The sequence below is a fragment of the Cherax quadricarinatus genome, chromosome 14 (assembly GCF_038502225.1).
Source record: "Cherax quadricarinatus isolate ZL_2023a chromosome 14, ASM3850222v1, whole genome shotgun sequence".
NCBI lineage: Eukaryota > Metazoa > Arthropoda > Malacostraca > Decapoda > Parastacidae > Cherax > Cherax quadricarinatus.
Genome location: NC_091305.1, coordinates 32,847,056 through 32,991,234, shown reverse-complemented (window position 1 = coordinate 32,991,234; position 144,179 = coordinate 32,847,056). Strand labels below are relative to the sequence as shown.

General features: G+C 43.0%; 1 protein-coding gene across 1 annotated transcript; it reads right to left on the bottom strand.

Moving 5' to 3' along the window:
* Positions 1–46,277: 46,277 nt before the first annotated feature.
* LOC128698557 (angiopoietin-4) lies at positions 46,278–123,302 on the bottom strand. The gene is given in 6 exon segments (XM_070084951.1): positions 46,278–46,837; positions 46,839–46,954; positions 47,215–47,336; positions 82,438–82,543; positions 92,634–92,798; positions 122,387–123,302. Coding segments are annotated over 6 exon segments (1,473 nt in total). The 5' UTR covers positions 123,288–123,302; the 3' UTR covers positions 46,278–46,774.
* Between the last annotated feature and the right edge of the window lie 20,877 nt (positions 123,303–144,179).

Here is a 144,179-nt window from a genome sequence, read left to right as displayed (position 1 = left end):
TGCAAAACGGGAGCTGGGTCCGGAGTGTACTTGCCACACAACTTCCATACCTTCTTCCAAACTGCACACATAGGGGAAGTCGAGGTAATGATAGACACATAATCTTGCCAATAAGTGCATTTAGCGTCGCGCATGACGCGGCAAGCGACTGCCCTTGCCTGCTTAAAATCCAAAATACGATCTGAGGTCCAATTATACCGATAACGGCCCCACGCAACACGCTTCAATTGCATTGCACGGGCACACACAGGCACGCATGTCTGAAAATGCCTGCCTGAATTTTGAGGAATTGAATGCGATGCTGCAGTCAAAACTGAGGTCGAAAACTGGTGCACCAGCTCATCAGTAGAGTACGAAGAAGGGTCCCCACAAGAAGCGGTAAATTCAATTTGCTCATCCAAATTGCCAACGAGGGCTACGAGGTGGTCGGGAATACGTAGTAGAAGTAAGAAGAATAGGAAAGTGATCACTATCGTGCAAATCCGGCAGAAAAGACCAAGCGTAATCAAGTGTGATTGATGAAGGGCAGCTAGAAAGATCAGTGCAAGAGACAGTGCGAGAGTCAAAATGGGTGGGAGCACACGTATTTAAGACATGAAGAGGATGAGAAGTGAGAAGAGTCTCCAACTGATCACCACGAAAGTTACAGTGAGACCCTCCCCACAGATGATGGTGAGTGTTAAAAATCATCTAACAAGATGGGCGGCAGAAGAAAAGAGATCAAGAGTGCAATATCCGAGATACAGAATGCACGGGAAGGGAAGAGATATAGAAAGCAAACTGTATACCATCTGTTCAAATAAATACGGACTGCAGTATAATGCAGCAGAGAACGAACAAGACCTGTTAATATGGTATACCAGCGCGCAGAAGAAGCGCACTCTCATTAAATGATTCATCAGGAAAGGGATCAGAAGAATGCAGCAGCACAGCCTGAAACAGGACAAATAACAAGTGAACGAATTTTGGGCTATACAACAGGACATTCGTGACTATAACCCTTTGATGCAACGTTAATTGCTCTGCCCTCAAACCTCCCAATCTTTTCAAAACTCCATCCACGGTGCGCCTCGAATTTGCCTCTTGTGCATCCCTATCATTCCGCATGTACACTATCCCACATATCAACAACTGATCCACCACACGCCACCCACCCTCAACAGTCCCACCATTATGTACACTATCCCCTAGATCCAAATACTTGGACTTTACTACATTAATTTTCATCCCCGTAGCCTCACCAAAAACGTCTATCACCCTTCCTACCTTATGTAAATCCCTCACATCCCTCACCAAGACAGTCGTATCATCCACGTAACCCACTATACCCGCTTCCCCTTCTCGTGCAAAACCAACCCTCGCTCTCGCTATACTCCACCTAACTGCCCTATAAAAGGGTTCCTGAAGACATGCAAACAAAATTTGCGACAGAGGTCATCCCTGTCGCAAACCCCTTCCCATCTGTATGCTATCACCTAGTCGTCCATTAACCTGAATTCTCATAACTGCACCCAGATACAAAGTTTTTGCCCAAGAAACAATTTCCCTCCCGAAACCCAACCAATGCATAAAACTCCATAATGCATCCCTTTCTACGCTATCATAAGCAGCTCTCCAATCCAGAGCCAAAACACACCCTCCCCCCTCCCCCCTATGCTCTATAAAACTCCTAATAACTCCATGCCCTTCATACATTGATCTACCCGGTATGCCATATTGTCCTCTATCAATTACTTTATCTAAAACCTGTTTGATTCTGTTCCCTAATACCCTTGCAAATAACTTATAATCACCGCACATAAGCGATATTGCACGGTAATCTTCTACCGTGGTCTATCCACCCTTCGGCACTAATACAACAACAGCAGTCCTTTGCTGCTCACCCATTGCCCCATCTTCCTTCATTACATTGAACAATCTGACTAAAAATCTCCTCAATACTTCCCAATTCTTAACATAAAAATCATTAGGCAACCCGTCTACACCCGGTGCCTTACCTAAACTTGCCCCTGCTATAGCTTGCCAAATTTCCCCTTCTGTAATCTGTCCTTCCAAAGTCTCTCTATCTCTACCATCAAGCTCGCATTGCACATAACCACCCATTTCCCTTAAAGCATCATCTCGTATACCCACATGTTGTGCATATGACCTAAACCATACATAAAGATATCCACTCATACCTTCAGTCGACATCAATACCTGCCCTTCCCTATACCCTCCCATCCCCACATGAACAGTTAATCCCATCATCTCCGTCGCCGCTCTCCTCTTACGCTGTCCTCTCTATACACACGCCGATGGCCTATCACCCCATAACACCTCCTCCAACCCCGCCAAAACGCGTGCACCATCAAATCTTTCATTTTGCAAATCCCTAATGCTCTCTTTTAATCCCTCAATATCTCCCACCGGGTAACTAACCCTCCCACGTTTGTAGCAAGCCCTCAACTGCCCCTCAAGATAAGATTGAAACCCATACTTTAACCTATTATATTCCCTCCCATTACGTACATAAAAATCCTTAATACCTGATTTCGCCACCGAGTCCCACCATCTAACCAAATCACCATTCCCAGGCGCTTCTGCCTCCAACCCCTCCCAAAACTGTTTAAATGACTGTCTATATTCTTCTTCATGCAGCAACTTTACATTTAACTTCCAATACCCCCTACCCCTTCGTGGCAACCCCTCCCAACCCAAATCCACCATAACACCCCTATGATCAGAAAATACCACATCCAACACCCTCACCCTATGTATTACTACCCTTCTGGGGACGTACAAACGATCGAGCCTAGCAGCATACCCACGCATAATAAATGTATGTTCTACCTCCCCCCCCACAGATATCGATCAAACCCACCCCTGATAACAATTCTCCCAATATTCCCATACAATGCCCCGCCCCCCTCGGTTCCACATCCTTACGCCTTATCACACAGTTCCAATCACCTCCTATCACGGCTACCCCTGGCAATCCACGCAAGTAGTAAACCAACACGTCCCTCACAAATTTATTCTTAACGCGTACATCTCCCTCTGCCGGTCCATACACACACACCAACGTCATCTTGACCTGACCCCATAATCCATCCACACGTATCACCCTCCCCTCCCCCCCTTCACAATGCCTGACAACCAACGGGCTAGTTTCCTTTACCAATATAGCCACACCGCCTTTCAATCTGACCGCATGTTCAACATACACCTTATATCCCTCCACCTTCAACTCATAACCATGTCTATAATTATGCTCCTGCAAGAACACAACGTCAACACCATGACGCTCCAAAAACTCCCTAAACCACTCACACTTTCTCTGCGACCTCAAACCATTGATGTTCAATGTCAAGCACTTAAAACCGACAAAGGTGGTTTCCCTCTTGACACAACTTTTTTGTCACCTGATCGCCTCATTGCACTCTTATCCCTCCCCCCCCCTTTTTGTGCACTCTTACTCGATCCCTGTCCCTGAGGGTCTTTTGAACCCCCCTGCGTGACATCTACCCATGTTTTCTTCCCTGAACGTTGTGCGGGCGTAAGCACTTCATCTGAATCATAAAGCACTGCTGCGCGCTTTCGCGTCGTACCGTTGACCTGCATCTCGTCATCAAGCTCATCACCACGATGAACCTCAACCTCCACCGTATTCACTGACAAGACAGCCTTGTCACACACCTTAGGACGAACTACCTTCTCCCCTCCGTCCTCCATAATAGTCCCAAGATCCAGGATCGTGCCTTCTTCCTGATACGGCCCCGTGCCCAAAATATCCACAAGCGTCGTCGATGCTTCCTCCTTGCTATCATTCACTTCCGCGATGATCTCCTCCAATGCCTGAACCACGTCCAAGGAAGGGGAGTCCCCCCCACTCGTAGCACCTGCCATCTTCTCTGCCTTCTCAACCTCCTCACTCCATGACGCACTCTGCGGAGTCAGTGTCGAAAAAGGCTGCTCTTGCTCCACTCTCCTCACCTCTACGTTTCTTCGTTGTTGCAGGTCGTTGTCTCCACGTCCTCTACCACATTGCGCTGCCAGATGTTCATACGACCCACACAAACGACAAGTGCGTCGTTGCCCTGCATATGTGACAAATACCTGAGTTCTGAATTCTTCCATCACCACATACGATGGTATAGGATGTCGTATCATCATCTTTGCAGAGTACGTACCCTCAGGTATCCCCATATACGTACCAGCTGACCATCTTCCTGCAGTGACCGTGTGTACCGTCCCATATTTACTCATGGCAAACCTTATGTCAGATGCATCCGCCTCAAATGGCACATTCCTGATCTTCACCCAAGTGAAGTAACTTGATACATCATGCATCCTCACCGTGACATCATGATTCACAGGTATGGCCACTTCCTGAAACTTGTTCACCACTGTCTCATACATACTCGTCGAATTGAATTTAAGAAATATCCTCTTCGTGCCATTCAAGGCAAGTCCACAAATCTCTTCAGTAGCTACGCCGTAGGTGTCTCTAATTATTGCTGGTAGAAGTAGCTCCATAGACGGCCCCGTGATAGCTCCACTGGTTAATTCAATACAGACTGTATTAACCCTCCGGCGACAAGCCTGCGCCATGTTGTGAAAATATTACTGCACCCAGTCAACACCAGGGGGTAGCAGCAGCACACGTCCTCTCTACTTAAGGGCTGAGAGACGAATTCCGATGTACTATAAATGTTAATTTGTTAAGCTCAGTTAGGGCTAAGAATAATAATTGTGTCTTCTTTCTGATTATAATAATGACAATTATATTTTAATTTGCTAAGCCAGGAAATATTTGGCTAGGATATTTAGAGCATGTTGTAATAAATACATCCAGTCTCATTGTATAATTTGTACAACCAGTGTTCATTGATTCAGTCTAATACATAAAGGAACCATGGATGAGATTAATGTAATTAATGCAAATAGTAAATTCCTGGGTATTAAAGCTATAAAGATATCACTGAATGCTAAAAAAGGTCTTGTAACCAGAGCTCATAATAAATGCTTGGAATTGGTGGCAGAAGAAACTGTGAATAATGTTAATTTAGAATTACATCTGGAATGATTAGAGAACAGGTATGTGTAATATAAATTATATTACATAGAATATGAAGGAGATTTGCTGGTGAATTGTGCAGATGATAATGAAAGAGAATTACAGTATTCATTAATCAGTATTATGAACTAGAAGATAAAATAATATCATGTAAGAGTGAGGTATTAAATAGACTGAAGTGAATAAATATTGCAGTTGACCAGTCTAGTAATGTAAATGCCAGGTATTTGCCCAAACTCCCAGTTACGTCTACCAACATTTAGTCTAGGAGACAACTGGGAGGAATTCTGGTCTTAAGGCTGCGGTGCGTGTGAGGGATGACTTAACAGATGTCACAAAATTATTTGATCTCAATGGGCAGGTGAAAAGTAATGCTCATGCATTGATTTTTTTTTATTTTATTTAAAACTTCATGTACAAATATTTATAGGTACATATATTAATATGTAACACTGACACTGATGATGAGCAATAACATTCACTACACAATCTACTGAATAAGCACATACATAAGGCCCTTAAAATAAACTTAACACAACCTACAGACTGCCGTACGTACATTGTTTCACAAGTACACAAGGGTTCATACATATAATGGTATCTACCCATTATTACTTACAGTCCCCCCCCCACCAATGAATACAGTCCACATTCCCTTGTTCACTTAAAATTAAAAAAAAAACTTGAACAAGGACAACATCAATAAAACAATATATAAACACAAAACAATCCAGGCAACATCTGACAGTCTACTATATACAAGTTTTTAAAACATATCACAATTTAAGAAGGAATAAAGTTATAATAACAAAGGCCACAAAATGGCTATAAATAAAACTCCTAAAATTACAACCTCAACACAATAATGCACCAAGCTTAATGACAATCACCCATAATACCACTCGCAACAAATACACCAGACCTACAATATGCCTTATTAAGAAACCTGTGCTGCAACACAGGTGACCTATCATCCCCCCCCCCCCACTCACACACACACATTGAAAACTAACCCTATCACCAACATGAATAATCATGACATTAATTATCCTCAATTTAGGATTATTATGACACATGTCACTTGAGGAAACATTATTTACAACCATGAATGGTACAGGACTACCAAAATTACAATACCTTAAATAATAATAACAATAATAGGTAATTACGTCAAAACTGATGCTGGACCACGTTACAAAAAAGGCAAAAATAACTCAGTGCTTCAAGGAACATAGTGAAAGGAAAACCCTCTCAAGAAAAATTCAAATTCAATTGCAATACCAGTGCAAGTGGAACATAATACTCTACCAAAGAAATATACATGTTATATAATTTATAGGTTATACATTAATACATGTTATATATTTAATCTGCTCCTTACACCTTCCCCATCAAGAGAACTAAACAAAACTAATCTTGCACAACCTCTCATCTGGTCACACACTAGTACCTCCAATCACACCCAACCACATCACTGCATACCCAAGGAGGTGAGCCCGTTGAAATCCCCTGAACCCCCCCCCCCCCTTTACCAACCTACTCACCCCGGCAGATAAAGCCCCCTTATAACGCCAATAAATTCAATATTGTTAGTCCTCTATAACCCTCAGAAAAATACTCTTCCCACCTTTTCCCAAAAATGTCTCTATTGCGACACAAAGTTCGATAAAACGTCGCCGCCAAAGTCCTTCTCATCACGTCCCCACCCACCTTCCCCCTCATACCCCATAAAACATATATGTAGTCCACGATGACATATAAGAACATAAGAACATAAGAACGAAGGAACACTGCAGAAGGCCTACTGGCCCATGTGAGGCAGGTCCAAGTCTCCTACCGGCTTAAGCCAATGCACCCAACCTAGTCAGGTCAGGTCACATTGACTTAAGGGAGGAACACGGCAACCGACCTGGTAGCACAAGCTATCAGGTCCAACTCACACCCACCCACATCCACTCATGTATTTATCCAACCTATTTTTAAAGCTACACAACGTTCTGGCCTCTATAACTGTACTCGGGAGTTTGTTCCACTCATCCACAACTCTATTACCAAACCAGTACTTTCCTATATCCTTCCTGAATCTGAATTTTTCCAACTTAAAACCATTGCTGCGAGTCCTATCTAGGCTAGATATTTTCAGCACACTATTTACATCCCCTTTATTTATTCCTGTCTTCCATTTATACACCTCAATCATATCCCCCCTAATTCTACGTCTTTCTAGAGAATGCAGATTCAGGGCCCTTAGTCTATCCTCATAGGGAAGGTTTCTGATACATGGGATCAACTTTGTCATCCTCCTTTGTACATTTTCCAGAGAATTTATATCCATTCTGTAATACGGTGACCAAAACTGTGCAGCATAATCTAAATGAGGCCTAACCAAGGATGTATAGAGTTGATGAACAACCTCAGGACTCCTATTATTTATGCTTCTTGATATGAAGCCAAGGATTCTGTTAGCTTTATTGCGAACACTTATGCACTGTTGTCTTGGTTTCAGATTACTGCTAACCAGAACTCCTAAATCTTTTTCGCAATCCGTAATATTAAGATCTACATTATTTAGTTTATATGTGGCATGGTTATTGTCCTGTCCAACATTTAGAACTTTGCATTTGTCTATATTAAACTGCATCTGCCACTTCTCCGACCACTGCATCAGTCTATTCAAATCTTCCTGGAGTGCTCGAATGTCCTCGTCAGAATGAATTCGACGGCCTATTTTGGTGTCATCGGCAAACTTGCCGATGTCGCTCTTTATGCCCTCATCTATGTCGTTTATGTAGATTGTGAACAGCAGGGGGCCCAACACCGACCCCTGTGGAAAACCGCTCGTGACGCTTCCCCACTTTGATTTCTCCCCATTTATGCAAACTCTCTGCTGCCTATTTGTCAACCATGCCTCTATCCAGGAAAAAATTTCTCCTATTCCATGTGCTTTAATTTTCCTCAATAGTCTCTGATGTGGGACCCTGTCAAAAGCCTTACTGAAGTCCATATACACAATATCATATTCATTACCATGATCTACCTCCTCAAATACCTTAGTGAAAAAAGTTAATAAATTCATAAGGCAGGAACGACCCTTTGTAAAACCATGCTGAGATTCGTTGATTAATTTATGCTTTTCAAGGTGGCTACGAACTGCCTCGGCAATTATTGATTCCATAAATTTTCCCACTATGGAGGTTAGGCTTATTGGTCTATAGTTCGAAGCTTAGGACCTGTCACCTGCTTTGACATTTGCCATTTTCCACTTATCTGGCACCATATCAGTTTGTAGTGATATGTTGAAAAGATTAGCCAAAGGTGTGCTAAGCTCCTCTTTACATTCCTTTAGAACCCTTGCATACAGTTCATCAGGGCCTGGGGATTTGTTAGGTTTTAATTTATCTATTTGCCTAAGGACCATGTCACTTGTGACTCTAATCGTGCACAGTTTATTATCGTCCTGTTCTACATAATTTATCATTACTGGAATATCGCTGGTATCCTCCTGTGTAAAAACTGAGAGGAAGTATGTGTTAAAAATTCTACACATTTCCTTATTACTGTCAGTGAGCTGACCCGAGGAACTTTTGAGTGGGCCTATCTTGTCCCTGATCTTACTTCTGTATACCTGAAAGAATCCTTTTGGGTTAGTCTTCGATTCTCTTGCAACTTTAACCTCATAATCTCTTTTTGCTTTTCTAATTCCCTTTTTTATTTCTCTCTTTAACTGAATATATCGATTTCTTAATTGCCCCTCTCCTCTTTTGATTTGCCTATATATGCCTCTCTTTTGACCAATCAGATATTTTAATCTATTGTTCATCCATTTAGGATCATTTTTGTTTGATCTGATTTCCCTATTTGGAACATAATTTGACTGAGCAGCATCATATCGGCAACCATCACCACCTACCTGACCCTTAGTCAGGTCATTCCAGTTCAGCCCACCTAAGTAATTTTTCAGTCCTATGAAATCAGCCAAGCGAAAGTCAGGGACGGAGACTTGATTGCCATTATTAGGGGAATTCCATGATATATTAAAACTGAGTGATTTGTGATCACTTTCCCCAAGCTCATCATTAACCTCAAGATTATTAATTAGTGTTTCCCTACTGGCAAGAACCAAATCAAGGAGGTTATTTCCCCTAGTTGGCTCTGTCACAAACTGTTTTAAAAAACAATCCTGGATCATATCAAGAAAGTCACCTGACTCTAAATTTCCTGTCAAATTGCTCCAGTCAATCTGTCTATAGTTGAAATCTCCCATTAGCACAACATTTTCATATGTAGATGCCTTACGAATTTCGTCCCATAGAAGTTTACTGCACTCCCTATCAAGATTTGGGGCCCTGTAAATCACACCCAAAATTAGTTTTTCTCGGCCCTCGAGAAGCTGTAACCAAACAGATTCAGTGGCTGACGCTTCTAATTTAATATCTTGTCTAACACAACAATTTAAATTGTCTCTGACAAACATCGCTATTCCACCACCTTTCCTGTTGACCCTGTCAGTGTGGAATAATTTATAGCCTTGTATGTGACATTCAGAGGCCATCTCTCTATCTTTCAGATTGAGCCAGGTCTCTGTTATAGCAATAATATCTATGTTTCCTGCACTTGCAATTAATCTTAGCTCATCTATCTTATTTCTTACACTCCTGCTATTAGTATAGTAAACCTTAAGGGAGTTAGTCCCTTGCTGCCATCTGCTGTCCCCCTTTGTTTGCTGACCTGATCTATTGTCTTTATTTATAACTTCATGCTGAATGCCTTTTATACATTTACTGTTTCCAACCCTAGTGTTGCAACCTGCTTGTTTCCCACACACACCCATACCTCTATCTTCCATCAGTTTAAAATCATAGGCATTTCACCAATGGCCTTCTCAATCGAGTCTGCAAGTGCTACCACCCCTGCCCCAGAGAGATGTACCCCATCCCTTGCATACATATCATGTTTGCCATAAAAGTTGTTCCAGTTGTCAATGAATGGGATTGCAAGTCTCTTCCCCACTGCATCTGCCACACCCTCCACCCTCAATAACCCTCCTATCTCGGAGCATCGCTCCCGTTGGCAAAATCCCATGCAGGAAATGGTACATAACCTCACGCGCCCTAGGTCGTATCCTTAATTTACTAAATCTTCGCCATATTACATCCCATGCATACATGGGGTAGATCCCTTCAACTGGCGCCATTACATATCCTCCTAACGATTTACACAAAGTTCCCACCTTTACTTTTCCCGGTTCCCTGGCTAACATTAAGGCACGTAACACTGTTTCACATTCCTTCATTTCCGCCCCTCCATACCATTTCTTCATGTGAGCATGTACCTTATCTAGCTGACCCTCCCTCCATCCACCTGCACTCATCACTTCCCTCTTAATAAACACACATTTCACGCGCTTTCTCAAGTCCAACAAACCCAACCCTCCCCTACATACCGGCAATGTCACTACCTCCCTTCGCAACCAGTTGCACCCTGAACCCCACAAAAATTTGAACACCATTCTAAAGAATACTCGTAATCGCCATTCCTGTTAACGGCATCACAGCCGAAACAAACCAGACTTTACTATATAGTAATACATTGATGACAATTGCACGTTGCCTAAGGGTTAAATGGTGAGGTCGCAGCATTCCCAACCGTCGCTGCACCTGTTCCACCATCCTATTCGAATTGCTAACCCTTGCAGCACTCAGGTCAGCCTCATACATGACACCACAGATTTTCAGACTCCCGGTCCTCCGCTGCACAACATCACATCCCCAATCTAATCTCTCTGCCCACTCTCCCTGCCCCATGATCATTGACTTTTCCAGATTTATCTTCATCCCAGTAGCTCTCCCAAAAGTGTGTACAACTTCCCCCAAAAGTCCTAACCGTGTCTCCTCACTTACCAAAATAGTGGTATCATCAACATAGCCCACCAAACCAGGCCACGGCTTCAGCTCACCATCCCTCCCCCCCGTCCTTAGATGATCCTCCACCATCCTATAAAAGGGATCCTGAACACATGCAAACAATATTTGTGATAAAGGACATCCCTGCCGAAGACCCCGCTCCATGTTGACTCCCCCCCCACACACACCCATTGATTTGCACCCTTACCTTCGCGTTTGAGTACAATGTATCCACCCACCCCACTATTTCTTCGCCAAACCCCTGTCGTAGGAGAATATCCCTCAAAGCCTTTCTTTCCACCCTATCATAAGCCCCTTGCCAATCCAACGCCACCAACGCCCCTCTTCCCCTTTCCATGTCCTCCAGGAACCTCTTAATAATCCCGTGGCCCTCGCCCATTGACCTACCAGGTAACCCAAACTGAGACTCAAACACAACCCTCCCCACAACACATTTAAGCCGATTCCCAAGAATTTTCGCATATAATTTATAATCAGCACAAAGCAACGAAATGGCTCGGTAATCCCAAAGGGTACTCTGCTGTTTACCCTTTGGAACCAACAGCACCACCGCTGTTGCCTGAGATTCTCCCATCTTACCTCCGTCTTTCATGGCATTCATTAACCTTACTAGGAAACCCCTAAGCAGACCCCAGTGCTGTACATAAAATTCGCTTGGTAAACCATCGATCCCGGGTGCCTTACCCTTCCTCATGTCCATAAAGGCTCTCCATATTTCCCCCTCCTCAATGACCCCACCCAGTGCCTCCCGATCACTCCTCCCCAGTTTGCACGGCACATACATACCTTCCCAAGAACCTCGCCATCCACCCCACTACTTTTCCCGTATTCCTCAAACCATCTATCTGCATATGTACTCATCCCCTTGGTGTCCCTTAATACCTGACCCTCTCTAAAACCCCCCACAGAAGATATGACTTGCAAACCCGGTATTGTAGTCGTTCGCTGTCGTACCTTCTGTCCTCGCAGCACACAAGCTGATGGCTTGTCGCCCCAGAGTACTTCGTCCAACCCCGCCTGTACCCGTACGGCTACAAAACGTTCTTCTTGCAAATCCTGTCCTTCAACATGTGTATATCCTCCACCGGGTACACCCCGGCCACGACCCCCCCCCCCCTCGTAACAATCCTGTAATCTAGATTCTAAATAATTTGACAAACCATACCACAATTGATTAATGCATTTGCCCTCCCTCACATAAAATTGACATATTCTTAACTTAGCCACACTATCCCACCATCCTACCACATCTTCCTCAGTCCTTCTGTCTGCACAGAGCTGTTTCCAAAATATTGCAAACGCTTCCACTCCCTCCCTATCCCCCAAAACCATCGTGTTCAGTTTCCAATAACTTCCCTGCCTGCGAGCCAAAGCATCCCATCCCACCTCCACTAATACTGCCCTATGATCGGAAGACACCATCTCAATAGTTTTAAAAGACTCTACCAAAACCCTCTGAGATAAATATAACCTGTCCAAACGAGCCGCATATCCCCTTCTTATAAACGTATGTTCCACCTCCCACAGACCTCCCCCGAAAGCATCACGTAAATGAAGATCTCTAAGCAGGCCCCCCAAGACTGAGGAAAAATATCCCGCTCCTCTGGGTTCCACGTCTGTCCTATTAATTACACAATTCCAATCCCCCCCACAATCGCCACAGACGGTAATGTGCGTAGGTAGTACACGAGCTCCTCCCGCACAAAATCCATCTTCACTTTCACGTCACTTTCTGCTGGGGCATACACACACACAAACGCCACTCTCTCTCCCATCCACCATCCTTCCACACGTAATACTCTCCCCCCTCCCCCCCTCTTTCCTATGCAATACAAACGGGCTCGCCTCCCTCATCAACACACCCACTCCTCCTTTTAAATGCTCAGACGGCAACACATAAGGCTGATACCCAGGCACCACTAATTCACGACCAAGCTTAAAATTGTGCTCCTGCACAAAAGCTACGTCAACCTTGTACCTATTCAAAAACATCCTGAAGTACTCCCGTTTAACACCATCACACAGACCATTAATATTTATTGTTACACACCTGAGGCCAGTTTAAGGTTTCCTTCCCCTCCTCATGTCAAGATTCTTCCCTTTCAGACCGTTCCCCTGGACTGTGCCTTTGCCACAGACTCCACCCTCCTTCCCAACCATCCCCCCCCTTCTGTTGTGGCCCTCTCGCAGAGTCACTCTGGGTACCATAACCCCATGTCTTTTTCCCCGGCCTTTGCGCCGGCGTCAGAACATCGTCCGAATCTGACGCTGCTGCCCTTTTCCTTGTAGCTCCCTCAGTTTCCATATCTGAGTCCTGGGAGCCAGCACAATGGACTTCCACCTCTACCATCCTTAATCCGCCTCCATGTCCTTCCATGGCACTCACACTGTCCACCACAGGTGCCACCTGATCCTCCCCTTCCCCGCACACACCTTCGGCCCTGATCCCAGGTTCTTGTTCGCTGTAACTCTCCACCTCCGTAGACTGTAACATAGCCTGTATCACCGTCTCCAACTCCTCCTCAATAGCCTTCACTGCTGCGCCCTCCTGCACCTCCTCACTTGACAACTGTACTGTTGATGGGCCAGGTGATTCATGGATCACCACTTCTTCCGATTCCACAGGAAGTGCCACCACCTCTTCACTCCACATGCGACCACGCCCTCCTCCTTGCACCCATTCTTCCTTAGGCATCGGGTGCTCATGTGCAGGTGCTCCGCCCCTTGCCGGCCCAGGAGCCACTGTTGATGGGCCAGGTGATTCATGGATCACCCCTTCTTCCGATTCCACAGGAGGAGCCATTACCTCTTCACTCCACATGCGACCACGCCCTCCTCCTTGCCCCCGTTCTTCCTTAGGCATCGGGTGCTCATGTGCAGGTGCTCCGCCCCTTGCCGGCCCAGAAGCCATACTCCGCTTGCCACAGTCTGCTGCCATATGGTCATATTCGCCACACAGTCGGCACGTACGTCTCTGCCCTGCATACGCTACCATTACCTGGGTTCTAAACTCTGAGATATACATACGAGGGTATAGGATGCCTTAGCGTCATCTTGAGATTAAAAGAACCCTCAGGAAATCCTGTGTAAGCTCCTTTTACCCATTTGCCAGGTTGGGCCAGATGTACAGTTCCATAACATTCGAATACATTTCGAATATCTACCTCATCAGCCTCAAAAGGCACGTTGCGGAGCTTAACCCACGAATAATGTCATGATACATCCGTCAACTTGACCCTCACTGCCGGTGTTACGTTAATGCTGACATCTTGGTAACGATCAACCAAAGCCTCGTATACTTGAGCAGTTAGCACTTTCACGAAAATTCTATATACACCGTTCAGTGCCACTCCATATAAATCCTCGTCTCTGATGCCGTATGTCTCTCTTATAATTTTGGGCAATAACACATCGACTGACGTAGGCGTTAAAGCCCCACTAATGAGTTCAATGCCCACAGTATTCACTCTCCTGCACACACCTGGCGCCATGTTGTTGACTGAGTAGCTCGTCTGGGAAAACAGTAGAGGGGTGCAAAGCACGACTGCACTCTACCTCATCCAGGCAGCGAATGCACAACACCTCCTCGTACCACTGCTGCCAGGTTATTGAGGAGCGTTAGGCAAGGGGGTCTACACGGCCCAAGAGCGATGCAGACAATGACTCATGCATTGATTAGAGGATTCCAAAATACAGACTCTAGCTACCTAGAGGTTGTTGACTTGTTAGAGGTGACCTATGGTAATTTGGGGCAAAGTAGATTAGACCTAGTAAACACTGTGATTAATTTAAGAACTCCAGAATATAATTATCATAATTTACAACAATTTAGGGTCAAATTAGAAAGCACTCTTATGTCCCTGAGTCATAACTTTGATTTGGGTGAATCAGATTAGATATTAAGTACGGTCTTACAAAGTAAACTGACCAGCAAAACTGTAGAATGGTTGTCTAATATTTACTACAAAGGTTATTTTTCTCTGGAGGAAATAAGATTACGCCAACCAAATAATTTTAAGAATTGAATACAAAATAATTATGATGTATCTGTCAGGTCTCACAAATGGAAAAAATATGTCCTAATGTTAATAATCATAATTCATCCCATATAAAGGGTTGCATAGGCACTTATCAAGTGACAGGAATCATAAATAAAGGATCTCCACATCAAATTAAGAGAACTGTAATGCTTATGATTCATGTCAATCCGTAACGATTTGGCAAAACTTCGGTAGAGCAAAACGTTGCCACAATAATATGTCACATCAGTTGCATTTGTGTCATTTTACTTAACATATTGTCAGTAATTCTACCAATATTAATGAAACTGGTTGAGAGTGGCAGACAGTTTGACGGTGAGGAACGGGTTAATGTTGAGGGACATGTAAACAGTGATTGACTGGTTTGAGGGGAGGGGGAGGGAGGGAGGAGGGAGGGAGGGAGGGAGGGAGGGAGAGGGGGAGGGAGGGAGGGATGGAGGGGAGGGAGGGGGAGGGGGGAGGGAGATGGGAGGGGGACCGAGGTGTCAGCCAGACATACTACGGTGTAAACCAACAGTTTTGTGAAAAATCATCAGTTAATTGTTTCATTTACATATCTACAACTTCTACGTGTTTGCCGTTAGAGATGTACCATGGGCAGAGAGGGATGTCACAACAACCTCACCATCATGAGCAGAGAGGGATGTCACAACAACCTCACCATCATGAGCAGAGAGGGATGTCACAACAACCTCACCATCATGGGCAGAGAGGGATGTCACAACAACCTCACCATCATGGGCAGAGAGGGATGTCACAACAACCTCACCATCATGGGCAGAGAGGGATGTCACAACAACCTCACCATCATGGGCAGAGAGGGATGTCACAACAACCTCACCATCATGGGCAGAGAGGGATGTCACAACAACCTCACCATCATGGGCAGAGAGGGATGTCACAACAACCTCACCATCATGAGCAGAGAGGGATGTCACAACAACCTCACCATCATGGGCAGAGAGGGATGTCATGACAACAACTTCACCATCATGAGCAGAGAGGGATGTCACAACAACCTCACCATCATGAGCAGAGAGGGATGTCACAACAACCTCACCATCATGAGCAGAGAGGGATGTCACAACAACCTCACCATCATGGGCAGAGAGGGATGTCACAACAACCTCACCATCATGAGCAGAGAGGGATGTCACAACAACCTCACCATCATGAGCAGAGAGGGATGTCACAACAACCTCACCATCATGTCACAACAACCTCACCATCATGAGCAGAGAGGGATGTCACAACAACCTCACATCATGAGCAGAGAGGGATGTCACAACAACCTCACCACCATGGCAGCAGAGAGGGATGTCACAACAACCTCACCATCCATGTCACAACAACCTCACCATCATGAGCAGAGAGGGATGGAGCAGAGAGGGATGTCACAACAACCTCACCATCATGAGCAGAGAGGGATGTCACAACAACCTCACCATCATGAGCAGAGAGGGATGTCACAACAACCTCACCATCATGAGCAGAGAGGGATGTCACAACAACCTCACCATCATGAGCAGAGAGGGATGTCACAACAACCTCACCATTATGAGCAGAGAGGGATGTCACAACCTCACCATCATGGAGCAGAGAGGGATGTCACAACAACCTCACCATCATGAGCAGAGAGGGATGTCACAACAACCTCACCATCATGAGCAGAGAGGGATGTCACAACCTCACCACCATGAGCAGAGAGGGATGTCACAACAACCTCACCATCATGAGCAGAGAGGGATGTCACAACAACCTCACCATCATGAGCAGAGAGGGATGTCACAACAACCTCACCATCATGAGCAGAGAGGGATGTCACAACAACCTCACCATCATGAGCAGAGAGGGATGTCACAACAACCTCAACATCATGAGCAGAGAGGGATGTCACAACAACCTCACCATCATGAGCAGAGAGGGATGTCACAACAACCTCACCATCATGAGCAGAGAGGGATGTCACAACAACCTCACCATCATGAGCAGAGAGGGATGTCACAACAACCTCACCATCATGAGCAGAGAGGGATGTCACAACAACCTCACCATCATGAGCAGAGAGGGATGTCACAACAACCTCACCATCATGAGCAGAGAGGGATGTCACAACAACCTCACCATCATGAGCAGAGAGGGATGTCACAACAACCTCACCATCATGAGCAGAGAGGGATGTCACAACAACCTCACCATCATGAGCAGAGAGGGATGTCACAACAACCTCACCATCATGAGCAGAGAGGGATGTCACAACAACCTCACCATCATGAGCAGAGAGGGATGTCACAACAACCTCACCATCATGGGCAGAGAGGGATGTCACAACAACCTCACCATCATGGGCAGAGAGGGATGTCACAACAACCTCACCATCATGGGCAGAGAGGGATGTCACAACAACCTCACCATCATGAGCAGAGAGGGATGTCACAACAACCTCACCATCATGAGCAGAGAGGGATGTCACAACAACCTCACCATCATGGGCAGAGAGGGATGTCACAACAACCCACCATCATGGGCAGAGAGGGATGTCAGAACAACCTCACCATCATGGGCAGATGTTTAATGAGATTATTTGATGAGCTGGTAGCGAGTGAGTGAATGATATGTCTTCCGAGGCTTCTTTACTTTATTTTCAAAGTCGTGGTGGGTACACAGGCTTGTGTGTTGTGCCCCTGGCCGGGGAGGGCCATCCCACGAGGGAGAGAGCTAGTAGGACTTGTTGACTTCATCTGGGCCGCTGAGTGAGTCAGCGAGTGGGACCAGCGTCCCACTGACCTTGGCAGGTCTAGAGGGCAGCACCTTAGTGCCGCAAAATATGAACTAAGCTGGCAGACAGCATAGGCTGCTTGTGCAGACAGTACAGGCTGTCTACATATGCTCAGCCACCTACCTCGCGTCGACAATACTGGTGGTAAAAGAAACTCGGTCTCTCTCGTAGGACCAGGGCACAGAACACAAAATAAAAAACATGTATATACATATGGACATGGAAAAAAAACTTCCTACAGGGAGGGAAGAAAAAACATGTGGGGTGTGCTAAACATCGTGGTCATAGGCAGTGAGCGTCGAAGGGCATCACTGCACGCCTTCCTGCATCTGGACAGATACTGCAATACAGGAGACATTGCTGCGGCTGAACTGTGACATAACGGGGTACAGTCTCCTCTTGAACAGTGAAGCAGTCATTGTAGGAGTCACTGCAGGTTTCACTCAACCTGGGGCACGACATGCTGGTGCCCTCGAGTGAGGCAACGTCAAAACTCGGCAACTGGGCAGGACTTCTGGCAAGTGACTCAGGAGGATACTTCTCGACTGGTACTGTCGCTGGGCTGTCACTGCTGGCGAGTGTGGAGTGAGTCATGGAGCAAGTTATGGTAGAGACGACTGGGCGAAACATCAGGGAGTCATAACATTATACACCAGACTGCAGTGAGCGAGCTAGCAGTCAAAGTGACATCATCTTTGTGCAGGCTGCTCACTGAAGCTTGTGATACGAGGCTGACACAGCGCCTGCCGACAGGGCTTAACTGTGGCTTGACGAGTGTCATTCTCTCGGCAGTTGGAGTTATAGCATCCCCAGACTTATTTCTCTACATATAACTGCACTCTGAAGGTCTGGACATGAAGTGAAACAAATCTCGATGGGAATCGTAGCAGGTACGATTCTGCAGAACAACTATGAGTGACGAGCATAAGAGCTTTCTGTACAAAGGGGCTCGGTCACTCGGGATGACTATTATCAGCTGTCAAATGCGCTGGTCACACCGGGTGACAACACAGAGTGTTACACAGTGGTCTGGCCACAGACCACACTGGACACACGGAAAACTTTACACACACCTGCGGTACATGCAGTACAACATGGCTTAACTAGCAAATTATGCTTTTCTGTGCACAAAATTGACACTAAGCCATACACTAACATGTGAGAACACTGACTGAGAGGAATTAATTAACACATGACATATATCTTCTCTTAATCTTCTCGACAATACTGACATAATTACTGGAACAATCGATTTGACATCATGTGATGTCAGGTGTGATGTCACAAGGTGACATCAGCAGACTTCTCGAGGTGATGTCAGGCAGACATCATGTCGTCATGAAGTCGGGCAGCATCGTGGGTGACGTCACGAAATCGGGCAGCATCGTCGGTGACGTCAATGTGATGTGGGCAGCAGACCACAGCATGTGGCCTGGGACATCTGGCTTGGTAACCCACGTGGCTTCGTCCACACCTCACGTGGCATCAGGATCCTCGTGGTGTCGTGATCTACATGGCATGCTGATGCACATGGCTTGCTGATCCATGTGGCTTGTTGATCCACATGGCTTGCTGATCCATGTGGCTTGTTGATCAACATGGCTTCATGATCCATGTGGCTTAGAGTGGCTTCGGGCACTCTGATATACAGCTCTGGCAAAGAATTCACACAAAAAACAGCAGAAAACACAGCAGAGGGAGTGAGCACATAGTGGTGAGTAGTAGGCAGGTGAGGTGTGAGTGGGGCGAGCATGGGCAGGTGAGGAACGGCCACTTCCTCCTCCTCCTCTCCCACCCACAAACACAGGGAGACACAGTGGATGCAGAAATCACCACAACACTCACCTCTGGCTTGCTGAAATAGCTGTGCTGAGCTGAACAACAGCAGAACATACAAGTGACGCTGAACACATGACTTGAGAAACAGCATGGGACGCTGTGGCGTGGGATCACTGGGACGCCACTTACAATTCTCGAAGAAATTCGGTAAATTTCGGCTAGATCCTGCTTGTACCTGTGTCTGGATGCTGAAACGTGCAGACACAACATCAGGATAACTGGTTGAGAGACAGATGTTACTAGTGCAGGGTGATGAAGTGAATATGACTTCATACCTCTTCCTTCCTCTCTCCAAGCAAACACAACTGCTGCGACCACTGCTTCCCACCATTTATAACGGATTTATTTGGTGAGACAGTGGCGTGGAGTCAAATGATAGGGTTGCGGAGGCTTCTTTACTTTATTTGCAAAGTCGTGGTGGGTACACAGGCTTGTGTGTTGTGCCCATGGCCGGGGAGGGCCATCCCACGAGGGAGAGAGCTAGTAGGACTTGTTGACTTCTGCTGGGCCGCTGAGTGAGTCAGCGAGTGGGACCAGCATCCCACTGACCTTGGCAGGTCTAGAGGGCAGCACGTTAGTGCCGCGAAATATGAACTAAGCTGGCAGACAGCATAGGCTGCCTGTGCAGACAGTACAGGCTGTCTACACAGAGAGGGATGTCACAACAACCTCACCATCATGGGCAGAGAGGGAAGTCACAACAACCTCACTATCATGGGCAGAGAGGGAAGTCACAACAACCTCACCATCATGGGCAGAGAAGGAAGTCACAACAACCTCACCATCATGGGCAGAGAGGGAAGTCACAACAACCTCACCATCATGGGCAGAGAGGGAAGTCACAACAACCTCACCATCAGTATGTACTTTTCACTTAGAAATATAACGAATTTAGCCATTTACGAATTTGATTTTCACCTTAACAATAGTAAGCAGTTATCAGTAATAGCTAATGTTAATAAAGTGGCGTAATTAATATAATGTGAACTCTTATTTGTGATGGAAATTATCCAAGAAACGTGTCTGTTGTAACTAAACAAAAGTTCACTAAGCTTTTTATGTTAATTAGAGGGGTGTTAATGTTGCAGTTTAAAAACTGTAGTGTAAAGCACCCTTCTGGCAAGACAGTGATGGAGTGAATGATGGTGAAAGTTTTTCTTTTTCGGGCCACCCTGCCTTGGTGGGAATCGGCCAGTGTGATAATAAAAAAAATAAAAATTTAAGAATACTGTGTATTTCAACTTCTCATCGCATCACAGCTCAAGTTTAGACCTTCAGCGAGAAGACAGCAGCCAGGAGCGAGCCAAGGATATTATGTTTAGTGAACCTACCTGGAAAAAATGCACTGGACCCATACGGGTCATTTCACTGCTCTATGAGTGTTTATGTTAGAGGCTGGAAGTGTGCAGGTTAGTATAAGTTTGAAAGAAGTAAGTCATTGTTAGAAGAATAGGTTATTACGAGTTAATAAAGAAGAAATAGACACAATACCGTGGCTGGAACAACGTACGAATAGCCCACATATAGGAGAGAGGAGCTTACCACGACGTTTCGGTCCAACTTGGACTATTTACAAATTCACTTTGTAAATGGCCCACGTCGGATCAAAACGTCGCCATAAGCCCCTCTCTCCTGTGTGCGGGTAATTTGTGTACTACCAGTTCATAATCTGTATCTTCACTGAGTGTGGAATAACGGTATTTATTAGGAAAGAGGGAAGTTACAACGAGAATATTAAACATTTCGTAAGGTCTACTTATTCTTTAACAGAAAATATACTCCTAAATGACTATATGTGCAAATGACTAAATGTGTAAATGGTAATCACAGAGTGGTTCTAGATGTCTCTCCTTGACATGTTCAAGTCAGTCTCAAGAACCCTAGTGTATCCAGAATTTATTGCGAGACCATCTTGTACAAGAACGGAAATCGATGGAGGGAAGATGGACAGGATCACAACTGCTGTTTGACTGAAAGCAGTTTGCTGGTTAATTAATTCGAGCAACTATATTTCCAGCTGCCTCTAAGATAGTGAAATATTACTAGGAAAAAGTCTGAAGTGAGGAAGACAGTGAGAGACTGGAGACTTTTGAAGGACTAAACCTGCCAGTTTATTTCCTTCAATATGAAAATTCCCAGAGACTCAACACTCACCTTTGACGATCTTTTAGAAGTCTGAATCAGCATTGCATGTGACAGCCTCAACCTTGGCAGACAGCTGTCATGAAAATGCTTCCTGACCCCAACATTTGTACTCAGTTCACTATCTGGAGGAAAGTTGTTAATCCCATACTACATGGAGACAACCTCGCTGGAGCCAAAGTGATGTCACACGTCGCAAAAAAATACCGTAAAAACTTTTAGTTGTAGATGTTTATTATATTTTACTATAATTTTATTTTTTTATTTTTGTGTTTCTTGCTAAAATTACTTATCTAGTAAACTGTTTAACACTTTAATAGACTTTCAAGAATTTTTTCCTAGGAACTAAGTTGTGGAAATTTATTTGGTCCCTAAAGTTCCACAGGACAGATACGGCATACAAAGGGGGTCCCAGCATGGCCGTAATGGAACGGCTGAGCTGGGTGGCCCTTAAACCCACCCAAACAAAAGCGTTCTCTCCCGAGTTGGCGTGAATGGTAGGCACTTATTGATCTATAGATTTACCCTTCAGGGAAGAAGAAGGTAGTTTACTGTTAGTACACTAATATTAGGATTATTGAGGCAACTGTAGATAATAATAATGTAGACCTAAGACCTTAACATAGGTAGTAATAGGCCGATAATGTAGGCAAACACTAGGATAAGTTAGCTAGGGAGAACTGGCAGCCCTAGTTTGAACTGCGAGGCGTGGGTCTCAAAGACACAATAGCGTCCTTCTGTAGACAGACACCAACTGGACAAGATGTGCCGTGATCAGCAGACGGCGCCCCCCACATGTCTTCACGTATGAGACTTGGGGAAATCTGGTAGAGGCACCTCGATGTACCATAGATGACCTCCTCCGTCAGGCCCATACAGTAAGACAAACCTCCACTTTCTCTTAGGATTTCTGGCCAGTGTCTGGGGAAAAATTGTGAGTGAGTTGAACTGTAGGCCTGTATGCCACTGGCAGTGCATGCCCAGTACGTACCAGAGTCTCTTGTCTACCTAGAAGCTAGAGTCCATGTTTGCATAGTTGTACTAGGGGATACACACCCCCTTGGATATAGGAATTTCTGAGGTGCAGGCAGGTCACTAATAACGATTGAATTAAGGCTCCTGGTTGCACGTGGTTGTTGAAGGAAAGTCCAGAGGGGCTAAGGCTAAGCTTAGGGAATTTGAAGATCAGGATATATGCTGCAACACCAAGTAAGTTAGTCCTTTATACGTGCATGCAGACGAGTTTCTTGCAACATCAATCATTTGTGAAAATCTGTCCTATAAGCCACTTGTGAGGCTGAGGTACCGACCTCAGAGCTCGGTGTCAACAGAGTTTGCCAGGGTCTGTGACTCACTTGGAGGCAGTCCAGACAAATTTTCACAAAGTGGTCCTTCGAAAACCGTGATGTGGAATAGCTAGGTTAAAATTAACATAGCTAGTCCACAGTTAGGAACCAGTTTAACAGAGTTAGGTTAAGTTAGCACACCTAGGCCCAGAGTTACACAGAGGCTAGGCCAAGCTGACTATACACAGAAGTTATTATTTGCAGTAATTTACAGGCAGGCCAGGTAGTCTAGAGAAGCTTGTGAATTTAATTATTTACAGTGATTACAAGTAATCCAGAGTAGGAGACTTGTGTGTTAATTACTTACAGTGGATTTGCAAGGTAGCCACAGTTAGGCTAGGCTTGTACAATATTTACAACAGTTATAGCAGCTAGGACAGATTTAACCTAGTTATTATTTACAGGGAGTTCTAAAAGCCAGGTTTAAGTTATAGCACACTAGTTAGGTTAGGATTTACCTTATCCAACCATCCACGCTAGATAGAGTAAACTGGGCAGTTAGGCCAAGCTATTTACATACATTATTCATTTACTGTTTCACAAGTTGAATTGTTGAATTTGTGTTAACCAAGTGATTTTAACTGGTGTAGTGATACTGGTCCTGTGGGGAGCAGCAGCAGGATAATACTGCACCACCTCTAGGGGCCCTTAACAACAACAACAGTTTGGTGTGTGTCATGGGCACCAACACATGGTGTGTGATTCTCTCCTACTTTATCCATTTATCAGCGATGCAGATTACATGGTGAGTTTAAATATGTGGCCTGTAGTTATAACTTTTCTCTTGACATATGCAAGACATCACCATCCCTGTAGAAGCCATTATTAGATGTACTAGTCATTATATTTTGTTGTTGCAGAAGTACTATGAAGATTCTATGTTCAATAAAGCCTAGAGATAAGGCCTGTGTTTCTATCACAACAATTTATTGAACATAGAATCCTGGGCTACCTGGTGGTGATCCTGCGCTAGACTACATCACAACATGGAGCGTTTACTGAAACCTGAGAGGCTAGACTGTGACCCCAGCTTATCAACGGCTGCTCAGGAATGGAAGCACTGGTTTAAGACTTTCGAAAACTTCTTGGGAGCCCTTCCTAAAGAAGATCTAGATAAACTAAGTCTGCTCATCAATTTTGTGTCACCTAAGATATATGAGGCTATTTCTGAGTGTAATACCTACGAAGATGCTATCAAAACCCTCAAGTCTCAGTATATTAAACCTACAAATGAAATCTTTGCACGCTATCGCCTTGCAACTCGCCGCCAGCAGATTGATGAGTCCTTAGAGGAATACTTTCAAGCACTGAAAATTTTAGGTAAGGACTGTCACTTCCAAGCAGTGACAGCTGCTCAGTATTGTGAAGAGTCCATCAGGGATGCTTTTATCAGTGGCCTGCAATCACCAATAATAAGGCAGCGTTTATTGGAGAATAAAACTCTCGACTTAGCCGCTGCCTTTGACCAGGCAAGAGCTCTAGATTCAGCCCAGAAGAATTCTGAAGTATACAGTACCACTCAGCCTTCTCGAGTGGTAAGTGCTGCAATTCCTGACCAAGACTCTTGCAATGAAGTTACTGGGGAACCTGCCTCAGTGACAGCAGCAGCAGGTACGGTGTGTTTCTTTTGTGGTTTTTCAAGACATCCACGTCCAAAGTGTCCTGCTCGTGAAGCAATGTGCCATAAATGCCACAAGAAAGGTCACTTTGCTAAAGTATGTCGTGCTAATGCATCAACAAGAGCTAGTGCCTCCACACATTCCAGTGATCATGCGACTCTAGCAACAGTGACTTCTGCGGCTACTCCAAATTCACTGTCAAAGGCAGTTGTGAAAGTATTCATCAAAGGAACAGAAGTAGATGGTCTTATTGATAGTGGCAGCTCAGAGAGTTTCATCAACCTTGACTTAGTTAAACGGCTCTCCTTGACTCTACATCACTCATCAGGTACCGTTTCCATGGCATCAACATCTCTCTCTATTCAGACCTTAGGGTTTTGTAAGGTAAATCTCAGAGTTAATGGAAAGGATTATCAAGATGTACATTTAGCTATTCTGCCACAACTGTGCTCTGATGTTATCCTTGGTCAGGACTTTCAGAAGCTGCATGGTAGTGTCACCTTAACATATGGAGGTGAACTGCCTCCTCTTGTTGTCTGTGGACTTAGCACTTTAAGGGTAGACCCACCAAAGCTGTTTGCAAATCTTACCGCGGATTGCCATCCTATATCAGCTAAGTCACGCCGCTATTCTTATGAGGATCGGATGTTCATTGAGAAAGAAACTCAGAGGCTGCTGAAGGAGGGTATTATAGAACCGAGTGATTCCCCTTGGCGTGCACAGGTTGTTGTTGTTAAAGATGGTTATAGGAAACGGAGACTGGCTATCGATTACTCTGAGACAATCAACAAATTTACACTTCTTGATGGGTACCCTCTACCTCGAATTGACGATACAGTGAACAAAATTGCTCAGTACTACGTGTTTAGCACAATTGATCTGCAGAGTGCCTATCATCAAGTCCCTATAAGGAATGAAGATAAACCATACACAGCGTTTCAGGCTAGTGATGGCCTGTATCAGTTTACCAGAGTCCCTTTTGGAGTCACCAATGGGGTAGCCTGCTTCCAACGAATTATGGATTCACTCATTCAGGAAGAGCAACTCATGGGAACCTACGCGTATTTAGATAATGTTACCATTTGTGGCAAGACCCAGGAGGAACATGATGCAAACCTTGATAAGTTTTTGGAAGCCGCCAAGAAGAAAAATATCAGTTACAATGAGGAAAAGTGCACTTTTTCAACTAAAAGGCTTAGCATCCTTGGTTATGTAGTGGAAGGAGGTTCAATATTCCCAGACCCTGAACGACTACGACCTCTACGGGAACTTCCAATGCCTCAAGACAAAAAGTCACTCCGAAGAACTCTTGGTCTCTTTGCTTATTACTCACAATGGATCTACAACTATTCAAGTAAAGTCCGCCCATTGAGTGCTACCACATTTCCTGTGGCAAAGGAAGCAGAAGCCGCTTTCCATACTCTCAAACAGGACATTGAAAACTCAGTAGTTCAAGCCATTGATGAGTCCCTACCATGCGAAGTGGAAACGGATGCATCTGACAGTGCCATTGCTGCAGTCTTATCTCAGGCAGGACGACCAGTAGCCTTCTTTTCGAGAACTTTTCAAGGATCAGAGAAATGTTATGCTGCTGTAGAAAAGGAAGCCCAGGCCATCATAGAAGCAGTTCGCCACTGGAGGCATTATTTAACTGGTAGACATTTCACCATAAGGACTGACCAACGGTCCGTGATGTATATGTTCGACAAGAGGCACAAAAGTAGGATAAAGAATGACAAGATATTACGCTGGAGGATGGAACTATCGTGTTATGACTTTGATATTCTGTACCGACCGGGTCAAGAGAACATCTCACCTGATGCATTCTCTAGGTCCCACTGTGGAGCAGCATGTCATGATTTGCAATCACTCTCAGCTCTCCACAAGGCTTTGTGTCACCCAGGAGTTACACGCCTGTACCATTTTGTCAAATCAAAGAACATGCCCTACTCAGTGGAAGATGTGCGACAAGTGATCAGAGCATGCAGAGTATGTGCAGAGTGCAAGCCAAACTTTCATCAGCCAGAGAAGACTCATCTCATAAAATCCACCCAGCCTTTCGAAAGATTGAATATAGATTTCAAAGGACCTCTACCAAGCACAAATCAGAATAGGTATTTCCTTAACATAGTAGATGAATATTCAAGGTTTCCCTTTGTATTCCCCTGTGCAAATATGGCTGCTTCAACTGTTATTAGTTGTCTTTCACAGTTGTTCTCTATTTTTGGTATGCCAGCTTATATCCATTCAGACAGGGGATCCTCGTTCATGAGTAACGAACTTCAGGAGTTTTTGGCTAGCAAAGGTATTGCCTGCAGCAGAACAACAAGCTACAACCCTCAAGGCAATGGTCAAGTGGAGCGGTTCAATGGTACTATATGGAAGGCAGTTACAATGACATTAAAGTCGCGCAATCTACCTGTTCAACACTGGCAAACTGTCCTACCTGATGCTCTTCACTCTATTAGATCACTGCTGTGCACAGCTACTAATGCAACCCCTCATGAAAGACTCCTCAACTATTCACGTCGTTCCTCTACGGGAGCCTCCGTGCCCACTTGGTTATGTCATCCTGGACCCGTTCTCCTGAAGAGTCACCGTAGGATGAACAAGACGGATCCTTTAGTGGAAGAGGTAGAGCTCCTGCAAGCTAATCCACATTACGCCCACATTCGCTACCAAAATGGTGAAGAGACTACAGTATCTACAAGACATTTAGCCCCAGTTGAAATCCCTATTAGTGTGGAATCTCAAGATACACCAATAGATGTGAAAGATGCTTCGTTTTCTCCTGGAAAGCCCCTTGAGACTACCCCTATGGAAATAGAGGATTCTGCTCCAGCAGTTAATCAAACCCCGCTGGAAAATATCGAACCTGGTGAAGAGGCTCAAGGGCTACGAAGGTCGGGACGTGTACGTCGCCCACCTAACAGTTTGGGAGATTACTGTCTCTGATATTTTAGAAGGGGGAGATTGTAGTGATACTGGTCCTGTGGGGAGCAGCAGCAGGATAATACTGCACCACCTCTAGGGGCCCTTAACAACAACAACAGTTTGGTGTGTGTCATGGGCACCAACACATGGTGTGTGATTCTCTCCTACTTTATCCATTTATCAGCGATGCAGATTACATGGTGAGTTTAAATATGTGGCCTGTAGTTATAACTTTTCTCTTGACATATGCAAGACATCACCATCCCTGTAGAAGCCATTATTAGATGTACTAGTCATTATATTTTGTTGTTGCAGAAGTACTATGAAGATTCTATGTTCAATAAAGCCTAGAGATAAGGCCTGTGTTTCTATCACAACAACTTGTGCGAATTAAGTGATTTTTTAATTTGTATACTGCATTTTTATAGTGTGATTTTCATTGTCTTTGATTCATTTTAATGTGGGATTTGTGAATTGTACCTGAGACTAGGTTAAGTCATGTAATTATTTGCTGACATTGTACAGGAAATTGCTAGGTTAAGCTTTCACATCGATACACATTTCGATTGGGATTTGAGAGCTAACAGTGTACATTTTTGATTCAGAGTAGAGTCAATATAATAAAGGGAGTTGTCAAGCTTCTTGAGAAGCCTTGAGACTCGTTCATTCTTGCCTAATACCGTTCGTGCTGTGGGGTGGGCTAATTGAAGTACAAATTAGTACCGTGATCTTAACTAAACTGCAACTATGGTAGGTGAAGATGTAGTACCAGCTGTCCCAGCTCTAAGTCAATTAAAGCGGTCTATGGGAGCCTATAAGGAGCGCCTGAGCAAAGCATGTGAGGAGTGTCATATGGTCAGGCAAGATCAGGACGCAGACTGGGAGGAACTAGAGAGTTGCCTGAAACTTTGGAGCAAAGGCTGGAGGCCTTTCAGAGATCATTTATCCTTTATGAGACAGAGGCCTATACTACAGGTGAGTCTGAATATACAGTCGAAGTAGCACGGACGGACTATGACGAACGAAGGGCAGAGTGTAAAGCAGAGATGAGACTCTGCAGGCAGTTAATAAAGACTTTGAAGGCCGGTACAGCAGGGGCAGCAAATGTTTCAAGGAACACGAACAACAGCACGCCTGTTAATGTGTTGCCCAGATTGCCCCAGTTGAATTTACCAACGTTCGACGGAACCTTAACAGAGTACATTGCTTTCTGGGATCAGTTTAAAGCCCAGATAGATGACAGAGACGATTTGTCAGATGCCGTCAAACTACAATATTTATGTTCACAGCTCAAGGGTAAAGCCTTGGACTTGGTCCGGCATTACCAAACCACCGACACCAATTACCAACATGCCAAGGACCAATTAAAGGACACGTTTGGCAACACTGAGGAGATAAAGGTAGCTATACTTTATCGGTTGTTGGATCTAGAGGCTTGTCGCCATGACCGTCAGAGCCTAGAGAAGTTCCGAATCGAAGTTATGAGTTTGACGAATAGTCTTAAAGATTTACATGATTGGGGTAAGTCGGAATGGTTCATCAGTCAGGTGATTCAGAGGAAACTGGCTGGCACTACAGTGCATGAGTTACACTTAAAATATCGGACGAATAGGTTCACGATACAAAAAAATTGTTGAGGGGTTGGGAGATCTCGTTTCTCATTTGAGTATAGGTGTGAGAGAAGAGTCACCACCATCGCCACATAAAAACCCAGAAAGTTACTCAAAGATATCGAGAGATCAGTCTAAAGCTCGTACGACTAACGTTGGAGTGTACTAGTAAAGAAGTGTCTAAGGTAAGAACCTCTAAGCAGAACCTCAGAGGCACTCATGCCAGAATATGCGTGTTCTGCGAAGGCGAACATGCTAGCACGAGTTGCTCGGAGTATATAACACTGAGCAGTAGGCAACAGAGACTAAGGGAGTTGAGACTCTGCTTCAAGTGTTGTGGGGAACACTTTGCGAGAGACTGTGGCACCCAGCTCAGTGAGTGTCGAGTCTGTTGCGAAGGTAAGCACAATACTGCACCATGTCCCAATAATTTAAGGGAACCCCAGGCTAGTAGGGATATCTCTCAGGTAGAGATAGAAAGTGAGTCTGAGCCTGAAATGGTAGCCAGCGTGATTAGTGGGAGTGAAGTCTCTAATCCGAGTGAGAATCACGGAGGTGCTGCCCTACCTACAGTCATGGCACAGGTTGTGAATGGGCACAGGTCCGAAACAACCCGATTATTCTTTGACCCAGGAGCACAAGTATCCTTGATAACAAAGAAGTTGGTGGCTAAATTAAAGTTGAAGGCCACAAGGAAAGTTAGTATGATGTTGGGAGGGGCTATAAGTCAGGCCCCACCCAAATCTTATGATGTGGTGGATGTCGCAGTCAAATTAGGTGGACATCACAGAGACATTACAGCCTTGGTGGTAGAGACATTACCCAGGGCAATTACAGCGAGAGGTCTTGCTGCAGCAGCTAAGCGATTGAAAGACCTTGACGTGAAGCTGGCAGACCAGGGAATTACCACTGACACAGTCAGAAATGTAGGTATCCTGGTGGGAGCCAGTCATATAGATAACTTCCTGTCTACACGATGGACGTTTAGGGAAGGAATTGGTTTATACAGATCCCCAGTAGGATACATCATAGGCAGCAGGATTCCACCTGAATTCCCTGCCATGCCAGATAGAGGAGAAGCTGTCCCGATGAAAGCTGGGGGAGTAGTGATAATGAATACCAGTATACACGATGAACCGCCATGGAAGCTGAACCAGGTAGGGAGTGATGAACACTCAGCACCTTGGGAAAACACCTTTACAGGGTACGTAAAGTGGGAGATAGATTGCCATTAAATCCAGGGAACCTTGTGTCAGTGGGAGGAAAGGCTACCAAGGCATGTGGGCCACTGGGTGGGAAAGTACGGAGCCACTCAGTCAAGGCTAGACATACGAAAGATGTTAAAGTTAAAGGAAAGGGTGCTAAGACCACCGGAACCAACAAGTTTACACCCTCAGAGGTCCACGCAGGGGAAACTGGATGGTTGAAGTTAGACCGGAGTCTGCTCGATGAGAGTGGCCGTACGGCACTCGTGTCCAGGGTCCGCCGGGGGGGCTCGTGGAAGGTGAACTTGATTTAGACTTGGTACCTACCTTCGCCGGCGGGAGGATGTGGAAATTTAATTGGTCCCTAAAGTTCCACAGGACAGATACAGTGTACAAAGGGGGTCCCAGCATGGCTGTAATGGAACGGCTGAGCTGGGTGGCCCTTAAACCCACCCAAACAAATGCGTTCTCTCCCGAGTTGGCATGGATGGTAGGCACTTATTGATTTATAGATTTACCCTTCAGGGAAGAAGAAGGTAGTTTACTGTTAGTACACTAATATTAGGATTATTGAGGCAACTGTAGATAATAATAATGTAGACCTAAGACCTTAACATAGGTAATAATAGGCCGATAATGTAGGCAAACACTAGGATAAGTTAGCTAGGGAGAACTGGCAGCCCTAGTTTGAACTACAAGGTGCGGGTCTCAAAGACGCAATAGCGTCCTTCTGTAGACAGACACCAACTGGACAAGACGTGCCGTGATCAGCAGACGGCGCCCCCCCACGTGTCTTCACGTATGAGACTTGGGGAAATCTGGTAGAGGCACCTCGATGTACAGTAGATGACCTCTGTCAGGCCCATACAGTAAGACAAACCTCCACTTTCTCTTAGGATTTCTGGCCAGTGTCTGGGGAAAAATTGTGAGTGAGTTGAACTGTAGGCCTGTATGCCACTGGCAGTGCATGCCCAGTATGTACCAGAGTCTCTTGTCTACCTAGAAGCTAGTGTCTGTGTCTGCATAGTTGTACTAAGGGATACACACCCCGTTGGATATAGGAATTTCTGAGGTGCAGGCAGGTCACTAATAACGATTGAATATTGCAGGAATTAAGGCTCCCGGTTGCACGTGGTTTCTGAGGGAAAGTCCAGAGGGGCTAAGGCTAAGCTTAGGGAAGTTGAAGATCAGGATATATGCTGCAACACCAAGTAAGTTAGTCCTTTATACGTGCATGCAGACGAGTTTCTTGCAACATCAATCATTTGTGAAAATCTGTCCTATAAGCCACTTGTGAGGCTGAGGTACCGACCTCAGAGCTCGGTGTCAACAGAGTTTGCCAGGGTAGGCGACTCACTTGGAGGCAGTCCAGACAAATTTTCACATAAGTGTTGAAGATTTATTACTTTTTGTTTTTTGACTTTTGATGAATATCTGGAACACTTAAGTGGCACCCAGAATAACCTCTCAAGTGTCAACACAAACTAGCGATACTGAGTATCATGTATCGATATTAACAGTATCAACAATGAATATCATATATCTCTCTTGAGAGTATCAGTACTGAGTATCATGTATCTCTCTTGAGAGTATCAATACTGAGTATCATGTATCTCTCTTGCGAGTATCAGTACTGAGAGTAAACGTAAATAAAAGGAAGACAAACCTACATTGTTAGAATAATTTTGTTATGAAAAAATGAATGCCAGTTCTTACCCAGAGAAACAATGTCAAAATATTAAAAAATACTAACGCACAGGACCACATTCATAACCGGTCAGGCAATCAGAGTTCAGTGGAAAAAGACTCACTTAGAAATTTTGGTACATAACTGAATAAAATAATTATGCATATTATGCAACGAATAATTCATAGTAAATCTACTTGAAGAACAGGAGGAGAATGAGGTAATCAGTCCCTCAACCTTGAGTCGATGTGGTCAGTCCACCAATCTTGAATAGAATACGGCATATGTGTGGAGAAGTAGCTTATATACCGTAGGCAGGAGAGGTTCAGCAGTCGTAGGTGGTGTCACATTTGTCCAGTGTGGAAGTAGGTCGTGTGGCGAAACGTTTCCTCAATAAAGATACCCAAGAGTTGCACACTTGTCTAATTTATCAACATGTCGGTTCTCTGAACCATTCATCTACAAATCTACTTGAGTATTCAGCGGAAAGTTAATATATGAATTTACTTTTAGAATAACGTTAAATGAAGTTTACCATGTTTAGAGCCTAGGTAGACAATATCGAGAAGAGAAGTTGATGACTAAGACAATAGTGCAACACCTCCAAGTAAGGATACCCAGGTGGTATATATGTGCCTTACTCAGCAAAAGTACAGTGGAAACTTTGGTCATGAACGCTTCCAACCCCGAACAAAACGGTTCATGACCAAAAAAATGTGCCAAATTTTTGCATCTGCTCAAGAACACATAATCGGGTGCCGAACAAACACAGCCGAGCCAATTTTCACATTCTGCACCATTTTTTTCGCACACGTCAATTTTCCCCACTTCCTGTTGTTTGTGTACACCTCGCCTTGTAGTCAATCTCAGTCAGACATGCGTTTATTCACTGTGAACTCCTTGTGTTGTATTTCGTGTGTTTTTGAATACATTTTGCAATTAATCAAGGTGTCTAAGCAAGTGAAGAGAGGTAATGTGAGCAAAATGAAGGGTCTGAAGAAAATTGAAGTGAAGAAGGAAATTATTGAAAAGTATGAGCGTGGTGTGCGTGTTACCGATCATGCTGCGGAGTTCAAGAAGCCGAAGTCTATGATCTCGACTATTCTGAAGCAGAGAGCGGCTGTTAAAGCAGCTAATGTTGCTAAGGGAGTTACGATGTTAACCAAGAAGAGGCCTCAAGTGGTGGAAGAGGTGGGAAAACCGTTGGTAGTTTGGTTGAACGAGAAGCAACTTGCGCGTGATAGCGCAAGCAAGTCGATCATATGCGAGAAAGCCAGGAAGATACTAAGTGATCTGCGGAAGAATTACCCTTCTATGAGTGCAGAAAGTGATGAATTTAAAACCAGTAGAGGATGGTTTGAAAAGCTTCGTAAGAGAAGTTGCATTCATAGTGTGGTAAATCATGGAGAGGCTGCTAGTTCTGACGCTGCTACTGCGGAAGCGTTTATGAAAGATTTCGCTGAATTCGTGAAGGCCGAAGGATACGTCCCGCAACAAGTGTTGAACTGCGACGAGACCGGGTTGTTTCGGAAGATGCCGAGGAGAACCTAAATAACCCAGGAGGAGAAGGCTATGCTCGGCCACAAGCCAATGAATGACAGATTAACCCTTTTGCTGTGTGCGAACGAAAGTGGCGATCTAAAAATTAAACCGCTAGTCGTCTACCAGTTCGAGAATCCTTGTGCGTTCAAGCAGCACAGTGTGAACAAGGCCAGACTGCCCTTGATGTGGAGGGCGAATACGAAGGGTTGGATCACAAGGAGCTAGTTTTTAGAATGGCTGCACGAGTCTTGTTCCCACTGCTAGGAAATATCTCGCCGATAATCGTCTGCCTGAAAGGTGCCTTCTTCTAATAGATAATGCACCGGCACACCCTCCGAGTTTGGTTGACGATATGGACATTGAGTACGACTTCACTAAGGTCAAGTTCCTCCCTCCCCCCCTCCCCTCCCCATGAACCAGCAAGTGATCTCCAACTTCAAGAAGCTGTACACTAAGGGACTCTTCACCAGGTATTTTAATGTGACCGAGGAGACGTCTTTGGCGCTGAAGGAGTTCTGGAAGAACCATTTCAACATTGTGCATTGCATCAGCCTCATCAACAAAGCCTGCAAAGGCGTCATGTACCGGACTTTGAATTCAGCGTGGAAGAAACTTAGGCATGAATGCGTTCCTGAACGAGATTTCAAAGGATTTGAGAGCTCTGTTGTGAAGGACATCGTGTCCATGGGCAAGAGCATGGGTCTTGTAGTCAACAATTTACCTGGAGTTTACCTGGAGAGAGTTCCATGGGTCAACGCCCCCGTGGCCCGGTCTGTGACCAGGCCTCATGGTGGATCAGAGCCTGATCAACCAGGCTGTTACTGCTGGCTGCACGCAATCCAACGTACGAGCCACAGCCCGGCTGGTCAGGTACCGACTTTAGGTGCATCGAGGAACTGGTCGAGGATCACGAGGAGGAACTGACAACGGATGAACTCGCTGAACTCCAGAATGACCAGCATAAGGTGCTCACTGAGGAGCAATCAACAAAGGAAGAAGAAGAAAGGAAGGAGATTAAAAGTGATGTGATAAAAGCCGTCATAGAAAAATGGAATTAGTGCCAGGATTTTTTTAAGAAGAACTACCCCGACAAAACTGTTACGAACAGAGTGTTGAACATGATGAATGATAACGATCTCTCTCCTTTCCATAACGTTTTTATGCGAAGGAAAGGACAAGTCACATTACATCGGTTTATGGTGAAATTTGGTCCACCAGCTAAACGAGAGAAAACACCTGAAGAAGAACGTCCCTCCATCGTGGAGGTGGACTCTCCCTCACAACAGTAACCTCCTCCCCACTTACTTCCTCCTCACTTCCTTCATGCCAGAAGTCGACTCATGCAAGGTTAGTTTTCTTGGTTGTTTGCGGTATGCTTTTTCTCTGTTATTTAAGTTTTTTTCTCTATTAAACTGTGCATTATTTTGTATAATTAAGGATTTTTCAAACTTTGATTACTTTTCCTGTGTTTAAAACTTAAAATAGTATAATTAACTATTTTTGTGCTTAAAAATCTAAAAAAAAAAAAATTACATACAGTTCGTAGGGGTCTGGAACGGATTAATCATATTTACATACAATCCAATGGAAAAATTAGGTTCGGGTCACGACCAAATCGGGTCACAACCAGAGTTATGGAACGAATCATGGCCGTGACCAGAGCTTCCACTGTATAAGGAATAAAACAAAGGAGACGAATAAGTGATACAACATGGTAAGCTGTGATCCTCTCAGCGTTATGAGTATCAAGTGTAAACTCATATCAGCGTCGCCTGACAAGCAGAGATTCCTTTTCAGCTAATCTGACACACACAGATACGTTCCCTCTAAGCTATCAACTGACACAGAGAATATTTCTCAACTACCACTGACCAGCACAATTTCTTTCTCAGCTACCACCTGACACACACAGATTCTTTCTCAGCTACCACCTGACATACACAGATTCTTTCTCAGCTACACCTGACATACACAGATTCTTTCTCAGCTACCACCTGACACAGAGATTCTTTCACAGACACTGCTGGCGTGGATCTACATCTGAAAGTATTCAGCGGGGTTTATTTCACCTATGTGTCATCATTCGACACAGACACACGGCAGACACACTCACACAGACAGGAGAAGACGCCCAGCCGCCGTGGAGAGATGACGTCGTCATTCCTGCTCTTCAGTTATCCTGAGTAATTCTCGAGCAGAGCAACTCTGAACACTGTTACTCGAGATTTTTCTTGGGTTATCCTGAGTTGTTCTTGACCAGAGCTGAGAGGAAACTTGCTTGCAGTCACTTCGAGCCCCATCCCATCAAGAGGGTAAGGCGGTGACTTGCTTGCTTGTTCACCCCTCTCTTCCCCATCCCCCATCCTTCCCCATCCCCCCTCCTTCCCCATCCTCCCCTCACACAAACATCTACACTGGCCCACACACTAACACACTACATACATTGCTATCCTTCTGACTTTCCTATCTTCTTCTTTTTCGGCAACTTCGCCTTTGGCGAGTTAGCACAAGGCATTTTGACCATCCGGTAGCCAGTGTGGTTTTCTAAAATCCGGCCGATCTTTGCCTTGGGCCCTTTCCCCCTCACCACTCGAGGGTAGGCTATCTTAGGGGCTGACCTTCATAAGTCAGCTGAAATAGGATGTTAGATTAACACTAAGGAAAGACCCCCTTTTTGTTAAAGTAATTTATGTGCCAGATGTACCTTCTTGGACATCATGGCGCGGATAAGAGTAAGATTACGGGCTGATGACAACCAAAAGACGAGGAAAGAAATTCTAGCATGCATTTGCTCGAATTCAACTGTTGCTCCAGTGGAGGTTTTTACAACTCTCGCTGGGGTAGTACTTCTCCTCTTTTCTGAAGAAGAGTTACTTCAACTACTTAAGCAGGACGTCCTGGACAAATTGAAGACTTTTGGTATCCACCCAATTGCACCTGAAAGCTATCAAACTCAGCGAACTGTGTTTGTTGCCAGAATTAACAGCATCATGAGAGATAGCACAGTGCAGGAAATTGTTGATGACTTTAATACATCTTCTAGTGAAGATGGTGACACTTTTAATACACAAGCAACTACTCAGAACTTCCCTCCTCCCCTTGACGAGTCCAGCAGGGAAAGTGTGTATACCAAACAAGACATTACTTGCAGGCGTTCAGACCGCAATACACGCGTGAAGTGCAAGAAATAATGGGGATTACAATTTTCCAGGTGGGAGAGATGCATGATTATATACACCTGGAAAATCCTAGAGGGACTACTACCGAACTTGCACACGAAAATCACTCACAACGAACGCAGTTGCATCGGCAGACGATGAAACATCCCCCAAATGAAAAGCAGGGGTGTCACTAGCAAAGTTTATTCTCTATAAGGATTACAATGCTGAGTTTACAGAATTTGGTTATTGTGTGGTTTACATGTAGTAAGATAATAATTACAGAGTGTACCATTAGAACACCTAGCATGGCTAGGCATTTCGGGCAGACTTAGTTTAATTCTTAATTTTAAAATATTACAAATTATGAGTTAAGTTGGTATTATGGCTAAGTGACTAAATACTAGTTTGTGAGTTTAGCAATGTGAATGCTTTTGTTTTGGCACAGTACATAGTTTCAGTATTGGAGTATCACAGGCCAACTTATGACTAGTTAGGATTTATTATTTTAAGATTGAGATTAATATTTCTGTTTATGGTCAAATGGGTGAGTGAGTGTAAGTGTGAACCACCAGGTAGTATTCGAATAGTTAGTTGACAGGGTGTATCAGGGAGATAAGACGTTTTATAATGTTAGTTTTGAAGGTGATGAATGTGTCTGCAGTTCTAGAGTTTTCAGGTAGGGTGTTCCAGATTTTAGGGCCTTTGACATACATTGAATTTTTGTAAAGGTTTAGTCGGACACGGGGAATGTTGTAGAGATGTTTGTGTCTGGTGTTATGCCTGTGGGTTCTGTCACAACTATCAAGAAAGCATTTTAGGTCAAGGTTAATATTGGAATTTAAGGTCCTGTAGATGTAGATTGCACAGTAGTAAGTGTGGATGTACTGAACAGGAGTAAGTTTAGATCTATGAAGAGTGGGGGGGGTGTTGCCAGGGATGGGATTTAGTGATTATTCTTACTGCGGCTTTTTGTTGGGTTACTATTGGCTTTAGGTGTGTTGCTGCAGTTGATCCCCAAGCACAAATAGCATAGGTGAGGTATGGATAAATAAGTGAGTGGTATAGTGTGAGAAGGGCATTTTGCGGCACGTAGTATCGTATCTTGGAGAGGATCCCAAACGTTTTGGATACTTTTTTGGTTATGTGTTGGATATGGGTGCTGAAATTCAGGTTGTTGTCAAGGTATAGGCCTAGGAATTTGCCCTCATTATGTCTGGTAATTAGAGTGTTGTCGATCTTAATGTTAATTTGTGCATCTCCTGCTCTGCTACCAAACATAATATAGTAGGTTTAGTCAGTGTTAAGTGTAAGTTTATTGGCTGTCATCCAAGTCGATATTTTGATCAGCTCCTCGTTAACAATGGCGTTGAGGGTGGCAAGATTAGGGTGAGAGATGACATAAGTCGTGTCGTCAGCAAAGAGAATGGGTTTCAGGTGTTGGGATACGTTTGGAAGATCACTGATGTATATGAGGAAGAGCAGGGGACCAAGGACACTTCCCTGCGGAACTCCAGTATCAAGTGGCCGTGTTGTTGATGCTGTGTCTTTAATGGTGACATACTGATACCTATTAGTAAGTTAAGATTTGAAATATGCAAGCGCATGGCCTCTTATACCGTAATGGTCAAGTTTGTGGAGTAGGATGCCATGGTCTACTGTGTTATAAGCTTTTCTTAGGTCAATAAAAATTCCTAGGGGATATTCCTTATTTTCCAATGCTGTGTAAAGCAGATCTAGCATTTTTATGAACGCATCATTAGTGCTATTATTTTTCTTGAATTCAAATTGGCAGGAGTTGAGTATGTTTTGTGCAGTTATAAATGAATACAGTCTCCTGTGCATGAGTTTCTCAAAGATTTTGGATAGCAATGGTAAGTTTGATATTGGCCTATTGTTGTTTAAGTCTGTAGGGTCACCACCTTTATGTATTGGTGTAACCCTTGCCATCTTGAGTAGTTTTGGGAAGGTACTAGTTTCTAGTGACTTGTTAAAAAGTAATGAAATAACATGCGAAAGGACATGGGCCGCTCGCTTGTACAATAATGGTGGGTAATGAGACAGATTCCTTGAGTTATTTTTAAGTGACTTTATAATCTCGGTGACTTCTGTGGGCTCAGTTGGTGCAAGATAGAAGGAATTTGGGAAATTCCCATCTAGGTAGTCCCCGGCATGAGCATTGGTACGTGGGATTTTATTGGCGAGATTAGATCCTATGGTTGAGAAGAAGTCGTTTATCTTGTTAGCTGTGTCAGTGGGATGTAGTGGTGTTTCATTAGGTTTAGGTAGGACAATATTCTTGTTTTTTTTTCAGTTTGTGGGTCCCTAGAATCTGAGAGAGTGTTTTCCAGGTCTTTTTTATATCTCCTCTAGTGTCTGTGAATCTACTGGAGTAGTATAGTTGTTTGGCTTTCTTTATTACTTTGGTGAGAACTGATGAATAGTGTTTAAGAATATCTTTGTGTATTAAGCCCTGTCTATATTGCTTTTCATATTGGTGTTTCTTATCAATGGATTTCAGAATGGTACTGGTTAGCCATGGGCAACCGAGCCGTTTGTTTGTGATCTGTTTCGTTTTTATAGGACAATGTTTGTTGTATAGTCTAAGTAATTTGTTAAGAAAAATGTCTGTCCAGTCATCAATACCATTGGCCTTGGAGAATTCTGTAGGCCAGTCAACAGTCTCTAGGTCAGCTGTGAACTTCCTTATTGAGGCCTCGTCATGGGGTCTAAATGAGACTTTGTTGTATTCAAGTGGTGGTTTACTAATGTTTGTCAAGAGGAAGGTAGGGTAGTGGTCTGTAGTGCTGTGATTATCCCTGATTTAAGGGGGGCTAGTATATTGGTCCATATGTGGTCTATTATGGTTGCACTTGTCTCAGTGAGCCTGGTTGGTTTAGTTATTGTTGGTATGAGAAGTGTGTTGTTCATATTGTTGATGAAATCAGTTACAGGCTGATCATCTAGTAGGCCAAGGTTGATGTTGAAGTCTCCAGCTAAGAGAAGGTGGTGCTTATTCATTTGTCTGTTTGTTATTAGTGCCTTTAATTTCTCACTGAAATTTGGGATGTTTGTGTGGGGTATCGGGTAAATGGCACCGATTGTTATAGGTGTCTTAAGGTTTTTTATAGTAAAATTAGCAAAAATGTATTCCCCATATTCATCACTAAAGCAAGTGGTGCTGATACAAGATAATTGGTTAGAGTAATAGATTGCAATACCACCCCCAACTTGGTTTGTTCTGCAGTTGTGAATTGCTGTGTATCCTGGTAGAGGGTAGATATCTATTGTGTCCTGCTTAAGCCAGGTCTCAGTAAGAATAATGCAGGAGAAGGGTGTCTTTAGTGATTCAAGGAGTGCCAGGAGGTCATCATAGTGTTTCCTTAAGGACCTGATGTTGTAGTTAAGTACTGATAGACTTTTAGCATTGTTTAGGATAGTGCTGGCTTGTGATGCTGTGTAATAAAGGCAGTTACTTTCCAATAGGTTTTGATTGGGTGTCAGATTATGGAGGTTTAGATCAGGGTCAACGTGATCAATCATCTTCTAGGTTTAAAATTATGGTTATTTATATCCTGAGTTGTGTGTTGAGTTCTACTACTGATATCTGTAGTGGTGGGAAGTTTGGTCAAGTATATAGCTAGAGTATTTTGGTCATATAGAGTATAGTCACTGCTACACATAATGAAGTTGATGTTGTCTATGTGTTGTGCTGGAATGAACTAAAGTACAACTAGGTATAAACTAGTTATATAAAAATACAAATTAAAAATAGAACAAGACTCTCACTTGTAATTGCACTAAGGTCTAATATAATGACTTTTGTGTAGTCTATGTTTTAAGCTAGAATGAGCTATAGTACAACTAGGTTTAATCTAATAATATAAATAAGGCACAAGACTCTCAATTGTAAATGCACTAAGGTCTTATATAAGTTGTTTACAAGAATTAGAGAATAACTAAATTTAAATTGACAGGATAAAATACACAAGTTAAGGTAGCAAAAGAATAATAAAAAAATTATAAAAATAAAAATGGCAATGACTTGGTTATAATATGCTAGTAAGATGGTAGACAGGATAATATTAAAATTCTAGTTGAAAATACTAGTTTAAAAAAGTATAGAATAAAATGGTCAATAAAAGAAGTTTACAATAAGTTTGATCAATATAGTTTAAAGCAAAATTGGGCAATAATAGGGATTTTAGAATAAAATTGGGCAATTGAGTATTTCTTAAAGTAAGGTAGAATTATTGAGGACAAGTTATGGCTAGTTTATAATAAAATAAGATAGAACAGTGATGCGGTAAGTTGTAAAAAAAGGAGATAGATTCTGTAGATATTAAACAAATTAAGACTATGAGGTAGAATGGTCGTTGAGTACAACAATGACAATCAAAAGTAGTTGGAGTATTAGAATTTTAGGGGGTCACAAATTTATGACAATGTAACACTAACGGTGGACTATGGGTATTATCTGCACTTTGCTCTGATTCTGTTAGTCCAGCCTCACTTAGGAATGTTTTAAGGTCATGTTCTGTAGAGATGAAGTATCTCTTCCCAGTGGGCTGTTTCCTAACTGCGATTTTTCCATCCCTCACAAAGCACTGGTGGATTTTTTGGGCATAGCGTAATTTTCTTAGCCGATAAAGGAGGTTTTGTCTTGTTTTGGTAAGGCACGTTAAGAGACAATACAATAAGTGTCAAGGGCCCGAGACTGTTCAACTGCCTCCCAGCATACATAAGGGGGATTACCAATCGACCCCTGGCTGTCTTCAAACAGGCACTGGACAAGCACCTAAAGTCAGTACCTGACCAGCCGGGCTGTGGCTCGTATGTTGGATTGCGTGCAGTCAGCAGTAACAGCCTGGTTGATCAGGCTCTGATCCACCAGGAGGCCTGGTCACAGACCGGGCCGCGGGGGCGTTGACCCCCGGAACTCTCTCCAGGTAACTCCAGGTCAGGTGCTCTACTCAAACTCAACGCCATGACGAGGCACCGTGCAGGGGTAAGCAAAGATGTACTTCGCTTGTACTATATACAAGCTATACTCTCGCTCATTGACTACGGTGCACCGGTGTTAGCTCATCTCTTCCCGCAGAGCAGGCAAAGGGTGGAGGTCGTACAAAACCAGGCGATAAGAACTATGCTTGGGACCCCCATCTGGACCTACACAGCATGTCTCAGATCTGAGGCCCGGCTTCCTTCCCTGGCTGACAGAGTAAGATACATAAACGCCTGCAAAGTAGCCTCGATTCTACACTGGCAGCAAGGTACCCCACTAAGAAGACGGATATTGACAACCATGACACAAGATCCAACTCTCTTCACGGACTACTCCTGGATCCGTTCGTTTTGTGCTGCTGGGCGGAAGCTGCTGCCTATACAACTACTCCTTGAGAAGAGTTGTGACGTTCCTGTTGCTGGATATCATCCACCACCTCCCTGGCGCCCAGATCCGGACGATGTTTGCGTCATGCAACTACCTACCTCTAACCGTCTATACAGTCCCTCTGCCAGCATGGCACTGGCAGAGGGACGCACATGTGCAGTGTATTTCACAGATGGTTCTGTCGACCCTGACAGGAAGAGGGCAGCAGCTGGACTGTACCACAATGGTCACACACAAGGCTGGCGACTCCCTGACCACTGCACGATCCTTCAAGCTGAGCTGGTGGCGATTCATCAGGAGTTGTCACACGCCCTAAGACATCGACTCCGACCTGTCATACACATTGACTCCACCTCTGCAATCAATGCCCTCTCCCATCCTCAACCACAGGACAATGTTCACCTCATCACATCGAGCCTGAGCATAATGACAGCCTTAGAGGTTCAGGGTAACAGATCGACATCGAACTGGATCCCCAGCTGTGGCATGCAAAGAGTACGTAACCTTTATTCGGCGCATGTACACACCCTCATTTACAGGCTATCTCCCCCAACCAGCGAACCAGGTTGCTAAGAGTTGATGATGGGGCCCCGTCGTTCAACTAGTGACCAGGTTCTAGCCAATAAGAAGATGGTTTTGGCAATCGCAGAGGTTATGTGGGTACCGCTCTCCTGTCTGCCCTTGTCATTCCCATTCTAGAGCTGGTTGAAGCACGGTCTGCTATCTTGTGGCTTCTATTTCTGCCTTGCTTACGTGGAGTGCACTATACTTATCACTGTACATAGTGTACATATTGCTGTTCTAAATTGGTGAAGGATAATATAAGCCTAAACTTTTTCTACTGTGTTTATTTTGCTCCCATTACACCCGGGGTAACAGGCCATTTGGAATCCTGGGTTGTAATATGGGTAGCCTGTCCGAGAGCTGGAGCTGGACTTAGAGAAACGGTTGAGTTTAGGGTGAAGCTCGTAGCAGGAACATTGTGCAGCTTGCTGTCTGGCATTGCTTTACAAATTTTGCGTGTCAGTTGCTTTATGATCAGCCTTGCTATTGTGTGATCGTTCAACAGCTCGCTACTAGCTTGTTCGGTGTGCTCGCTTCGCTATGGTCAATCTTCTAGAACAGTGTAGCTGTCTGGCATTGCTTTACAAATTTTGCGTGTCAGTTGTTACTAACCTGTTCGGTGTGGAGAATTTTGCAGTCGGCTTTGCTTGTATGCGTATTCTGCAAACGTACTGTGCATAGCTAAGCGTGTTCTGCAAATTAACGTGTTACGTTGGGGTACTCTGCAATCGTACTGTGCATAGCGAATAACTTATGCCACCTAGACGAGTCAGACGTCTGGTGTCGGCATATACTTTGCATAACCTACCTAAATTGTCCCTACAGCGTTGTTGGCAAATTGCTCGTTCCATTGGCATTAAATACAAACGCACCCTCACAGCTGCGCAACTGCGTTCACTGATTGCTGACAAACTTATAGAAGAAGAGATGGCACATCAGACTCCTCTCTCTACGGGAGCTAGGGCAAAAACTATGTTCTCGCAGGAGGAAGAAGATACACCTACGGAGCAAAATGGTCAGTATAGTGCAGCTGGGTTGTCTCAAGGTGAATCAGCGTCGTTGGCACTTGAGCTGGCAAAAATCAATCTTGAGCAAACTAGGGAACAGAGAGCATTCGCAAGGGAAGAATTTGATAGGGAAAGAGAAAGGAGGCAGTTTTCGCATTCTGTAAATGATTTTAGTTTACAAAAAGCAGTACAGTTTGTTCCCCGCTTCAATGAGGCCGAACCAGAGCAATTTTTCGAAAGCTTCGAAAATCAGGCTCGAGCCTTGAGGTGGCCGGAACAGCATTGAGCATCGTTGGTTCATACAGCATTATCGGGTAAGGCACAGGAATTTACGTCAGTATTAAATGACGCTGAATTCTCTGATTATCAAGTAGTGAAGACCACAGTGTTGGGAGCATATATTTGTATCCCAGCCAAATATCGCAAGCTTTTTAAATTAAGCAGGCGGCAGCTTGGTCAATCCCTAGTGGACTTTGTGAGACAGCAAACCAAAGCTTTTACCAGCTGGTATAAAGCAAGTGGTGTCTCTACCTTTGAGGAGCTGGTGCAGCTTATTCTGATTGATAACCTGCTGGAGTCTGTGGGACCAGAGGTTCGAGTCTTTCTGCAGGATCGTGACTTAACCACTGCATTGGAGGCAGCCAGGTTGGCTGATACCTTCGAAACTAACCGCTCCTTGTCCGAGCGGTCCCGTCTCTCTTTTCAACAGCCTGGCATGAGCAGAGATCGTCAACCTTGGAGAATGAAGTGCCAGCCGGAGGGAGAACGTCTACGTCAGCCAACTGTCACCTGGTGAGCCACGCTTTTCAACATATGGTCCACCTGCGGAGAGGCAAACTACTCGTGGTGCATCTCGACAACAGTATCCAGATAGAGACCAGCCAGAACGACACCATTTGCAACGTCAACAGGGAGTAAAGGGCAAGCCTGTCGTCTGCTTCAGGTGCAATAAAGTAGGTCACATCATTCCCAACTGCCCCCATAAACCCCAACCCATTGGGAAAATCTCTAATATCCCTAGTAACATGTCCCCTAGAGAAGTAGAAAAAGGTATGGCCCCTTATTATTGCAAGAGTCTTATTTCCCTTCAGGAAAACTCAGAAACAACTAAAGACCTTTAGAGATACTGGAGCATATTGCTCACTTGTAAGAGAGGGAATATTACCCCTATTACTACTGACACGGGTCACCTCATTACTGACACGGGTCACCTCATTACTGACACAGGTCACCTCGTTACTGACACAGGTCACCTCGTTACTGACACAGGTCACCTCATTACTGAGACAGGTCACCTCATTACTGACACAGGTAAGCTCATTACTAACACAAGTCGCCTCATTACTGACACAGGTCACCTCATTACTGACACAGGTCACCTCATTACTGAACACACGTCAATCACCTCATTACTGACACATGTCACCTCATTACTGACACATGTCACCTCACTACCGACACGGGTCACCTCATTACTGACACAGGTCACCTCATTACTGACACAGATCACCTCATTACTGACAGATCACCTCATTACTGACACAGGTAACCTCATTACTGACACAGGTCACCTCATTACTGACACGGGTCACCTTATTACTGACGCAGGTCACCTCATTACTGACACAGGTCACCTCATTACTGACAGGTCACCTTATTACTGACACATGTCACCTCATTACTGACAGATCACCTCATTACTGACAGATCACCTCATTACTGACAGGTCACCTCATTACTGACACAGGTCACCTCATTACTGACACGGGTCACCTCATTACTGACGCAGGTCACCTCATTACTCAAAAAGGTTACATTACTGCAAGATGACCTTTATTAGTGCATGTCACCTATATAAGGCTTTATCAAGTACATGATAAAGGCCACATACTTGATAATGCCTCAAGTGGATGGAACGTCGCACCAATAAAGGTCTTCGTTATATATATCTTTTACCACATGTCATCTACGCCAAATTTTAGCTTCTTGTGTCTCGCTTGACCACACTTCCCTCACTCACACCTTGGCTCTATATAATGTTTCTTATTCCTTCGTATCATAGTAGTGAACAGTGTCGTAGAGCCAATACGTGTCCTAATAAATATCTAAGGTTTCTGCACATGCGTCATTTCTTCAACTTGTCAATATCATGGACCTGATTTTTACGATCTGCCTAACTTAATGTTCGTGGTTGGAAAAGTGGCAGATGCAGTTTATTGAGGCCAAATTTATGGTCTTAATCCTTGGAAAAGCAAATAACTTGAAAACTTATAAGCTAAAACTGTAAATACTCAAACTGTACACGAGAAGGACTTAGGAGCTCTGGTTAGAAGAAATCTAATAGACTAGATAACAGTGCATAAGTGTTTGCAATAAAGCTCAGAGAACTTCTTGTATCATATTTAGAAGTATAAATAACACAAGTCCTCCAGGTTTTAATTCAGCTTTATATATCTTTGTTAAGACTACAAGTTCTGGTCTCCATGTCACAGTGGACATAAATGCGCTGGAAAACATAAAGAAAAAGATGAAAGTTCTTTCCTATTTCAAAAATCTTTCTTTCCTAGAGCTGATACGCTAAAGGCAATGAATTAATTCATTCTGAAAAGAAGTAGAATTAGGGGAGGATGTGATTCAAGTTTATGAATGGAAACACAGATTTAATAAAGGGGATATAAATAACTAGAAGCAATGGAATCAAATTGGACAATTTAGATATAGAAAGTATGAAAGCCTTTGTCTAGCAATATAGTGGTGGATAAGTGGGGAAACACCCAAATAGTGACCATAGCGAGAATACTGGGAAGCTGTAAATATAGGTTAGAGACAGGTACATGAGTAGATGTGGTCTATGCCTAGTATAGGCCAGTAGGCCCAAGGCAGTGCTGCACTTTTATTATATTCTCATGTTCTTATATCACGACGGATCATGAGGAGGAGTGTGTGGAGAGAATAGGAAGTACCAGCCCAGGTCCGCCACTCCACGCCGCCACCTTCACCCAGGTACTCACCAGGTGGGTGGTACTGACCTGTAGGGAGGCTCACGTAACACTCTGGGTACTCGAGGAACCACCAGCCCACACTCAGCTCTCTGCTACACCCACCACCTGAAACATCTCGCAATTAGCCAAATATTTAGCCTTTTTATTATAAAAAAATATTTTGAAAAATAAACATTAGCTTCTTATGAATAACAAAAATAAACTATGTTTTACTTGAATGAAAATATAATTTCCTGAAAATGCTTGGAAAACTTCGGGCAAGTTTGACCGCCATATTGTTGTTAATGAAATATATAGATTAAATACTTATACTTATACAAAACATTGTTTCCAAATGTAACATTACAGGACCTGAGTCAACTGACCTGAGAAAGGCTCTGGGGAGGAGAAGATCGCCCCAGAGTGTGGAGTAAGGGCGTCCCCGGCTGTGCTAGTGGGGTCAAAGCCCCCTACCTGCAGGCGGTACAAGTCACCTGGTCCACCCACCCTGCAGGAAGATCGAGTCAGTTGGTAGTTATGAAATATTAGGATTTAATCCAGCAATTGTGAAAACTGCTCCGTCTTAGAGATTATTCCAGTCCTACTCTAAGAAGGAGTTCTGAGGTTTACAATACTAGGAAATACTATCTTAAGTTGTTATTGGTCATGGAAACTCAGCGGTGGCACACTAACTCCATGCACTAAGCAAGTCATAATTTTTTTCGAAAACAAAGGTGTATGAACGCACTGGGAAATACCATGAACCTCGAGCCTCGTTCCAATGGATGATTAACGGAAGAGTAAGAAATGTGTAAAACTCCATTGTTAACTCCAGGATATCACATTCAGCCTGGCAAATTACCTTTATATATCAGAATAAACACCTGTCGGTGAATAAACAGAAGAATAAACTTGAACCTGAACTGTGGCTCTGGCATGTATCAGACCCATTGATGCACCATTATTGCAGAGTCAGTAGATAAAGCATTTAAAGAATGAATTATATGCAGACGTACTACACTTAAGTCCCTTGTAACCGATAACGGAGGTGAAATGTGTTATGAGATCCTTGAGAAGATGTGAATTTTGTGAAAAATCAATAAGACCACTATCGTCCTTCACCGTCCTGCCAATAATGGCTTAGCTGAAAGACAAACAAGAAAGTACTCGATGCCTTACGAGCAACGATTAATCTTAACAGCGAAACATGAGATGAAGTCATACCTAATGTTCAATGTGCAATTAATTCAGTATACAATGTCTCTAAAAGTGATACACAGGTCGTATTTAGATAATATAAAGTTTGTGACGATGATGATGGGACTTCTAGCACTCAGACTGGTGAGCCAGAGCTAGACTGTACTTCTGATCCAGTACCTACCACCTCTAACCACCCGACTGACACACCTCCCCGAGCGCTGCTGCTCCTTGTGGTCACGACAGGTGATGAGGACACCCCGAGTGTCAGCCAATGTAACTAATTTTGATTCCTCTCAGTCAGAGGAATTGTTAGCCATTGCCACTGGATTTGAATCCCATAGAACAGATGAATACACTGCATTTGTAAATCTTGCACTAGCAGAGTTGGGCTAAATGTTAATGTTTCGTATAGATAAACAGTTATTTCAAGTATTACCTTTCTACTTTTAGTTTTGTTATCCTTTGTTATGTATGACTGTATGTCAACTTTCAGTTGCTATGTGACTGTGTCACCTCACATTACTGTGTCACCTCACATTACTGTGTCACCTCACATTACTGTGTCATACTGTGTAAATAAATTACCACTTATTCACATATTTAGTGGCTTAAAAAAAATTGTGTTCGTGTAAATTTAATTATAAAGATGATAAGTCTGTAAGAGTTGCTCTCCATGACTGTGTCATAACACCTGACAGTGTGTCATATCACATGACTGTGTCATAATACCTGACTGTGTGTCATATCACATGACTGTGTGTGATAATACCTGACTGTGTGTCATATCACATGACTGTGTGTGATAATACCTGACTGTGTGTCATATCACATGACTGTGTGTGATAATACCTGACTGTGTGTCATATCATATGACTGTGTGTGATAATACCTGACTGTGTGTCATATCACATGACTGTGTGTGATAATACCTGACAGTGTGTCATATCACATGACTGTGTCATAATACCTGACAGTGTGTCATATCACATGACTGTGTCATAATACCTGACAGTGTGTCATATCACATGACTGTGTCATAATACCTGACAGTGTGTCATATCACATGACTATGTGTGATAATACCTGACTGTGTGTCATATCACATGACTGTGTGTGATAATACCTGACTGTGTGTCATATCACATGACTGTGTGTGATAATACCTGACTGTGTGTCATATCACATGACTGTGTGTCATAACACCTGACAGTGTGTCATATCACATGACTGTGTGTGATAATACCTGACTGTGTGTCATATCACATGACTGTGTGTCATAACACCTGACAGTGTGTCATATCACATGACTGTGTGTGATAATACCTGACTGTGTGTCATATCACATGACTGTGTGTGATAATACCTGACTGTGTGTCATATCACATGACTGTGTGTGATAATACCTGACTGTGTGTCATATCACATGACTGTGTGTGATAATACCTGACTGTGTGTCATATCATATGACTGTGTGTGAAAATACCTGACTGTGTGTCATATCACATGACTGTGTGTGATAATACCTGTGTGTCATATCACATGACTGTGTGTGATAATACCTGACTGTGTGTCATATCACATGACTGTGTGTGATAATACCTGACTGTGTATCATATCATATGACTGTGTGTGATAATACCTGACTGTGTGTCATATCACATGACTGTGTGTGATAATACCTGTGTGTCATATCATATGACTGTGTGTGATAATACCTGTGTGTCATATCATATGACTGTGTGTGATAATACCTGACAGTGTGTCATATCACATGACTGCGTGTGATAATACCTGACTGTGTGTCATATCACATGACTGTGTGTGATAATACCTGACAGTGTGTCATATCACATGACTGCGTGTGATAATACCTGACTGTGTGTCATATCACATGACTGTGTGTGATAATACCTGACTGTGTGTCATATCACATGACTGTGTGTGATAATACCTGACTGTGTGTCATATCACATGACTGTGTGTGATAATACCTGACTGTGTGTCATATCACATGACTGTGTGTCATATCACATGACTGTGTGTGATAATACCTGACAGTGTGTCATATCACATGACTGTGTGTGATAATACCTGACTGTGTGTCATATCACATGACTGTGTGTGATAATACCTGACTGTGTGTCATATCACATGACTGTGTGTGATAATACCTGACAGTGTGTCATATCACATGACTGTGTGTGATAATACCTGACTGTGTGTCATATCACATGACTGTGTGTGATAACACCTGACTGTGTGTCATATCACATGACTGCGTGTGATAATACCTGACAGTGTGTCATATCACATGATTGCGTGTGATAATACCTGACAGTGTGTCATATCACATGACTGTGTGTGATAATACCTGACTGTGTGTCATATCACATGACTGTGTGTGATAACACCTGACTGTGTGTCATATCACATGACTGCGTGTGATAATACCTGACAGTGTGTCATATCACATGATTGCGTGTGATAATACCTGACTGTGTGTCATATCACATGACTGTGTGTGATAATACCTGACTGTGTGTCATATCACATGACTGTGTGTGATAATACCTGACTGTGTGTCATATCACATGACTGTGTGTGATAATACCTGACTGTGTGTCATATCACATGACTGCGTGTGATAATATCTGACAGTGTGTCATATCACATGATTGCGTGTGATAATACCTGACTGTGTGTCATATCACATGACTGTGTGTGATAATACCTGACTGTGTGCCATATCACATGACTGTGTATCACATGACTGTGTGTCATATCACATGACTGTGTGTCATATCACATGACTGTGTGTGATAATACCTGACTGTGTGTCATATCACATGACTGTGTGTGATAATACCTGACAGTGTGTCATATTACATGACTGTGTGTGATAATACCTGACTGTGTGTCATATCACATGACTGTGTGATAATACCTGTGTGTCATATCACATGACTGTGTGTCATATCACATGACTGTGTGATAATACCTGACTGTGTGTCATATCACATGACTGTACTCACCTATTTGTAGTTGCAGTAGTCGAAACTCAGCACCTGGCCCCGCCTCTTCACTGATTGTTACTATCTCCTCTCTCTCCCTGCTCCATGAGCTTCATCAAACCTCATCTTAAAACTATGTATGGTTCCCGCCTTCACTACGTCACTTTCTAGGTTATTCCACTTCCTGACAACTCTATGACTGAAGAAATACTTCATAACATCCCTCTGACTCATGTGAGTCTTCAACTTCCAGTTGTGACCCCTTGTTTCTGTATCCCATCTCTGGAACATCCTGTCTTTGTCCACCTTGTCTATTCTGCACAGTATTTTATATGTCTCCCCTTACCCTCTTGTCTTCCAGAGTAGTCAGGCCAATTTCTCTTAACCTTTCTTCGTAGGACAATCCCCTTAGCTCTGGGACTAGTCTTGTTGCAAACCTTTGCACTTTCTCTAATTTCTTGACGTGCTTGACCAGGCTTGGATTCCAAACTGGTACTGCTTACTCCAGTATGGGCCTGACGTAAATTGTGTACAGAGTCTTGAACGATTCCTTACTGAGGTATCGGAACGCTATCCTTAGGTTTGCCAGACGCCCGTATGCTGCAGCAGTTATCTGACTGATGTGCGCCTCAGGAGATGTGCTCGGTATTATACTCACCCCAAGATCTTTTTCCTTGAGTGAGGTTTGCAGTCTTTGGCCACCTAGACTATACTCTGTCTGCGGTCTTATTTGCCCTTCCCCGATCTTCATGAATTTGCATTTGGCAGGGTTAAATTCCAGGAGCCAGTTGCTGGACCAGGCTTGTAGCCTGTCCAGGTCTCTTTGTAGTCCTGCCTGATCCTCGACCGATTTGATTCTCCTCATTAACTTCACATCATCTGCAAACAAGGACACTGAGTCTATCCCTTCCTTTATGTCATTCACATATACCGAAAACAGCACAGGTCCTAGGACAAACCCCTGTGGAACCCCGCTTGTCACAGGCGCCCACTCTGACACGTCGTCACGTACCATGACTCGTTCTTGCCTCCCTGTCATATATTCTCTGATCCATTGCAGTGCCTTTCCTGTTATGTGTACCTGATCCTCTAGCTTTTGCATTAATTTCTTGTGAGGAACTGTCCAAGGCTTCTTGCAGTCCAAGAAAATGCAGTCTATCCACCCCTGTCTCTCTTGTCTTACTTCTGTCACCTTGTCATAAAACACCAGTAGGTTTGTGACACAGGATTTTCCTTCCCTGAAACCGTGCTGGTTGTTGATTATACACTTGTTTCTTTCCAGGTGCTCCATCACTCTCCTCATGATGATCTTCTCAATGACTTTGCATACTATACACGTTAGTGAATCATAATACCTGGCTGTGTGTCATATCACATGACTGTGTGTCATAATACCTGACTGTGTGTCTTATCACATGACTGTGTCATAATACCTGACTGTGTGTTATATCGCATGACTGTGTGTCATAATAACTGACTGTGTGTCATATCACATGACTGTGTGTCATAGTACCTGACTGTGTGTCATATCACATGGATGGGTGTCATATCACATGACTGTGTATCATAATACCTGATTGTGTCATATCACATGACTGTATATAATAACACCTGACTGTGTGTCTTATCACATGTCTGTGTCATAATACCTGACTGTGTGTCATATCACATGACTGTATATCATAATACCTGACTGTGTGTCTTATCACATGTCTGTGTCATAATACCTGACTGTGTGTCATATCACATGACTGTGTGTCATAGTACCTGACTGTGTGTCATATCACATGACTGTGTGTCATAATACCTGACTGTGTGTCATATCACATGACTATCATAATACGTGACTGGGTGTCATATCACATGACTGGGTGTCATATCACATGATTGTCATATCACATGGTTCTCATATCACACGACTGTGTGTAATATCACATGTTAAGTAAAAGGACAAAAGTGCAACTAATGTGACATTTTATTGTGGCAACGTTTCGCTCTCCAGTAGCTTTGTCAATCTGTTACAAACAAATCAAGGACACAGAGGGTATATATAAGCTTTGAGTGAGGTGCAGTAGTTGTAATACTAGTGGAGGTACTAGTAATAGTAGTGATACATGTGCTGGAAAAAGTCAGCTTGTACATAAGTGAGAAGATTATTAAAGCTATTGCTTGGTTACCATAAAATTAAGTTAGGCAAATATTTCAGGTTGTATTTGAAAAGGTCTGTTTCAGTGTTCCTCCTCTTTTACGTTTTTATGTAGTATCAGCAGCAACTCTTTGATGGCTGGGTTAACTGTTATGAGGAGTATTCTTGCTAAGACTTCAGAGATGATAAAATTGCCTTTATTTTGCTTGTGTTAGAAACAGCGATTAATGATGATTCAAGGCAGTTACGTCTGCGGAAATTAGGTTCTTTGATCACTAGTCGGGCGTCGTTGAATTTCATGAGGCGACTGGCAGAATTCCGGTGTTGTATGAAGGCGTTGCTCAAGTTATCATTCCTACATGCATTAATGTGTTTATTGAGGCGTGTTTCGAAGTTCCTTGCTGTGTCACCTACATATATTCTGTCACAGCCTCTACAAGGTATAGTATAAACCCCTGCATTGACTGGTTCATGGTGCTTCGATTTTGTCCTGGCTAGATCCCTTATAGAAGTGTTGGATGCGATGGCGACTCTAATGTTAGCTTGTGTGAGTTCTTTAGACATATTCAATGCAACCTGGCTGTTGGAAAGGATTATAACTTTGTTAGGAGTGGTATTGGTGCATGGAGAATTAATGATCTGCAGGGCTCTTTTCTTGTAGTCTTTGATGAAAAAGTAAGGAAAATGCAAATCAGTGAAGGTTTGGTGTATGTATGTACATTCCTCGTCAAGAACTTCTGGACTACAAATTCGTTATGATCTTAGGAAAAATCCGATGATGATGAATGTTTTGGTCTTAGTATCTTGACCGGAATAGAAGTGTGTGAAATTATTTTTGAAAATTAAGACACATGTGCACATGTACATTTATTTTAATTTTCATCTTGTCGGTACTATATACCATTCTTGTACGAGATCATTTTTGTTTGTAGGTTTTCGGTAAACTTGTGAATAAGGACGTCTAAAAAAGGTAGCTTGTCATCGGACTATTCTTCGAGTGTAAACTGGATAGCCGGTTCAACTGCGTTGAGCCTGAAGATTCTGCACATTAAAACATTTGGGAGTTATTATGAGGACGTCGTCCACATAATGTATCCAGGTGACCCTAGTGGGGATGATGTTGGCGAAGTGTTCAGCTTCTAGGCGTTCCATATACAAGTTGGCTAAGACGGCGCTGATGGAGGACCCCATTCCCATACCAAAGGTTTGCTTGTAGAGTCTGCTATTGAAAGAAAAAGTTGAAATTAATGCAGAATTTAAGACTAAGGTTCTGACTGACTTTACGTTTTAGAACATCAGTGGCTTGTGTAGTGGGTACTTTAGTGAAGAGGGAAGTTACGTCTAAACTACTTAGTTTCTTGTTCTGGATGGATAGGTTTCTGATGCGGTTGAAAAGGTTGCCTGAATGTTTAAGACGAGAGGGATTGATGGTCCCCAGAAGGTAGGAAGGATGTTTGCTAAGAACTCCGGTTAATTTGTGAGGTGCACTGCCTATACCTCATGTGAGTGATCTGAGAGGAATATTATATTTATGGGTCTTAGGTAAGCCATACATGCGTGCTGGTTTAGGGTTGCTGGGAATCAAGTGATAGAATTCTGCATTAATTTCAACTGTTTTTTTTTTCAACAACAGACTGAACAAACCTATAGTATGGGAATAGCGTCCCTCATCAGCGCCGTCTTAGCCAGCTTGTATATGGAACAATAACAAGAAGCTGAATGCTTCACCAACATCATCCCCACCTGGGTCACTTGTTTAGGTCATGTGGACGACGTCCTCATAATAACTCCCAAACATTTTGAAGTACCGAATCTTCAGGCAAGGCTTAACGCAGCTGAGCCGGCTATCTAGTTTATACTCGAAGAAGATTATTGTGCTGGTGTGTTGTGCAGGTGTGTTATGCTGGTGTGTTGTGCTGGTGTGCTGTGCTGGTGCGTTGTGCTGGTGTGCTGTGCTGGTGTGTTGTCCTGGTGTGTTGTGCTGGTGTGTTGTGCTGGTGTGTTGTGCTGGTGTGTTGTGCTGGTGTGTTGTGCTGGTGTGCTGTGCTGGTGTGTTGTGCTGGTGTGTTGTGCTGGTGTGTTGTGCTGGTGTGCTGTGCTGGTGTGTTGTGCTGGTGTGCTGTGCTGGTGTGTTGTGCTGGTGTGTTGTGCTGGTGTGTTGTGTTGGTGTGTTGTGCTGGTGTGTTGTGCTGGTGTGTTGTGCTGGTGTGTTGTGCTGGTGTGTTGTGCTGGTGTGTTGTGCTGGTGTGTTGTGCTGGTGTGCTGTGCTGGTGTGTTGTGCTGGTGTGCTGTGCTGGTGTGTTGTGCTGGTGTGTTGTGCTGGTGTGTTGTGTTGGTGTGTTGTGCTGGTGTGTTGTGCTGGTGTGCTGTGCTGGTGTGTTGTGCTGGTGTGCTGTGCTGGTGTGTTGTGCTGGTGTGTTGTGCTGGTGTGTTGTGCTGGTGTGCTGTGCTGGTGTCTTGTGCTGGTGTGCTGTGCTGGTGTGTTGTGCTGGTGTGTTGTGCTGGTGTGTTGTGCTGGTGTGTTGTGTTGGTGTGTTGTGCTGGTGTGTTGTGCTGGTGTGATGAGCTGGTGTGTTGTGCTGGTGTGCTGTGCTGGTGTGTTGTGCTGGTGTGTTGTGCTGGTGTGTTGTGTTGGTGTGTTGTGCTGGTGTGTTGTGCTGGTGTGTTGTGCTGGTGTGTTGTGCTGGTGTGTTGTGCTGGTGTGTTGTGCTGGTGTGTTGTGCTGGTGTGTTGTGCTGGTGTGTTGTGCTGGTGTGTTGTATTGGTGTGTTGTGCTGGTGTGCTGTATTGGTGTGTTGTGCTGGTGTGTTGTGCTGGTGTGTTGTGCTGTTGTGTTGTGTTGGTGTGTTGTGCTGGTGTGTTGTGCTGGTGTGTTGGGCTGGTGTGTTGTTCTGGTGTGTTATGCTGGTGTGCTGTGCTGGTGTGTTGTGCTGGTGTGTTGTGTTGGTGTGTTGTGCTGGTGTGTTGTGCTGGTGTGTTGTGCTGGTGTGTTGTGCTGGTGTGTTGTGCTGGTGGGATGTCCTGGTGTGTTGTACTGGTGTGTTGTGCTGGTGTGTTGTGCTAGTGTGATGAGCTGGTAAGTTGTGCTGGTGTGTTGTGCTGGTGTGTTGTGCTGGTGTGTTGTGCTGGTGTGTTGTGCTGGTGGGATGTGCTGGTGTGTTGTACTGGTGTGTTGTGCTGGTGTGTTGTGCTAGTGTGATGAGCTGGTAAGTTGTGCTGGTGTGTTGTGCTTGTGTGTTGTGCTGGTGTGTTGTGCTGGTGTGTTGTGCTGGTGTGTTGTGCTGGTGTGTTGTGCTGGTGTGTTGTATTGGTGTGTTTTGCTGGTGTGTTGTGTTGGTGGGATGTGCTGGTGTGTTGTGCTGGTGTGTTGTGCTGGTGTGTTGTGCTGGTGTGTTGTGCTAGTGTGATGAGCTGGTAAGTTGTGCTGGTGTGTTGTGCTGGTGTGTTGTGCTGGTGTGTTGTCCTGGTGTGTTGTATTGGTGTGTTGTGCTGGTGTGTTGTGCTGGCGTGTTGTGCTGGTGTGTTGTGCTGGTGTGTTGTGCTGGTGTGTTGTGCTGGTGTGTTGTGCTGGTGTGTTGTGCTGATGTGTTGTGCTGGTGTGCTGTGCTGGTGTGTTGTGCTGGTGTGTTGTGCTGGTGTGTTGTGCTGGTGTATTGTGCTGGTGTATTGTGCTGGTGTATTGTGCTGGTGTGTTGTATTGGTGTGTGGTGCCGGTGTGTTGAGTTCGTGTGTTGTGCTGGTATGTAGTGCTGCTATGTAGTGCTGGTGTGTAGTGCTGGTGTATGGTGCTGTTGTGTTGTGCCGGTGTGCAATGGTGTGCAGTGCTGATGTGTTGTGCTGGTGTGTTGTGCTGGTGTGTTGTGCTGGTGGGATGTGCTGGTGTGTTGTGCTGGTGTGTTGTGCTGGTGTGTTGTGTTGGTGTATTGTGCTGGTGTGTTGTGCTGGTGTGTTGTGCTAGTGTGATGAGCTGGCAAGTTGTGCTGGTGTGTTGTGCTGGTGTGTTGTGCTGGTGTGTTGTGCTGGTGTGTTGTGCTGGTGTGATGTGCTGGTGTGTTGTGCTGGTGTGTTGTGCTGGTGTGTTGTGCTGGTGTGTTGTGCTGGTATGTTGTGCTGGTGTGTTGTGCTGGTGTGTTGTGCTGGTGTGTTGTGCTGGTGTGCTGTGCTGGTGAGTTGTGCTGGTGTGTTGTGTTGGTGGGATGTGCTGGTGTGTTGTGTTGGTGTGTTGTGCTGGTGTGTTGTGCTGGTATGTTGTGCTGGTGTGTTGTGCTGGTGTGTTGTGCTGGTGTGCTGTGCTGGTGAGTTGTGCTGGTGGGACGTGCTGGTGTGTTGTGCTGGTGTGTTGTGCTGGTGTGTTGTGCTGGTGGGACGTGCTGGTGTGTTGTGCTGGTGTGTTGTGCTGGTGTGTTGTGCTGGTGTGTTGTATTGGTGTGTTTTGCTGGTGTGTTGTGTTGGTGGGATGTGCTGGTGTCTTGTGTTGGTGTGTTGTGCTGGTGTGTTGTGCTGGTATGTTGTGCTGGTGTGTTGTGCTGGTGTGTTGTGCTCGTGTGCTGTGCTGGTGAGTTGTGCTGGTGGGACGTGCTGGTGTGTTGTGCTGGTATGTTGTGCTGGTGTGTTGTGCTGGTGTGTTGTGCTGGTGTGTTGTATTGGTGTGTTTTGCTGGTGTGTTGTGTTGGTGGGATGTGGTGGTGTGTTGTGTTGGTGTGTTGTGCTGGTGTGTTGTGCTGGTATGTTGTGCTGGTGTGTTGTGCTGGTGTGTTGTGCTGGTGTGCTGTGCTGGTGAGTTGTGCTGGTGGGACGTGCTGGTGTGTTGTGCTGGTGTGTTGTGCTGGTGTGTTGTGCTGGTGTGTTGTGCTGGTGTGTTGTACTGGTGTGTTTTGCTGGTGTGTTGTGCTGATGTGTTGTGCTGGTGTGTTGTGCTGGTGTGTTGTACTGGTGTGTTGTGCTGGTGTGTTGTACTGGTGTGTTGTGCTGGTGTGTGGTGCTTGTATGTGGTACTGGTGTGTTGTGCTAGTGTGCTGCGCTAGTGTGTTGTGCTAGTGTGTTGTGCTAGTGTGTTGTGCTAGTGTGTTGTGCTAGTGTGTAGCGCTGGTGTATTGTGCTGGTGTGTAGTGCCGGTGTGTAGTGCTGGTGTGTGTTGCTAGTGTGTAGTGCTGGTGTGTGGTGTTGGTGTCTGGTGCTGGTGTGTAGTGTTGGTGTGTTGTGCTGGTGTGTAGTGCTGCTATGTAGTGCTGGTGTGTAGTGCTGGTGTGTTGTGCTGGTGTGTTGTGCTGGTGTGTTGTGCTGGTGAGTTGTGCTGGTGGGACGTGCTGGTGTGTTGTGCTGGTGTGTTGTGCTGGTGTGTTGTGCTGGTGTGTTGTGCTGGTGTGTTGTGCTGATGTGTTGGGCTGATGTGTTGTGCTGGTGTGTTGTGCTGGTGGGATGTGCTGGTGTGTTGTGTTGGTGTGTTGTGCTGGTGTGTTGTCCTGGTGTGTTGTGCTGGTGTGTTGTGCTGGTGTGTTGTGCTGGTGTGTTGTGCTGGTGTGTTGTGCTGGTGTGTTGTGCTGGTGTGTTGTGCTGGTGTGTTGTGCTGGTGGGTTGTGCTGATGTGTTGGGCTGATGTGTTGTGCTGGTGTGTTGTGCTGGTGGGATGTGCTGGTGTGTTGTGTTGGTGTGTTGTGCTGGTGTGTTGTGCTGGTGTGTTGTGCTGGTGTGTTGTGCTGGTGTGTTGTGCTGGTGTGTTGTGCTGGTGTGTTGTGCTGGTGGGATGTGCTGGTGTCTTGTGCTGGTGTGTTGTGCTGGTGTGTTGTGCTGGTGTGTTGTGCTAGTGTGATGAGCTGGTAAGTTGTGCTTGTGTGTTGTGCTGGTGTGTTGTGCTGGTGTGTTGTGCTGGTATGTTGTGCTGGTTGGATGTGCTGGTGTGTTGTGTTGGTGTGTTGTTTTGGTGTGTTGTGCTGGTGTGTTGTGCTCGTGTGTTGTGCCGGTGTGTTGTGCTGGTGTGCTGTGCTGGCGAGTTGTGCTGGTGGGACGTGCTGGTGTGTTGTGCTGGTGTGTTGTGCTGGTGTGTTGTGCTGGTGTGTTGTGCTGGTTGGATGTGCTGGTGTGTTGTGCCGATGTGTTGTGCTGGTGTGTTGTGCTGGTGTGTTGTGCTGGTGGGATGTGCTGGTGTGTTGTGTTGGTGTATTGTGCTGGTGTATTGTGCTGGTGTGTTCTGCTGGTGTGTTGTGCTGGTGTGTTGTGCTGGTGTGTTGTGCTGGTGTGTTGTGCTGGTGTGTTGTGCTAGTGTGATGAGCTGGTGTGTTGTGCTGGTGTGTTGTGCTTATGTGTTGTGCTGGTGTGTTGTGCTGGTGTGTTGTGCTGGTGTGTTGTGCTGGTGTGTTGTGCTGGTGTGTTGTGCTGGTGTGTTGTGCTGGTGTGTTGTGCTGGTGTGTTGTGCTGGTGTGTTGTGCTGGTGTGCTGTGCTGGTGTGTTGTGCTGGTGTGTTCTGCTGGTGTGTTGTACTGGTGTGTTGTGCTGGTGTGTTGTGCTGGTGTGTTGTGCTGGTGTGTAGTGCTGGTGTGTTGTGCTGGTGTGTTGTGCTGGTGTGTTGTGCTGGTGTGTTGTGCTGGTGTGTTGTGCTGGTGTGTTGTGCTGGTGTGTTGTGCTGGTGTGTTGTGCTGGTGTGTTGTGCTGGTGTGTTGTGCTGGTGTGTTGTGCTAGTGTAATGAGCTGGTAAGTTGTGCTGGTGTGTTGTGCTGGTGTGTTGTGCTGGTGTGTTGTATTGGTGTGTTGTGCTGGTGTGTTGTGCTGGTGTGTTGTGCTGGTGTGTTGTGCTGGTGTGTTGTGCTGGTGTGTTGTGCTGGTGTGTTGTGCTGGTGTGTTGTGCTGGTGTGTTGTGCTGGTGTGTTGTGCTGGTGTGTTGTGCAGGTGTGTTGTGCTGATGTGTTGTGCTGTGCTGTGCCTTGTGCTGGTGTGTTGTGCTGGTGTATTGTGCTGGTGTGTTGTGTGTGTTGTGCTGGTGTGCTGTGCTGGTGTGTTGTGCTGGTGTGTTGTGCTGGTGTGCTGTGCTGGTGTGTTGTGCTGGTGTGTTGTGCTGGTGTGTTGTGCTGGTGTGTTGTGCTGGTGTGTTGTGCTGGTGTGTTGTGCTGGTGTGTTGTATTGGTGTGTTGTGCTGGTGTGTTGTGCTGGTGTGTTGTGCTGGTGTGTTGTGCTGGTGTGTTGTGCTAGTGTGATGAGCTGGTAAGTTGTGCTGGTGTGTTGTGCTGGTGTGTTGTGCTGGTGTGTTGTGCTGGTGTGTTGTGCTGGTGTGTTGTGCTGGTGTGTTGTGCTGGTAAGTTGTGCTGGTGTGTTGTGCTGGTGTGTGCTGGTGTGCTGGTGTGATGTGCTGGTGTGTTGTGCTGGTGTGTTGTGCTGGTGTGTTGTGCTGGTGTGTTGTGCTGGTGTGTTGTGCTGGTGTGATGTGCTGGTGTGTTGTGCTGGTGTGTTGTGCTGGTGTGCTGGTGTGATGTGCTGGTGTGTTGTGCTGGTGTGATGTGCTGGTGTGTTGTGCTGGTGTGTTGTGCTGGTGTTGTGCTGGTGTGTTGTGCCGATGTGTTGTGCTGGTGTGTTGTGCTGGTGTGTTGTGCTGGTGGGATGTGCTGGTGTGTTGTGCTGGTGTGTTGTGCTGGTGTGTTGTGCTGGTGTGTTGTGCTGGTGGGATCTGCTGGTGTGTTGTGTTGGTGTGTTGTGCTGGTGTGTTGTGCTGGTGTGTTGTGCTGGTGTGTTGTGCTGGTGGGATCTGCTGGTGTGTTGTGTTGGTGTGTTGTGCTGGTGTGTTGTGCTGGTGTGTTGTGCTGGTGTGTTGTGCTGATGTGTTGTGCTGGTGTGTTGTGCTGGTGTGTTGTGCTGGTGTGTTGTGCTGGTGTGTTGTGCTGGTGTGTTGTGCTGGTGTGTTGTGCTGGTGTGTTGTGCTTGTGTGTTGTGCTGGTGTGTTGTGCTGGTGTGTTGTGCTGGTGTGTTGTGCTGGTGTGTTGTGCTGGTGTGTTGTGCTGGTGTGTTGTGCTGGTGTGTTGTGCTGGTGTGTTGTGTTGGTGTGATGTGCTGGTGTGATGTGCTGGTGTGTTGTGCTGGTGTGTTGTGCTGGTGTGTTGTGCTGGTGTGTTGTGCTGGTGTGTTGTGCTGGTGTTTTGTGCTGGTGTGTTGTATTGGTGTGTTGTGCTGGTGTGTTGTGCTGGTGTGTTGTGCTGGTGTGTTGTGCTGGTGGGATCTGCTGGTGTGTTGTGTTGGTGTGTTGTGCTGGTGTGTTGTGCTGGTGTGTTGTGCTAGTGTGATGAGCTGGTAAGTTGTGCTGGTGTGTTGTGCTGGTGTGTTGTGCTGGTGTGTTGTGCTGGTGTGTTGTATTGGTGTGTTGTGCTGGTGTGTTGTGCTGGTGTGTTGTGCTGGTGTGTTGTGCTGGTGTGTTGTGCTGGTGTGCTGTGCTGGTGTGTTGTGCTGGTGTGTTGTGCTGGTGTGTTGTGCTGGTGTGTTGTGCTGGTGTGTTGTGCTGGTGTGTTGTGCTGATGTGTTTTGATGGTGTGCTGTGTTGGTGTGTTGTGCTGATGTGTTGTGCTGGTGGGATGTGCTGGTGTGTTGTGTTGGTGTGTTGTGCTGATGTGTTGTGCAGGTGTGTTGTGCTGATGTGTTGTGATGGTGTGCTGTGCTGGTGCGTTGTGCTGGTGTGTTGTGCTGGTGGGTTGTGCTGATGTGTTGGGCTGATGTGTTGTGCTGGTGTGTTGTGCTGGTGGGATGTGCTGGTGTGTTGTGTTGGTGTGTTATGCTGGTGTTTTGTGCTGGTGTGTTGTGCTGGTGTGTTGTGCTGGTGTGTTGTGCTGGTGTGTTATGCTGGTGTGTTGTGCTTTTGGGATGTGCTGGTGTGTTGTGCTGGTGTGTTGTGCTAGTGTGATGAGCTGGTAAGTTGTGCTGGTGTGTTGTGCTGGTATGTTGTGCTGGTGTGTTGTGCTGGTGTGTTGTGCTCGTGTGTTGTGCTGGTGTGTTGTGCTGGTGTGCTGTGCTGGTGAGTTGTGCTGGTGTGTTGTGCTGGTGTGTTGTGCTGGTGTGTTGTGCTGGTGTGTTGTGCTGGTGTGTTGTGCTGGTGTGTTGTGCTGGTGTGTTGTGCTGGTGTGTTGTGCTGGTGTGTTGTGCTGGTGTGTTGTGCTGGTGTGTTGTGCTGGTGTGCTGTGCTGGTGAGTTGTGCTGGTGAGTTGTGCTGGTGTGTTGTGCTGGTGTGTTGTGCTGGTTGGATGTGCTGGTGTGTTGTGCTGATGTGTTCTGCTGGTGTGTTGTGCTGGTGTGTTGTGCTGGTGGGATGTGCTGGTGTGATGTGTTGGTGCATTGTGCTGGTGTGTTGTGCTGGTGTGTTGTGCTGGTGTGCTGTGCTGGTGTGCTGTGCTGGTGTGTTGTGCTGGTGTGCTGTGCTGGTGTGTTTTGCTGGTGTGTTGTGCTGGTGTGTTGTGCTGGTGTGTTGCGCTGGTGTGTAGTGCTGGTGTGTTGTGCTGGTGTGTTGTGCTGGTGTGTTGTATTGGTGTGTTGTGCTGGCGTTTTGTGCTGGTGTGTTGTGCTGGTGTGTTGTGCTGGTGTGTTGTGCTGGTGTGTTGTGCTGGTGTGTTGTGCTGGTGTGTTGTATTGGTGTGTTGTGCTGGCGTTTTGTGCTGGTGTGTTGTGCTGGTGTGTTGTGTTGGTGTGTTGTGCTGGTGTGTTGTGCTGGTGTGTTGTGCTAGTGTGATGACCTGGTAAGTTGTGCTAGTGTGTTGTGCTAGTGTGTTGTGCTAGTGTGTTGTGCTAGTGTGTGGTACTGGTGTGTTGTGCTAGTGTGTTGTGCTAGTGTGTTGTGCTAGTGTGTTGTGCTAGTGTGTTGTGCTAGTGTGTTGTGCTAGTGTGTTGTGCTAGTGTGTTGTGCTAGTGTGTTGTGCTAGTGTGTTGTGCTGGTGTGTTGTGCAGGTGTGTTGTGCTGATGTGTTGTGATGGTGTGCTGTGTTGGTGTGTTGTGCTGATGTGTTGTGCTGGTGTGCTGTGCTGGGGCGTTGTGCTGGTGTGGTGTGCTGGTGTGTTGTGCTGGTGTGTTGTGCTGGTGTATTGTGCTGGTGTGTTGTATTGGTGTGTTGTGCTGGTGTGTTGTGCTGGTGTGTTGTGCTGGTGTGTTGTGCTAGTGTGATGAGCTGGTGTGATGTGCTGGTGTGTTGTATTGGTGTGTTGTGCTGGTGTGTTGTGCTGGTGTGTTGTGCTGGTGTGTTGTGCTGGTGGGATCTGCTGGTGTGTTGTGTTGGTGTGTTGTGCTGGTGTGTTGTGCTGGTGTGTTGTGCTGGTGTGTTGTGCTGGTGGGATCTGCTGGTGTGTTGTGTTGGTGTGTTGTGCTGGTGTGTTGTGCTGGTGTGTTGTGCTGGTGGGATCTGCTGGTGTGTTGTGTTGGTGTGTTGTGCTGGTGTGTTGTGCTGGTGTGTTGTGCTGGTGTGTTGTGCTGGTGGGATCTGCTGGTGTGTTGTGTTGGTGTGTTGTGTTGGTGTGTTGTGCTGGTGTGTTGTGCTGGTGTGTTGTGCTGGTGTGTTGTGCTGGTGGGATCTGCTGGTGTGTTGTGTTGGTGTGTTGTGCTGGTGTGTTGTGCTGATGTGTTGTGCTGGTGTGTTGTGCTGGTGTGTTGGGCTGGTGGGATCTGCTGGTGTGTTGTGTTGGTGTGTTGTGCTGGTGTGTTGTGCTGGTGTGTTGTGCTGGTGGGATCTGCTGGTGTGTTGTGTTGGTGTGTTGTGCTGGTGTGTTGTGCTGATGTGTTGTGCTGGTGTGTTGTGCTGGTGTGTTGTGCTGGTGTGTTGTGCTGGTGTGTTGTGTTGGTGTGTTGTGCTGGTGTGTTGTGCTGGTGTGTTGTGCTGGTGTGTTGTGCTGATGTGTTGTGCTGGTGTTTTGTGCTGATGTGTTGTGCTGGTGTATTGTGCTGGTGTGTTGGGCTGGTGGGATGTGCTGGCGTGTTGTGTTGGTGTGTTGTGCCTGTGTGTTGTGCTGGTGTGATGTGCTGGTGGTTGTAGGGTGGTGTGATGTGCTGGTGTGATGTGCTGGTGGTTGTAGGGTGGTGTGATGTGCTGGTGTGATGTGCTGGTGGTTGTAGGGTGGTGTGATGTGCTGGTGTGATGTGCTGGTGTGTTGCACTGGTGTGTTGTGCTGGTGTGTTGTGCTGGTGTGTTGTGCTGGTGTGTTGTGTTGGTGTTTTGTGCTGGTGTGTTGTATTGGTGTGTTGTGCTGGTGTGTTGTGCTGGTGTGTTGTGCTGGTGTGTTGTGCTGGTGAGATCTGCTGGTGTGTTGTGTTGGTGTGTTGTGCTGGTGTGTTGTGCTGGTGTGTTGTGCTAGTGTGATGAGCTGGTAAGTTGTGCTGGTGTGTTGTGCTGGTGTGTTGTGCTGGTGTGTTGTGCTGGTGTGTTGTATTGGTGTGTTGTGCTGGTGTGTTGTGCTGGTGTGTTGTGCTGGAGTGTTGTGCTGGTGTGTTGTGCTGGTGTGCTGTGCTGGTGTGTTGTGCTGGTGTGTTGTGCTGGTGTGTTGTGCTGGTGTGTTGTGCTGGTGTGTTGCGCAGGTGTGTTGTGCTGATGTGTTGTGATGGTGTGCTGTGTTGGTGTGTTGTGCTGATGTGTTGTGCTGGTGGGATGTGCTGGTGTGTTGTGTTGGTGTGTTGTGCAGGTGTGTTGTGCTGATGTGTTGTGATGGTGTGCTGTGCTGGTGTGTTGTGCTGGTGTGTTGTGCTGGTGTGTTGTGCTGGTGTGTTGTGCTGGTGTGTTGTGCTGGTGTGTTGTGCTGGTGTGTTGTGCTGGTGTGTTGTGCTGATGTGTTGTGCTGGTGTGTTGTGCTGATGTGTTGTGCTGGTGTGTGGTGCTGGTGTGTAGTGCTGGTATGAAGTGCTGGTGTGCAGTGCTGGTGTGTTGGTGTGTTGTTCTGGTGTGTGGTGCCGGTGTGTTGAGTTCGTGTGTTGTGCTGGTATGTAGTGCTGGTGTGTTGTGCTGGTGTGTTGTGCTGATGTGTTGTGCTGGTGTGTTGTGCTGATGTGTTGTGCTGGTGTGTTGTGCTGGTGTGTTGTGCTGGTGGGATGTGCTGGTGTGTTGTGTTGGTGTGTTGTGCTTGTGTGTTGTGCTGGTGTGTTGTGCTGGTGTGTTGTGCTGGTGTGTTGTGCTGGTGTGTTGTGCTGGTGTGTTGTGCTGGTGTGTTGTGCTGGTGTGATGTGCTGGTGTGTTGTGCTCTTGTGTTGTGCTGGTGTGATGTGCTGGAGTGTTGTGCTGGTGTGTTGTGCTGGTGTGATGTGCTGGTGTGTTGTGCTCTTGTGTTGTGCTGGTGTGATGTGCTGGTGTGTTGTGCTGGTGTGCTGTGCTGGAGTGTTGTGCTGGAGTGTTGTGCTGGTGTGTTGTGCTGGTGTGTTGTGCTTGTGTGTTGTGCTGGTGTGTTGTGCTGGTGTGTTGTGCTGGTGTGTTGTGCTGGTGTGTTGTGCTGGTGTGTTGTGTTGGTGTGTTGTGCTGGTGTGTTGTGCTGGTGTGTTGTGCTGGTGTGTTGTGCTGGTGTGTTGTGCTGGTGTGTTGTGCTGGTGTGTTGTGCTGGTGTGCTGGTGTGATATGCTGGTGTGTTGTGCTGGTGTGCTGGTGTGATATGCTGGTGTGTTGTGCTGGTGTGCTGGTGTGTTGTGCTGGTGTGATGTGCTGGTGTGCTGGTGTGATATGCTGGTGTGTTGTGCTGGTGTGCTGGTGTGATATGCTGGTGTGTTGTGCTGGTGTGCTGGTGTGTTGTGCTGGTGTGATGTGCTGGTGTGATGTGCTGGTGTGCATGATATATGCTGGTGGGAGGCACAGGATGTGTTTATCTGTGCTCGCGTCATTCATCATTGGCCAGTAATGCTCTTGTCTTCGATCCTCTACACAAGCACTCCTCCGTTTTCAACCCCATTCCTATTTTCTTTACCACCACATTCCTCTATCCTCTACCACCACATTCCTCTATCTTCTACCACCACATTCCTCTATCCTCTACCACCACATTCCTCTATCTTCTACCACCACATTCCTCTATCCTCTACCACCACATTCCTCTATCCTCTACCACCACATTCCTCTATCCTCTACCACCACATTCCTCTATCCTCTACCACCACATTCCTCTATCCTCTACCACCACATTCCTCTATCCTCTACCACCACATTCCTCTATCCTCTACCACCACATTCCTCTATCCTCTACCACCACATTCCTCTATCCTCTACCACCACATTCCTCTATCCTCTACCACCACATTCCTCTATCCTCTACCATCACATTCCTCTATCCTCTACCATCACATTCCTCTATCTTCTACGATCACATTCCTCTATCCTCTACCACCACATTCCTCTATCCTCTACCACCACATTCCTCTATCCTCTACCACCACATTCCTCTATCCTCTACCACCACATTCCTCTATCCTCTACCACCACATTCCTCTATCCTCTACCATCACATTCCTCTATCCTCTACCATCACATTCCTCTATCTTCTACGATCACATTCCTCTATCCTCTACCACCACATTCCTCTATCCTCTACCACCACATTTCTCTATCCTCTACCATCACATTCCTCTATCCTCTACCATCACATTCCTCTATCCTCTACCACCACATTCCTCTATCCTCTACCACCACATTTCTCTATCCTCTACCACCACATTCCTCTATCCTCTACCATCACATTCCTCTATCCTCTACCATCACATTCCTCTATCTTCTACGATCACATTCCTCTATCCTCTACCACCACATTCCTCTATCCTCTACCATCACATTCCTCTATCCTCTACCATCACATTCCTCTATCCTCTACCATCACATTCCTCTATCTTCTACGATCACATTCCTCTATCCTCTACCACCACATTCCTCTATCCTCTACCACCACATTTCTCTATCCTCTACCATCACATTCCTCTATCCTCTACCATCACATTCCTCTATCCTCTACCACCACATTCCTCTATCCTCTACCATCACATTCCTCTATCCTCTACCATCACATTCCTCTATCCTCTACCACCACATTCCTCTATCCTCTACCACCACATTCCTCTATCCTCTACCACCACATTTCTCTATCCTCTACCATCACATTCCTCTATCCTCTACCATCACATTCCTCTATCCTCTACCACCACATTCCTCTATCCTCTACCACCACATTCCTCTATCCTCTACCATCACATTTCTCTATCCTCTACCATCACATTCCTCTATCCTCTACCACCACATTCCTCTATCCTCTACCATCACATTCCTCTATCTTCTACCATCACATTCCTCTATCCTCTACCATCACATTCCTCTATCCTCTACCATCACATTCCTCTATCTTCTACCATCACATTCCTCTATCCTCTACCATCACATTCCTCTATCCTCTACCATCACATTCCTCTATCCTCTACCATCACATTCCTCTATCTTCTACCACCACATTCCTCTATCCTCTACCATCACATTCCTCTATCCTCTACCATCACATTCCTCTATCTTCTACCATCACATTCCTCTATCCTCTACCATCACATTCCTCTATCCTCTACCATCACATTCCTCTATCCTCTACCATCACATTCCTCTATCCTCTACCATCACATTCCTCTATCCTCTACCATCACATTCCTCTATCCTCTACCATCACATTCCTCTATCCTCTACCATCACATTCCTCTATCCTCTACCATCACATTCCTCTATCTTCTACCATCACATTCCTCTATCCTCTACCATCACATTCCTCTATCCTCTACCATCACATTCCTCTATCCTCTACCATCACATTCCTCTATCTTCTACCATCACATTCCTCTATCCTCTACCATCACATTCCTCTATCTTCTACCATCACATTCCTCTATCCTCTACCATCACATTCCTCTATCCTCTACCATCACATTCCTCTATCCTCTACCATCACATTCCTCTATCTTCTACCACCACATTCCTCTATCCTCTACCATCACATTCCTCTATCCTCTACCATCACATTCCTCTATCTTCTACCATCACATTCCTCTATCCTCTACCATCACATTCCTCTATCCTCTACCATCACATTCCTCTATCCTCTACCATCACATTCCTCTATCCTCTACCATCACATTCCTCTATCCTCTACCATCACATTCCTCTATCCTCTACCATCACATTCCTCTATCCTCTACCATCACATTCCTCTATCCTCTACCATCACATTCCTCTATCTTCTACCATCACATTCCTCTATCCTCTACCATCACATTCCTCTATCCTCTACCATCACATTCCTCTATCCTCTACCATCACATTCCTCTATCTTCTACCATCACATTCCTCTATCCTCTACCATCACATTCCTCTATCTTCTACCATCACATTCCTCTATCCTCTACCATCACATTCCTCTATCCTCTACCATCACATTCCTCTATCCTCTACCATCACATTCCTCTATCCTCTACCATCACATTCCTCTATCCTCTACCATCACATTCCTCTATCCTCTACCATCACATTCCTCTATCCTCTACCATCACATTCCTCTATCCTCTACCATCACATTCCTCTATCCTCTACCATCACATTCCTCTATCCTCTACCATCACATTCCTCTATCCTCTACCATCACATTCCTCTATCCTCTACCATCACATTCCTCTATCTTCTACCATCACATTCCTCTATCCTCTACCATCACATTCCTCTATCCTCTACCACCACATTCCTCTATCTTCTACCACCACATTCCTCTATCCTCTACCACCACATTCCTCTATCCTCTACCACCACATTCCTCTATCTTCTACCATCACATTGCTCTATTCTGTATTAACACAGAATATTACCTAACCCTCACACTCTTGTTTTCTCTACTGTGACACTAGTTTTTTTTTTCCACCCTCATTCTTCTCTAACATTTACTCTCCTCTATTATCTATCACTCATACCACTCTATTATCTACCTTGCGCTATTCTATTCTCTACCCCCACTCTACGCTACTCCCTAATCCTCAGACTCCCTTATTCGCTATTCTGAAACTCTTTTATCCTCTATCCCAACACTCCTCTATTCTCAACCACCACATTATTCTCTACTAGGAGAGTACAGGACGTACAGACCCCTAAACACCTTTTGAAACTACCGATGATAGTAACAACCATTCAATAGCATGAGATATTTTAATGATATGAAGCTGGAAAAATGGCAAGAAATGACAAAAGTATTTCACTGCTTTGTTGCCTTGTTGAACTGGAGGTACAGTAAGTGGCCCCGACTTCAGAGAAACATATTAATGCCAAGAAAGAAAGAAATAAAACATCATTTATATTTGCAAATATACAGAACCTTAAACCATTCACCAACAACAAAATACCATTTATTAGTTTACTGTTTGTAGTTTTCACGGTGACACACACAAAGACCACTCTGGCAATGAAGTATATATATATCAATTTAGAACTTATTTAGATGCGACATTATGAACAAGCAACATGCGATATTTGGCCTGTATGTCTAAAAGTCGCTTACTTGTACAGAATTATTAAACACCACAAATGATACAGTTGAAGTTTAAGCAGTGAAGACTGAGGTCCAAGGCCAAGTCGTTGCAGTTGTATATATTAACAGCCGGACACAATTTTCCAACAGTTCAAGCAGCAGCTGTTGAAAACTGAATACAATCCAGAGAATCTTTCAACCTCAGCCCCAAATACTGGGTGTTTCAAAAAGATGGGCCCAATTTCAAAGCAGCATATTTCACGATCTTGTCCATCATTTTAAAACACCTTGCATCTTTCTGCTAGGTAATTTCAACTTAAGACATTAAAAATGGAAGAACATAGCAAATAAATGGAAGAACATAGCAGAGATAGCTCCAGGAGGTAGCTAACACAAATATGCCATTGAATTTATGTAATAAATTCGTCTTAAGCCAGCAAATAGTGGAGTCGACAAGACTAGAAAGTACACTCGGCCTTACTCTCACAACCTTATCAAAGATCAGACTTGTATGCACACAGGTCTTCACCAGTAAATTTCAAACAGTCATGAGGGTGTATTAAACGAAATTTAAGTTTAAGAACACAAACATAATCTGGGATCCAACTAATCATGTCCCCAGTGAAAAATGATGGTAAGATATTTTAACATGGATTCAAATCAGTGTGTAGAGAGGATAAACTAGCACCTGAAGTATGCTCAAAAGAGAATATGTAAACTAGAAAGAGAGAGATGCTCCCTCTACAGGCGAAGGCAAAGAATCACGGAGCCTCTCTAGGGTGCAAGACTATCTGAAATCCTGAAGAAAGCGCTGACCAGGGAAATAGAAAATACTGAACTCGAGTTGAATAAATCATATAGGATCCCAGAGAGACAAAAGGAGATAAAATTCGTTAATGAAATTGAAAAAAAAAATAAAAATATTGCTTCTTATATATAAAATCTAAGGCAAAAACTACATCCAGTATCTTGCCCTTGCTCAAACAAGATGGGATTTACACTGATGACAGCAAAGAAATGAGTGAAGTACTTACGTTTCAATATGATTGTCGCTGTATAGCCCTTGTGGCTTAGCGCTTCTTTTTGATTATAATAATAATAATAATTCAATATGATTGTGTGTTTAGTGAGCCGTTAAGCAGACTTTAGGTCGACAGTCTGAACGAACTGTTCATCAACGAGACTCAAAACCTTGTGAATATCTGCAAAATTTATGTTATAACCTTAACAAGACTGAACTTTGAAAAACCCATCGGTACAATGCTTATGCAATGATTAATTTTATGAACCAAGATACTAATGAGAATGATTGCCTTTTCACCGAGTGAGAATTAGATAATTCATTAAATAAGGTGAATCAGATACTCCTGGAGATGATATATTTTATATCCTCATAACTCTAAGGCAGATCCCTGATAACCCATTGTTAGTATTGTATAATCTCAGTTACATCGAGGGTGTTCTTCCTATTTCCTGGACCAACAGTCTCATAGTACATAACCCTAAGCCGCAACAGCCTGATTCATTTAGAGACCAATCTCCTTAACTAGTTGTTTTTACAAAACTTTTTGAAGAATGATACTTAACAGACTATACTACAGTGTCAGACACCAGCTTTCCCCTCATCTCTCTGGTTTCATGAAAGAAAAGAGTGTTCAGACCCGTATTTCCACTTTTCTCACTACAAATACCTATACTTGTTTTATCGCAATTCTTGATAAAAAAATCTGCATTTGATATCGCAAACAGAAGCGTTATATTATATTAACTAGCCAAATTGAATATTATTGGTAGCCTAATCAGTTGGATAACAAGATATCTGTCGAACATAATATCCTCTGTCCTCTACCAAGGCTTTAGACGCGATTCTAAAGAAATGTCCCTAGGTACACCGGAGGGAGTTCTCGGTCCCATTTTATTTAATGTTCTGACTAATGCTAGCCTAAAAGCCCTACCTACTTCACCTAAACATGTAGCTATAAGCTATGCTGATGACATCATGAGCCTTACAACAGAGCATACAAAGATGAGTATCATTCTTAACGTGGTTCAAGTAATTTGTAATCAACTAGGCCTCATCATATCTTCATCTAAAACAAAGATATTGACAATCAAACGACATCTCCCACCCATCTGTTTGCAGGGTAAAAACATTAGATACGTTAAATCATACAGATATCTTGGTGTAGATGTAATCTTCAAATGTCTAGAAGTAAATATACATAGATCTCAACGGTTTGTGAAAACATGCAGTTAAATTAAGTTTTATAACTTGCACGAACTGTAACACTGTAGACAAGAGCATGTCACCCCCTTCATGGAAAATGTGTTCATTTAATATCACATACTTGAGGAAATTAAAACAATAGAGCGAAAAACTAATGTGAAGGACCTGGGAGGGATAATGTCAGAGGATCTCACTTTCAACGATCACAACAATGTCTCTACCACATCTGCTAGAAAAATGATAGGATGTATAATGAGAACCTTCATAACCAGGGATGCCAAGCCCATGATGATTCTCTTCAGAGCGCTTGTTCTCTCTAGGCTGGAATACTGCTGTACACTAATGGCGCCTTTCATGGCAGGTGAAATTGTTGACCTGGATAATGTACAGACAACCTTCTCCGCACACATAAGTACGATAAAGCACCTAAATTACTGGGAATGGTTGAAGTTCCTTGACTTGTATTCCCTGGGACAAAGGCGATAAAGATACACGATAATATACACTTGAAAAATCCTAAAGGGAATAGTACCAAATTTGCACAAGAAAATCACTCCCTACGAAAGCAAAAGACTCAGCAGACGATGCAACATCCCTGCAGTGAAAAGCAGGGGCGCCACGAGTACGCTAAGAGGCAACACAGTAAGTGTCAGGGTCCCAAGACTATTCAACTGCCTTCCTGCATACGTAAGGGGGATTACCAATAGGCCTGGTCACAGACCGGGCCGAGGGGGCGTTGACCCCCGAAACCCTCTCCAGGTATATCTGCAAGCCCCTCCCAAGAAGATGATCACTAGTAATACCGTCCTTAAATCATTTGTAAGAGCAACTGCTCAAGAAGTAATAATTTACCACAAGTTATATACACTAATGGATCTAAGCAGAAATCCATTGGCAGGGATGCATCTGCTCTCGTTGCCATCTCCCTAGTTATCTGACACCCAATCAAAACCTATTGGAAAGTAACTGCCTTTATTACACAGCATCACAAGCCAGCACTATCCTAAACAATGCTAAAAGTCTATCAGTACTTAACTACAACATCAGGTCCTTAAGCAAACACTATGATGACCTCCTAGCACTCCTTGAATCACTAAAGACACCCTTCTCCTGCATTATTCTTACTGAGACCTGGCTTAAGCAGGACACAATAGATATCTACCCTCTACCAGGATACACAGCAATTCACAACTGCAGACCAAACCAAGTTGGGGGTGGTATTGCAATCTATTACTCTAACCAATTATCTTGTCTTAGCACCACTTGCTTTAGTGATGAATATGGGGAATACATTTTAGCTAATTTTACTGTAAAAAACCTTAAGACGCCTATAACAATCGGTGCCATTTACCGGATACCTCACACAAACATCCCAAATTTCAGTGAGAAATTAAAGTCACTAATAACAAACAGACAAATGAATAAGCACCACCTTCTCTTAGCTGGAGACTTCAACATCAACCATGGCTTACTAGATGATCAGCCTGTAACTGATTTCATCAACAATATGAACAACACACTTCTCATACCAACAATAACTAAACCAACCAGGCTCACTCAGACAAGTGCAACCATAATAGACCACATATGGACCAATATACTAGCCCCCCTTAAATCAGGGATAATCACAGATAGCACTACAGACCACTACCCTACCTTCCTCCTGACAAACATTAGTAAACCACCACTTGAATACAACAAAGTCTCATTTAGACTCCATGACGAGGCCTCAGTAAGGAAGTTCACAGCTGACCTAGAGACTGTTGACTGGCCTACAGAATTCTCCAAGGCCAATGACTGGACAGACATTTTTCTTAACAAATTACTTAGACTATACAACAAACATTGTCCTATAAAAACGAAACAGATCACAAACAAACGGCTTGGTTGCCCATGGCTAACCAGCACCATTCTGAAATCCATTGACAAGAAACACCAATATGAAAAGCAATATAGACAGGGCTTAATACACAAAGATATTCTTAAACACTATTCATCAGCTCTCACCAAAGTAATAAAGAAAGCCAAACAACTATACTACTCCAGTAGATTCACAGACACTAGAGGAGATATAAAAAAGACCTGGAAAACACTCTCTCAGATTCTAGGGACCCACAAACTGAGAAAAACCAAGAATATTGTCCTAACTAAACCTAATGAAACACCATTACATCCCACTGACACAGCTAACAAGATAAACGATTTCTTCTCAACCATAGGATCTAATCTCGCCAGTAAAATCCCACATACCAATGCCCATGCCGGGGACTACCTAGATGGGAATTTCCCTAATTCCTTTTATCTTGCACCAACTGAGCCTACGGAAGTCACCGAGATTATAAAGTCACTTAAAAATAACTCGGGGAATCTGTCTCATGTCCCACCATTACTGTACAAGCGAGCGGCCCATGTCCTTTCGCATGCTATTTCATTACTTTTTAACAAGTCACTAGAGACTAGCACCTTCCCGAAACTACTCAAGATGGCAAGGGTTACACCAATACATAAAGGTGGTGACCCTACAGACTTAAACAACTATAGGCCAATATCTAACTTACCATTGCTATCCAAAATCTTTGAGAAACTCGTGCACAGGAGACTGTATTCATTTATAACGGCTCAAAACATACTCAACCCCTGCCAATTTGGATTCAGGAAAAATAAAAACACTAATGATGCAATCATAAAATTGCTAGATCTGCTTTACACAGCATTGGAAAATAAGGAATATCCACTAGGAATTTTTATTGACCTAAGAAAAGCTTTTGACACAGTAGACCACGACATCCTACTCCACAAACTTGATCATTACGGTATAAGAGGCCATGCGCTTGCTTATTTCAAATCTTACATTACTAATAGGTATCAGTATGTCACCATTAAAGACACAGCATCAGCAACACGGCCACTTGATACTGGAGTTCCGCAGGGAAGTGTCCTTGGTCCCCTGCTCTTCCTCATATACATCAATGACCTTCCAAACGTATCCCAACACCTGAAACCCATTCTCTTTGCTGACGACACGACTTATGTCATCTCTCACCCTAATCTTGCCACCCTCAACACCATTGTGAATGAGGAGCTGATCAAAATATCGACTTGGATGACAGCCAATAAACTTACGCTTAACACTGACAAAACCTACTATATTATGTTTGGTAGCAGAGCAGGAGATGCACAAATTAACATTAAGATTGACAACACTCTAATTACCAAAAATAATGGGGGCAAATTCCTTGACAACAACCTGAATTTCAGCACCCATATCCAGCATATAACCAAAAAAGTATCCAAAACGGTTGGGATCCTCTCCAAGATACGATACTACGTGTCGCAAAATGCCCTTCTCACACTATACCACTCACTTATTTATCCATACCTCACCTATGCTATTTGTGCTTGGGGATCAACTGCAGCAACACACCTAAAGCCAATAATAACCCAACAAAAAGCTGCAGTAAGAATAATCACTAAATCCCATCCCTGGCAACACACCCCCCCACTCTTCATAGACCTAAACTTACTCCCAGTTCAGTACATCCACACTTACTACTGTGCAATCTACATCTACAGGGCCTTAAACTCTAATATCAACCTTGACCTAAAATGCTTTCTTGATAGTTGTGACAGAACCCACAGGCATAACACCAGACACAAACATCTCTACGACATTCCCCGTGTCCGACTAAACCTTTACAAAAATTCAATGTATGTCAAAGGCCCTAAAATCTGGAATACCCTACCTGAGAACTCTAGAACTGCAGACACATTCATCACCTTCAAAACTACCATTAGAAAACATCTTATCTCCCTGATACACCCCGTCAACTAACTACACGAATACCACCTGGTGGTTCACACTTATACTCACTCACTCATTTGACCATAAACTGAAATATTAATCTCAATCTTAAAATAATGAATCCTGTGATACTCCAATACTGAAACTATGTACTGTGCCAAAACAAAAGCATTCACATTGCTAAACTCACAAACTAGTATTTAGTCACTTAGCCATAATACCAACTTACCTCATAATTTGTAATATTTTACAATTAAGAATAAAACTAGGTCTGCCCGAAATGCCTAGCCATGCTAAGCGTTCTAGTGGTACACTCTGTAATCACTATTTTACTACATGTAAACCACACAATAACCAAATTTCTGTAAACTCAGCATTGTAATCCTTATAGAGAATAAACTTTGAATTTGAATTTGAATTTGAATATGAGCTTTGTTGATAACATGAAAGTAAATATATAAGTGTATGGAGCAACTTGCGATGTGAACAGAGTGACTGATACCGTAGTAGCTAGGTTTGGGAGTGGTTACTAGTACTTCTGGCAGTTTGGCAGACATACACACGATGAACAAACCAAATGCAACATGGCTAACCCTATGATCAATATTTTGAATACTATGTGCTTAATTGCCAGCTTATTTAGGAATATAGAGATAGACAGGTTAGGTTAGGTAAGGTTCGTCAGGAAACAGGACAAATGTTTCCTGACGCGGGTCTTAGTCAGATGATGACCCGCCTTTGGAGCTTTTGGTCATCTGACCGAGGCCTTCCGCTGGCTTACCGGTCCACCCCTTTAAAAATTATGGTCATTTATAACCATTGTTATTTTTTATTTTTTTTTTTTTTTTTTTTAGAGATAGACAGTATAATAACCAACGTGATATGTCAAAATATCTTAATGAAAATACAGTAAGATACCAGACATATTAGGCAAATTTTCTAAATTCGCTTGCAACAGATCAGTCAACTGTAGATTTAATTAAGAGAGATGTACTCCTGTTAGCCCTTTTACAGCCTAGTTCCAAAGCCTTTCATGCTTCCTATGCTCTTGCACTACCGTCCAGAGGATGGATATGGGGTGCACAATAAACTAGCCACTTCGGTGGCAAAATCTGAAATTTAATCCTCTAGGGAAGTACCGTCGAGGATCACCCCTACTGCACATCTACAAAATTTCATGTTTTAATCAAAAAATGCACGATCCTTCTGAAGTTGTACACTTATCTGCTATTCCTTAAGTGTTATGGAATACTGTAAAAAAATATTTATATAAAATAACGCTCCATATATAATGCCATTTTCCGTGTAACATAGTTCCGGGATTGAACTGGAAGCGAACGCGTTTTATTCCTGTCAGTCAGGCAGTGGCCAGGATAGGAACAGATGAGAGGTGTGGAAAATTGCATTTATCTGAATGTAACTCATTATGTACATAACAGTAAATCATAACAAAGATAAGTATTATTTATCAGAGTTACATAGACAAGTAGGAATTTGGGAAACCTAGGTCACAAAAAATGTCCCCCTTCGATACCTACCACTGTCATATCCACAAGTTGCTCTAGATCTATTAATTACAAATGAAATATACATCACCAGGAATTCTAGTAGATATATAAATTTGTGGACTGTATATTATATTAATAAAGGATTATATATATGCATTTACATAACAGAAGGAGAATATATCTTAATATCACTCACCAATTTGACTGGAGATCAAGGTGTATCATACTCAGAAAACCTCACTGTCTATACATGAAAATAACACTGGCCAGAGTTTAAACATCACAGACTTATCTGAGGTTCCTGGAGCTGTCTTCTCCAGTCGTCTGATATCTCAAGTTATGCAGGAATACACATCCAACAATTTCGCCTCCTATTTGAGAGGTATCAGCCCAATTTTAGCCTCTAGAGCACGAAAAATTCTTCCCATTCACTAATGTCTGTTACTCAATTCAAACAAAAAATGGCGAGTCCCCCTGCACACGCGCAGAGCCTCCCTGTCGGCTCCATTCTCTTCTTTTAAAAATACACTTTTAATCAGGTTTATTTACACAGCATAATATTGGGAAATTATTTTCCACAAGAGGTGTGTTTAGTACAGTACAGTTAGTACAGTGGTGACGGAGGTAAAGTCATGTTTGGGCGGTAGTTTGAGTAGGTAATTTTGGTAATTTTTTTTTAGTGTATACCATAGGTGTTTGTGTTTAAGTACTCTCATGTTCATTTGTAAGGCCCTAGTATGCAGAGGCCTGTTTATGCGAGAGTACTGTATGGTGTTTTGCCTGCTGGTAATTAGTCTACCAGACAGAAGTGAAGACGGGGTTGTGTATGTCATGGTGCCTCCCTGATGATTTATTTTAACTCATCAGTAGCAGTGTACTAGTGAGCTAATGTGAACTGGAGTCTGGTGGTTTTTTGTAGTAGTTATAAGATGTATATAAGTTATTAACAATATTATATACATTTTTACATAGGTGAGTTTTTGTCCTTCCTTCCTAATAATAATTAATATTGTTTAATATATGAGTAAATGCTGGCCTAAAAGTTGCCGTGTTTTTCAGTGTAATTTTATAACCCCTAGACAGCAGTGTTAGCAGCCTTTAGCAGCCAGGAACATTTTATTTAAGTTACGACATCAAAGTCGGTTACAAAGCATGGCTTGCTTCTGCAGTGTTTTAAAAATTGAGGTTGGAGAGTTGAAGGAGGAGGTCTTGCTTCTCCAGGAGGAGATTAGGAAGCTGAAGGTCCACCTCAATGGGTCTGGGAGAGAGTGTGAGGTGGCTGGAGTTGTGGGGAATGAGGCTTCTAGCAGTGAGGTGCAGTCTGTCTCTCGCTGTGAGGAGGCTGTAGGTGGGGAGGTAGCAACGGCTACCAGCAGTGAGGTGCAGTCCAGCACCTGCTACAAGTGGCGAGTGGTAACCAGTAATGGGAGGAGAATCAGAATAAGGAAAGTTAAGAGTGAAGATCTGAAGGTAGGAAATCGCTTCTCTGTTCTTCAGGATGAATGTACTTCAGTGGCCAGTGAAGGTAAGGGTACTACTGCCCCTGCTAACAGAGGTAAGCGCATTCTTGTGGTTGGTGACTCTCAGGTAAGATATATTGACCGTGCTTTTGGTAATAGGAACAAGAAGATGAGAGATAGAGTGTGCTTCCCTGGAGCTGGTGTTGGGGACATAGTTAACAGGCTGGATAATATCATGTCAGGCAATGGGAACAAGCCCATTATCTGTCTCAGTGCTGGTGGAAATGATATTGGGAAGGGTAGGAGAGAAGAGCTGCTAGATAAGTACAAGTCAGCTATAGATTTCATTAAGTCTAAGGGAGGGGTCCCAATCATATGTAGCATCTTGCCTAGAAGGGGAGCAGGAAATGAATGGTTGTCTAGGGCAATTTGTGTAAATTGCTGGCTAGACAGATACTGCAAGGAACTTGCAATCCCATTCATTGACAACTGGAATAACTTTTATGGCAAACATGATATGTATGCAAGGGATGGGGTACATCTCTCTGGGACTGGGGTGGTAGCACTTACAAACTCAATTGAGAAGGCCATTGGTGAAATGCCTATGATTTTAAACTGACAGAAGATAGAGGCATGGGTGTGTGTTGGAAACAAGCAGGTTGCAACACTAGGGTTGGAAACAGTAAATGTATAAAAGGCATTCAGCATGAAGTTATAAATAAAGACAATAGATCAGGTCAGCAAACAAAGGGGGACAGCAGAGGGCAGCAAGGGACTAGCTCCCTTAAGGTTTACTATACTAATAGCAGGAGTGTAAGAAATAAGATAGATGAGCTAAGATTAATTGCAAGTGCAGGAAACATAGATATTATTGCTATAACAGAGACCTGGCTCAATCTGAAAGATAGAGATGCCCTCTGAATGTCACATACAAGGCTATAAATTATTCCACACTGACAGGGTCAACAGGAAGGGTGGTGGAGTAGCGATGTATGTCAGAGACAATTTATATTGTTGTGTTAGACAAGATATAAAATTAGAAGCGTCCACTGAATCTGTTTGGTTAGCTTCTCGAGGGCCGAGAAAAACTAATTTTGGGTGTGATTTACAGGGCCCCAAATTTTGATAGGAAGTGCAGTAAACTTCTATGGGACGAAATTCGTAAGGCATCTACATACGAAAATGTTGTGCTAATGGGAGATTTCAACTATAGACAGATTGACTGGAGCAATTTGACAGGAAATTTAAAGTCAGGTGACTTTCTTGATACGATCCAGGATTGTTTTTTAAAACAGTTTGTGACAGAGCCAACTAGGGGAAATAACCTCCTTGATTTGGTTCTTGCCAGTAGGGAAACACTAATTAATAATCTTGAGGTTAATGATGAGCTTGGGGAAAGTGATCACAAATCACTCAGTTTTAATATATCATGGAATTCCCCTAATAATGGCAATCAAGTCTCTGTCCCTGACTTTCGCTTGGCTGATTTCATAGGACTGAAAAATTACTTAGGTGGGCTGAACAGGAATGACTTGACCAAGGGTCAGGTAGGTGGTGATGGTTGCCGATATGACGCTTTCCAGGGCATAGTTCTAGCTGCTCAGTCAAATTATGTTCCAAATAGGGAAATCAGATCAAACAAAAATGATCCTAAATGGATGAACAATAGATTAAATTATCTGATTGGTCAAAAGAGAGGCATATATAGGCAAATCAAAAGAGGAGAGGGGCAATTAAGAAATCGATATATTCAGTTAAAGAGAGAAATAAAACAGGGAATTAGAAAAGCAAAAAAAGATTATGAGGTTAAAGTTCCAAGAGAATCGAAGACTAACCCAAAAGGATTCTTTCAGGTATACAGAAGTAAGATCAGGGACAAGATAGGCCCACTCAAAAGTTCCTCGGGTCAGCTCACTGACAGTGATAAGGAAATGTGTAGAATTTTTAACACATACTTCCTCTCAGTTTTTACACAGGAGGATACAGCGATATTCCAGAAATGATAAATTATGTAGAACAGGACGACAATAAACTGCGCACGATTAGGGTCACAAGTGACATGGTCCTTAGGCAAATAGATAAATTAAAACCTAACAAATCCCCAGGCCCTGACGAACTGTATGCAAGGGTTCTAAAGGAATGTAAAGAGGAGCTTAGCAAACCTTTGGCTAATCTTTTCAACATATCACTACAAACTGGCATGGTGCCAGATAAGTGGAAAATGGCAAATGTCAAAATAGGTGACAGGTCCTTAGCTTCGAACTATAGACCAATAAGCCTAACCTCCATAGTGGGAAAATTTATGGAATCAATAATTGCCGAGGCAGTTCGTAGCCACCTTGAAAAGCATAAATTAATCAACGAATCTCAGCATGGTTTTACAAAGGGGCGTTCCTGCCTTACGAATTTATTAACTTTTTTCACTAAAGTATTTGAGGAGGTGGATCATGGTAATGAATATGATATTGTGTATATGGACTTCAGTAAGGCTTTTGACAGGGTCCCACATCAGAGACTATTGAGGAAAATTAAGGCACATGGAATAGGAGGAGAAATTTTTTCCTGGATAGAGGCATGGTTGACAAATAGGCAGCAGAGAGTTTGCATAAATGGGGAGAAATCAAAGTGGGGAAGCGTCACAAGCGGTGTTCCACAGGGGTCAGTGTTGGGCCCCCTGCTGTTCACAATCTACATAAACGACATAGATGAGGGCATAAAGAGCGACATCAGCAAGTTTGCCAATGACACCAAAATAGGCCGTCGAATTCATTCTGACGAGGACATTAGAGCACTCCAGGAAGATTTGAATAGACTGATGCAGTGGTCGGAGAAGTGGCAGATGCAGTTTAATATAGACAAATGCAAAGTTCTAAATGTTGGACAGGACAATAACCATGCCACATATGAACTAAATAATGTAGATCTTAATATTACGGATTGCGAAAAAGATTTAGGAGTTCTGGTTAGCAGTAATCTGAAACCAAGACAACAGTGCATAAGTGTTCGCAATAAAGCTAATAGAATCCTTGGCTTCATATCAAGAAGCATAAATAATAAGAGTCCTCAGGTTGTTCTTCAACTCTATACATCCTTGGTTAGGCCTCATTTAGATTATGCTGCACAGTTTTGGTCACCGTATTACAGAATGGACATAAATGCTCTGGAAAATGTACAAAGGAGGATGACAAAGTTGATCCCATGTATCAGAAACCTTCCCTATGAGGATAGACTAAGGGCCCTGAATCTGCACTCTCTAGAAAGACGTAGAATTAGGGATGATATGATTGAGGTGTATAAATGGAAGACAGGAATAAATAAAGGGGATGTAGTGTGCTGAAAATATCTAGCCTAGACAGGACTCGCAGCAATGTTTTTAAGTTGGAAAAATTCAGATTCAGGAAGGATATAGGAAAGTACTGGTTTGGTAATAGAGTTGTGGATGAGTGGAACAAACTCCCAAGTACAGTTATAGAGGCCAGAACGTTGTGTAGCTTTAAAAATAGGTTGGATAAATACATGAGTGGATGTGGGTGGGTGTGAGTTGGACCTGATAGCTTGTGCTACCAGGTCGGTTGCCGTGTTCCTCCCTTAAGTCAATGTGACCTGACCTGACTAGGTTGGGTGCATTGGTTTAAGCCGGTAGGAGACTTGGACCTGACTCGCATGGGCCAGTAGGCCTGCTACAGTGTTCCTTAGTTCTTATGTTCTTAAGATGCAAGAAAAATGGAGGTGGCAGCAGCAACCAGGAACACAGTACCTGTAGAAGTGACTAAGTGACCTAAGTTGCCACCACTTACCTGAACATGGTGTAAGTGGCGTTGGCGTGGTGCAGGTGGTGGTCCAGCAGGTGGAGACGCAGTGTGGTGTGGGAGTCTCGGGTGAGGGCGTGCAGAGCCTCAAGACCTGCCAGGTCGTCCAGTATAAGAGACAAAGATATGTGAAATGCAGTTAACCATTAATTAAAGCAGAACTGTAGTAAATACGCTAAACAGAACATTTAATTAACCGCCAGGGTCCAAGGCTCTTCAGCACCCTGTTTCAACGCTGTTTTTCAACACCCTTCTGGAAATCTATTGGGTGATCAAATAACTTTCACAGGGAAACAGTAAATAATCAGTACAAGCACTTAACATCGTCACACACACTTAGTTGGTGGAGGTAGTGACTGTACATATTAACTGATATATTTACCCTTCAAGAAAGGATTAGGTAGGTTACACAGTAGTAACTAATATTAGAAATAGAAAAGTAACCATATATAATATTAATGTAGTCCTAGGACCTTAACATAGGTAAGATTACGCCTTTAATATAAGCGAATATTAGCTCCAGAGCTGGCAACCCAATGACGGGAGTCAGAGAGATGCCAGCTCTCTACTTTGAGTACAGACACCATTCTGAGAAGACATGCTATGACAAACAGCCTGGAGAACAGGCGTTCATACACTTGGCTTGGAGACAACAAAATCCTAAAGGTTTCTCGAATTACCATGGGTATTCTCCTCTTCCCAGGCCCACCTGCAGTAAGACAGACCATCCATTTTCTCAGCATTAGTTGGCCAATGATATTCTGGGGAAACATAGGTTGTAGTCGATCTGTGGGGTTTGAGCAGATGGACACACAAAGACCAGATAAATCCGTCACTTCAAGGGGTACTGAGAGTGAGGGACCAGAGAACTCCATACCACCAAGTGAGTTAATCCTTCACTTGTGTATAGTTAGGAATTTCTTACAAGAGCAGTAGTAACTGGAAATATGTTGTAAGAGCCACTTGTGAGCCTGGGAGGACTATCTCAAGGTGTCTGAGTCACCAGCAATTGCCAAGATGAGCAGCTTACAAGGGGGCAGTTCGCACAAAAATTTCCAGTCGTGATGGCAGGCCCGAAGTAGTGGCTAATGTGATGAGTACAGCATGAGGGATTAGTCCAACTGAACGGTTTCAAGGTTCTGTGGCCCTACCCATCATAGTGGCAGTGGTTGTGAATGGAAAGAAGTCTGAAACAACCCAATTGTTTTTTGATGCTGGGGCACAAAGGTTCTTGATAACAGAGGCACTAACAGCCAAGTTGAAATTAAGATTGGATAACAAGGTTAAAATGATTTTGGAAGGGTTTGGTGGCCCGATCCCACCCAGGTCTTATCGCGTTCATGTTGCAGTTAAATTGAGCGGGACATCGCCGAAAGATCACAGCCTTGATAGTGAAGAAGCTGCCTGAAATCGTTGCTACCAAGGGTCTGGCTGCAGCAGCAAAATGTTTGAGGGAGTTAGGCGTGAAGCTAGCAGAGCCAGATATTACCACAGATAACGTCAGGGATGTGGGGGCGGACTACATGGACGAATTTGTGTCCAAGAGGACTATCAAGGAGGGTATTGGCCTGTACAGGACTTCAGCGGGGTATATTGTAGGAGGCAGGATACCAGCTCATTTTCTGGAGACACCTGGGAGTGAGAGCCCTGACTCTACAGCAACTGAGGCAGTGCTAGCGATGCGACTTGGTCTGCGTGAAGACCAAGTCAAAGTCGACAGTGAGCCAGTTCATAAACTATGGGATCTGGATGTAGTAGGGATTAAGGGTGATCTACTGCCTCCTGAACACGAAGAGATTTATAAGGATTAATTGAACCATGTATAGTTCAAAGACAGCCAGTAGTGGGTGCGACTACCTTGGAAACTGGCGCAACCAACTCTGCCCACTAATTTTAAGAAGGCACGAGATTAGTTGAACTCGCTGGTGAACAGCCTGACCAAGAAGGGTCTCGTGGGGAACTACGACCACATCATTAAGGAACAGTTGGCCCTCAGATTCATTGAGAAAGTACCCTATGCCAGCGTCCTGTTTCAACACCCTGCTTCAGCACCCTATTTGAACACCGTGGATCAACAGCATGTTTCAACACTGTTTCAACACTATATTTCAACACCGTCTTTCAACACCATGTTTCAATACCCTGTTTCACCATTATATTTCAATACCATGTTTCAACACCCTGTTTCAACACCATGTTTCAACACCGTGTTTTAACACCGTGTTTCAGCATCGTGTTTCATTACCCTGTTTCGACACCCTGTTTCAACACCCTGTTTCACCACCCTGTCTCAACTCCCTGTTCCAACACCCTGCTTCACCGCCCAGTTTCAACACTATGTTTCAACACCATGTTTCAACATCCTGTTTCAACACCATGTTTCAACACCCTGTTTCACCACCCTGTTTCTACACCCTGTTTCAATAACCTGCTTCAATGCCCTGTTTCACCACAATGTTTCAACACCATGTTTCAACAACCTGTTTCAACACCGTTTTTCACTATCATTTTCAATATCCTGTATCAACCCCCTGCTTCACCACCCTGTCTCAACTCCCTGTTTCAACGCCATGTTTCAACACTATTTTCAGCACCATGTTTCAACACCATGTATCGCCACCCTGTTTCGACACCACGTTTCAACATCTTGTTTGAAATAAACTGTTTCACCACCCTGCTTTAACTGTTTCAACACCATGTTTCAATACCATGTTTCAACACCATGTTTCAATACCATGTTTCAACACCAGGTTTCTACACCCTGTTTCACCATCTTGTGTCAACTGCCTGTTTCATTGCCCTGTTTCAACACCAAGTTTCAACAAAGCTTTTAGAGAAAATCCAGAATGAGCCTTCCATTGATCACTACATCAGACTGAGTGTCACCAACACAAACAACATAACTGATCAAGCAATGGCAGAATGATTTCTAAAATCAATAACAATCGTGGCTCGAAAAATACACATTTTCTAGAAGACACCCTGGATGATACTTAGGCCTATCCACAATCATTATTACGTCACAAGTAGACAGGTTGGAATGAGGGAGGAACACAGAGTCAGAAGACAGTTCACATTAACAAAATACCAATATAGAATGAAACAATATTATTAATGGCATTTATAAGTAATGCGGAAAATACATCTCAGTGGAATGGAATGGCTCGCTGTCTCTATACCGTTGATGCAACACTGGGAATCTTTAATGACTTAACGCTTTGCCCACACTGCACACTTGATCAGTTGACTACCATTGTGATACGACACCCAATAATATTACACAATAACATTACACAATAGCATAAAAGTAGAACAGTGTACATGCCTACTAGCCCACGTACACACACACACACACACACACACACACACACACACACACACACACACACACACACACACACACACATATATATATATATATATATATATATATATATATATATATATATATATATATATATATATATATATATATATATATATATATATATATATATATATATATATATAATTTCAACAAGTCGGCCTTCTCCCACCGAGGCAGGGTGACCCAAAAAGAAAAAAAGTCACCAAAAAGAAAATTCTTTCAGCATTCAACACTTTCACCTCACTCATACATAATCATTGTTTTCCCAGAGGCGCCCAGATACAACAGTTTAGAAACATGTATAAAGATATGTAACATACCCCTCCAAACTGCCAATATCCCAAACCCCTCATTTAAAGTGCAGGCATTGTACTTCCCATTTCCAGTACTCAAGTCCGGTTATATAAAAATAACCGGTTTCCCTGAATCCCTTCACTAAATATTACCCTGTTCCCACTCCAACAGTTCGTCAGGTCCCAAAAACCATTCATCTCCATTCACTCCTATCTAACATGCTCATGCACGCTTGCTGGAAGTCCAAGCCCCTCGCCCACAAAACCTCCTTTACCGCCTCCCTCCAATCTTTTCGAGGACGACCCCTACCCCGCCTTACTTTCCCTACAAATTTATACCTTCTCCAAGTCATTCTACTTTGAGCCATTCTCTCTCAATGACCAAACCACCTCAAGACTCCTCTCCAGCCCTCTGACTAATACTTTTATTAACTCCACACCTCCTAATTTCCACGCTCCGAATTCTCTGCATATTATTTACACCACACATTGCCCTTAGACAGGACATCTCCACTACCTCCAGCCGCCTCCTCGCTACAGCATTTACAACCCAAGCTTCATACTCATATAAGAGTGTTGGTACCTCTATACTTTCATACATTCCCTTCTTTGCCTCCATAGATAATGTTTTTTGTCTCCATAAATACCTCAATGCACCACTCACCTTTTTTCCTTCATCATTTCTATGATTAACCTCATCCTTCATAAACCCATCCACTGACACGTCAGCTCCCAAATATATGAAAACATTCGCTTCTTCCATACTCCCACTCTCCAATGTGATATCCAATTTTTCTTTATCTAAATCGTTTGATATCCTCATCATCTTACTCTTATCTATGATTACTTTCAACTTTCTACGTTTACACACCCTCCCAAACTCGTCCACTAACCTCTGCAACTTTTCTTTAGAATCTCCCATAAGCACAGTATCATCAGCAAAAAGTAACTGTGTAAACTCCCATTTTGCACTTGATTCCCCATAATTGAATCCCACCCCTCTCCTCAGCACCCTAGCATTTACTTCTTTTACAACCCCATCTATAAATATATGAAACAACCTAAGACCTACTTTTACCAGGAAGTAGTCTCCCTCTCTCCTACACACCCTAACCTGAGCCTCACTATCCTCATAAAAACTCTTTACAGCATTTAGTAACTTACTACCTCTTCCATACACTTGTAGTATCTGCCATATTGCTCCCCTATCCACTCTGTCATATTCCTTTTCTAAATCCATAAATGCAGTGATAACTTCCCTGCCTTCATCTAAATACTGTTCACATATATGCTTTAATCTTGATCTACACATCCCCTACCCACTCTAAAGCCTCCCTGCTCATCTGCAATCCTAGTTTCTGTCTTACCTCTAATTCTTTCAATAATAACCCTACCATATACTGTACCTGGTTTACTCAGTAAACTTATTCCCCTGTAATTTTTAGTCTCTTTTGTCCCCCTTCCCTTTAAATAAAGGAACTATACATGCTCTCTGCCAATCCCTAGGTACCTTCCCCTCTTTCATACATTTATTAAACGAAAATACCAACCACTCCAACAGCATATCCCCCCTGCTTTTAACATTTCTATCATGATCCCATCAGTTCCAGTTACTTTACCCCCTTTCATTCTATGTAATGCCTCACACACCTCCCCCACACTCACATCCTGCTCTTCTTCACTCATAAGATGTTATACCTCCCTGACCAGTGAATGAAATTACCGCCTCCCTTTCTTCATCAACATTTAAAAGTTCCTCAAAATATTTCTGCAGCTCACCATCTACTAACTCCACTACTCTGTTTTCAACTGGCAAATCCATTTATTCCCTAGGCTTTCTTAACTTGTTTATTTCACTCCAATTTTTTTTCCAATTTTCTGCAAAATTTCTTGACAGTGTCTCTCCCACTCTATCATCTGCTCTCCTTCTACACTCTCTCACCACTTTTTAAGGTTACCTGTATGAAACCTCGTCATTGCATTCATACAAATAATCTCCTTGGGAGGTGACAACCATATATTGTTTACAGTAATTACCCTGTATAGACGTTTGAGAAAACTGAAGCCATTCCTGGTCGCCCCAAGCGGCTCCTTCAACCTCATACCCCTTAAGCACATCTATCTAGACCAGTATTATAGATTAAAGTTGGATAGCACCAATAAGTATGACGCTACCATTAGTTGTGGACTGTATGGATAAATTGAACTGATTACAAGAGGGGGGGGAGGGGTTACTCGTTTTAACATAATGAGACCACCACTTACCCAATTTTATTGGTGGTCACTGGAGATCGTTGTAGCACCCACAGTACCTGTCCTATTATAACACCTAACTGGCCAGTTATGAGTCTGATATAATAAGAAGGTTTACTTAACTGTGGGTGAGGAGGCAACGTTCCTTGTCTTTCTTTATTTCCTCCTCTGATTTAGATGTCCTTCCAAATCGATGTGGTTCTTCTTCCAGCAGGACTAAGATATCACTTGGGTTGTCCCAATTTAGGAGACGAGATTCCGCAAAAACTCTGTGGTCCTCGAAACAGGGCCACGAGTTCAACATGTTCTCACTAGAGGAATGGCAACTCGTTTCGCTTCACACATTCCCTTAAACTAAATTCACAAGGCAACTTGATGTCCCATTAATTTACACTCATTAGAAGTTGATCCATTCAGATCTGAGCCTGATGAGTGAGGAATGAATCGCCTGGTATTTTCCCCACCGAACTCGCTCGTCATGGCGTCGTCGCGTCACTCACTATTTTCCATTATCACCACCCTGTTGTGGTGGTTTCGACAACTTACTATCCCATATTATACACTGGGAACAGTTACAATACTTCCTATTATGAAGTGAGATCACTAATCACGTTTTGGCCGTCAGAGCCGCCAAATTCCTGGTTCCATGTTAACTAGACACCATGTCATAGGCCTAATACCCACACAACCACACAACTGGCACCTGCCCAGGCGTCCTCTTTCCGACCCAACACATGCCCAGAGCCTCACTGTTGGTTCTCTTTCACTTTCATATATATTTTAGACCAACAGTAATGAGTTAATCATGTACATTTACATTATAAAAATTATACAATATAATTATGGGAAAATTACACAATATTTTTCCACAATATATATGCAGGACAAGCCACAGGGGGTGGAAATCTTTAGCTCAAGTACTTTCACACTTCTTAGTGCATCATCAGGAGCTGTGCAATGTTGGAAAGACAGCAACAGGAGTAGAGTAAGTTTTCAGAGAGTGGTAGTGGAGGCACCGGCCAGTCTCAAACTGTCTGGGGAAGGCAAGCGGGATGCCAACCCATACACCGGTCCCCCCCCCCCAACACCCCATATGGGGGCGGGTGGGGGTAGGCCTCACAGTTTGCAGTTAGCATGAGGAAAATACTAGAAGATAGTTAATAGCCAGCCCTAAGCTTCTAACCGTCGAGAACAGGTAATGTGGCGTAAAAAGTTACAATATTGGATCATTACATACCTTCATTTACAACCTTCTAACTAATGAAATAGAGGGAAAAAATCCTTCATTTGTCAACGGTGTCGCAGAACCTTCCAGAACATACAGGGAATACTGGCAGTGTCATTTAATATGCCTGTGTGAATTTTTCTATTCCTTTCTCATAATAACTAGGCTATTCTTAATTTGAATACCATTTTTATCATTATTATTACCTATCATCCGCTAATATCATTATCATTATAATATTACTAACCTGATTCAATGCCATTCTTATCAGCAAATATCATTAGTCATCATAACTAGGCTATTCTTAATTTTAATGCCATTCCTGCCATTATTATCGACTGTCATCCTCTAATATCATTATTATTATCATCATTATAATATTACCAACAGCATGACTCAATAAACCCCTAAACTAGTTGTAATCACAATGGTACAATCATCTATGTGTACCTTGTGCCACTGTACCTGGACAGGTTAGGCCTCAATAGTCATACCGACGACAAACCTAACATATTAAATATCAACATTCGCGACAGACCGACGGGCGTACCATGATGTCAGTTAATATGCCTGTGTGAATTTTCCTATTCAGGCTTCCTTTCTCATAATAACTAGGCTATTCTTAAGGTTAATTTCATTCCTGTTATTATTATCCTCTAATAGCATTATTATCATCATCCAAACCAGGTTATTCTTAATTTGAATGCCATTCCTATCATTATTAACTATCAACCGCTAATGTCTTTATTTTTATCATTATATTACCAACAACCTGATTCAATGCCATTCCTATCATTATTATTTGCAAATGTCGTTATTATCATCTTCATAACTAGGCTATTCTTAATTGTAATGCCATACCTATCATTATCAACTATCATCCACTAATATCATCATTATAATATTACCAACAACCTAATTCATTAAACCACTAAACTAGTTGTGGAAAATTGCATTTAGCTGAATGTATCATTATATACATAACAGTAAATGAACAAAGATAATTATTATTTATCAGTTAGACAAGTAGGAATTTGGGACACCTAGGTCGCAAAAAATGTCCCCCTTCGATACCTACCACTGTCATATCCACAAGTTGCTCTGGACCTATTAATTATAAATAAAAGATACCTCACCAGGAATTCTGGTAAATAAAAATTTGTGGACTGTATATTAAATTAATAATAAATGGTTATATATATATATATATATATATATATATATATATATATATATATATATATATATATATATATATATATATATATATATATATATATATATATATATATATATACACACACAATTACATAACAGAAGGAAAATATATCTTAATATCACTCACCAATTTGACTGGAGATTAATGTATCATACTCAGAAAACCTCTGTCTATACATGAAAATAACAACTGGCCAGAGTTATAACATAACAGACTTATCTGAGGTTCCTGGAGCTGTCTTGTCCAGTCGCCTGATATCTCAAGTTATGCAGGAATGCACATCCAACAATTTCGCCTCCTATTTGAGAGGTGTCAACCCAATTTTAACCTCTAGAGCACGAAAATTCCTTCCCATTACACTAACGTTGTATCCAATTCAAATTAACAATGCCGACTGTCCCTTCTCCCCAGGCTCAGTTTCCCATTTTCTATGACATAAATGTTATTAAATACAGTATGGCCATCTATTTACATATAACTACTGTATTTCTGGAAAATTTATACAGTATTTTCCACACTAGTTGCAATCACCATGTTGCAACCACCTATGTCTAAATTGGAGAGTTTCTTGTTTCTGATGTTTGTGTTTCGGGAGTCGTTGAAGAGAGTATCAGAATGTTTTAAATGTGCGTGACTGATGGTGCCTAAGTGTTTTGTTAGGTGTTTGGCTAGAATCCCTGATAATTGATGAGGGACGCTGCCTATTCCAGAGGAGTTGGGTCTCAGTGGAAATCCTAGTTTGTATCTTCGGCAAGCCATACATTCTGGCGGATCTGTGGTTGCTGGGAATGGTGTAAAAGTTTATTTCCTAGTTCTGAGTTGCTTAGGATGTGCCAAGTTTGGCATAGGAAAGTTTGATAAGTTGTCCACTTGTATACCTTAGAGAGACTCGTAGATGTCCGGGTCGATGTGTAGATTAAGCATCTTCGGTCTGTAGTCAGTAGTGTTGAAGACGACGACGACACTTCCTTTGTCAACATTGGTAATTCTGATATTAGTTATCTTCTGCTAGAGTTTTAAGTGCAGTGATGTAGCGACGAGGTAGGACTTGAGAGCTGTGTGGAGAGGGCTGCGGTAAGAACGTCTTGATCGTAGCCTCTCTGCTAATCGGAAGGCATCTTGATCCCTTTAGTTTTTAGTGACGTAGCGGATGTTTCTATCTAATGTGTCGGTATTTTATACCATTTGTCTCCACCCTCAAAAGGCCCAGGAGGTGCACATCAACATCCTCAAGAGACCTTGGAGCTTCACATCAGTAGTACAGACAAGAACAGACTGACATAAATAAGGGGGGCAAGAGGACAAATACGCTAACAAATGAAACTTTTTTAGTAAAAAGTAATGAAGAGTGCAAAGAGTGAGGAATTAATGAAACTTTTTTAGTAAAAAAGTAATGAAGAGTGCAAAGAGTGAGGAATTAATGAAACTTTTTTAGTAAAAAAGTAATAAAGAGTGCAAAGAGTGAGGAATTAATGAAACTTTTTTTAGTAAAAAAAGTAATGAAGAGTGCAAAGAGTGAGGAATTAGAGTAGGTAAAGTTCCTACACAGGTTCAGAAGTATGTTGCATCACAACAGGGTTATTCAAGCGAGTTAAAAAGGTGAGTCCATGAAATGGAGCTTAAAACCCGCAGCCTGATGTAATTAAGGACACAAAAGACTATTAGTGCATTTGATATAAAATTAATATAATATATCTAACTATGAGAGACTCCATAATAAGACATAACCATTATGTTGAAAGTTAGTCATACTTCTGGCCCAGAGCTGCAACACAGGAGTCACTGGTGTAAACACACAAGGTGATAGACTATGTCTGTGGGACTTACCTATCCAGTGGTGAGAGGTTGGGTCACCGAAGCCGTGGGTGTAATGAAGATGTGGCCTAGTGAAGTTGATGAGTGGGTGGTGACCCGCCCGACGCCCAACTACCACCGTCCACCCACCGCCCACACTCCCTTGATCACACCACACATCAACGCCTACGCTCATGCCTGTCATGAGCAACATACACATGTTAGAAGACACCTGTGCAGAGAGGAAATAACGCTTAGGACATGAAACAGAAAACACCTGCTTTTGGAGACATACAAGGCTCATAGCTCAACGGTAGCACCTTCACCTTACAACCGAAGGTCCCCGGTATGATCCTGTGATGGATAAAAACATTGTACTTATTTCGGTACACTTTCTGGGTGGTATACATTTGCAGGTGATATATTGTGGGAAGGTATATAATAAAGTATCCCTGAAAGGGGATCTTACAGTTGCCTGAATTTTCATTAATTTTTCTTTTTTCTTCCTCCAACTTTTCGATTATATTTCGCTCATGACTTGTCAACTCTCATTCATTCGATTTCATTTTTTTTCAGTACTTATGTACACTAATGAGGACCAGAATCTTAGAACAACTGGTCAGTTTACGTGCCCTACGACAAGTTGTGGAAACCATTATCAGTATCCTGGAATAGCTGGGATAACTTCCAAAACCCTCAGTGGTGTATCTTCAAGCTCTCAGAACATGGCGCTTCTTAATACAACGACAACAAAGAGTGTGTTGGCGCAGATCTGACGCTTTACATGTAAAATAACGAGAAATTTTAATTCCCATTAAATCACATTAAATAAATTTCAGTTTGACATCTTAAGATCAGGATAATATCCATTAACCTTCGTTTCCCTGTAGTAAAATAGTAAAAAAAATTAGAATCGTTGGAATCGTGACATACCTGGAGAATGACTCATCAGATCGACTTCTAATTTTCACCTCTATCTTTGTTTCTGAACGTTAGGTTCACTCTGATGTTGAGTGACTTAAGTCACAATCTGACAATTTTATTGAGTACATATTGATATTCACTTTATTCAATAACTAAGAATGTTTCTTCTGACTGGCTTCAAAATATTAATGATGATACAATCTGTAAGGATGATAACCCATAAGGCGGAAATTTTAAATTTTACTGACATAATTAAAATAATTGAAATTGTTGCATTGTTTCAACTTCTGTAGGATGCCCTTTCTAATTAGCTTCAAACTTTTCCCATTAGTGGTCAGTATGTAAACACAACTTGACACTATCAGATGAGTAAATTTCAATTTGTCAGTTTTATTAACTAAACTGTTTGCCATAAAAATATTAATAAACTGTGTGCCATAAAATAACTAAAGCATGATTCTTTTTATCAGCTTCTTAATAGGAATTATTTTAGTATTAATTTTGAGCTGTGTTGACACCAGTTGGACGACAAGATTTTTTTTTTTTTTTTTCAAATTTCATTTTTTAAAAACAAAACAAAATCAAATATTTTTTAAGGATTGTAGAAATTTAAAAAAAATGTAACTGAGAAAAGAGAACTGGAAAAAATAAAGATTTACTTTTTCATGGCGTTTTTAAGTTTAACGAGGAGAGACTTAATTATTCTTCGAAAGATTATTTCTGATCAGAAGAGATATTCTCCAATTATTTCAGAAATTAATTTGACTGATAAAATTGGTACATGATAACTTGCACAAGTTGACATCAATAGATTGTTTACTCTGAGGAAAATACATCAGCAGAAAAATACATCAACAGAAAAATACATCAGCAGATAAATACATCAGCAGAAAAATACATCAGCAGTAAAATACATCAGCAGAAAAACACATCAGCAGAAAAATACATCAGCAGAAAAATACATCAACAGTAAAATACATCAGCAGATAAATACATCAGCAGAAAAATACATCAGCAGTAAAATACATCAGCAGAAAAATACATCAGCAGTAAAATACATCAGCAGAAAAATACATCAACAGAAAAATACATCAGCAGATAAATACATCAGCAGAAAAATACATCAGCAGTAAAATACATCAGCAGAAAAATACATCAGAAGAAAAATACATCAGCAGAAAAATACATCATCAGAAAAATACATCAGAAAAATACATCAGCAGTAAAATACATCAGCAGAAAAATACATCAGCAGAAAAATACATCAGCAGTAAAATACATCAGCAGAAAAATACATCAGCAGAAAAATACATCAGCAGATAAATACATCAGCAGAAAAATACATCATCAGAAAAATTACATCAGAAAAATACATCAGCAGAAAAATACATCAGCAGTAAAATACATCAGCAGAAAAATACATCAGAAGAAAAATACATCAGCAGAAAAATACATCATCAGAAAAATACATCATCAGAAAAATACATCAGCAGAAAAATACATCAGCAGTAAAATACATCAGCAGAAAAATACATCAGCAGAAAAATACATCAGCAGAAAAATACATCAACAGAAAAATACATCAGCAGAAAAATACATCAGCAGAAAAATACATCAGCAGAAAAATACATCAGCAGAAAAATACATCAGCAGTAAAATACATCAGCAGTAAAATACATCAGCAGTAAAATACATCAGCAGTAAAATACATCAGCAGAAAAATACATCAGCAGTAAAATACATCAGCAGAAAAATACATCAGCAGTAAAATACATCAGCAGAAAAATACATCAGCAGAAAAATACATCAGCAGAAAAATACATCAGCAGTAAAATACATCAGCAGAAAAATACATCAGCAGAAAAATACATCAGCAGTAAAATACATCAGCAAGAAAATACATCAGCAGAAAAATACATCAGCAGTAAAATACATCAGCAGTAAAATACATCAGCAGAAAAATACATCAGCAGTAAAATACATCAGCAGAAAAATACATCAGCAGAAAAATACATCAGCAAGAAAATACATCAGCAGTAAAATACATCAGCAGAAAAATACATCAGCAGTAAAATACATCAGCAGAAAAATACATCAGCAGAAAAATACATCAGCAGAAAAATACATCAGCAGAAAAATACATCAGCAAGAAAATTTGAATGCTGACCAGAAGATGCATTTTCCAGATATTGCGGAAGTCCAGATATATTGTGCCAACACTACTACTACATCAACCCATGAAAAGATCCATCCACTTCATACGGTGCATCAACCATTAAAGGTTGATACCCTTAACAATTGTTATATTTTACTCAGAGTAAAGTGCAAACCCGTAGGGGTTACATGGCCCACGTGGAATGGGAGAAATTCGAAGTCGATGGAAGCAGTTAAGAGTTCCTCAACAGTACCAAGAAAAATAATGCAATAAGGTAAAATAATACAATACATTTTCTAGATTAAAAGTGGCAAAATGGCATCAATATACTTCATTAAATATACTAACTTTCTTGTAAGTAGGATACGCCGGTGATGATATTTTTAATCCATTCGGAGGAGCCCGTCTCCACCACTCACACGAAAACAAAAATTTGGGAACGGCCTATGTAGCATCGTGCATAGGTCAGCCAGGCATGCAAATTGTCCAGTGGATCTTCCTCAAGATACATAACACAGATATTCAAAATTAAAAGCTGGTCGAATGATGTTCTCTCGAGTAATAAACAAAAATTTGAGAAACTAATGATAATGTTGCCGAGAATGTTCCGAAATACAGGAAAGTTTTTCCGTATCAAACTTAAAAATAACATAAAGCCACGAATTTTTATTTTTCTAATTCTTCATAATCTTGTAAAAAAAAAAAATTTATAACTTATTGAAAAAATCCAGTTTTATAAAACTGTCAGAAAATATAAATTGGCAACAATACAGTTTAAAATTAATATAAAAACAAAATTCTTATTAAGATACTCCAGTATTTATGGTTTGAAGCCGATCGAAAGATGTGTTCACTATTACATGGGAAATAATTTGCTTAATAAAATTGGCAAATTGAAATTTACCAACTAAAAGTGAGTGACAAGCTGTGTTTTAATAAAGCCTATCAATGGTAAAAGTTTGAATCCGATCAAGAAATGCATTCTCCAATAACTGATGTAATTGCACAAATATGCTTGCAGTAAAACGAGACACAACAGGTATTATCGTAGCTCTCACATGCATCAGCCATTAAATATTGAAGCTGTTCAGAAGATGTAAACTGATCATTATTTAATGTGATTTTAGAGCAAAAGAAAGGAGGAAGATGGCAGCAGGCCTGTTGGCCCATACTAGGCACGTCCTTCACAAATCCACCACCATGAAAATCTGTGTAGTCTGCAGAAAGGGTAACGGACGAAGTTATGCCCAGATTGTTTGCCGTCTCTGTGGTAAATGGTACCCTGGGTTGTGCAGGAACTCTAAAACAGAGACCATGTTTGATATAAAATCAGAGAAATGTTTTTTAGTCTGCCTAAACGAGTTATGTCTGTATGAGGAAATTACATTGGAAATAAATGGTATAAAATACCGACACAATGGAAATATAAACACATATGCAGTATAATGTGATCCTTTATTGACTACGTTTCGCCCACACAGTGGGCTTTTTCAAGTCACAAACAGATCTGTTTGTGACTTGAAAAAGCCCCCTGTGTGGGCGAAACGTAGTCAATAAAGGATCACATTATACTGCATATGTGTTTATATTTCCATGAGGAAATTACATCTACGTTAAAGACATGAACACCAATAAAATATTCTTCTTGAAAGACATGTCAGCATGGTATGACAGCTGGGAAAATAAAATTAGTGGGTTGGACAAGGTTGTCTTGGAAGACAGTGCTCCAGAGGTTGCTAGTGTTGTCCTAGAGGACAGTGCACCAAAAGGAGATAGTGGCCCTGGTGATGAAACAGGTAAAGACAAATCTATTCACTTTACAGAGGTACAAAGCAACCATACTGTTGGAGATGGAACAAAAGGGGATGATGCCTTGGGGAATAGTGTTGACACATTACCAGTAAAACTGGTAGATGCATTGATGTCCATACAGGGGCGGTAGGTGGAGGGGAAACAGAAAAAATGCACAAGCAGCGAATGCAGCTACAAAAAAATCCTAGCAAACAAAATTCCATTCTTTGTCTTGGGCATCTGCAGGCATGGTATATCTGGTAAAACAGGTAGGATATGCTCCTTTGACCATCCCAAAAAATGCCGCACCCACATGACAACAGGAGGGTGCAACTCCCCTTCCTGTAACTTATTTCACCCTAAAATGTGCTACGCATCACTCCCTGAAAGAAAATGCTATAATGTATACTGCCAGGCACATCATCTAAAAGGGACAAGAAGACACAGACCAGCAAGACAATGGGAAACAAAAGAGTGGAGCCATAACCTCTCCAGAGAAAGAGGTTCTTTAGTGTCAGGAAGAAAAAAAGACTGGCAAGAAATGACAGTAATCCTACACCAACTAAAAACACTTTTTGAGCAGAGGCACAGTCATTGGCCTCCACTCCAGAACAACAGATACTAGAGCCAGCAATAAACTTTCCCCTAAATTCCATTAATTTAATAACATTAGCCTTTGCAAACATACAGGGTCTAAAGCTGCCAACAAACAACAAAATTCCTGACATCAAGGGACTCCTCACAGAGTCAAATCCAATTTTTGCAGGATTCACAGAGACCCACATAAACGATCATTTTGACAACAAAATATAGATCCCAGGTTATAACCTATTCAGATGCGACAAAGCAAGCAACAAGGGGGCTGGGGTTGACTTGTACGTCACAGAGTCGCTCATTTGCTCAGAACTACTAAACACCTCAAATAATGTAGTTGAAGTTTTGGCAGTGAAGATTGAAAACCAAAACCTTTTCATTGTGACTGTATACAAGCTTCCGGATGCAACTTCCCAGCAATTCCGGGAATAGCTTTTGAAAATTGACCACTGTCTAGAAAATCTCCCAACTCCTGCCTCAAACATTTTGCTACTGGGAAATTTCAAATTGAGATACTTAAAAAGGAGGAGTGTGGGAAATAATATTTTAGCACAGATCATCCCACGAGGCAGCTCAGATGAAAATTCACACACACACGAACTATTAATCTCTACACCAAATTCACCTTAAACCAGCAAATATTAGAGCCTACAAGACTAGAAAATATGCTGGACCTCATCTTCACTAACAACGACGATCTGATACGTAACATAACTGTATCAAAGACAATACATGTTGTATTACTTTTATCACTACCACTACTACTACTACCACTACTACCACTACCACTAGTGAACATCGAAATGGTACCTCACTAGTATTGCACCTCACTCTGAGCCTTTATATACCCTCTGTGTCCGTGTATTGTTTGTAATGGCTTGATAAAGCTCCTGGAGAGCGAAACGTTGCCACAATAAATGTCACATTAATTGCACTTGTGTCCTTTTGCTTTACAATACATTCAGATCACAACATAATAGAGGTGCAGACATGTATGCACAGGGCTCCTGACCAGCAATATGTAATCAGTCATGAGGGTGTCTTCACAAAATTCAATTTCAATAAAAAAAACACACAGTGGGAACAAGTCAACCATGTCCTAAATGAAACAAGTTGGGAAGATGCCTAAACAACATGGATCCGAACCTTTGCCTAGAAAAAATAAACTCTGTGGTTCTTGAGATCTGCTAAAGGCACATTCCATTAAGAAAAAGAGATGATGTAAAATAGAAAGAGAGAGATGCTCTCTGTACAGACGAAGGGAAAGAGTCACAGAGCTGCTGAGAGGGGCTAATATATCTGAAATATGAAAGAAGGCAATGGTCAGTGAAATTGCAAATATCAAACTTAAGCTGAAGGAATCTTACTGGAGACAAGAATCGCAGGAAGAACAAAAGACATAACGGAATTTGAAAAAACAACAAAATACTTCTTCTCTTATGCCAAATCTAAGGGAAAAACAACATCCAGTATTGGGCCCCTGCTTAGGCGAGATGGGACATACACAGATGACAGCCAAGAAATGAGCGAGATACTAAAGCCCCAATACGACTCGGTGTTCAGCGAGCCGGTACCCAGAATTAGGGTCGATAATCCAAGCGAATTCTTTATGAAAGAAACCCAAAATTTGGTCATCTCAAAAATCTCGGATATTATCCTAACACCACAAGCTTTTCAAAAGGCAATAAATGACATGCCCATGCACTCTGCCCCAGGTCCAGACTCATGGAACTCCGTGTTCATCAAAAACTGCAAGACGCTCCTGTCACGTGCCTTCAGCATTCTATGGAGAGGGATCATGGACACAAGGGTCATCCCACACTCACTAAAAACAACAGACATAGCTCCACTCTACAAAGGTGGCAGAAAAGCAATTGCAAAGAACTACAGACCAAAAACTGTATAGCCCTTGTGGTTTAGCTCTTCTTTTTGATTATTATAATAATAATAATAATGCAGACCGATAGCACTAACATCCCATATCATAAAAATCTTTGAAAGGGTTCTAAGAAGCAAAATCGGCAACCTAGATACCCATCAGTTACTCAACCCAGGGCAACACGGGTTTAGAGAAGGTCGCTCCTGCCTGTCCCAGCTACTGGACCACTATGACAAGGTTCTTGATGCTGTAGAGGATAAACAAAATACAAATGTAGTATACACAGACTTTGCGAAAGTTTTCGACAAGTGTTTACCTGGAGTTTACCTGGAGAGAGTTCCGGGGGTCAACGCCCCCGCGGCCCGGTCTGTGACCATGGTGTAATAGCGATCAAAATGTGTAATTAAGGAATAACTGTAAAAGTTGGTAGATGGATCTACAACTTCCTGACAAATAGAACACAAAGAGTAATAGTAAACAGAGTAAAGTCTGAGGCAGCTACGGTGAAAAGCTCTGTTCCACAAGGCACAGTACTCGTTCCCATTCTGTTCCTCATCCTCATATCTGACATAGACAGAGATGTTAGCCATAGCTCCGTGTCTTCCTTTGTGGATAACACCTGGATTACCATGACAGTGACCTCCAAGGAAGAAACCCCGAGACTAAGCGAACATCAACCAAATCCTCAAACGGGCAACTGAAAACAATATGAAGTTCAGTGAAGAGAAATTTCAACTTCTCAAATATGGAAAACTTGAGGAAATTAAAACTGTATCAGGGTATACCATAAATTCTAACCATACAATATAGTGAAAAAGTAATGTGAAGGACCTGGGAGTGATAATGTCAGAGGATCTCGCCTTCAAAGACCACAACAATGTATCTACCTCATCTGCTACGAAAATGATAGAATGGATAATGAGAACCTTCAAAACTAAGGACGCCAAGCCCACGATTCAATTCAAATTGCTTGTTCTCTTTAGGCTGGAATACTGCTGTACACTAACTGCCCCCTTCAAGGCAGGCAAAACTGTTGACCTGGAGAGTGTACAAAGCACTTTCACGGTACACATAAATACGATAAGGCACCTAAATTACTGGGAACAGTTGAAGGCCCATGATTTGCATTCCAAATATCCCCTTTGTGAAAACAAGACTTTCACACTATTTTATGTATAAAATTGTCAAATTTTCACAAACACATCTGAACTTCACTCTCCACCGTCGTCGTATTTTTGCGACCTTTGTGAAGGTTTGAAGTTCTGCCACTAAAGATTCTGGAGGTTATTTAAGTCATTCGAGGATGCTGGGAAGGGGTTCAGTAATTTCTGTCATAGGACATGTGAACATTTCAATTGTTCCCAGAATTTGGTCCTCGTTACTGTACACAAATGTTGAAATTTTGAAGATGATTCGGTAAGGCATTCTCGAATTATGCGCAAAATAAAATCGAAAAGTAGGAGGAAGGAAAAACGAAAAGAAAAATTCTGGAAAATTCTCTCAAAGATATCCTTCTGGGATACATAAAAATTCTTAATCTAAATTTGAGGAGCATCACCATGTACCTACTTCGGTAAGTTAATCTGTTCCTAAGAGGACAAAAGATGTTCTTCCAAAGCTGAACATTCTTTCATTCTCTCTTGAAGTTGAAGGTGAATTCAAATATTTACTGGCTAAGTTGACCCAAGATGAAAGAAAAATCAGATTTTTTCTCCACTACTCTTGTGGATTTCCTTCTTTAGGAAGTAACGCCACTGCTATGCATTTATCTCTCTTTCTATGTTTGTAATAACCGAAAAACCATCGCATTTGTTTTGTTTAGTGATGTGTTGTTGTTGTTGGCTTCAGTTTCTTCACAACATTCATGAAAATCAAATTCGTCATATTCAGTCCTTGTTTCATTTTCATTGGTCTGGCTGTAGCTTCATGATGTTAGCAGACCAACTGCATTCTCAGAGTTATTGACCTGATAAATTCTCTACTGAGTTTCAGTTCATTTTCACTGTTCATGGTTCGATCCCCAGTATGGGTGGAAACATTAGGATGTGTTTCCTTAAGACACCTGTTGTCCCTTTTCAGTTGACTGATGCGGGTTGCATCCTGGGACAAAACTGACCTAATTTACCCGAAATACTCTGCATAACAAGCGGCTTTCTATATACAGTGGAACCTCAAATATCGAACTTAATCCGTTCCAGGAGTTAGTTCTAAATTCGAAAAGTCTGAAAATCGAAGCAATATTTCCCATAAGAAATAATGGAAATACAATTAATCCGTTCCAGAAACACAAAAATACATGTATTCACAAAAAAAATACATTTTATAGATATTAATTAGTTTTACATACACACAACAAATACTAGTGTTCAATTATGTATATAAATATAAAATAACATTTTTACTTACCTTTACTGAAGATTGGTGATGACATCTGGAAGATAAGGAGGAGAGAGGGAGTTGGGGTTAGTGTTTGGAAGGAGAATCCCCCCTCCATGAGCACTTCAGGTAAAGCCCTCTCTGGGGTTACTTTCCTTCTCTGTCTTTTAAAGCCACTAGGACCAGCTTGAGAGTCACTGGACCCTTGTCTCACAAAATAACTGTCCACAGTCCTCTGTTTCTGGCGCCTCTTTAACATTTCCCTATAATGGGACGTGGTTCTGTCACTGAACTGGTTCCAGGAGTTTTCTGTACCAGATCGGCATGCAACTTCCTTGCCTTTTCACAAATAATCGTCTCTGAAACACTATCACCTGCCATCTTCTTATCCTTGATCCACACCAGCAACAACTTCTCAACCTCTTCAACTATTTGTGGTCTTTTTTTGGTTGGCATATTAACACCTTTCACAACATCAGCTTCTTTGATTTGTTCTTTCTTTGCCAGGATTGAATCGATGGTCGACTTGTTTTTCTTATGCATCTTGGCAAGCTCAGCAAGTCTCACACCACTCTCATACTTCTGCATTATTTCCTTCTTCACATCTATGGTGTTTCTCACTTTCTTTACCAAAGTTTCTTTGGGCCCATGGTAGCTTATTTCACAGTCCCACAAGCACTAAACACAATGAAATAAATGTTTGAATGAGAGCGCAGGTTAGTGTTCACTCAAGCATCAACAAAGCCAGAATGGCTCACAGCGCCTGTGCAGGGACGCAGACAGAGCAGGCTGGCGGACAGGTCCGGTACCTGGCAGTCCGAAAATAGGGGCACGTTCGATAATAGGGACAAAGTTGGTTCGAAAAAAAGGGTTCTATTTTTGAAATGTTCGATAAGTGATACACTCAAAATTTGAGGTTCCACTGTAGTAGTATGTCACTGATGTCAGCTAGGACTGTATACCTTGTACACGTACTTGTAGAAATAAAAAGTATTATTATTATCATTATTATTATTATTATTATTATTATAATGTTTGTTTTACATAACTCGTTTGCTACACTGACATTGAAGAAGTTATTTTTATAGTGAGGATCTATAAATCTGCTGAGTATCATGTTGTAGTCAGTGATGTAATTCCGGAGGACAGTCAAGATTAACACTTTGAGAGTTATTGAAGTGTTAACCAAGCCTGAGAATCTTGAATCATTCGAAGGTTTGTTGCTGAAATGTTTCATATAGTACTTGAGGCAGTATTTCTGAGAGAAAATATTTGTTTTATTAAGACATATAGTTCTTACGTGAAACATTATCTATTAAAAAGAGAACTTGACAATATGCTTCTATTTACTTAATAGTAGATGTGGCTATTCCAGTGGATAGTTATATTCTAGATGAGCTTGTGCTATGGTAGTTTAAATTGTTCTTGAATATCCTCTCTAGTTTACTGCAGGCTAGAGGAGAGTGAATCACATGGCTCACAGTGATATCTAATAAGACACATAGGCAACAGTTAGGCATCTTTAATCCGAAAAAATTCGCCTATACAATAGGCTTCTTCAGTCGAATACAGAAAGTAGGCAGGAGCAGTATTTTCTGTACTCGACTGAAGAAGCCTACTGTATAGGCGAAATGTTTCGGATTAAAGATGCCTAACTGTTGCCTATGTGTCTTACTTACCAACCTGTCTGTATTGTATATTGATATCTTTTATTACTTTCTGCTCCAGAATACATGCATGGTTAACCACCTGAAGTGTAGGTACAAATCATAGCGACAACATCAACTTCATTATATGTAGTAGTGACTATACTCTACATGACCAAAATATTCTAGCTATATACTTGTCCAAACTTCATACCACTACAGATATCAGTACTAGAACTCAACACACAACTCAGGATACAAATAACCATAATTTAAACCTAGAAGATGATTGATCACGTTGACCCTGATCTAAACCTCCATAATCTGACACCCAATCAAAACCTATTGGAAAGTAACTGCCTTTATTACACAGCATCACAAGCCACCACTATCTTAAACAATGCTAAAAGTCTATCAGTACTTAACTACAACATCAGGTCCTTAAGCAAACACTATGATGACCTCCTAGCACTCCTTGAATCACTAAAGACACACTTCTCCTGCATTATTCTTACTGAGACCTGGCTTAAGCAGGACACAATAGATATCTACCCTCTACCAGGATACACAGCAATTCACAACTGCAGACCAAACCAAGTTGGGGGTGGTATTGCAATCTATTACTCTAACCAATTATCTTGTCTTAGCACCACTTGCTTTAGTGATGAATATGGGGAATACATTTTTGCTAATTTTACTGTAAAAAACCTTAAGACGCCTATAACAATCGGTGCTATTTACCGGATACCTCACACAAACATCCCAAATTTCAGTGAGAAATTAAAGTCACTAATAACAAACAGACAAATGAATAAGCACCACCTTCTATTAGCTGGAGACTTCAACATCAACCTTGGCTTACTAGATGATCAGCCTGTAACTGATTTCATCAACAATATGAACAACACACTTCTCATACCAACAATAACTAAACCAACCAGGCTCACTGAGACAAGTGCAACCATAATAGACCACATATGGACCAATATACTAGCCCCCCTTAAATCAGGGATAATCACAGATAGCACTACAGACCACTACCCTACCTTCTTCCTGACAAACATTAGTAAACCACCACTTGAATACAACAAAGTCTCATTTAGACTCCATGACGAGGCCTCAGTAAGGAAGTTCACAGCTGACCTAGAGACTGTTGACTGGCCTACAGAATTCTCCAAGGCCAATGGTATTGATGACTGGACAGACATTTTTCTTAACAAATTACTTAGACTATACAACAAACATTGTCCTATAAAAACAAAACAGATCACAAACAAACGGCTTGGTTGCCCATGGCTAACCAGCACCATTCTGAAATCCATTGACAATAAACACCAATATGAAAAGCAATATAGACAGGGCTTAATACACAAAGATATTCTTAAACACTATTCATCAGCTCTCACCAAAGTAATAAAGAAAGCCAAACAACTATACTACTCCAGTAGATTCACAGACACAAGAGGAGATATAAAAAAGACCTGGAAAACACTCTCACAGATTCTAGGGACCCACAAACTGAGAAAAACCAAGAATATTGTCCTAACTAAACCTAATGAAACACCACTACATCCCACTGACACAGCTAACAAGATAAACGACTTCTTCTCAACCATAGGATCTAATCTCGCCAGTAAAATCCCACATACCAATGCCCATGCCGGGGACTACCTAGATGGGAATTTCCCTAATTCCTTCTATCTTGCACCAACTGAGCCAACGGAAGTCACCGAGATTATAAAGTCACTTAAAAATAACTCGGGGAATCTGTCTCATGTCCCACCATTACTGTACAAGCGAGCGGCCCATGTCCTTTCGCATGCTATTTCATTACTTTTTAACAAGTCACTAGAGACTAGCACCTTCCCGAAACTACTCAAGATGGCAAGGGTTACACCAATACATAAAGGTGGTGACCCTACAGACTTAAACAACTATAGGCCAATATCTAACTTACGATTGCTATCCAAAATCTTTGAGAAACTCGTGCACAGGAGACTGTATTCATTTATAATGGCTCAAAACATACTCAACCCCTGCCAATTTGGATTCAGGAAAAATAAAAGCACTAATGATGCAATCATAAAAATGCTAGATCTGCTTTACACAGCATTGGAAAATAGGGAATATCCACTAGGAATTTTTATTGACCTAAGAAAAGCTTTTGACACAGTAGACCACGACATCCTACTCCACAAACTTGATCATTACGGTATAAGAGGCCATGCGCTTGCTTATTTCAAATCTTACATTACTAATAGGTATCAGTATGTCACCATTAAAAACACAGCATCAGCAACACGGCCACTTGATACTGGACTCAAGAAATCGTAATGACACGATTGCAAATAAACCATACCCCCGGCCGGGATTGAACCCGCGGTCATAGAGTCGCGTTAACCACTAGACCAGCTAGCCACAATAAGATTCATCCAACTAGGTATATTTCTACACCATAGGAAAGTTAGCACAGGCACCTCTGTGACCACAAATGCAAGTTTTTACAGACGAATCTCCAGCTAGCGTGGCCGTGACGAACTCTAGCTCAAGTCCCTTCACTGCCGTCAACATGACTCAAGAAATCGTAATGACACGATTGCAAATAAACCATACCCCCGGCCGGGATTGAACCCGCGGTCATAGAGTCTCAAAACTCCAGCACTTAGGCCAATCTCTTCGAGTGAGGTCTGCAGTCTGTCCCACAACTCAGTACTCTGTGTCTGATCTTCTTGGCCCTTCTCCAATCTTCATAACAGTTCAATTGCTGGGTCTGAATTCAGGTATCCAATTATCTGACCAATCTTGCAGTTTGCCCAGAACTATTTCTATGTTTTTTAGTCCTCGATGGTTTTTATACTCATTACTGTAGTTTTACGTCATCAGTAAACAGAGATACATTTGCCTCAATTCCATCCGGTATGTCACTCACAAATATCAGAACAGTATTAATCCTAATACTGATCCTTGCAGAACCCCGCTTGCCACACTTTCCCATTCTGAGATATCTTTCTATACAGTCACTCTGTTTCCTTTCACTAATTTACTCTTTGATCCACCGGAGCACATTTTTCTGTTATTCCTGTCTGCACCTCCAGTGTTTGCCTTAGTCTCATGTGAGATAAAGTATCAAATATCTTCTCGCAATCTAAGAATGTGCAAGATACCCATCCCTCTCTCTCTCTCCTGTCTCAGTTCAGTCACTTTCTCATAGATCTCCAGCATAGATCTTGTGGTAAATACAAGATCCAATCTTGCTGGGTTCTCCTCATTTTCTCTCATTAGTAAGACAAGATTTGTCATTTCTTAACCCGTGCTAATTAATGCCTATGAAATTTCTGCCTTCCAAGTATTCTACCACTCTCCTGATTACCTTCTAAATTCCCTTACATGGCATGTACGTCTATGATATTGACCTTACTTCAGTTATTCCTATCTTCTTAAATACTGGGACAGTACTCGTTGTTTTGCAGATCTTTGGCAATTATCCAGTGACCATTGATTAGTTGTAGATCCTATCTAGTGGTTTACACAGTGCTTCTCCTCCCTCTCATAGAATCCATGGTGACACCTTTATTGGTCCCATTGCCGATGATGTATCCAGTACCCGTCGGTGTACCCGATGCTCTAAGCCCTCTGTTACTGACGTTTTCCAAAGAGAATACTTCTTCAAATCGTTTGTTCAACACTTCACAGACTTCTTTATCATTACAGGTGATCTATCCTTCTTTCATGAGTCTAATTACCTAGTCTTTTACTGTGGTCTTTCTTCTGATGTGGCTGTAAGGTGGTTTTGGTTCCGTTTTTGGATTTGCTGTCTGTGAGGGAAAAGTGGGTTTTAAGTGGGGTTAGGGTTGTTCAGGCAACCAGGAACCATTAGCGAGTTACGTCGCGCACCCCCCCCCCTCTGGCGGACTGAGGCGAAACTCTAGCTCCCGGTGTCTGATTTGTTTCAGTTTCTACTCCTGGTAGTATTGACCTTACCTGGTGTGAGTTGAAGTTTGGAGAGTCACTTCACCTCCACTCCTCTCCTGATCAGGTAAGGTGATTTACCAGGAGTATTACTGTTCGTTTCTTTCTTTTGTTTGCTGGTTACCAGTAATGATTTTGGCATTTACCACTCGTTTCCATTCTTAAATGTTATATTATCATAACCATTGGTAACCAGTTTATTTTTTCTTATTACCAGCTCTGTTCATGGCGTGGTCATCCAGGATAGACGCCAGGTAAAGGGGCAATTATTATTATTATAATCAAGGGGGAAGCGCTAAACCCGGAGGATTATACAGCGCCTGGGGGGGGATGTGGAAGGCATTCAGGCTTAATTTGGGGAACTGGAGCACAGATCCAATTCATTGGACTTATTAACATTATTCGACTACTACCGGCCCTTATTTATTCTACTTGTGGTGCTCCAACCAAGTGGTAGAGATTCCAAAACATTGGACTTACCATCCGCCCAGGATAACCTACATCATCTTTAACATCCGAGATCTGTCCAGGGCTTTACCTACTCCTGCCCAACTACACCACCAGAACCAGAGGCCATTTTTATATTTAAATTTTAAGTAAAATCCTCAAAGGTCATTCTTATTTTTCCTAGAGTCGTTTCTTTATTTATTTTTCCGTTAGTTTTTTGTTCAGATGGAAGGCGTTCCACTGACACTGTCATTTTCAAATAGCTGTTCAGCCTCTCTCCACACCCTCTCCTGACCACTCTTCTGTTTTCGACCATTCTTTGCTTTCTATAGTTTTCTCAAGCTTTCCTTGGTTGATCCAAAAGCTGTTTTTTGAGTCTTCCCACCCTTCAGGTAAACCCTTCCGGGTATGAATTTCTCCTCTTCCCGACATTTCCTAGTAGGTACTTCATCTCATTCAGTGACTTTCCTTCCAGGTCGTTTTCTCACTGCACTGCATTTAGGAATTCTATCATCCCTTCAAAGTTACCTCTTCTGAAGTCTGGTGTTTTCACCTACCTCTCGACCCTCAATATTTAGTTCTACAAGAAATGTGAAGGTTAGTACTGTATGATCACTAGCACTCGGGGGGCTCTCATATTCTATTTCACCTATGTCAGATGTAATTGTGGTAAATACAAGATCCAATCTTGCTGGGTTCTCCTCATTTTTTCTAATTATTATTATTATTATTATTATTATCAAAACCAAGCGCTAAACCCACTAGGGCCCTTTTCTCTCATTTCGTATCTTTAACATGCTGACATTTAAGCTTTCCTTAACTACCTCTGTCATCCTAGTTCTCCATGTTCCTGATCCCCCATGTGGGTCCCAGTTCTCCCAGTCATTGCCTTTGTTGTTGAAATCACAGATGATTAACAACCTCACTTTAGTCTTATGAGCTCTCCTTGCTGTTTCTGCTAACGTGTCAACCATTTCTCTTCATATTGCTCTTGCTGTGTGTGTGGGGGGGGGGTTGTAAATCACTGTTATCATCACTCTGGGTCCCCCAGCTTTGATTGTACCCAACTCTGTAATCAACTGGTTCAGTTTCATGAATCCTTCTCATCTCTTCAAAACCCTATTAATTTCTAACTAGCAGAGTCACTCCTTCCCCCATCCTCCACCCCTGTTTCCTCTGTTTTCCCTTATTATTTGTTAAATTGCAGGAAATATGGCCTTTGTTATCATTTCAGGTAATTTTGTCTCTGTGATAGTTATGATGTCTGGGTGTACCTCTATTATCCATTCTATAAACTCATCACTTTTGTTTTGTAATCCATCTGTGGAAAATTTTTATTATATTTTTTTCTAAATTCAGCATATGTAAATATGAATAATATAATAACTGTGTATTAAAATGTGATGTTGATTTGACCCTTCAGGAAATTTTGTGTGAAGGAGAGTGTGCAGCAGCCGCAGAGTGATACAGACGAGGAGGACGCCATAGTGTAATTAATGTGTGAGCACTGATTTGTTAATAGTGAAATTTAATCCGGTGTCATCGAGGCCATAATTGGGTGCTTCGGCCCGAATTTGTAATAGGAACCCAAGTTAATGTCCCCTGCTGAAGAACTGGGAGAGGAAACTTGTGGGACCTCCTGAATTACACGTGGATGATGGAAAATAAGGAGACTGTGCCATCACTCACACAGAGAAGTACGCCATTGTCCTTTCATTTATGTTTCTATATGTTAGGTAGGCGTTCTGGTGTGATCGAACTACAGTATGTATTTTTTTTTTATTCGTCGGTATTCTCCCGGCTCGGGTCTTTTCCAAGTAGTGGTGACCCGGCCTAGGCTCCCTATCTGGGGAGTGTCTCGAGACTTAAGTCTCCCATGGGAGGAGGTACAAGTACCCCCTCATCTTTGGGACCAACTGTCCCTAGGCCTAGCCACGTTCCCCGCCCTCACGGGGCTCGTAGGGAGAAGCTAGGCCTCTGGTCTGCCATCTACCCCGCCCCACAAAGGGGCTCGTGGGGATGGCAGTCTTATGAGCTGCAGATGGTAGCAAGCTCAGGCTCTACTCTCTCTTAAAAACTACAGTAATTAAATGTTAAGTAGTAATACAAACTTCTTTTCTGATAACACTATTGTATTATATATATATATTGTACAATAATTATATTCTGCATACCCAGCAAGCCAAATATTATACAGTCGATACTATTTTATAATTTACCATTATTGGTATTAATGTATAATATTGTAATTATTAATTTAATGTCAGGTTAAGCTTTCTTGTGAGAGTGGTGAAAAAGTGGGCATCGAAAGAGTGACAGTCTTGTGACCTACAGTGATGAAGTCCCACTTACCTCACCCATATTACTTACATGTAATAATTCAGGTAATACCCTGTAAACCTCATGCAGGTAATTTCTCACACCATCCGTATTTGTGCACCACACTCAGCTTACTTTCCTTTACCATACTCTAGTTGTTGTGGTCAAATCTTTCTGTTTCTTGAGCATCTGTCCGGAGTGGAGAGTAAGTAGGGCTGGGGTTGGTGAGTGCATCAGTAAAGGGGAAGAGGAAAGGTGTGTCCAGAATGTAAGTTGATTGGACATTCTTTGTCACGGAGTACCTCCTGATCCCCTAAAGAAAATTCATCTACTCAATGTAAACCCAATAAGCCTCTAATCAGCACTAACAGTGTTTTTCACATGCTGCACAAGCTCCTCCTTTGCTATTCTGCGTAACAACTCAGTTTAATCTGCAGGGAATTGAATTTTTTTTTCCATTCCTCATCCAGTTTGCTCTATAGACCATTTGTAATATCAAGATAGAAAAACTCACCTCCCTTTGCCCCTCTGATTTCTGCTCCTCAGATTTACCATTCTCTTGCACCTTTAAATAAGAACCAGTAGACCATGTTATTTGTGTATATACTCACCAATATGTGACTCCAGGGGTCGAGTCCCAGCTCTTGGCCCCGCTTCTCAAAGTGCTGCTTTCCAGATATACTCCCTCCTAGCTTCGTAAGCCTAATTATATCTGTTCTTAAAGCTATATTTGGAACCTGTGTGTGTGTACTCACCTATTTGTGGTTGCAGGGGACTATGTGTGTGTATATATACTCACCTATTTGTACTCCTCTATTTGTGGTTGCATGGGTCGATGTTGCAACCCTGAATGGGTCACAATGTATATAATGTATATTACCTTTTCATATAATTTTATATTGCTTATATTTGCGATAATAGCTAAATCGTAAATATATTGCTTTATATTATTATTTGACTTTGTTACATCCTACCTAACAACATAACTTTCATATATTATTATTCAGTGCTCATAGTTCAAGTCTTGATTGTCTAACTGCTGTAATTATCGCTAGTGGCTCGTTACTCTGCCGGCTTCTCGGTGTTGCTGGGCAGCAACTGTCCATGGAGCTATCATGTGATAGAGGGGGGTGTTCACACCTCGCCTGAAGTAGTCAGTCTGGGCTGGACTCTCTTGGTGGTTGGACATATTCCTGACAAGACGTGCCTAACTCTCCCTTATTGGCCCTTGTTGGAAGATCGTTTCTGTCACTTTCTTGTTGTTGGTTCTGTAGAACTGTTCACAGAACATTGTCTAGACTTAGTGATTTTCGACGTTGTACTGAGGTTGTGTCGCATAGACACTCTGAGCAACTCAGGTCCTGAGCTGTAGTTTCTGACCTAATTTGTACTGGTATCTGTGTACTGTCACAGTCGGGGATTTTCTTATACTGAACTTAGATTCAGTAGTATGGGAGGTTGGTGACTTTTGTGGAGGATCTGCAGATGGTTCCTACTTAGTGTCGTTATATTATCTCCTTGATCCTGATTCTGTGTTGCAGTTGCTTGTCATATTGCTATTGGGCTTAGCTGTCGTTTATTATTCAAGCAAGCTGTTCTGATTGCCAGGTGGTCAAGAAGTTAGATTATGTGAGGACTTTGTCAGTCTGGTCGAATCGTGAGACATAGCGAACTACTTAGAGCACTTACACACATACACACAAACTTATTTGTATATTGTATTAAAAATTCTTATTGAATTCTAATGGATAATTGGACCAGGATACTGACTACTTGTTACGAAAACCCAGTAACAGGCTGGATGCTAGAAGGGCAGTCCTTTCTAGTATTCAATGGAGATCTCTAAGCTTATTAGAAATCGCGTTTTTTGTAACAGTCGATTCACAGCTCCTGGCTCTGCCTCTTTGCTGGTCGCTACTAGGTCCACTCTCTCCCTGCTCCAAAAGCTTTATCATATCTCTTCTTTGAGCTATGTATGGATCCTGCCTCCACTACATCACTCTCCAGATTGTTCCACTTTCTAACAACACTATGAATGAAGAAAAACTTCCTGATATCTCTATGACTCATCTGAGTCTTCAGCTTCCAGTTGTGACCCCTTGTTGCTGTATCCCATCTCTGAGACATCCTGACCCTATCCACCTTGTTAATTCCTCTCAGTATTTTATATGTCGTTATCATGTCATCCCCTATCCTCCAATGTCGTTATGTTGATTTCCTTTTACCTCTTCTCGTGCGTGTGTGTGTGTGTGTGTGTGTGTGTGTGTGTGTGTGTGTGTGTGTGTGTGTGTGTGTGTGTGCGTGTGTGTGTGTGTGTGTGTATTCATGTATTTGTCTCATCCATTTGTGGCTGCAGGGATCGATTCGCAGCTCCTCGTGGCCTAGCCTCTTCGCTAGTCACTACTAGGTCCACTCTCTACCTTCTCCAAGAGCCTTATTGTATCTCATCTTAAAGCTATGTAAGGATCCAACCTCTATAACTTCATTTTCCAGATTGTTCCACCTTCTGACTACTCTGAGGCTGAAGAAACACTTCCTAACATCTCTATGACTCATCTGAGTTAGCTTCCAGTTGCGAACTCTTATTGCTGTGTCTCAGCTTTGACACATTATGGTCCTGTCCGCCTTGTCAATTTATCTCAGTATTTTATGTCGCTATCATGTCCCCCTATCTCTCCTGTCTTCCAGTGTCATCAGGTTGAGTTCCATCAATCTCTCCTCGTAGGACATACTCCTTGGCTCAGGGACTAGTGTTGTTACAAACCTTTGCACGTGTTTTACCAGGTGTGGGTTCCATACTGTAAGTAAGTAAGTAAGTAAGTAAGTTTATTCAGGTATACACAAATACAGTTACATAGAATTATCATACATAGCAGCATATGTGTAGAGAACCTAGGATAACCCAAAAAAGTCAGACAGAGTGACTTATTTCCATTGGGGTCCTTTTACCTTATTATTATAGTATAAAGGTTATAATATTTTCTTATTGTTCTACAATGAAGATAACATCTTATTATCATACTAAAAAGACTATCTGCGACACCAAGGTCATTAAGACTATCTACAATACGAGGGTCATTACAAGGAATAAGGTAAAAAATTTACACGTATGTTAGCTAAAAAATAGAAAATCATTCCCCTCCCTTTCTGTAGCTACATTCATCAGACACCTTTTGGCACTCTTCTTGAACTGGTTCACGCTATGACTGGCTTTGACATGTGCGGGTAGTCTGTTCCATTCCTTTATTGCTGTACAATAAAAGGTGTTTGAAGCCTGGCCACTGACTGTGGGTACTACAAAGTTGTGCTCTCTCCCCCTAGTTCTATGATTGCTTTGGTTCCCAGCCTTGACAAAATTGACAGCAAGATATTCTGGACATTGCTTGTGAGCAATTTTATAAACATGATTTAGCTTCAGTTGTTTTACTCTGTCTTCAACATTCAGCATATCCAACTGCTGGTGCTGCATACTCCAATATCGGCCTGACGTACTGTGATCTTTGTTCAGTAGTTTTATATTTCGCGTCAGGCCACGAAATATTAAACTCAACAGGGATTACAGATGGCCGCTGGTGCTGCCATCTTGTGTTTATGTGTTAACTCATACTACTGTGCTGGTGAGTTAGTGTCATGTGTAGAGAGTAGGTTGTATATTGTATATGTAAGTTTACTATTGATATAGTTATATTTTTGTACATTTAATTTATGTGTCCTTCCTTAATTAAAATAAATGCAAGTATTGACCATTTAATTAATGCTTTTTTTGTGAAGGGACATGCTATAACCCCTAGGCGCCAGCATTCATTTTAACATAACATAGTAACTACGTTACAATTATCAAGCCGTGTGTTGTCCATGCCTGATCAAGCCAGATGTCTAAGCCAGATGTCTAAGTTTGGTGTGTTTTCTTGTGTGTTACTGAGCTGAGCGCACCGTACACGCACACACACACACACACACACACACACACACACGGGGACAGGAGCTGAGTCTCGACCCCTGCAACCACAATTAGGTGAGTACACACACACACACACACACACACACACACACACACACACACACACACACACGGGGACAGGAGCTGAGTCTCGACCCCTGCAACCACAATTAGGTGAGTACACACACACACACACACACACACACACACACAAGAAGATCGGGGAAGGGCAAAGAAGACCGCAGACAGAGTATAGGCTAGGTCGCCAAAAACTGCAAACCCTGCTCAATGAGCAAGATCTTGGAGTGAGTCTAATACCAAGCACATCTCCGGAAGCACACAACCAGATAACTGCTGCAGCATATGGGCACCTGGCATACCTGAGAATAGTGTTCCGATTCCTCAGTAAAGAATCGTTCAAGACACTGTACACCGTGTACGTCAGGCCCATACTGGAGCATGCAGCATTAGTTTGGAACCCACATCTGGTTAAGCACGTCAAGAAATTAGAGAAAGTGCAAAGGTTTGCAACAAGGATAGTTCCAAAGCTAAAGGGAATGTTCTACGAAGAAAGGCTGAGGGAAATCTGCCTGACGATACTGGAGGACAGGAGGGTTAGGGGAGACATGATAACGACATACAAAATACTGCGAGGAATAGATAAAGTGGACTGAGACAGGATGTACCAGAGATAGGACACAGAAACAAGGAGTCACAACTGGAAGTTGAAGATTCAGATGAGTCAAAGGGATGTTTGGAATTATTTCTTCAGTCATAGAGTTGTCAGGAAGTGGAATAGTCTAGCAAGTGATGTAGTGGAGGCAGGAACCATACATAGCTTTAAAACGAGGTATGATAAAGCTCATGGAGCAGGGAGAGAGAGGACCTAGTAGCGATCAGTGAAGAGGCAGGGCCTGGAGCTGAATCTCGACCCCTGCAACCACAAATAGGTGAGTACACACCCTGCCTCAAGTTCTCACTTCCCTGCGCTGTCTAGCTAACAGCGGCATCTGTTTGCCTGACGTCTTCTCGTGACATCACCCCAGGACGCCACCTCACGTTGTCTCCGTACGACATCACCTCACGATGTCACATCGACAGTGTTAATTTGCAATTTCATTGTGAACAATTTAATGTATGTTTAGTAACGTCCAGAAAGATTGAGAGTAGAAATATTCTAAGTGTCCAGTAGCGTATTGTCACGTTAATTCCTCTCAGTCAGTGTTCCATTACTAGTCTTCTCGCATGCTCGTAAATGTCTTAGTGTCGATTTTTGTACAGAAAAACATAATTTGATAGTGCAAGCCATGCTGTAAGTAAGTAAATAAATAAGTTTATTCAGGTATACACAAATAGAGTTACACAGATTATCATACATAGCAGCATATGTGTAGAGAACCTAAGATAACCCAACAAAGTCAGAGTGACTTATTTCCATTGGGGTCCTTTTACCGTATTATTATAATATAAAGGTGATAATATCTTATTATAATTCTATAAAGGAGATAATATCTTATTATCATACTATTAAGACTATCTACTACACGAGGGTCATTACTAGGAATAAGGTAAAATTACACGTATGTTAGCTAAAAAAATAAAAAAATCATTCCCCTCCCTTTCTGTAGCTACATTCATCAGACACCTTTTGGCACTCTTCTTGAACTGGTTCATGATATGACTGACTTTGACATGTGCGGGCAGTCTGTTCCATTCCTTTATTGCTGTACAATAAAAGGTATTTGAAGCCTGGCCACTGACTGTGGGTACTACAAAGTTATGCTCTCCCCCCCCCCCTATGATTGCTTTGGTTCTCAGCCTTGACAAAAATGGCAGCAAGATATTCTGGACACTGTGAGCAATTTTATAAACTTGATTTAATTTCAGTTGCTTTACTCTGTCTTCAGCATTCAGCATATACAATTGTTGTAATTCATCCTGTCCTACATGCTCTCTTGGACACAGGACCAGGATGAATCTTTCCATTTTGTTCTGGGTGATTTGTAGTCTATCTTTCAGTATTTTTTTTTTGTTTTGTCAAGGCAGAGTACTATGAAGAGCAAGCGTAGTTCATATGACGTTGTATAAGGGTCCTGCGAGCCTCAATAGGTAGACACTGTGCTTGTCTGTAGAGGAACTTCAGTCTGGCATTCGCTTTCTTTACTACACTGTTCCCTATCAGTTCTCCTGACATGCATGGGTCAGAGGGGATTCCCAGATATCCTACTGAGGAAATTGAAGTGATGGACATTAAAATTATTTACCCTTCTCAGTTTATGTTTCGTGCCAAAGAGAATGGCTTCAGTTTTCCCGAGGCGTAATGATAGTTTGTTGTCTACTAACCATTTGCTGCAGGACTCCAGTTCCAGTGTTAATACATTAGCTATATCTTGTGGGTATTTACCTGACACTAACAGGGCACTGTCATCTGCATACAGTAGGAGTTTGCACTTGACACTGATAGGCATGTCGATAACATAGAATAGGAATAATAAGGGACCAAGAATACTTCCTTAGGGAACTCCACATGCTATCGGCAGGGGTTCTGATTCCGTTTTGTTGATTTTGACAATTTGTCTCCTGTTGTTAAGGTAGGACTTAAACCAGTCTACAGAACCTATACCGATAGCTTGAAGTTTCTTACATAATATATTGTGGTTGACAGTATCGAAGGCCTTTTGCAGGTCAAAGATTACCATACCTATGAGGTTCCCCTTTGACATTTCAGTTCTCATGTAATCCATCAGATTAATTAGGGAGGTGTCGGTTGAGTAAGATCTTCTCAAGCCTGATTGATAGCTACGGAGAATGTTGTCATTAACGTACTTAACTACTTAACAGTACACCGCCCTCTCTAGAATTTTGGATATTACACTGAGTAAACTAACAGGCCTATAGTTGCTTACATCAGACCTATTATTTTTCTTGAAGAGAGGAGTAACTCTGGCCTTCTTGAACCCCTCCGGTACGGTATTAGTGGCGATGGACAAATTTATTACAAGAGCAAGAGGGATTGACAATTCAGAGGCACCATCTTTTAGGAACTTAGACGGGATGTTATCTGGGCCGGTGCTCTTAGTTGGGTTTAACCTGCTTAGTTCTTTTTGACAACTGTTTGGGGTTACCCCTTTATTGGTATAGTATGTTTGAAACTTATCAGAGTCTGTGTTAAAGGTATTTGATGCAGCTGGTAGTTTACTTACTAGTGTTGATGCGACAGATGTGTAGTAGGAATTAAAACAATTTGCCACCTTAGTTGTTTCGTGGCATACCTCGTTATCGATAGTGAGTACTATGTTAGACCTATCTATTGGTTTATGGCTATACCCCAACAGTTTTAGTTATTGCTAGAGCTTACTGGGGTTATGCTTATACTCTTCAATCTTTGAGCAATAGTGCTTTGCCTTTGCTCCTTTTATAAGTCTCTGTACTCTGTTCCTCACCCTCACCCCTGTTCCTCAACTGGTCTCTGAATTTTATATTATCTAATACCTCAGTAGTCATCCAGGGTTCGGGTCTCTGTTTAATCCTAACCTCTTTAACTGGTACAATATTATCAAGGATGGTAGTGAACATTGTTTTGAATTTTCCCCAGGCATCGTTTACGTCCGTGCAACTTGTTATCACTATTCAGTCACAATTGTGTAGCCTATTTACCAGTGTTTCTTTGCTGTAGTTTCTAGTTGACCTCATTTTTATTGTCCTGTGTAGGCCTATCCTATCCCTAGTGATTTTCCTGGTGCAGTAAATGATGAAATGATCACTAAGGCCTGTGGTAATGACGCCTGACTGACTAATATTCTCAGAGCGGTTACAAAGTATGTGGTCAATTAGGGTGGCTGAGAACTGTGTGATCCGGGTTGGTGTGTTAATTAGTTGAGTGTAACTATTTAAACCTAAAATTTGCTTATACCTTATGCATAGCCCGTTATTTTGCTGCTGAAAACAGATATTGAAGTCGCCCAGTATTATTGTCTCGCAATTGTTTTCAAGTCCGGACAATACTCTGGAAAAGTCTTCTAAGAACTGGTCCTGGGTGGGAGGGCGGTAACTAGTTCCTGCTCAGATGAGTTTGGTCTTGGGAAGCACTTCAAACCATAGAATCTCCAGTTTATTGTTATTTAAATCTGGCCTTGGGTTGTAAGATAAGTCATTTCTTATGTAAGCACATACCCCACCACCCTTTCTGTTCCTATCTAAGCGTTTTATATTGTAACCTATTTTGACCTCGTCGTCAGTCACCGTATGATCCAACCAGGATTCAAAGATGGATATAACTGCTGCCCAAGTTCTGTTAGCTAAAATCCTAATCTCTGCCAATTTTCGAAAAAGTGATCTTGCGTTGACATGAATAAAGTGAAGGCCTGTTTTCATAAAACAATTATAATCATAAATATCTGGCAATGGGTCACTTGTATTAAAATTAGGTAAATCAATGTCATCACTGCTAAAGGTTAACTGTGCCAGAGTGCATTTGTTACACACAAAATGAATTCTGACACCATTACTATAATTGTACACACATCCATCATGCACCCACCCCTTACACATTTTACATAAGGTGCCTTTTCTGTTCTTCTTTCGTACTTTAGTACAGTGCATGCACCTGTTTGCTGGTGTTTGAGATAATGGCTGTATTGTCGCATATTGACCTATGTATACATTACATATGGAGTTAAGGTTATCATTCCTAGCTACTAGACTGTCATTATCACTGTCACTTATCTGCCTGTTTTGCCTCTGCACAATAGTTTAAGGTCTTGGATTAGTTTGGATAGCACCACTTAACAGCGCCACTTTTAGAGCTGTGTGCCACTGTTTTTGTTTGGGTATGCGGTGCTGCCATACCTTGCGGCGATAGTGACATTCACGTTTCTGGTAGGATGGCAACTGCTGGGCTTTTACTGTCCAGGGTGCTATCACCCCATTCGCTTTTTCCAGCCCCATGACTGATTTCCTTCTTCACAGAATTTCAGGAGAAAGATAATGTTACCTTTTCCGTGTGTTCTGATGAAGTGGTCGGAGCCCAGATCAATGTGTAGACCACAGTGTGGTCTAAACCCAGACCATTGTAACACCCTTGTGTTACATACCACCCTGATGTGACCATTATTCAATTGACACTAGTGAGTCAAGGCATCAGATACATGAGACGTCTGAGCGTCCTGTATAGAAAGTAATTATGCTCACCCCGCTCTCGCTGACATCTCATCAGACAGTCGTTCCTGCTACGACTCCCACATACTCCTGTGTCATCCATGCTACAATTCACCCTCTCACCGGCACAACTAAGTTCCTGGCAGTGACTGCCCCTGCGACAATACCAGTCAAGAGCCTTCCTGAGTTGAGTGTCCAAAAAGTCCTGCCGAGTTCTGGCGATGCTTCACTCGAGGGCACCAGCAGGTTGTGCCCCAGGTTGAGTGAACCATGCAGCGACTACCACACGATGACTCCTGCTTCACCGTTTCAGACGAGACCGTACTATTACGTAGCTAAGCCGCAGGGAAGTTTCCTAGCATATTGCAGTACAGGCCAGTCCAGACGCAGGATGGTGTGCAGTGACGTTCACCAAGGCTCACTGTGTTGACACACAAAGTTTTTACCATACCCCTTTTTTTCTTCCATTCATGGGAGGAAGTTTTTTGTCCATGCAAATATGTTTTGCATTTCGTGCTAATGCCCTGTTCCTGTCAGAGACAGTTTCATTCAGTCACTTGACATAGTCAGGATCACTCTGGGTAGAATACCCAAGCAATGTAATCCCTGTTGAGTTTTATATTTTGCATCAGGCTACCCTTCATATTTCGCGCCATGCCTCTAAGCTGGTACTGCCAACTCGTGAGCTTAGGCCTATCTCCAATCCATGATATACTAACTCATTCTCACTTAGCTAGCAGACAGCCTACAGTCAAGAAGTACCTTCTCTCTCTCCCTCGCCAGGGGACTTGGCCTCTGGCCAGGCTTAGACACAATGCTTGTATTAAGAACACCAATAAACCTATGCTACACATTTGAAGAGTATTATTCACTGCAACAAGACATCTAACCATTTCCATTATAGTACACAGTGTACAGTGTCGTGAATGACTCCTTACTTAGATGTAGATATGCTGCAACGGTTATTTGGTTGGTGTGCACTTAAGGAGATGTGCTCGTTATGGTGCTTACCCCAAGAACTTTTCCTTGAGTGAGTTTTGCAGCCTTTGACCCCCTAGGCTATACTCCACATCTTCAGTCTACCTTATCCTTCCCCAGGCTTCATGACTTTGCACTTGGTAGGGTTGGAAATCTAAACACATATGCAGTATAATGTGATCCTTTATTGACAACGTTTCGCCCACACAATGGGTTTTTTCAAGTCACAAACAGATCTACCTAGGGTGGAAGGTACACGAGTATTTATAGTCAGGTTCAGAATGCTGAGGTCAGGTGGAGAATGCTGCACGTGATGATCTACCGAGTGGGGTTATAGAATCTAAAATCTTGGGTAGCTGGGAAGGGAGATTGGATAAGTATGTGAGTAGACCTTTTGCAATGTTCATTCATCTCATTTTGTCAGTCTGGGGCTCCGCGCATACATGTCTGAACCTCGATTATGTTGTGATCCGAGTACATTGTTTTTGATATGGTGACATTTCGTATCAGATCATCATTGTTAGTGAAGATCAGGTCCAGTGTATTCTCCAGTCTAGAAGGCTCTATTATTTGCTGGTTTAAGTTGAATTTTGTGCAGAGATTTAAAAGCTCGTGTGAGTGTGAGTTTTCATCAGAGCTGCCTCCTGGTGTTAACACTGCAACATTATTTGCTATATTCCTCCATTTTAGGTACCTTAAGTTGAAATCCCCCAGGAGCAAGATGTTGGGGACAGGAGCTGGAAGATTTTTCCAGACAGTGGTCAATTTTCAACAGCTGTTCCTGGAATTGTTGGGACGTTGCATCCGGAGGCTTGTAGACTACCACAATGACTAGATTTTGGTTCTCGATCTTTACTGCTAAAACTTCCACTATATCATTTGAAGCATTAAGCAGTTCTGTGCAAATAAGTGACTCTGCGATATACAGGCCAACACCCCCCCCCCTTTTTTTTTTTTGCCTGTTTACTCTGTCGCATCTGTATAGGTTGTAACCTGGGATCCATATTTCGTTGTCCAAGTGATCCTTTATGTGGGTCTCTGTGAAAGCCGCGAACATTGCATTTGCCTCTGCAAGCAGTCCATGGATGAAAGTTATTTTGTTCGTTGCTGGCTTTGGGCACTATATTTGCAAAGAATGTCATCGGACTGGTGGTATTGGTGGTACTGGGGGGGGGACGTTTTTTCCGGCACTTGTATCTATATCTGTTGGTTTGGAGTGGAGGCCATCGACTGTGATTCCACTCCAGAAATGACTGGATTTGGTGTACGATTTCTGCCATTTCCTGCCAGTTTTTTTTTTCTTCCTGGCACTAAAAAATCCTTGTTTGGCCTAGTGGTCTAAAGCGTCATGCGTTTTCTCTAACCATGAGGCGGGCCAATACAGCATGGGTTCGACTCCTTGGCTAGTGCAGTGCTGTTATTGATCAATACCACTTGTTCCGTGGGTACAATAATATATATATATATATATATATATATATATATATATATATATATATATATATATATATATATATATATAATCCTAGCCAACCTACCCAGAAGAACTGTTAAAGACAACTAAATATATTAATATATATTCAGGAAGTCTGGAACACATCCATGTCTCACCTGCTGGGTAGATTTTGTAGACACCATCATGTTGATATCCAGCAGTCAGAAGGTCGAGGCAGTCCATAGGTAATATTCTGGAAGCCTCATTACTAGTATGGTGAGGCAGGTGTTGAGCTACTTGACTACCCAGAACGGGAGAGTATTCTCTAAGAACAAACGGAGACTTCTCATATTCAACATTACTTTCTAAATCATCACTGTATTCAAAGAAAGCTTCCAGTTCATCTTGTTGAAGCTGCGTGAACAGTTCAGTTTTGTTGGTGGTTTTAAAGTGCTTTTGTTGGGAGTCCTCTGGAAGCCAGTCTAAGGCATGACGTCTTCTCCTCTGGTTACTGGAAGGTTCCCTGTGGTGCATCGTGGCTCTTACATAATCATCATGGTTAAATAAAACAGCAGACTCGAAATCATCTGTCCAGGATCCCAGTGACACCATTACTGACTGCAGTTGATCACTGAGGTCTTGAACTCTTAGTGTGGAGTAAGTCATCACTTTAGTAAACTTCTCTAACACATCGGATACTTGATCCGATAACTTCACCCTCAGAGCTTCAGACAAAGTATCGTGCAACACATCAACTTCCTCAACAAATCTTAGAAACTCGGAATACATATCCGACTGAAGGCGGGTGATTTCCCCTCTCAATTTTGCTTGGAAATCATGAGCTATTTTGTTCAACTCATTTTTAAATATAATTTGAGACTCTGTTTCAGTGATCACAGACAGTCTGGCTCCTCCATTGTCCGGAAAGAAGACCAATGAACACAGCAGCACAGCTATGGCAAACATTGTCCCTCTCAGAGTACAGTGAGACTGTATGTAAATGGGTTGAGAGTTACTGCTGCTGCTGGGTATGAGAGGCGGTGCAGCACCAGTACAACTGCGCTTGCTGACGCCCATCTTTCACTCATCACCTCTCATTTCTCACTTTATTTCGCTTAATTTCTTTTCTACCCAAAAGTTTAATTACAGTTCATTTTCAGTGCCTTTTTTAAAGCTTATATAATGAGAGTGTAGAGTGTGTGGTGTCTTATATTGACCACATCATTCCCAAAACATCCTCGTAAGAGAATATATGTTTCCATACCGTTGAGAATGCTACGGTGTTACTATCCTAACATGAACTTCAGACAAGGATAGTCTGAGTATAGTAATAGAACATTGTTCTTCCTCACGACACTTGTGTGAATGATTAGACTAAAACAACAAGAACAAACACCCCATCTTTCTACACATCCAGGTTTACCTGGAGGTTGTCTGCACATCTAAGTAGATTTTTATTTACTTCTGCCTACATAACAAATAATTTTAATAATAACAATCTTCATTTCTACAAGAATATGATACAGATCTAGCTGACATTATTAACATACTATATAGAAAGCCCTGGGTTATACAGAACATTTCGGGCAACTTAGGCTAATCTTGTCCCCAGGATGCGACCCACAACAGTCGGCTAACACCCAGGTACCTACTTACTGCTAGGTGAACAGTGACAGCAGAAGTAAGGAAACGTGACCGACGTTTCGCCCGTGCCGGGTGAAACGTCGATCCCCCCCGGACCCTCAGTGTGTGAGTTAAGGACGTTGTCAACCAAGCCACGAGCACCCGTAGGGTCACACATGTTATGAACACACCAACAGATACATTATGTAGATTTAACCTAGGATAACCTAATAGATTAATTAATTAGTAGATTGATAAGTATGGGAATTCAGAAATATTATTCAACAAATGATCAATAAAGTTAATTTATTACCACTGGCGAGGTGGTTCCCCGCTTGTTAACGACTTAAAAACTTAAAAAAATAACTAGTGTATGTATTGCGTAACACACACAGCAGACAATGAGAAAACATACAGCAGACACCGAGGAAAGCCACATATAGCAGACAGGTTCTGCAAACATTGAAGTGAAGCGGATACCCAGCAGAGATTGAGAGAAAGAGAGAGGAAGCACACACTGCAGACAGGTCCAGCAGACACCGAGGAACTCACAAGCAGCAGATGCTGACGGAGCACATACAAGGTGACACTAATGCACAAAACAGTGTTGCACCAACATAAGAGAAGAATGGAAATATAAACACAAATGCAGTATAATGTGATCCTTTATTGACAACGTTTCACCCACACAGTGGGCTTTTTCAAGTCACACACGGATCCGTGTGTGACTTGAAAAAGCCCACTGTGTGGGTGAAACGTTGTCAATAAAGGATCACATTATACTGCATTTGTGTTTATATTTCCATTGTGTCGGTATTTTATACCATTTATTTCCATAAGAGAAGAATCCTTCGTTTCTATATAGCCTATTATATAATAACAAAGTACAAATAAGCCTATATAGGGAAATTCATTGATTTTGATGATGTGATAGATGATTTTGCATAATTGAAGGCAAGGAAATGTTAGATCAGATTCACTGAGATGTTACCTGTACTCAAGGTCAAATTGGAACTAGTATTTCTCTGATATTGCGATGTTTTTATTTATTTTTTTTCATTTTTTTTTTTTTTTGACATTGTTGAAGATGAATAAATGTAGGATCTGTTGCTGTACTCAAAGTGGTATTTGAGTTTATGTTTCCTCAATATTACTATGATTATTTATTTCATCAATAATAAAGTTGAGAAGTATTCTCCTGTTCGGTTTATGGCCCTTTAACGTTCTAGTTGTTAAACATTAGTTACTGGTCATGCAGTAGTGACTTAATAATGTTGGTAGAATTACCGACAATATGTAAAGTAAAAGGACACAAGTGCAACTAATGTGACATTTTTATTGTGGCAACGTTTCGCTCTCCATGAGCTTTGTCAAGCCGTAACGGTTTGATAAAGCTCCTGGAGAGCGAAACGTTGCCACAATAAAAATGTCACATTGCACTTGTGTCCTTTTACTTTACAATAGTGACGTAACTGGAATTTACCCCCTCCCCCACCCCACCCTTGAATTTCATGGGGGTGACACCAAAGATGCCGCCCCGGGTGACACCAACTCTAGCGACGCCTCTGAGTGTAAACACTCTGAGGGAGCAAACCCAACAGAGATGTCCTCCACACAGATACTGAGGAACACACCCAGCAGACAGATCCTGCAATCAAACAATAAAGGAACACAAACACAGCAGACACTGAGAAACAAACACAGCATACACTGAGGAACACAAATGCAGCAGACACTGAGGAATATCCACTAGGAATTTTTATTGACCTAAGAAAAGCTTTTGACACAGTAGACCACGACATCCTACTCCACAAACTTGATCATTACGGTATAAGAGGCCATGCGCTTGCTTATTTCAAATCTTACATTACTAATAGGTATCAGTATGTCACCATTAAAGACACAGCATCAGCAACACGGCCACTTGATACTGGAGTTCCGCAGGGAAGTGTCCTTGGTCCCCTGCTCTTCCTCATATACATCAATGACCTTCCAAACGTACCCCAACACCTGAAACCCATTCTCTTTGCTGATGACACGACTTATGTCATCTCTCACCCTAATCTTGCCACCCTCAACACCATTGTGAATGAGGAGCTGATTAAAATATCGACTTGGATGACAGCCAATAAACTTACGCTTAACACTGACAAAACCTACTATATTATGTTTGGTAGCAGAGCAGGAGATGCACAAATTAACATTAAGATTGACAACACTCTAATTACCAGAAATAATGGGGGCAAATTCCTAGGCTTATACCTTGACAACAACCTGAATTTCAGCACCCATATCCAGCATATAACCAAAAAAGTATCCAAAACGGTTGGGATCCTCTCCAAGATACGATACTACATGCCACAAAATGCCCTTCTCACACTATACCACTCACTTATTTATCCATACCTCACCTATGCTATTTGTGCTTGGGGATCAACTGCAGCAACACACCTAAAGCCAATAATAACCCAACAAAAAGCTGCAGTAAGAATAATCACTAAATCCCATCCCTGGCAACACCCCCCCCCACTCTTCATAGACCTAAACTTACTCCCAGTTCAGTACATCCACACTTACTACTGTGCAATCTACATCTACAGGGCCTTAAACTCTAATATCAACCTTGACCTAAAATGCTTTCTTGATAGTCGTGACAGAACCCACAGGCATAACACCAGACACAAACATCTCTACGACATTCCCCGTGTCCGACTAAACCTTTACAAAAATTCAATATATGTCAAAGGCCCTAAAATCTGGAATACCCTACCTGAGAACTCTAGAACTGCAGACACATTCATCACCTTCAAAACTACCATTAGAAAACATCTTATCTCCCTGATACACCCCGTCAACTAACTACACGAATACCACCTGGTGGTTCACACTTACACTCACTCACTCATTTGACCATAAACAGAAATATTAATCTCAATCTTAAAATAATGAATCCTGTGATACTCCAATACTGAAACTATGTACTGTGCCAAAACAAAAGCATTCACATTGCTAAACTCACAAACTAGTATTTAGTCACTTAGCCATAATACCAACTTACCTCATAATTTGTAATATTTTACAATTAAGAATAAAACTAAGTCTGCCCGAAATGCCTAGCCATGCTAAGCGTTCTAGTGGTACACTCTGTAATCACAATTTTACTACATGTAAACCACACAATAACCAAATTTCTGTAAACTCAGCATTGTAATCCTTATAGAGAATAAACTTTCAATTTGAATTTGAATTTGAACATAAACACACCAGACACTGAGGAACACAAACAGCAGACAGTGAGGAACACAAAAACAGCAAACACTGAGGAACACAAACGCAGCAGACACTGTATAAACAGGCAAACACATCCGACACCAAAGAACTCACACAAACACGCTTTGACAACTAGTAACTACTACTACACACATACAAACTCACACAGACACACAACACACACACAACACACATATAACACACACACACACACACACACACACACACACACACACAACACACACACAACACACAAACACACACACACACACACACACACTCAACATACACACACAACACACACACACACACATTGCCAGACTCACACATACACTCCCCCCTCCCCCACCGACATCTCACTCCACCTGATCCCTCTCTTCCCTCTTTCACCCTCCCCTTCCCCACCTCTCCCTCCTTCCCCCTCTCCCTCTCCCACTCACCCACTTGCTTCTCCCTCCTTCCCACTCCCCCTCCCCACTACTCTCCCACATAGCCACAGTTCCTCCTCTACCTCCCCTCCCCCCACACTCTGACATACACAATACTAACCTAACATACAGAATTACATAGGTTTCCCACTCTGAGGCAATCAGGATAAAACAAAAATGGGTTGCCAGAGAGCAACAAGAAAAACCAAGGGACAGGAGGAGGAAACTGCAAAGGAAGATTGGGAAGCAGAGCTCACAAAAAGGGAACATGAATGGGAAAAGAAACTAGAAGAACTTAGCATGAGAATGGAAGAGAGGATAGACATGGAAAGCAGGAAGTGGGAGGTGCAAGTCAAAGCAGCAGAGGCCAGGATACAGAGTTTAGAAAAGGAACTGAAAAATCTGAAACAGCCTAATGAACTAAAGAACATTTTGGGATTGACAACAGAGACTGCTACCTCAGTCACAAATAAGGGGACTGTAGGGAAAGAAGGAGCAAAACTGCATGTAGAAGCTCAATCAGTGGAGACTGTAGTAAATGAAAGAGCTAAGCTATATGTGAAGGCCCTAACAGACAACAGCAGAGCCCAGGGAAAGCCGAGAAGGGAAAATGACAGGCCACTGAGCCCAAGTACATTAGCTAGTGAAACTGAAGAAAGGAAAGCTGAAATGGAGGAAATCAAATTGAATGAGGGGATACACAGGGATATGCAGTGGGAGAATGAAAGGGTGAGGTCAGTCTTTGTGTATGGGCTCCAGGAAGTTGAAGGGGAAACATATGAAGCAAGAAAACAAGGGGAAAAAAAGCAATTGAAAGCATCATGAAAGCAATAGGAGAAGACGACATGACCCAGCTGGAAAATTTTCGGAGAATAGGGGGGTTTGTGAAAAAAAGAACCCGGCCAGTGAAAGTGACCTTCAAGGTAGAATCGACTCGGAACATTATCCTGCAGGAGAAAGCACGATTAAAGGACATGCCGGCATACAGGAAGCTGTATCTCGACCGCGACAGAACACAAGCAGAAAGGCAGAAACTAAGAGAGATGGTACAAAGGTGAAAGGAGGAAAGAGAGGGTATGGAGAAGACAGACAGGAGATCCCAGACACAGGAAAATCAAATACAGCCTCCATCACAACTTCCTATAGAAGCCTCCCAACCAGGTCAACCCCAGTGCAACCAAACACTCTAAACCAAAACACCCATGCCACATCCAATGCCCCCACCCACTGCATTACAAACTCCACCCCCACAGCAACCACCCATAGTTCCTTATCAGGTCTCCCACTTCCCCAACCCCAATACACCTCCCAGACCACAATCTTAGAAAAGAAGTTGAAGGTGTGGTATACAAATGCAGATGGAATAACAAATAAGTATGAGGAGTGGCACGAAAGAATCAAGGAGACATCCCCAGACATAATAGCACTCACAGAAACAAAACTCACCAGAATAATAACAGATTCAATCTTTCCATCCGGATATCAAATCCTCAGGAAAGACAGGGAGGAGAGGGGGAGGAGGAGTTGCACTGCTCATTAAAAACCAGTGGGGGTTTGAGAAAATGGAAGGAATGGATGGCACGGGCGAAAGGGACTACTTAGTAGGAACAATCCAGTCTGAGGGACATAATGTGATAATTGCAGTAATGCACAACCCACCACGGAACTGCAGGAGGCCAAGAGAAGAATACGATGAGAGCAACAGAGCAATGGTCGACACACTAGCCGAGGTGGCCAGGAGAGCACACATGGGGGAGCAAAGTTACTAGTTATGGGTGATTTCAATCACAAGGAGATTGACTGGGAAAACCTGGAGCCCCAAGGGGGTTCCAAAACATGGAGAGCCAAGATGATGGATGTGGTACTGGAAAACCTCATGCATCAACATGTTAAAGACACTACCAGAGAGAGAGGAGAGGATGAACCAGCAAGACTGGACCTTGTATTCACTTTGAGTAGTTCTGACATCGAGGATATCATGTATGAAAGGCCCCTGGGAGCTAGTGATCATGTGGTTCTGTGCTTCGACTACATAGTTGAGCTCCAAGTGGAGAGAGCAGCAGGAATAGGGTGGGAAAAACCAAACTACAAAAGGGGGAACTACTCAGGCTTGAGGAACTTTCAAGACATTCAGTGGGAAAGGGAACTGACAGGAAAACCAGTACAAGAAATGATGGACTATGTCACAACAAAATGCAAGGAGGCAGAGGAGAGGTTTGTTCCCAAGGGAAACAGAAATAATGGGAAGAACAGAACGAGTCCTTGGTTCACCCAAAGGTGTAGGGAGGCAAAAACTAGGTGTACTAGAGAATGGAAAAGGTACAGAAGACAGAGAACTCAGGAAAATAAAGAGATTAGCCGAAGAGCCAGAAACGAATATGCACAGATAAGAAGGGAGGCTCAGCAGCAATACGAAAATGACATAGCATCGAAAGTCAAGACTGACCCAAAGCTGTTGTACAGCCACGTCAGGAGGAAAACAACAGTCAAGGACCAGGTAATCAGACTGAGGAAGGGTGATGGGGAATTCACAAGAAACGACCTGGAGGTATGTCAGGAGCTCAACACGAGATTTAAAGAAGTATTTACAGTGGAAACCAGTAGGACTCCAGGAAATCAGAGCAAGGGGGTGCACCAGCAAGTGCTGGATGAGGTACATATAACCAAGGAGGAGGTGAAGAAGCTGCTATGCAAACTTGACACCTCAAAGGTGGTGGGACCAGACAACATCTCTCCATGGGTCCTTAAAGAGGGAGCAGAGATATTGTGTGTACCATTAACAAAGATCTTCAACACATCATTTGAAACTGGGCAACTTCCCGAGGTATGGAAGATGGCAAATGTAGTTCCAGTTTTTAAAAAGGGAGACAGACATGAGGCACTAAACTACAGACCTGCATCACTAACGTGTATAGTATGCAAGGTCATGGAGAAGATCATCAGGAGGAGAGTGGTGGAGCACCTGGAAAGAAACAAGTGTATAATTGACAACCAGCATGGTTTCAGGGAGGGAAAATTCTGTGTCACAAACCTACTAGAGTTTTATGACAAGGTGACAGAAGTAAGACAAGAGAGAGAGGGGTGGATCGACTGCATTTTTTTGGACTGCAAGAAGGCTTTCGACACAGTTCCTCACAAGAGGTTACTGCAAAAGCTAGAGGATCAGGCACACATAACAGGAAAGGCACTGCAATGGATCAGAGAATACCTGACAGGGAGGCAACAACGAGTCATGGTACGTGACGAGGTGTCAGAGTGGGCGCCTGTGACAAGCGGGGTTCCACAGGGGTCAGTCCTAGGGTCTGTGCTGTTCTTGGCATATGTGAATGGCATAACGGAAGGGATAGACTCAGAAGTGTCCTTGTTTGCGGATGATGTGAAGTTAATAAGAAGAATCAAATCGGAAGAGGATCAGGCAGGACTACAAAGAGACCTGGACAGGCTACAAGCCTGGTCCAGCTACTGGCTCCTTGAGTTTAACCCTGCCAAATGCAAAGTCATGAAGATTGGGGAAGGGCAAAGAAGACCGCAGACACAATATAGTTTAGATGGCCAAAGTCTGCAAACCTCGCTCAAGAAAAAAGATCTGGGGGTGAGTATAACACCGAGCATATCTCCTGAGGTGCACATCAATCAGATAACTGCTGCAGCATACGGGCGCCTGGCAAACCTACGGATAGCGTTCTGATACCTCAGTAAGGATTCGTTCAAGACTGTATACCATTTACGTCAGGCCCATACTGGAGTATGCAGCACCAGTTTGGAATCCACACCTAGTCAAGCACGTCAAGAAATTAGAGAAAGTGCAAAGGTTTGCAACAAGACTAGTCCCAGAGATACGGGGATTGTCCTGCGAAGAAAAGTTGAGGGAAATCGGCCTGACGACACTAGAGGCCAGGAGGGTCAGGGGAGACATGATAACGACATATAAAATACTGCACGGAATGGACGAGGTGGACAGAGATGGGATGTTCCAGAGGTGGGACACAGACACAAGGGGTCACAGTTGGAAGTTGAAGAATCTGATGAATCAAAGGGATGTTAGGAAGTATTTCTTCAGTCATAGAGTGGTCAAGCCGTGGAATAGCCTAGAAAGTGAAGTAGTGGAGGCGGGAACCATACATAGTTTTAAGGCGAGGTATGATAAAGCTCATGGAGCAGGGAGAGAGAGGACCTAGTAGCAATCAGCGAAGAGGCGGGGCCAGGAGCTGTGAATCGACCCCTGCAACCACAAATAGGTGAGTACAAATAGGTGAGTACACACACACACACACACACACACACACACATAGTTTGGGAAGCGATGTAGTGGAGGCAGGATCCATACATAGCTTTAAGCAGAGGTATGATAAAGCTCACGGCTCAGGGAGAGTGACCTAGTAGCGATCAGTGAAGAGGCGGGGCCAGGAGCTCGGACTCGACCCCCGCAACCTTAACTAGGTGAGTACAACTAGGTGAGTACATACACACATACACACACACACACAGCAGCGAAAGCCAAATCTGACCCGAAGCTGTTATACAGCCACATCAGGAGGAAAACAACAGTCAAGGACCAGGTAATCATGTTAAGGAAGGAAGGAGGAGAGACAAGAAGAAACGACCGTGAAGCATGTGAGGAACTCAACATGAGATTCAAAGAAGTGTTCACAGAGGAGATAGAAGGGGCTCCAGAAAAACGGAGAGGTGGGGTACACCACCAAGTGCTGGACACAGTACACACAACCGAGGAAGAAGCGAAGAGGCTTCTGAGTGAGCTAGATACCTCAAAGGCAATGGGGTCAGATAACACCTCTCCATGGGTCCTGAGAGAGGGAGCAGAGGCACTGTGTGTACCCCTAACAACAATATTCAATACATCTATTGAAACAGGGAGATTGCCTGAGGCATGGAAGACAGCAAAAGTAGTCCCAGTTTTTTAAAAGGAGACAGACATGAAGCACTAAACTACAGACCAGTGTCACTGACATGTATAGTATGCAAAGTCATGGAGAAGGTTATCAGGAGAAGAGTGGTGGAACACCTAGAAAGGAATGATCTCATCAACAGCAGCCAACATGGTTTCAGGGATTGGAAATGATGTGTCACAAACCTACTGGAGTTCTATGACAGTGTGACAGCAATAAGACAAGAGAGAGGGATGGGTAGATTGCATTTTCTTGGACTGTAAGAAGGTGTTTGACACAGTTCCACACAAGAGATTAGTGCAAAAACTGAAGGACCAGGCAGGGATAACAGGGAAGGCACTATAATGGATCAGGGAATATTTGTCAGGAAGACAGCAGCGAGTCATGGTCAGTGGCGAGGTGTCAGTGTGGGCACCTGTGACCAGCAGGGTCCCACAGGGGTCAGTCCTAGGGCTAGTGCTGGTATTTGTGAACGACATGACCGAAGGAATAGACTCAGAAGTGGTCCCTGTTTGCAGATGACATGAAGTTGATGAGAAGCATTCATTCGGTCGAAAACCAGGCAAAACTAAAAAGGGATGTGGACAGGCTGCAGACCTGGTCCAGCAACTGGCTCCTGTAGTTCAATCCCACCAAGTGCAAAGCCATGAGGAATGGGGAAGGGCAAAGAAGACCGCAGACGGAGTACAGTCTAGGGGGCCAGAGAATACAAACATCACTCAAGGAAAAAGATCTTGGGGTGAGTATAACACCAGGCACATCTCCTGAAGTGCACATCAACCAAATAACTGCCGCAGCATATGGGCGCCTGGCAAACCTCAGAACAGCATTCCGACATCTTAATAAGGAATCGTTCAGGACCCTGTACACCGTGTACGTTAGGCCCATATTGGAGTATGCGGCACCAGTTTGGAACCCACACCTAGCCAAGCATGTAAAGAAACTAGAGAAAGTGCAAAGGTTTGCAACAAGACTAGTCCCAGAGTTAAGAGGTATGTCCTATGAGGAGAGGTTAAGGGAAATCAATCTGACGACACTGGAGGACAGGAGAGATAGGAGGGACATGATAACAACTTACAAAATACTGAGAGGAATTGACAAGGTGGACAAAGACAGGATGTTCCAGAAACTGGACACAGCAACACGGGGACACAGTTGGAAGCTGAAGACACAGATGAATCAAAGGGATGTTAGGAAGTATTTCTTCAGCCACAGAGTGGTCAGGAAGTGGAATAGTTTGGGAAGCGATGTAGTGGAGGCAGGATCCATACATAGCTTTAAGCAGAGGTACGATAAAGCTCATGGTTCAGGGAGAGTGACCTAGTAGCGACCAGTGAAGAGGCGGGGCCAGGAGCTTGGACTCGACCCCTGCAACCTCAACTAGGTGAGTACAACTAGGTGAGTACACACACACACACACCCACACACACACACACACACACACACACATGAACACACACATGTTTACACCCACACATTCTCACATACAGACACTCTTTCCTCCGGCACCCTCCCCCCACCTATATCCCACTCCTTCCCCTGATCCCCCCTATCTTCCTCCTTCTCCCCCTCCTCTCCCTCCTTTCCCTTCTCCCTCTCCCTTTCTCGCTCCTCCTTGGCTTCTCCCTCCTCCTCTCTCTTCATTCCCCCTCCCCACTCCTCTCTCACTTCGGCACTGTCTCCAGCTTCCTCCTCTCACTTCTTTCGCCCCCCCCCCCCACACACTTGGACAAACACACCACAAAACAAACACACCACAAAACAAACACACCACAAAACAAACACACAGAAATACATAAGTTTTTTATTCTGTGGCAACCAAAACAAAACAAAAAATGGGGTGCCAGTGAACAGGAAGGAAAACCAAGGGACTGGAGGATGAGTCCTTGAAGGAAGATTTGGCAGCAGAGCTCATGAAAAGGGAACATAAGTGGGGAAAGAATGTAGAAGAGCTTAGCATAAGAATGGAGGAGAGGATAGATGCAGAAAGCAAGAAGTGGGAGATGCAAGTCACAGCAGCAGAGGCTAAGATACAGAGATTAGAAGAGGAACTGAAAAGTCTGAAACAGCATAAAGAACTAAAGAACAATTTGGGAATGACATCAAAGACTGCTACCTCAAACCATACCACAGGTGGGGATAGAACCCACGATCAGAGAGCCTCAAAACTCCAGACCATCGTGTTAGCCACTGGACCAGCTAGCCACAATAAGATTCGTCCAACTAGGTATATTTTTACACCATTGGAAGGTTAGCATAGGCACCACTTTGACCACAAGTTTTTACAGACGAATCTCCAGCTAGCATGGCCATGACAAACTCTAGCTCAAGTCCCCTCAAAGCCATAAACATGACTCACGAAATCGTAATGACACGATTGCAAACAAACCATACCCCGGGCAGGGATAGAACCCGCGATCAGAGAATCTCAAAACTCTAGACCGTCGTGTTAGCCACTGGACCAGTTAGCCACAATAAGAATCTTATTGTGGCTAGCTGGTCCAGTGGTCCAGTCGTAGAGCCAGAAACGAATATGCACAGATAAGAAGGGAGGCCCAAAGACAATATGAAAACGACATAGCAGTGAAAGCCAAATCTGACCCGAAACTGTTATACAGCCACATCAGGAGGAAAACAACAGTCAAGGACCAGGTAATCAGGCTAAGGAAGGAAGGAAGGAGGAGAGACAACAAGAAATGACTGTGAAGTATGTGAGGAACTCGACAAGAGATTCAAAGAAGTGTTCACAGAGGAGACAGAAGGGGCTCCAGAAAGACGGAGAGGTGGGGCACACCACCAAGTGCTGGACACAGTGCACACAACCGAGGAAGAAGTGAAGAGGCTTCTGAGTGAGCTAGATACCTCAAAGGCAATGGGGCCAGATAACATCTCCCCATGGGTCCTGAGAGAGGGAGCAGAGGTGCTATGTGTACCCCTAACAACAATATTCAATACATCTATCGAAACAGGGAGATTGCCTGAGTCATGGAAGACAGCAAATGTAGTCCCAATGTTTAAAAAAGAAGACAGACAGGAAGCACTAAACTACAGACCAGTGTCACTGACATGTATAGTATGCAAAATCATGGAAAAGATTATCAGGAGAAGAGTGGTGGAACACCTAGAAAGAAATGATCTCATCAGCAGCAGCCAACTTGGTTTCAGGGACAGGAAATCCTGTGTCACAAACCTACTGGAGTTCTATGACATGGTGACAGCAGTAAGACAAGAGAGAGAGGGGTGGGTGGATTGCATATTCTTGGACTGCAAGAAGGCGTTTGACACAGTTCCACACAAGAGATTGGTGCAAAAACTGGAAGACCAAGCAGGGATAACAGGGAAGGTACTACAATGGATCAGGGAATACTTGTCAGGAAGACAGCAGTGAGTCATGGTACGTGGCGAGGTGTCAGAGTGGACACCTGTGACCAGCAGGGTCCCACAGGGGTCAGTCCTAGAACCAGTGCTGTTTCTGGTATTTGTGAACGACATGACGGAAGGAATAGACTCTGAGGTGTCCCTGTTTGCAGATGACGTGAAGTTGATGAGAAGAATTCACTCGATCGAAGACCACGCAGAACTACAAAGGGATCTGGACAGGCTGCAGACCTGATCCAGCAATTGGCTCCTGGAGTTCAATCCCACCAAGTGCAAAATCATGAAGATTGGGGAAGGGCAAAGAAGACCGCAGACAGAGTACAGTCTAGGGGGGCCAGAGACTACAAACCTCACTCAAGGAAAAAGATCTTGGGGTGAGTATAACACCAGGCACATCTTGTGAAAATTTGTCTGGACTGCCTCCAAGTGAGTCGCCTACCCGGGCAAACTCTGTTGACACCGAGCTCTGAGGTGGGTACCTCAGCCTCACAAGTGGCTTATAGGACAGATTTTCACAAATGATTGGTATTGCAAGAAACCTCACCTGCATGCACGTATAAAGGACTAACTTACTTGGTGTTGCAGCATATATCCTGATCTTCACTTCCCTAAGCTAGCCTTAGCCCCTTTGGACTCCCCCTCAGAAACCACGTGCAACCGGGAGCATTAATTCCTGCAATATTCAATCGTAATTAGTGTCCTGCCTGCACCTCAGAAATTCCTATATCCAAGAGGGTATGTATCCCCTAGTATAACTATGCAGACTCAGACACTAGCTTCAGACGGCTCTGAGACACTGGTACTTACTGGGCATGCTCTCTCTGTTGCACACCGGGCCCACAGTTAAAACCCACCCACGATCTCCCAAGACACTGGCCAGAATCTACGAGAAAAAGGTGGAGGTTTTGTCTTACTGTAAGGGCCTGACGGAGGTCATCTACGGTACATCGAGGTGCCTCTACCAGATTTCCCCAGGTCTCAGATGTGAAGACACGTGGGGGCGCCGTCTGCTGATCACGGCACATCTTGTCTTGATGGTGTCTGTCTTAAGAAGAGCGAGCTGGTCCCTCTTCCAGACCCTCGTCTCTTCGTTCAAACTAGGGCTGCCAGTTCTCCCTAGCTAACTTATCCTAGTGTTTGCCTACATTTTCGGCCTATTACTACCTATGTTAAGGTCTTAGGTCTACATTATCATTATCTACAGATGCCTTAGTAAACCTAATATTAGTGTACTACCAGTAAAACTACCTACTCCTTCCCTGAAGAGTAAATCTATAAATTAAATACATGCCTACCAAGAATCCATCGCTGACCAGAGAGAATGCTGTTTGTTTGGGAGGGTTTTAAGGGCCGCCCAGCTCAGCCATCCCGTACGGCCATGCTGGATCTGCCCTGTGGAACTTTAGGGACCAAATAAATTTCCACATCCTCCCGCCGGCGAAGGTAGGCGCTAAGTCTAAATCAAGTTCACCTTCCGCGAGCCCCCACAGCGGACCCTGGACACGAGTGCCGTCTGGCCACTCTCGTCGAGCAGACTCCGGTCTAACTTCAACCATCCAGTTTCCCCTGTGTGGACCTCTGGGGGTGTAAACTTGTTGGTTCCGGTGGTCTTAGCACCCTTTCCCTTAACTTTAACATCTTTCGCATGTCTAGCCTTGACTGAGCGGCTCCGTACTTTCCCACCCAGTGGCCCACATGCCCTGGTAGCCTTTCCTCCCACTGTTACGAGGTTCCCTGGATTTAAAGGCAATCTATCTCCCTCTTTATGTACCCTGTAAAAGTGTTTTCCCAAGGTGGCCGAGTGTTCGTCACTACCTACCTGGTTCAGCTTCCCTGGCGGTTCATCGTGTATACTGGTACTCATTATCACTACTCCCCCAGCTATCATGGGGACAGCTTCTCCTCTATCTGGCGTGGCAGGGAATTCAGGAGGAATCCTGCTGCCTATGATGTATCCTACTGGGGATCTGTGTAAACCAATTCCTTCCTTAAACGTCCGTCGTGTAGACAGGAAGTCATCTATATGATTGGCTCCCACCAGGATACCTACATTTCTGACCGTGTCAGTGGTAATTCCCTGGTCTGCCAGTTTCACGTCAAGGTCTTTCAATCGCTTAGCTGCTGCAGCAAGACCTCTCGCTGTAATTGCCCTGGGTAATGTCTCTACCACCAAGGCTGTAATGTCTCTGCGATGTCCACCTAATTTGACTGTGACATCCACCACATCATAAGATTTGGGTGGGACCTGACTTATAGCCCCTCCCAACATCATACTCACTTTCTTCGTGGCCTTCAAATTTAATTTAGCCACCAACTTCTTTGTTATCAAGGATACTTGTGCTCCTGGGTCAAAGAATAATCGGGTTGTTTCGGACCTGTGCCCATTCACAACCTTTGCCATGACTGTAGGTAGGGCAGCACCTCCGTGATTCTCACTCGGATTAGAGACTTCACTCCCACTAATCACGCTGGCTACCATTTCAGGCTCAGACTCACTTTCTATCTCTACCTGAGAGATATCCCTACTAGCTTGGGGTTCCCTTAAATTATTGGGACATAGTGCAGTATGGTGCTTACCTTTGCAACAGACTCGACACTCACTGAGCTGGGTGCCACAGTCTCTCGCAAAGTGTTCCCCACAACACTTGAAGCAGAGTCTCAACTCCCTTAGTCTCTGTTGCCTACTGCTCAGTGTTATATACTCCGGGCAACTCGTGCTAGCGTGTTCGCCTTCGCAGAACACACATATTCTGGCATGAGTGCCTCTGAGGTTCTGCTTAGAGGTTCTTACCTTAGACACCTCTTTACCATAGTACACTCCAACGTTAGTCGTACGAGCTTTAGACTGATCTCTCGAGATCTTTGAGCAACTTTCTGGGTTTTTATGTGGCGATGGTGGTGACTCTTCTCTCACACCTATACTCAAATGAGAAACGAGATCTCCCAACCCCTCAACAATTTGTTTTATCGTGAACCTATTCGTCCGATATTTTAAGTGTAACTCATGCACTGTCGTGCTAGCCAGTTTCCTCTGAATCACCTGGCTAAGGACCCATTCTGAATCATCCTCATCATGCAAATCTCTGAAACTGTTTGTCAAGCTCATAATCTCAATACGGAACTTCTCTAGGCTTTGACGGTCATGTCGGCAAGCCTCTAGATCCAACAACCGATAAAGTATAGCTACCTTTATCTCCTCAGTGTTGCCAAACATGTCTTCTAATTGGTCTTTGGCATGTTGGTAATTAGTGTCAGTAATCTGGTAGTGCCGGACCAGGTCTAAGGCTTTACCCTTGAGCTGCGACCGCAAATACTGCAACTTGACGGCATCTGACAAATCGTTCCTGTCATCTATCTGGGCTCTAAACTGATCCCAGAAAGCAATGTACTCTGTTAAGGTTCCGTCGAACGTTGGCAAATTCAACTGGGGCAACTTGGGCAACATATTGACAGGTGTGTGGTTGTTTGGGGTACCTGCGGTGTTCAACCCCACCCTTGGAATACTAGCCTTTAATGTACTTAACTTATCTTTGTACATATTCATCTCCTGATGACAATCTACATCATCCTTACTGAATTCGTCAATAGCCTGCTGAAGACTTCCCTGGGATTCATCATCCTCAATAGCCCGTAGCTCATATGCTGAGAATGCTTGTTCATAGGCTTCCCATTTTTCCCCCAAACTCTTCAAGCAGTCTTGCAAATCATCGCAGTCTACATTACTGCGTTGGCAAGTAGCCTTGCACCTGTTACGCATTCTGTTCAGATGCCCTTTGTATGCTGCTACTGATCGTCTTAATTTTGTTAACACTGAACCAGACTCTCCTGAACCCCCATCTGCCATTGTCGAAGTTTAATGAGGAGTGTGACACTAATTGTACTTTACCCAGTCCACCCCACAGCACGTCACGGTGTTAGGTAAGAATGAACGAGTCTTAAGGCTTCTCAACAAGCTTAACAATTCCCTTTGTTATATTGACTCTACTATGAATCAAAAATGTACACTGTTAGCTCTCAAATCCCAATCAAAAATGTGTATCGATGTGAAAGCTTAACCTAGCACTTAACTGTACCGTGCCAGCAAATAATTACAGGACTTAACCTAGTCTCAGGTATAATTCACAAATCCCACATTAACATGAATCAAAGACAATGAAAATCACACAATAAAAGGGTGCAGTATACAAATTAAAATCACTTGGTTAACACAAGTAAATTCAACAATTCAACTTGTGAAACAGTAAATAAATAATGTATGTAAACAGCTTGGCCTAACTGTGCCCAGCTTACTCTGTCTAGCGTGGATGGTTGGATAAGGTAAATCCTAACCTAGCTAGTGTGCTATAACTTAAACCTGGCTTTATAACTCCCTGTAAATAATAACTAGGTTAAATCTGTCCTAGCTACTATAACCTTTGTAAAAATTTGCACAAGCCTAGCCTAACTGTGGCTACCTTGCAAATCCACTGTAAGTAATCAACACACAAGTCTCCTACTCTGGATTACTTGTAATCACTGTAAATAATTAAATTCACAAGCTTCTCTAGCCTACCTGGCCTGCCTGTAAATTACTGCAAATAACTTCTGTGTATAGTCAGCTTGGCCTAGCCTCTGTGTAACTTTGACCTAGGTGGGCTAACTTAACCTAACTTTTAAACTGGTTCCTAACTGTGGCCTAGCTATGATAGCTTAACCTAACTCTGTAAAACTGGTTCCTAACTGTGGCCTAGCTATGATAGCTTAACCTAACTCTGTTAAACTGGTTCCTAACTGTGGCCTAGCTATGATATTCTAGCACATCACGGTTTTCGAAGGACCACTTTTGTGAAAATTTGTGTGGACTGCCTCCAAGTGAGTCGCCTACCCTGGCAAACTCTGTTGACACCGAGCTCTGAGGTGGGTACCTCAGCCTCACAAGTGGCTTATAGGACAGATTTTCACAAATGATTGGTATTGCAAGAAACCTCGCCTGCATGCACATATAAAGGACTAACTTACTTGGTGTTGCAGCATATATCCTGATCTTCACTTCCCTAAGCTAGCCTTAGCCCCTTTGGACTCCCCCTCAGAAACCACGTGCAACCGGGAGCATTAATTCCTGCAATATTCAATCGTAATTAGTGTCCTGCCTGCACCTCAGAAATTCCTATATCCAAGAGGGTATGTATCCCCTAGTATAACTATGCAGACTCAGACACTAGCTTCAGACGGCTCTGAGACACTGGTACTTACTGGGCATGCTCTCTCTGTTGCACACCGGCCCACAGTTAAAACCCAACCACAATCTCCCAAGACACTGGCCAGAATCTACGAGAAAAAAGGTGGAGGTTTTATCTTACTGTATGGGCCTGCCGGAGGTCATCTACGGTACATTGAGGTGCCTCTACCAGATTTTCCCAGGTCTCAGATGTGAAGACACGTGGGGGCGCCGTCTGCTGATCACGGCACGTCTTGTCTTGATGGTGTCCATCTTAAGAAGAACGAGCTGGTCCCTCTTCCAGACCCTCGTCTCTTCGTTCAAACTAGGGCTGCCAGTTCTCCCTAGCTAACTTATCCTAGTGTTTGCCTACATTTTCGGCCTATTACTACCTATGTTAAGGTCTTAGGTCTACATTATCATTATCTACAGATGCCTTAGTAAACCTAATATTAGTGCACTACCAGTAAAACTACCTACTCCTTCCCTGAAGAGTAAATCTATAAATTAAATACATGCCTTCCAAGAATCCATCGCTGACCAGAGAGAATGCTGTTTGTTTGGGAGGGTTTTAAGGGCCGCCCAGCTCAGCCGTCCCGTACGGCCATGCTGGATCTGCCCTGTGGAACTTTAGGGACCAAATAAATTTCCACACATCTCCTGAAGAGCACATCAACCAAATAACTGCTGCAGCATATGGGCGCCTAGCAAACCTCAGAACAGCATTCCGACATCTTAATAAGGAATCGTTCAGGACCCTATACACCGTGTACGCTAGGCCCATATTGGAGTATGCGGCACCAATTTGGAAACCAGACCTAGCCAGGCACATAAAGAAACTAGAGAAAGTGCAAAGGTTTGCAACAAGACTAGTCCCAGAGATAAGAGGTATGCCCTACGAGGAGAGGTTAAGGGAAATCGACCTGACGACACTGGAGGACAGGAGAGATAGGGCAGACATGATAATGACATACAAAATACTGAGAGGAATTGACAAGGTGGACAAAGACAGGATGTTCCAGAGATTGGACACAGTAACAAGGGGACACAGTTGGAAGTTGAAGACACAGATGAATCACAGGGATGTTAGGAAGTATTTCTTCAGCCACAGAGTAGTCAGTAAGTGGAACAGTTTGGGAAGCGATGTAGTGGAGGCAGGATCCATACATAGCTTTAAGGAGAGGTATGATAAAGCTCATGGTTCAGGGAGAGTGACCTAGTAGCGATCAGTGAAGAGGCGGGGCCATGAGCTCGGACTCGTCCCCTGCAACCTCAACTAGGTGAGTACAACTAGGTGAGTACACACATTGGAGTATGCAGCACCACACACTACTATACTAATAGGAGGAGTGTAAGAAATAAGATAGATGTGCTAAGATTAATTGTAAGTGCAGGAAACATAGATATTATTGCTATAACAGAGACCTGACTCAATCTGAAAGATAGAGAGATGCCTTCTGAATGTTATATACAAGGCTATAAATTATTCCACACTGATAGGGTCAACAGGAAGGGTGGTGGAGTAGCGATGTATGTCAGAGACACTTTAAATTGTTATGTTAGACAAGATATAAAATTAGAAGCGTCAGCCCCTGAATCTGTTTGGTTACAGCTTCTCGAGGGCCGTGAAAAAAAAATTTTGGGTATGATTTACAGGGCCCCAAATCTTGATAGGGAGTGCAGTAAACTTCTAAGGGACGAAATTCGTAAGGCATCTACATACGAAAATGTTGAGCTAATGGGAGATTTCAACTGTAGACGGATTGACTGGAGCAATTTGACAGGAAATTTAGAGTTAAGCGACTTTCTTGATACGATTCAGGGTTGTTTTTTTTAAAACAGTTTGTGACAGAACCAACTAGAGGAAATAACCTGCTTGACTTGGTTCTTGCCAGCAGGGAAACGCTAATTAATAATCTTGAGGTTAATGATGAGCTTGGGGAAAGTGATCACAAATCACTAAGTTTTAATATATCATGGAATTTCCCTAATAATCGCAATCAAGTCTCTGTCCCTGACTTCCGCTTGGCTGATTTCATAGGACTGAAAAATTACTTGGGTGGGCTGAACTGGAATGACCTGACTATGGGCCAGGTAGGTGGCGATGATTGCCGATATGATGTTTTCCAGGGCATAGTTCTAGCTGCCCAGACAACTTATGTTCCAAATAGGGAAATCAGATCAAACAAAAATGATCCTAAGTGGATCAACAATACATTTAAACATCTCATTGGTCAAAAGAGAGATGTATATCTTCTGGAGCAGAGGCACGGACATTGGCCTCTACCCCAGAATAACAGATATTAGAGCCAGCAAATATAATCCCCCTAAATTCCACCAATACGACATTTGTCTTTGCAAACATACAGGGTTTAAAGCCATCAAAAAAAAAAAACACAAAATTCCTTACATCAGGGGACGAAGTCAAATGCAATGTTTGTAGCATTCACAGAGACCAACATAAAGGATCATTATGACAACAATATATGGATACCAGGTTATAACCTATTCCGATGCGACAGACTAAACAGGCAACAAGAGGATGTTGGCCTGTATGTCACAGAGTAGTTCATTTGCACAGAACTACTAAACACCTCAAATGATGTAGTTGAAGTTTTGGCGGTAAAGATCGAAAACTAAAACCTTGTCATTGTGATAGTATACAAGCCTCCAGATGAAACAGCCCAGCAATTCCAAGAGCAGCTTGAGAAAACTGACCATTGTTTGGAAAATCTCCCAACTCCTGCTCAGATGAAAATTCAAACACACACAAACTATTAAATCTCTGCAACAAATTCACCTTAAACCAGCAAATAGGAGCCTACAAGACTAGAAAATATGCTGGACCTCATCTTCGCTAACAATGGCTATCTGATACGTAATATAACTGTATCAAAAACAATTCACTCAGATCACAACATAACAGAGGTGCAGACCTGTATGCACAGGGCTCCAGACCAGCACAATGTGAGCAGTCATGAAGGTCTTTTCACGAAATTCAATTTCAATAAAAAAAACATACAATGGGATCAAGTAAACCATGTCCTAAATGAAACAAGCTGGGAAGATATCCTAAACAACACAGATCCGAGCATTTGCCTTGAAAAAATAAATTCTGTGGTTCTTGAGATCTGTTCAAGACACATTCCATTAAGAAAAAGAAAGA